This window comes from Pongo pygmaeus, chromosome 4 (assembly GCF_028885625.2).
Source record: "Pongo pygmaeus isolate AG05252 chromosome 4, NHGRI_mPonPyg2-v2.0_pri, whole genome shotgun sequence".
Lineage (NCBI taxonomy): Eukaryota > Metazoa > Chordata > Mammalia > Primates > Hominidae > Pongo > Pongo pygmaeus.
The window spans coordinates 53780843-53925021 of record NC_072377.2 but is presented as its reverse complement, the minus strand read 5'-3'; positions in this window follow the sequence as shown (position 1 = coordinate 53925021).

Below are 144179 nucleotides of genomic sequence, written 5' to 3'. Positions count from 1 at the left end.
AATATCTTCACACAAAAACAAGAAGGAAGCATTCTCTGAAACGGCTTTGTGAAGTTGCATTCAACTCCCAGAGTTGATCCTTTGTTTTGATAGAGCAGTTTTGAAACACTCTTTTCGTAGAATCTGCAAGTGTTCATTCAGAGCGCTTTGAGGCCTATGGGGGAAAAGAATATATCTTCACCTAAAACCTAAACACAAGCATTCCCTGAATCTGCTTTCTGATGCTTGCATTCAATTCACGGATCTGAACCTTTCTGTTGTGAGTTCAGTTTAGAAACACTCTTTTTGTAGAATCTGCAAGTGTTCATTCGGAGCGCTTTGAGGCCAGTGGTGGAAAAGGAAATAGCGTCACATAAAAACTAGACGGAAGCATTCTCGGAGACTACTTTATGATGTGTGCACTCAACCCACAGAGATGAACCTTCCTTTTGATAGAGCAGTTTTGAAACACTGCTTTTGCAGAATCTGCAAGTGGATAGGTGGAGATTTGAGGCCTTCGTTGGAAATGGGAATTTGTTCACATTACTGCTAGACAGAAGCAGTCTCTGAAACTGCTTTGTGATGTTTGCATTCAACTCACACAGTTGCACCTTTCTTTTGAAAGAGCAGTTGTCAAAGTGTCTTTTTGCAGAATCCTCAAGTGTTCATTTAGAGCGCTTCCAGCCCTATAGTGGAATAAGGAATACCTTCACATGAAAACTATGCAGAAGCATTCTGAGAAAATGATTTAATATGTGTGGATTCAACTCACAGGGTTCAATATTCCTTTGGATGGGGCAGTTATGAAACTGTGTTTGTGCAGAATCTGCAAGTGGATATTGGGAGCTCTTGGAGGCCTTCGTTGGAAACGGGAATTTCTTCACATACAAACTAGACAGAAACACTCTCTGAAACTGCTTTGTGATGTGTGCACTCAACTTACAGAGTTGAACCTTTCTCTTGTTAGAGCAGTTTTGAAACACTATTGTGTGTAGTCTGCAAGTGTTCATACGGAGCGCTTTGAGGCCTGTGGTGGAAAAGGAAATATCTTCACCTAAACACTAGACAGAAGCATTCTCAGAAACTTCTTCATGATGTGTGCATTCAGCTCACAGAATTGAACCTTCTTATTGATAGAGCAGTTTTGAAGCACTCTTTTTGTGGAATGCGCAAGTGTTCATTCGGAGTGCTTTGAGGCTTATGGTGGAAGAGGAAATATCATCACATAAAAACAGGGTAGAAGCATTCACAGAAACTTCTTTATGATGTGGGCATTCATCTCAGAGAGTTGAACCTTGATTTGAATGAGCAACATCGAAACATTGTTTTCTTCAGAATCTGTAAGTGGATATTTGGAACTCTTCGAGGCATTCTTTGGAAACGGTCATTTCTTCACCTAGAAACTGGACGGAAGCATTATTTGAAAGTGCTTTTTCATGTGTGCATTCAACTCACAGAGTTGAACCTTTCTGTTGCTTGAGCAGTTTTGAAACACTCTTTTTGTGGAATGTGCAAGTGTTCATTCGGGTTGCTTTGAGTCTTATGGTGGAAGAGGAAATATCATCACCTAAAAACTGGGCAGGAGCATTCTAAGAAACTTCTCTAGGATTTGTGCTTTCAACTCAGCGACTTGAACCTTTCTGTTCATAGAGCAGTTTTGAAACAGTGTTTTTGCAGAATCTGCAAGGGAATATTGGGAGCTCTTCGAGACCTTCGTTGGAAATGGGAATTTCTTCGCCTAAAAACTAGACAGAAGCGTTCTCTGAAACTGCTTTGTGATGTTTGCTTTCCACTCACAGAGTAGAAGATTTCTTTTGATGGAGCACTTTGGAAACCCTCTTCTGACAGAATCCGCAAGTATTCTTTCGGAGCGCCCTGAGACCTAATGTGTAAAAGGAAATATCTTCATATTAAAACCAGACAAAAGCATTCTCAGAAACTACTCTCTGATGCTTGCATTCAACTCACAGAGTTGAACCTTCCTTTTGATAGAGCAGTTTTGAAACAGTGTTTTTGCAGAATCTGCCAGTGGATATTTGGAGCTCATTGAGGCCTTCTTTGGAAACGGGAATATCTTCACAAAAAAACTAGAAGGAAGCATTCTCTGAAACGGCTTTGTGAAGTTGCATTCAACTCACAGAGTTGATCCTTTGTTTTGATAGAGCCGTTTTGAAACACTCTTTTCGTAGAATCTGCAAGTGTTCATTCAGAGCGCTTTGAGGCCTATGGGGGAAAAGAATATATCTTCACCTAAAACCTAAACAGAAGCATTCCCTGAATCTGCTTTGTGATGCGTGCATTCAATTCAAAGATCTGAACCTTTTTGTTGTGAGTTCAGTTTATAAACACTCTTTTCGTAGAATCTGCAAGTGTTCATTCGGAGCGCTTTGAGGCCAGTGGTGGAAAAGGAAATAGCGTCACATAAAAACTAGACAGAAGCATTCTCAGAAACTACTTTATGATGTGTTCACTCAACCCACAGAGATGAACCTTCCTTTCGATAGAGCAGTTTTGAAACACTGCTTTTGCAGAATCTGCAAGTGGATAGGTGGAGATTTGAGGCCTTCGTTGGAAACGGGAATTTGTTCACATTACTGCTAGACAGAAGCAGTCTCTGAAACTGCTTTGTGATGTTTGCATTCAACTCACACAGTTGCACCTTTCTTTTGAAAGAGCAGTTGTCAAAGTGTCTTTTTGCAGAATCCTCAAGTGTTCCTTTAGAGCGCTTCCAGCCCTATAGTGGAATAAGGAATACCTTCACATGAAAACTATGCAGAAGCATTCTGAGAAAATGATTTAATATGTGTGGATTCAACTCACAGGGTTCAATATTCCTTTGGATGGGGCAGTTATGAAACTGTGTTTGTGCAGAATCTGCAAGTGGATATTGGGAGCTCTTGGAGGCCTTCGTTGGAAACGGGAATTTCTTCACATACAAACTAGACAGAAACACTCTCTGAAACTGCTTTGTGATGTGTGCACTCAACTTACAGAGTTGAACCTTTCTCTTGTTAGAGCAGTTTTGAAACACTATTGTGTGTAGTCTGCAAGTGTTCATACGGAGCGCTTTGAGGCCTGTGGTGGAAAAGGAAATATCTTCACCTAAACACTAGACAGAAGCATTCTCAGAAACTTCTTCATGATGTGTGCATTCAGCTCACAGAATTGAACCTTCCTATTGATAGAGCAGTTTTGAAGCACTCTTTTGTGGAATGCGCAAGTGTTCATTCGGAGCGCTTTCAGGCTTATGGTGGAAGAGGAAATATCATCACATAAAAACAGGGTAGAAGCATTCACAGAAACTTCTTTATTATGTGTGCATTCATCTCAGAGAGTTGAACCTTGATTTGAATGAGCAACATCGAAACCTTGTTTTCTTCAGAATCTGTAAGTGGATATTTGGAACTCTTCGAGGCATTCTTTGGAAACGGTCATTTCTTCACCTAGAAACTGGACGGAAGCATTATTTGAAAGTGCTTTTTCATGTGTGCATTCAACTCACAGAGTTGAACCTTTCTGTTGCTTGAGCAGTTTTGAAACAATCTTTTTGTGGAATGTGCAAGTGTTCATTCAGGGTGCTTTGAGTCTTATGGTGGAAGAGGAAATATCATCACCTAAAAACTGGGCAGGAGCATTCTAAGAAACTTCTTTAGGATTTGTGCTTTCAACTCACCGACTTGAACATTTCTGTTCATAGAGCAGTTTTGAAACAGTGTTTTTGCAGAATCTGCAAGGGAATATTGGGAGCTCTTCGAGACCTTCGTTGGAAATGGGAATTTCTTCGCCTAAAAACTAGACAGAAGCGTTCTCTGAAACTGCTTTGTGATGTTTGATTTCCACTCACAGAGTAGAACATTTCTTTCGATGGAGCACTTTGGAAACCCTCTTCTGACAGAATCCGCAAGCATTCTTTCGGAGCGCATTGAGACCTAAGGTGTAAAAGGAAATATCTTCACATTAAAACCAGACAGAGGCATTGTCAGAACCTACTCTCTGATGCCTACATTCAACTCACAGATTGAACCTTCCTTTTCATAGAGCAGTTTTGAAACAGTGTTTTTGCAGAATCTGCCAGTGGATATTTGGAGCTCATTGAGGCCTCCTTTGGAAACGGGAATATCTTCACACAAAAACTAGAAAGAAGCATTCTCTGAAACGGCTTTGTGAAGTTGCATTCAACTCCCAGAGTTGATCCTTTATTTTGATAGAGCCGTTTTGAAACACTCTTTTCGTAGAATCTGCAAGTGTTCATTCAGAGCGCTTTGAGGCCTATGGGGGAGAAGAATATATCTTCACCTAAAACCTAAACAGAAGCATTCCTTGAATCTGCTTTGTGATGCGTGCATTCGATTCAAAGATCTGAACCTTTCTGTTGTGAGTTCAGTTTAGAAACACTCTTTTTGTAGAATCTGCAAGTGTTCATTCGGAGCGCTTTGAGGCCAGTGGTGGAAAAGGAAATAGCATCACATAAAAACTAGACAGGAGCATTCTCAGAAACTACTTTATGATGTGTGCACTCAACCCACAGAGATGAACCTTCCTTTCGATAGAGCAGTTTTGAAACACTGCTTTTGCAGAATCTGCAAGTGGATATGTGGAGATTTGAGGCCTTCGTTGGAAACGGGAATTTGTTCACATTACAGCTAGACAGAAGCAGTCTCTGAAACTGCTTTGTGATGTTTGCATTCAACTCACACAGTTGCACCTTTCTTTTGAAAGAGCAGTTGTCAAAGTGTCTTTTTGCAGAATCCTCAAGTGTTCATTTAGAGCGCTTCCAGCCCTATAGTGGAATAAGGAATATCTTCACATGAAAACTATGCAGAAGCATTCTGAGAATATGATTTAATATGTGTGGATTCAACTCACAGGGTTCAATATTCCTTTGGATGGGGCAGTTATGAAACTGTGTTTGTGCAGAATCTGCAAGTGGATATTGGGAGCTCTTGGAGGCCTTCGTTGGAAACGGGAATTTCTTCACATACAAACTAGACAGAAACACTCTCTGAAACTGCTTTGTGATGTGTGCACTCAACTTACAGAGTTGAACCTTTCTCTTGTTAGAGCAGTTTTGAAACACTATTGTGTGTAGTCTGCAAGTGTTCATACGGAGCGCTTTGAGGCCTGTGGTGGAAAAGGAAATATCTTCACCTAAACACTAGACAGAAGCATTCTCAGAAACTTCTTCATGATGTGTGCATTCAGCTCACAGAATTGAACCTTCCTATTGATAGAGCAGTTTTGAAGCACTCTTTTTGTGGAATGCGCAAGTGTTCATTCGGAGAGCTTTGAGGCTTATGGTGGAAGAGGAAATATCATCACATAAAAACAGGGTAGAAGCATTCCCAGAAACTTCTTTATGATGTGTGCATTCATCTCAGAGAGTTGAACCTTGATTTGAATGAGCAACATCGAAACCTTGTTTTCTTCTGAATCTGTAAGTGGATATTTGGAACTCTTCGAGGCATTCTTTGGAAACGGTCATTTCTTCACCTAGAAAATGGACGGAAGCATTATTTGAAAGTGCTTTTTCATGTGTGCATTCAACTCACAGAGTTGAACCTTTCTGTTGCTTGAGCAGTTTTGAAACAATCTTTTTGTGGAATGTGCAAGTGTTCATTCAGGGTGCTTTGAGTCTTATGGTGGAAGAGGAAATATCATCACCTAAAAACTGGGCAGGAGCATTCTAAGAAACTTCTTTAGGATTTGTGCTTTCAACTCACCGACTTGAACCTTTCTGTTCATAGAGCAGTTTTGAAACAGTGTTTTTGCAGAATCTGCAAGGGAATATTGGGAGCTCTTCGAGACCTTCGTTGGAAATGGGAATTTCTTCGCCTAAAAACTAGACAGAAGCGTTCTCTGAAACTGCTTTGTGATGTTTGATTTCCACTCACAGAGTAGAACATTTCTTTCGATGGAGCACTTTGGAAACCCTCTTCTGACAGAATCCGCAAGCATTCTTTCGGAGCGCATTGAGACCTAAGGTGTAAAAGGAAATATCTTCACATTAAAACCAGACAGAGGCATTGTCAGAAACTACTCTCTGATGCTTACATTCAACTCACAGATTGAACCTTCCTTTTCATAGAGCAGTTTTGAAACAGTGTTTTTGCAGAATCTGCCAGTGGATATTTGGAGCTCATTGAGGCCTCCTTTGGAAACGGGAATATCTTCACACAAAAACTAGAAAGAAGCATTCTCTGAAACGGCTTTGTGAAGTTGCATTCAACTCCCAGAGTTGATCCTTTATTTTGATAGAGCCGTTTTGAAACACTCTTTTCGTAGAATCTGCAAGTGTTCATTCAGAGCGCTTTGAGGCCTATGGGGGAGAAGAATATATCTTCACCTAAAACCTAAACAGAAGCATTCCTTGAATCTGCTTTTTGATGCGTGCATTCGATTCAAAGATCTGAACCTTTCTGTTGTGAGTTCAGTTTAGAAACACTCTTTTTGTAGAATCTGCAAGTGTTCATTCGGAGCGCTTTGAGGCCAGTGGTGGAAAAGGAAATAGCATCACATAAAAACTAGACAGGAGCATTCTCAGAAACTACTTTATGATGTGTGCACTCAACCCACAGAGATGAACCTTCCTTTCGATAGAGCAGTTTTGAAACACTGCTTTTGCAGAATCTGCAAGTGGATATGTGGAGATTTGAGGCCTTCGTTGGAAACGGGAATTTGTTCACATTACAGCTAGACAGAAGCAGTCTCTGAAACTGCTTTGTGATGTTTGCATTCAACTCACACAGTTGCACCTTTCTTTTGAAAGAGCAGTTGTCAAAGTGTCTTTTTGCAGAATCCTCAAGTGTTCATTTAGAGCGCTTCCAGCCCTATAGTGGAATAAGGAATATCTTCACATGAAAACTATGCAGAAGCATTCTGAGAAAATGATTTAATATGTGTGGATTCAACTCACAGGGTTCAATATTCCTTTGGATGGGGCAGTTATGAAACTGTGTTTGTGCAGAATCTGCAAGTGGATATTGGGAGCTCTTGGAGGCCTTCGTTGGAAACGGGAATTTCTTCACATACAAACTAGACAGAAACACTCTCTGAAACTGCTTTGTGATGTGTGCACTCAACTTACAGAGTTGAACCTTTCTCTTGTTAGAGCAGTTTTGAAACACTATTGTGTGTAGTCTGCAAGTGTTCATACGGAGCGCTTTGAGGCCTGTGGTGGAAAAGGAAATATCTTCACCTAAACACTAGACAGAAGCATTCTCAGAAACTTCTTCATGATGTGTGCATTCAGCTCACAGAATTGAACCTTCCTATTGATAGAGCAGTTTTGAAGCACTCTTTTTGTGGAATGCGCAAGTGTTCATTCGGAGCGCTTTGAGGCTTATGGTGGAAGAGGAAATATCATCACATAAAAACAGGGTAGAAGCATTCCCAGAAACTTCTTTATGATGTGTGCATTCATCTCAGAGAGTTGAACCTTGATTTGAATGAGCAACATCGAAACATTGTTTTCTTCAGAATCTGTAAGTGGATATTTGGAACTCTTCGAGGCATTCTTTGGAAACGGTAATTTCTTCACCTAGAAACTGGACGGAAGCATTATTTGAAAGTGCTTTTTCATGTGTGCATACAACTCACAGAGTTGAACCTTTCTGTTGCTTGAGCAGTTTTGAAACACTCTTTTTGTGGAATGTGCAAGTGTTCATTCGGGGTGCTTTGAGTCTTATGGTGGAAGAGGAAATATCATCACCTAAAAACTGGGCAGGAGCATTCTGAGAAACTTCTTTAGGATTTGCGCTTTCAACTCACCGACTTGAACCTTTCTGTTCATAGAGCAGTTTTGAAACAGTGTTTTGCAGAATCTGCAAGGGAATATTGGGAGCTCTTCGAGACCTTCGTTGGAAATGGGAATTTCTTCGCCTAAAAACTAGACAGAAGCGTTCTCTGAAACTGCCTTGTGATGTTTGATTTCCACTCACAGAGTACAACATTTCTTTCGATGGAGCACTTTGGAAACCCTCTTCTGGCATTATCCGCAAGTATTCTTTCGGAGCGCATTGAGACCTAAGGTGTAAAAGGAAATATCTTCACATTAAAACCAGACAGATGCATTCTCAGAAACTATTCTCTGATGCTTGCATTCAACTCACAGATTGAACCTTCCTTTTGATAGAGCAGTTTTGAAACAGTGTTTTTGCAGAATCTGCCAGTGGATATTTGGAGCTCATTGAGGCCTCCTTTGGAAACGGGAATATCTCCACACAAAAACTAGAAAGAAGCATTCTCTGAAAAGGCTTTGTGAAGTTGCATTCAACTCCCAGAGTTGATCCTTTGTTTTGATAGAGCAGTTTTGAAACACTCTTTTCGTAGAATCTGCAAGTGTTCATTCAGAGCGCTTTGAGGCCTATGGGGGAAAAGAATATATCTTCACCTAAAACCTAAACAGAAGCATTCCCTGAATCTGCTTTCTGATGCTTGCATTCAATTCACGGATCTGAACCTTTCTGTTGTGAGTTCAGTTTAGAAACACTCTTTTTGTAGAATCTGCAAGTTTTCATTCGGAGCGCTTTGAGGCCAGTGGTGGAAAAGGAAATAGCGTCACATAAAAACTAGACGGAAGCATTCTCAGAAACTACTTTATGATGTGTGCACTCAACCCACAGAGATGAACCTTCCTTTTGATAGAGCAGTTTTGAAACACAGCTTTTGCAGAATCTGCAAGTGGATAGGTGGAGATTTGAGGCCTTCGTTGGAAACGGGAATTTGTTCACATTACTGCTAGACAGAAGCAGTCTCTGAAACTGCTTTGTGATGTTTGCATTCAACTCACACAGTTGCACCTTTCTTTTGAAAGAGCAGTTGTCAAAGTGTCTTTTTGCAGAATCCTCAAGTGTTCATTTAGAGCGCTTCCAGCCCTATAGTGGAATAAGGAATACCTTCACATGAAAACTATGCAGAAGCATTCTGAGAAAATGATTTAATATGTGTGGATTCAACTCACAGGGTTCAATATTCCTTTGGATGGGGCAGTTATGAAACTGTGTTTGTGCAGAATCTGCAAGTGGATATTGGGAGCTCTTGGAGGCCTTCGTTGGAAACGGGAATTTCTTCACATACAAACTAGACAGAAACACTCTCTGAAACTGCTTTGTGATGTGTGCACTCAACTTACAGAGTTGAACCTTTCTCTTGTTAGAGCAGTTTTGAAACACTATTGTGTGTAGTCTGCAAGTGTTCATACGGAGCGCTTTGAGGCCTGTGGTGGAAAAGGAAATATCTTCACCTAAACACTAGACAGAAGCATTCTCAGAAACTTCTTCATGATGTGTGCATTCAGCTCACAGAATTGAACCTTCCTATTGATAGAGCAGTTTTGAAGCACTCTTTTTGTGGAATGCGCAAGTGTTCATTCGGAGCGCTTTGAGGCTTATGGTGGAAGAGGAAATATCATCACATAAAAACAGGGTAGAAGCATTCACAGAAACTTCTTTATGATGTGTGCATTCATCTCAGAGAGTTGAACCTTGATTTGAATGAGCAACATCGAAACCTTGTTTTCTTCAGAATCTGTAAGTGGATATTTGGAACTCTTCGAGGCATTCTTTGGAAACGGTCATTTCTTCACCTAGAAAGTGGACGGAAGCATTATTTGAAAGTGCTTTTTCATGTGTGCATTCAACTCACAGAGTTGAACCTTTCTGTTGCTTGAGCAGTTTTGAAACACTCTTTTTGTGGAATGTGCAAGTGTTCATTCGGGTTGCTTTGAGTCTTATGGTGGAAGAGGAAATATCATCACCTAAAAACTGGGCAGGAGCATTCTAAGAAACTTCTCTAGGATTTGTGCTTTCAACTCAGCGACTTGAACCTTTCTGTTCATAGAGCAGTTTTGAAACAGTGTTTTTGCAGAATCTGCAAGGGAATATTGGGAGCTCTTCGAGACCTTCGTTGGAAATGGGAATTTCTTCGCCTAAAAACTAGACAGAAGCGTTCTCTGAAACTGCTTTGTGATGTTTGCTTTCCACTCACAGAGTAGAAGATTTCTTTTGATGGAGCACTTTGGAAACCCTCTTCTGACAGAATCCGCAAGTATTCTTTCGGAGCGCCCTGAGACCTAATGTGTAAAAGGAAATATCTTCATATTAAAACCAGACAAAAGCATTCTCAGAAACTACTCTCTGATGCTTGCATTCAACTCACAGAGTTGAACCTTCCTTTTGATAGAGCAGTTTTGAAACAGTGTTTTTGCAGAATCTGCCAGTGGATATTTGGAGCTCATTGAGGCCTTCTTTGGAAACGGGAATATCTTCACAAAAAAACTAGAAGGAAGCATTCTCTGAAACGGCTTTGTGAAGTTGCATTCAACTCACAGAGTTGATCCTTTGTTTTGATAGAGCCGTTTTGAAACACTCTTTTCGTAGAATCTGCAAGTGTTCATTCAGAGAGCTTTGAGGCCTATGGGGGAAAAGAATATATCTTCACCTAAAACCTAAACAGAAGCATTCCCTGAATCTGCTTTGTGATGCGTGCATTCAATTCAAAGATCTGAACCTTTCTGCTGTGAGTTCAGTTTAGAAACACTCTTTTTGTAGAATCTGCAAGTGTTCATTCGGAGCGCTTTGAGGCCAGTGGTGGAAAAGGAAATAGCGTCACATAAAAATTAGACAGAAGCATTCTCGGAGACTACTTTATGATGTGCGCACTCAACCCACAGAGATGAACCTTCCTTTTGATAGAGCAGTTTTGAAACACTGCTTTTGCAGAATCTGCAAGTGGATAGGTGGAGATTTGAGGCCTTCGTTGGAAACGGGAATTTGTTCACATTACTGCTAGACAGAAGCAGTCTCTGAAACTGCTTTGTGATGTTTGCATTCAACTCACACAGTTGCACCTTTCTTTTGAAAGAGCAGTTGTCAAAGTGTCTTTTTGCAGAATCCTCAAGTGTTCATTTAGAGCGCTTCCAGCCCTATAGTGGAATAAGGAATACCTTCACATGAAAACTATGCAGAAGCATTCTGAGAAAATGATTTAATATGTGTGGATTCAACTCACAGGGTTCAATATTCCTTTGGATGGGGCAGTTATGAAACTGTGTTTGTGCAGAATCTGCAAGTGGATATTGGGAGCTCTTGGAGGCCTTCGTTGGAAACGGGAATTTCTTCACATACAAACTAGACAGAAACACTCTCTGAAACTGCTTTGTGATGTGTGCACTCAACTTACAGAGTTGAACCTTTCTCTTGTTAGAGCAGTTTTGAAACACTATTGTGTGTAGTCTGCAAGTGTTCATACGGAGCGCTTTGAGGCCTGTGGTGGAAAAGGAAATATCTTCACCTAAACACTAGACAGAAGCATTCTCAGAAACTTCTTCATGATGTGTGCATTCAGCTCACAGAATTGAACCTTCCTATTGATATAGCAGTTTTGAAGCACTCTTTTTGTGGAATGCGCAAGTGTTCATTCGGAGCGCTTTGAGGCTTATGGTGGAAGAGGAAATATCATCACATAAAAACAGGGTAGAAGCATTCACAGAAACTTCTTTATGATGTGTGCATTCATCTCAGAGAGTTGAACCTTGATTTGAATGAGCAACATCGAAACCTTGTTTTCTTCAGAATCTGTAAGTGGATATTTGGAACTCTTCGAGGCATTCTTTGGAAACGGTCATTTCTTCACCTAAAAACTGGACGGAAGCATTATTTGAAAGTGCTTTTTCATGTGTGCATTCAACTCACAGAGTTGAACCTTTCTGTTGCTTGAGCAGTTTTGAAACACTCTTTTTGTGGAATGTGCAAGTGTTCATTCGGGGTGCTTTGAGTCTTATGGTGGAAGAGGAAATATCATCACCTAAAAACTGGGCAGGAGCATTCTAAGAAACTTCTCTAGGATTTGTGCTTTCAACTCAGCGACTTGAACCTTTCTGTTCATAGAGCAGTTTTGAAACAGTGTTTTTGCAGAATCTGCAAGGGAATATTGGGAGCTCTTCGAGACCTTCGTTGGAAATGGGAATTTCTTCGCCTAAAAACTAGACAGAAGCGTTCTCTGAAACTGCTTTGTGATGTTTGCTTTCCACTCACAGAGTAGAAGATTTCTTTTGATGGAGCACTTTGGAAACCCTCTTCTGACAGAATCCGCAAGTATTCTTTCGGAGCGCCCTGAGACCTAATGTGTAAAAGGAAATATCTTCATATTAAAACCAGACAAAAGCATTCTCAGAAACTACTCTCTGATGCTTGCATTCAACTCACAGAGTTGAACCTTCCTTTTGATAGAGCAGTTTTGAAACAGTGTTTTTGCAGAATCTGCCAGTGGATATTTGGAGCTCATTGAGGCCTTCTTTGGAAACGGGAATATCTTCACAAAAAAACTAGAAGGAAGCATTCTCTGAAACGGCTTTGTGAAGTTGCATTCAACTCACAGAGTTGATCCTTTGTTTTGATAGAGCCGTTTTGAAACACTCTTTTCGTAGAATCTGCAAGTGTTCATTCAGAGCGCTTTGAGGCCTATGGGGGAAAAGAATATATCTTCACCTAAAACCTAAACAGAAGCATTCCCTGAATCTGCTTTGTGATGCGTGCATTCAATTCAAAGATCTGAACCTTTCTGCTGTGAGTTCAGTTTAGAAACACTCTTTTTGTAGAATCTGCAAGTGTTCATTCGGAGCGCTTTGAGGCCAGTGGTGGAAAAGGAAATAGCGTTACATAAAAACTAGACGGAAGCATTCTCGGAGACTACTTTATGATGTGCGCACTCAACCCACAGAGATGAACCTTCCTTTTGATAGAGCAGTTTTGAAACACTGCTTTTGCAGAATCTGCAAGTGGATAGGTGGAGATTTGAGGCCTTCGTTGGAAACGGGAATTTGTTCACATTACTGCTAGACAGAAGCAGTCTCTGAAACTGCTTTGTGATGTTTGCATTCAACTCACACAGTTGCACCTTTCTTTTGAAAGAGCAGTTGTCAAAGTGTCTTTTTGCAGAATCCTCAAGTGTTCATTTAGAGCGCTTCCAGCCCTATAGTGGAATAAGGAATACCTTCACATGAAAACTATGCAGAAGCATTCTGAGAAAATGATTTAATATGTGTGGATTCAACTCACAGGGTTCAATATTCCTTTGGATGGGGCAGTTATGAAACTGTGTTTGTGCAGAATCTGCAAGTGGATATTGGGAGCTCTTGGAGGCCTTCGTTGGAAACGGGAATTTCTTCACATACAAACTAGACAGAAACACTCTCTGAAACTGCTTTGTGATGTGTGCACTCAACTTACAGAGTTGAACCTTTCTCTTGTTAGAGCAGTTTTGAAACACTATTGTGTGTAGTCTGCAAGTGTTCATACGGAGCGCTTTGAGGCCTGTGGTGGAAAAGGAAATATCTTCACCTAAACACTAGACAGAAGCATTCTCAGAAACTTCTTCATGATGTGTGCATTCAGCTCACAGAATTGAACCTTCCTATTGATAGAGCAGTTTTGAAGCACTCTTTTTGTGGAAGGCGCAAGTGTTCATTCGGAGCGCTTTGAGGCATATGGTGGAAGAGGAAATATCATCACATAAAAACAGGGTAGAAGCATTCACAGAAACTTCTTTATGATGTGTGCATTCATCTCAGAGAGTTGAACCTTGATTTGAATGAGCAACATCGAAACATTGTTTTCTTCAGAATCTGTAAGTGGATATTTGGAACTCTTCGAGGCATTCTTTGGAAACGGTCATTTCTTCACCTAGAAACTGGACGGAAGCATTATTTGAAAGTGCTTTGTCATGTGTGCATTCAACTCACAGAGTTGAACCTTTCTGTTGCTTGAGCAGTTTTGAAACACTCTTTTTGTGGAATGTGCAAGTGTTCATTCGGGGTGCTTTGAGTCTTATGGTGGAAGAGGAAATATCATCACCTAAAAATTGGGCAGGAGCATTCTCAGAAACTTCTTTAGGATTTGTGCTTTCAACTCACCGACTTGAACCTTTCTGTTCATAGAGCAGTTTTGAAACAGTGTTTTTGCAGGATCTGCAAGGGAATATTGGGAGCTCTTCGAGACCTTCGTTGGAAATGGAAATTTCTTCGCCTAAAAACTAGACAGAAGCGTTCTCTGAAACTGCTTTGTGATGTTTGATTTCCACTCACAGAGTAGAACATTTCTTTCGATGGAGCACTTTGGAAATCCTCTTCAACAGAATCCGCAAGTATTCTTTCGGAGCGCATTGAGACCTAAGGTGTAAAAGGAAATATCTTCACATTAAAACCAGACAGAAGCATTCTCAGAAACTACACTCTGATGCTTGCATTCAACTCACAGATTGAACTTTCCTTTTGATAGAGCAGTTTTGAAACAGTGTTTTTGCAGAATCTGCCAGTGGATATTTGGAGCTCATTGAGGCCTCCTTTGGAAACGGGAATATCTTCACACAAAAACTAGAAAGAAGCATTCTCTGAAACGGCTTTGTGAAGTTGCATTCAACTCACAGAGTTGATCCTTTGTTTTGATAGAGCCGTTTTGAAACACTCTTTTCGTAGAATCTGCAAGTGTTCATTCAGAGCGCTTTGAGGCCTATGGGGGAAAAGAATATAACTTCACCTAAAACCTAAACAGAAGCATTCCCTGAATCTGCTTTGTGATGCGTGCATTCAATTCACAGATCTGAACTTTTTGTTGTGAGTTCAGTTTAGAAACACTCTTTTTGTAGAATCTGCAAGTGTTCATTCGGAGCGCTTTGAGGCCAGTGGTGGAAAAGGAAATAGCGTCACATAAAAACTAGACAGAAGCATTCTCAGAGACTACTTTATGATGTGTGCACTCAACCCACAGAGATGAACCTTGCTTTCGATAGAGCAGTTTTGAAACACTGCTTTTGCAGAATCTGCAAGTGGCTATGTGCAGATTTGAGGCCTTCGTTGGAAACGGGAATTTGTTCACATTACAGCTAGACAGAAGCAGTCTCTGAAACTGCTTTGTGATGTTTGCATTCAACTCACACAGTTGCACCTTTCTTTTGAAAGAGCAGTTGTCAAAGTGTCTTTTTGCAGAATCCTGAAGTGTTCATTTAGAGCGCTTCCAGCTCTATAGTGGAATAAGGAATATCTTCACATGAAAACTATGCAGAAGCATTCTGAGAAAATGATTTAATATGTGTGGATTCAACTCACAGGGTTCAATATTCCTTTGGATGGGGCAGTTATGAAACTGTGTTTGTGCAGAATCTGCAAGTGGATATTGGGAGCTCTTGGAGGCCTTCGTTGGAAACGGGAATTTCTTCACATACAAACTAGACAGAAACACTCTCTGAAACTGCTTTGTGATGTGTGCACTCAACTTACAGAGTTGAACCTTTCTCTTGTTAGAGCAGTTTTGAAACACTATTGTGTGTAGTCTGCAAGTGTTCATACGGAGCGCTTTGAGGCCTGTGGTGGAAAAGGAAATATCTTCACCTAAGCACTAGACAGAAGCATTCTCAGAAACTTCTTCATGATGTGTGCATTCAGCTCACAGAATTGAACCTTCCTATTGATAGAGCAGTTTTGAAGCACTCTTTTTGTGGAATGCGCAAGTGTTCATTCGTAGCGCTTTGAGGCTTATGGTGGAAGAGGAAATATCATCACATAAAAACAGGGTAGAAGCATTCACAGAAACTTCTTTATGATGTGTGCATTCATCTCAGAGAGTTGAACCTTGATTTGAATGAGCAACATCGAAACATTGTTTTCTTCAGAATCTGTAAGTGGATATTTGGAACTCTTCGAGGCATTCTTTGGAAACGGTCATTTCTTCACCTAGAAACTGGACGGAAGCATTATTTGAAAGTGCTTTTTCATGTGTGCATTCAACTCACAGAGTTGAACCTTTCTGTTGCTTGAGCAGTTTTGAAACAATCTTTTTGTGGAATGTGCAAGTGTTCATTCGGGGTGCTTTGAGTCTTATGGTGGAAGAGGAAATATCATCACCTAAAAACTGGGCAGGAGCATTCTAAGAAACTTCTTTAGGATTTGTGCTTTCAACTCACCGACTTGAACCTTTCTGTTCATACAGCAGTTTTGAAACAGTGTTTTTGCAGAATCTGCAAGGGAATATTGGGAGCTCTTCGAGACCTTCGTTGGAAATGGGAATTTCTTCACCTAAAAACTAGACAGAAGCGTTCTCTGAAACTGCTTTGTGATGTTTGATTTCCACTCACACAGTAGAACATTTCTTTCGATGGAGCACTTTGGAAACCCTCTTCTGACAGAATCCGCAAGTATTCTTTCGGAGCGCCCTGAGACCTAATGTGTAAAAGGAAATATCTTCATATTAAAACCAGACAAAAGCATTCTCAGAAACTACTCTCTGATGCTTGCATTCAACTCACATAGTTGAACCTTCCTTTTGATAGAGCAGTTTTGAAACAGTGTTTTTGCAGAATCTGCCAGTGGATATTTGGAGCTCATTGAGGCCTTCTTTGGAAACGGGAATATCTTCACAAAAAAACTAGAAGGAAGCATTCTCTGAAACGGCTTTGTGAAGCTGCATTGAACTCACAGAGTTGATCCTTTGTTTTGATAGAGCCGTTTTGAAACACTCTTTTCGTAGAATCTGCAAGTGTTCATTCAGAGCGCTTTGAGACCTATGGGGGAAAAGAATATATCTTCACCTAAAACCTAAACAGAAGCATTCCCTGAATCTGCTTTGTGATGCGTGCATTCAATTCACAGATCTGAACCTTTTTGTTGTGAGTTCAGTTTAGAAACACTCTTTTTGTAGAATCTGCAAGTGTTCATTCGGAGCGCTTTGAGGCCAGTGGTGGAAAAGGAAATAGCGTCACATAAAAACTAGACAGAAGCATTCTCAGAAACTACTTTATGATGTGTGCACTCAACCCACAGAGATGAACCTTCCTTTCGATAGAGCAGTTTTGAAACACTGCTTTTGCAGAATCTGCAAGTGGAAATGTGGAGATTAGAGGCCTTCGTTGGAAACGGGAATTTGTTCACATTACTGCTAGACAGAAGCAGTCTCTGAAACTGCTTTGTGATGTTTGCATTCAACTCACACAGTTGCACCTTTCTTTTGAAAGAGCAGTTGTCAAAGTGTCTTTTTGCAGAATCCTCAAGTGTTCATTTAGAGCGCTTCCAGCCCTATAGTGGAATAAGGAATATCTTCACATGAAAACTATGCAGAAGAATTCTGAGAAAATGATTTAATATGTGTGGATTCAACTCACAGGGTTCAATATTCCTTTGGATGGGGCAGTTATGAAACTGTGTTTGTGCAGAATCTGCAAGTGGATATTGGGAGCTCTTGGAGGCCTTCGTTGGAAACGGGAATTTCTTCACATACAAACTAGACAGAAACACTCTCTGAAACTGCTTTGTGATGTGTGCACTCAACTTACAGAGTTGAACCTTTCTCTTGTTAGAGCAGTTTTGAAACACTATTGTGTGTAGTCTGCAAGTGTTCATACGGAGCGCTTTGAGGCCTGTGGTGGAAAAGGAAATATCTTCACCTAAACACTAGACAGAAGCATTCTCAGAAACTTCTTCATGATGTGTGCATTCAGCTCACAGAATTGAACCTTCCTATTGATAGAGCAGTTTTGAAGCACTCTTTTTGTGGAATGCGCAAGTGTTCATTCGGAGCGCTTTGAGGCTTATGGTGGAAGAGGAAATATCATCACATAAAAACAGGGTAGAAGCATTCACAGAAACTTCTTTATGATGTGTGCATTCATCTCAGAGAGTTGAACCTTGATTTGAATGAGCAACATCGAAACATTGTTTTCTTCAGAATCTGTAAGTGGATATTTGGAACTCTTCGAGGCATTCTTTGCAAACGGTCATTTCTTCACCTAGAAACTGGACGGAAGCATTATTTGAAAGTGCTTTTTCATGTGTGCATTCAACTCACAGAGTTGAACCTTTCTGTTGCTTGAGCAGTTTTGAAACAATCTTTTTGTGGAATGTGCAAGTGTTCATTCGGGGTGCTTTGAGTCTTATGGTGGAAGAGGAAATATCATCACCTAAAAACTGGGCAGGAGCATTCTAAGAAACTTCTTTAGGATTTGTGCTTTCAACTCACCGACTTGAACCTTTCTGTTCATACAGCAGTTTTGAAACAGTGTTTTTGCAGAATCTGCAAGGGAATATTGGGAGCTCTTCGAGACCTTCGTTGGAAATGGGAATTTCTTCGCCTAAAAACTAGACAGAAGCGTTCTCTGAAACTGCTTTGTGATGTTTGCTTTCCACTCACAGAGTAGAAGATTTCTTTTGATGGAGCACTTTGGAAACCCTCTTCTGACAGAATCCGCAAGTATTCTTTCGGAGCGCCCTGAGACCTAAGTTGTAGAAGGAAATATCTTCATATTAAAACCAGACAGAAGCATTCTCAGAAACTACTCTCTGATGCTTGCATTCAACTCACAGAGTTGAACCTTCCTTTTGATAGAGCAGTTTTGAAACAGTGTTTTTGCAGAATCTGCCAGTGGATATTTGGAGCTCATTGAGGCCTTCTTTGGAAACGGGAATATCTTCACAAAAAAACTAGAAGGAAGCATTCTCTGAAACGGCTTTGTGAAGTTGCATTCAACTCACAGAGTTGATCCTTTGTTTTGATAGAGCCGTTTTGAAACACTCTTTTCGTAGAATCTGCAAGTGTTCATTCAGAGCGCTTTGAGGCCTATGGGGGAAAAGAATATATCTTCACCTAAAACCTAAACAGAAGCATTCCCTGAATCTGCTTTGTGATGCGTGCATTCAATTCAAAGATCTGAACCTTTTTGTTGTGAGTTCAGTTTAGAAACACTCTTTTCGTAGAATCTGCAAGTGTTCATTCGGAGCGCTTTGAGGCCAGTGGTGGAAAAGGAAATAGCGTCACATAAAAACTAGACAGAAGCATTCTCAGAAACTACTTTATGATGTGTTCACTCAAACCACAGAGATGAACCTTCCTTTCGATAGAGCAGTTTTGAAACACTGCTTTTGCAGAATCTGCAAGTGGATAGGTGGAGATTTGAGGCCTTCGTTGGAAACGGGAATTTGTTCACATTACTGCTAGACAGAAGCAGTCTCTGAAACTGCTTTGTGATGTTTGCATTCAACTCACACAGTTGCACCTTTCTTTTGAAAGAGCAGTTGTCAAAGTGTCTTTTTGCAGAATCCTCAAGTGTTCATTTAGAGCGCTTCCAGCCCTATAGTGGAATAAGGAATACCTTCACATGAAAACTATGCAGAAGCATTCTGAGAAAATGATTTAATATGTGTGGATTCAACTCACAGGGTTCAATATTCCTTTGGATGGGGCAGTTATGAAACTGTGTTTGTGCAGAATCTGCAAGTGGTTATTGGGAGCTCTTGGAGGCCTTCGTTGGAAACGGGAATTTCTTCACATACAAACTAGACAGAAACACTCTCTGAAACTGCTTTGTGATGTGTGCACTCAACTTACAGAGTTGAACCTTTCTCTTGTTAGAGCAGTTTTGAAACACTATTGTGTGTAGTCTGCAAGTGTTCATACGGAGCGCTTTGAGGCCTGTGGTGGAAAAGGAAATATCTTCACCTAAACACTAGACAGAAGCATTCTCAGAAACTTCTTCATGATGTGTGCATTCAGCTCACAGAATTGAACCTTCCTATTGATAGAGCAGTTTTGAAGCACTCTTTTGTGGAATGCGCAAGTGTTCATTCGGAGCGCTTTGAGGCTTATGGTGGAAGAGGAAATATCATCACATAAAAACAGGGTAGAAGCATTCACAGAAACTTCTTTATGATGTGTGCATTCATCTCAGAGAGTTGAACCTTGATTTGAATGAGCAACATCGAAACCTTCTTTTCTTCAGAATCTGTAAGTGGATATTTGGAACTCTTCGAGGCATTCTTTGGAAACGGTCATTTCTTCACCTAGAAACTGGACGGAAGCATTATTTGAAAGTGCTTTTTCATGTGTGCATTCAACTCACAGAGTTGAACCTTTCTGTTGCTTGAGCAGTTTTGAAACAATCTTTTTGTGGAATGTGCAAGTGTTCATTCAGGGTGCTTTGAGTCTTATGGTGGAAGAGGAAATATCATCACCTAAAAACTGGGCAGGAGCATTCTAAGAAACTTCTTTAGGATTTGTGCTTTCAACTCACCGACTTGAACATTTCTGTTCATAGAGCAGTTTTGAAACAGTGTTTTTGCAGAATCTGCAAGGGAATATTGGGAGCTCTTCGAGACCTTCGTTGGAAATGGGAATTTCTTCGCCTAAAAACTAGACAGAAGCGTTCTCTGAAACTGCTTTGTGATGTTTGATTTCCACTCACAGAGTAGAACATTTCTTTCGATGGAGCACTTTGGAAACCCTCTTCTGACAGAATCCGCAAGCATTCTTTCGGAGCGCATTGAGACCTAAGGTGTAAAAGGAAATATCTTCACATTAAAACCAGACAGAGGCATTGTCAGAAACTACTCTCTGATGCTTACATTCAACTCACAGATTGAACCTTCCTTTTCATAGAGCAGTTTTGAAACAGTGTTTTTGCAGAATCTGCCAGTGGATATTTGGAGCTCATTGAGGCCTCCTTTGGAAACGGGAATATCTTCACACAAAAACTAGAAAGAAGCATTCTCTGAAACGGCTTTGTGAAGTTGCATTCAACTCCCAGAGTTGATCCTTTATTTTGATAGAGCCGTTTTGAAACACTCTTTTCGTAGAATCTGCAAGTGTTCATTCAGAGCGCTTTGAGGCCTATGGGGGAGAAGAATATATCTTCACCTAAAACCTAAACAGAAGCATTCCTTGAATCTGCTTTGTGATGCGTGCATTCGATTCAAAGATCTGAACCTTTCTGTTGTGAGTTCAGTTTAGAAACACTCTTTTTGTAGAATCTGCAAGTGTTCATTCGGAGCGCTTTGAGGCCAGTGGTGGAAAAGGAAATAGCATCACATAAAAACTAGACAGGAGCATTCTCAGAAACTACTTTATGATGTGTGCACTCAACCCACAGAGATGAACCTTCCTTTTGATAGAGCAGTTTTGAAACACTGCTTTTGCAGAATCTGCAAGTGGATAAGTGGAGATTTGAGGCCTTCGTTGGAAACGGGAATTTGTTCACATTACAGCTAGACAGAAGCAGTCTCTGAAACTGCTTTGTGATGTTTGCATTCAACTCACACAGTTGCACCTTTCTTTTGAAAGAGCAGTTGTCAAAGTGTCGTTTTGCAGAATCCTCAAGTGTTCATTTAGAGCGCTTCCAGCCCTATAGTGGAATAAGGAATATCTTCACATGAAAACTATGCAGAAGCATTCTGAGAAAATGATTTAATATGTGTGGATTCAACTCACAGGGTTCAATATTCCTTTGGATGGGGCAGTTATGAAACTGTGTTTGTGCAGAATCTGCAAGTGGATATTGGGAGCTCTTGGAGGCCTTCGTTGGAAACGGGAATTTCTTCACATACAAACTAGACAGAAACACTCTCTGAAACTGCTTTGTGATGTGTGCACTCAACTTACAGAGTTGAACCTTTCTCTTGTTAGAGCAGTTTTGAAACACTATTGTGTGTAGTCTGCAAGTGTTCATACGGAGCGCTTTGAGGCCTGTGGTGGAAAAGGAAATATCTTCACCTAAACACTAGACAGAAGCATTCTCAGAAACTTCTTCATGATGTGTGCATTCAGCTCACAGAATTGAACCTTCCTATTGATAGAGCAGTTTTGAAGCACTCTTTTTGTGGAATGCGCAAGTGTTCATTCGGAGCGCTTTGAGGCTTATGGTGGAAGAGGAAATATCATCACATAAAAACAGGGTAGAAGCATTCCCAGAAACTTCTTTATGATGTGTGCATTCATCTCAGAGAGTTGAACCTTGATTTGAATGAGCAACATCGAAACCTTGTTTTCTTCTGAATCTGTAAGTGGATATTTGGAACTCTTCGAGGCATTCTTTGGAAACGGTAATTTCTTCACCTAGAAACTGGACGGAAGCATTATTTGAAAGTGCTTTTTCATGTGTGCATTCAACTCACAGAGTTGAACCTTTCTGTTGCTTGAGCAGTTTTGAAACAATCTTTTTGTGGAATGTGCAAGTGTTCATTCAGGGTGCTTTGAGTCTTATGGTGGAAGAGGAAATATCATCACCTAAAAACTGGGCAGGAGCATTCTAAGAAACTTCTTTAGGATTTGTGCTTTCAACTCACCGACTTGAACCTTTCTGTTCATAGAGCAGTTTTGAAACAGTGTTTTTGCAGAATCTGCAAGGGAATATTGGGAGCTCTTCGAGACCTTCGTTGGAAATGGGAATTTCTTCGCCTAAAAACTAGACAGAAGCGTTCTCTGAAACTGCTTTGTGATGTTTGATTTCCACTCACAGAGTAGAACATTTCTTTCGATGGAGCACTTTGGAAACCCTCTTCTGACAGAATCCGCAAGCATTCTTTCGGAGCGCATTGAGACCTAAGGTGTAAAAGGAAATATCTTCACATTAAAACCAGACAGAGGCATTGTCAGAAACTACTCTCTGATGCTTACATTCAACTCACAGATTGAACCTTCCTTTTCATAGAGCAGTTTTGAAACAGTGTTTTTGCAGAATCTGCCAGTGGATATTTGGAGCTCATTGAGGCCTCCTTTGGAAACGGGAATATCTTCACACAAAAACTAGAAAGAAGCATTCTCTGAAACGGCTTTGTGAAGTTGCATTCAACTCCCAGAGTTGATCCTTTATTTTGATAGAGCCGTTTTGAAACACTCTTTTCGTAGAATCTGCAAGTGTTCATTCAGAGCGCTTTGAGGCCTATGGGGGAGAAGAATATATCTTCACCTAAAACCTAAACAGAAGCATTCCTTGAATCTGCTTTTTGATGCGTGCATTCGATTCAAAGATCTGAACCTTTCTGTTGTGAGTTCAGTTTAGAAACACTCTTTTTGTAGAATCTGCAAGTGTTCATTCGGAGCGCTTTGAGGCCAGTGGTGGAAAAGGAAATAGCATCACATAAAAACTAGACAGGAGCATTCTCAGAAACTACTTTATGATGTGTGCACTCAACCCACAGAGATGAACCTTCCTTTCGATAGAGCAGTTTTGAAACACTGCTTTTGCAGAATCTGCAAGTGGATATGTGGAGATTTGAGGCCTTCGTTGGAAACGGGAATTTGTTCACATTACAGCTAGACAGAAGCAGTCTCTGAAACTGCTTTGTGATGTTTGCATTCAACTCACACAGTTGCACCTTTAGTTTGAAAGAGCAGTTTTCAAAGTGTCTTTTTGCAGAATCCTCAAGTGTTCATTTAGAGCGCTTCCAGCCCTATAGTGGAATAAGGAATATCTTCACATGAAAACTATGCAGAAGCATTCTGAGAAAATGATTTAATATGTGTGGATTCAACTCACAGGGTTCAATATTCCTTTGGATGGGGCAGTTATGAAACTGTGTTTGTGCAGAATCTGCAAGTGGATATTGGGAGCTCTTGGAGGCCTTCGTTGGAAACGGGAATTTCTTCACATACAAACTAGACAGAAACACTCTCTGAAACTGCTTTGTGATGTGTGCACTCAACTTACAGAGTTGAACCTTTCTCTTGTTAGAGCAGTTTTGAAACACTATTGTGTGTAGTCTGCAAGTGTTCATACGGAGCGCTTTGAGGCCTGTGGTGGAAAAGGAAATATCTTCACCTAAACACTAGACAGAAGCATTCTCAGAAACTTCTTCATGATGTGTGCATTCAGCTCACAGAATTGAACCTTCCTATTGATAGAGCAGTTTTGAAGCACTCTTTTTGTGGAATGCGCAAGTGTTCATTCGGAGCGCTTTGAGGCTTATGGTGGAAGAGGAAATATCATCACATAAAAACAGGGTAGAAGCATTCCCAGAAACTTCTTTATGATGTGTGCATTCATCTCAGAGAGTTGAACCTTGATTTGAATGAGCAACATCGAAACATTGTTTTCTTCAGAATCTGTAAGTGGATATTTGGAACTCTTCGAGGCATTCTTTGGAAACGGTAATTTCTTCACCTAGAAACTGGACGGAAGCATTATTTGAAAGTGCTTTTTCATGTGTGCATACAACTCACAGAGTTGAACCTTTCTGTTGCTTGAGCAGTTTTGAAAAACTCTTTTTGTGGAATGTGCAAGTGTTCATTCGGGGTGCTTTGAGTCTTATGGTGGAAGAGGAAATATCATCACCTAAAAACTGGGCAGGAGCATTCTAAGAAACTTCTTTAGGATTTGCGCTTTCAACTCACCGACTTGAACCTTTCTGTTCATAGAGCAGTTTTGAAACAGTGTTTTGCAGAATCTGCAAGGGAATATTGGGAGCTCTTCGAGACCTTCGTTGGAAATGGGAATTTCTTCGCCTAAAAACTAGACAGAAGCGTTCTCTGAAACTGCCTTGTGATGTTTGATTTCCACTCACAGAGTACAACATTTCTTTCGATGGAGCACTTTGGAAACCCTCTTCTGGCATTATCCGCAAGTATTCTTTCGGAGCGCATTGAGACCTAAGGTGTAAAAGGAAATACCTTCACATTAAAACCAGACAGATGCATTCTCAGAAACTATTCTCTGATGCTTGCATTCAACTCACAGATTGAACCTTCCTTTTGATAGAGCAGTTTTGAAACAGTGTTTTTGCAGAATCTGCCAGTGGATATTTGGAGCTCATTGAGGCCTCCTTTGGAAACGGGAATATCTCCACACAAAAACTAGAAAGAAGCATTCTCTGAAAAGGCTTTGTGAAGTTGCATTCAACTCCCAGAGTTGATCCTTTGTTTTGATAGAGCAGTTTTGAAACACTCTTTTCGTAGAATCTGCAAGTGTTCATTCAGAGCGCTTTGAGGCCTATGGGGGAAAAGAATATATCTTCACCTAAAACCTAAACAGAAGCATTCCCTGAATCTGCTTTCTGATGCTTGCATTCAATTCACGGATCTGAACCTTTCTGTTGTGAGTTCAGTTTAGAAACACTCTTTTTGTAGAATCTGCAAGTTTTCATTCGGAGCGCTTTGAGGCCAGTGGTGGAAAAGGAAATAGCGTCACATAAAAACTAGACGGAAGCATTCTCGGAGACTACTTTATGATGTGTGCACTCAACCCACAGAGATGAACCTTCCTTTTGATAGAGCAGTTTTGAAACACAGCTTTTGCAGAATCTGCAAGTGGATAGGTGGAGATTTGAGGCCTTCGTTGGAAACGGGAATTTGTTCACATTACTGCTAGACAGAAGCAGTCTCTGAAACTGCTTTGTGATGTTTGCATTCAACTCACACAGTTGCACCTTTCTTTTGAAAGAGCAGTTGTCAAAGTGTCTTTTTGCAGAATCCTCAAGTGTTCATTTAGAGCGCTTCCAGCCCTATAGTGGAATAAGGAATACCTTCACATGAAAACTATGCAGAAGCATTCTGAGAAAATGATTTAATATGTGTGGATTCAACTCACAGGGTTCAATATTCCTTTGGATGGGGCAGTTATGAAACTGTGTTTGTGCAGAATCTGCAAGTGGATATTGGGAGCTCTTGGAGGCCTTCGTTGGAAACGGGAATTCCTTCACATACAAACTAGACAGAAACACTCTCTGAAACTGCTTTGTGATGTGTGCACTCAACTTACAGAGTTGAACCTTTCTCTTGTTAGAGCAGTTTTGAAACACTATTGTGTGTAGTCTGCAAGTGTTCATACGGAGCGCTTTGAGGCCTGTGGTGGAAAAGGAAATATCTTCACCTAAACACTAGACAGAAGCATTCTCAGAAACTTCTTCATGATGTGTGCATTCAGCTCACAGAATTGAACCTTCCTATTGATAGAGCAGTTTTGAAGCACTCTTTTTGTGGAATGCGCAAGTGTTCATTCGGAGCGCTTTGAGGCTTATGGTGGAAGAGGAAATATCATCACATAAAAACAGGGTAGAAGCATTCACAGAAACTTCTTTATGATGTGTGCATTCATCTCAGAGAGTTGAACCTTGATTTGAATGAGCAACATCGAAACCTTGTTTTCTTCAGAATCTGTAAGTGGATATTTGGAACTCTTCGAGGCATTCTTTGGAAACGGTCATTTCTTCACCTAGAAACTGGACGGAAGCATTATTTGAAAGTGCTTTTTCATGTGTGCATTCAACTCACAGAGTTGAACCTTTCTGTTGCTTGAGCAGTTTTGAAACACTCTTTTTGTGGAATGTGCAAGTGTTCATTCGGGGTGCTTTGAGTCTTATGGTGGAAGAGGAAATGTCATCACCTAAAAACTGGGCAGGAGCATTCTAAGAAACTTCTCTAGGATTTGTGCTTTCAACTCAGCGACTTGAACCTTTCTGTTCATAGAGCAGTTTTGAAACAGTGTTTTTGCAGAATCTGCAAGGGAATATTGGGAGCTCTTCGAGACCTTCGTTGGAAATGGGAATTTCTTCGCCTAAAAACTAGACAGAAGCGTTCTCTGAAACTGCTTTGTGATGTTTGCTTTCCACTCACAGAGTAGAAGATTTCTTTTGATGGAGCACTTTGGAAACCCTCTTCTGACAGAATCCGCAAGTATTCTTTCGGAGCGCCCTGAGACCTAATGTGTAAAAGGAAATATCTTCATATTAAAACCAGACAAAAGCATTCTCAGAAACTACTCTCTGATGCTTGCATTCAACTCACAGAGTTGAACCTTCCTTTTGATAGAGCAGTTTTGAAACAGTGTTTTTGCAGAATCTGCCAGTGGATATTTGGAGCTCATTGAGGCCTTCTTTGGAAACGGGAATATCTTCACAAAAAAACTAGAAGGAAGCATTCTCTGAAACGGCTTTGTGAAGTTGCATTCAACTCACAGAGTTGATCCTTTGTTTTGATAGAGCCGTTTTGAAACACTCTTTTCGTAGAATCTGCAAGTGTTCATTCAGAGAGCTTTGAGGCCTATGGGGGAAAAGAATATATCTTCACCTAAAACCTAAACAGAAGCATTCCCTGAATCTGCTTTGTGATGCGTGCATTCAATTCAAAGATCTGAACCTTTCTGCTGTGAGTTCAGTTTAGAAACACTCTTTTTGTAGAATCTGCAAGTGTTCATTCGGAGCGCTTTGAGGCCAGTGGTGGAAAAGGAAATAGCGTTACATAAAAACTAGACGGAAGCATTCTCGGAGACTACTTTATGATGTGCGCACTCAACCCACAGAGATGAACCTTCCTTTTGATAGAGCAGTTTTGAAACACTGCTTTTGCAGAATCTGCAAGTGGATAGGTGGAGATTTGAGGCCTTCGTTGGAAACGGGAATTTGTTCACATTACTGCTAGACAGAAGCAGTCTCTGAAACTGCTATGTGATGTTTGCATTCAACTCACACAGTTGCACCTTTCTTTTGAAAGAGCAGTTGTCAAAGTGTCTTTTTGCAGAATCCTCAAGTGTTCATTTAGAGCGCTTCCAGCCCTATAGTGGAATAAGGAATACCTTCACATGAAAACTATGCAGAAGCATTCTGAGAAAATGATTTAATATGTGTGGATTCAACTCACAGGGTTCAATATTCCTTTGGATGGGGCAGTTATGAAACTGTGTTTGTGCAGAATCTGCAAGTGGATATTGGGAGCTCTTGGAGGCCTTCGTTGGAAACGGGAATTTCTTCACATACAAACTAGACAGAAACACTCTCTGAAACTGCTTTGTGATGTGTGCACTCAACTTACAGAGTTGAACCTTTCTCTTGTTAGAGCAGTTTTGAAACACTATTGTGTGTAGTCTGCAAGTGTTCATACGGAGCGCTTTGAGGCCTGTGGTGGAAAAGGAAATATCTTCACCTAAACACTAGACAGAAGCATTCTCAGAAACTTCTTCATGATGTGTGCATTCAGCTCACAGAATTGAACCTTCCTATTGATAGAGCAGTTTTGAAGCACTCTTTTTGTGGAATGCGCAAGTGTTCATTCGGAGCGCTTTGAGGCTTATGGTGGAAGAGGAAATATCATCACATAAAAACAGGGTAGAAGCATTCACAGAAACTTCTTTATGATGTGTGCATTCATCTCAGAGAGTTGAACCTTGATTTGAATGAGCAACATCGAAACATTGTTTTCTTCAGAATCTGTAAGTGGATATTTGGAACTCTTCGAGGCATTCTTTGGAAACGGTCATTTCTTCACCTAAAAACTGGACGGAAGCATTATTTGAAAGTGCTTTTTCATGTGTGCATTCAACTCACAGAGTTGAACCTTTCTGTTGCTTGAGCAGTTTTGAAACACTCTTTTTGTGGAATATGCAAGTGTTCATTCGGGGTGCTTTGAGTCTTATGGTGGAAGAGGAAATATCATCACCTAAAAACTGGGCAGGAGCATTCTAAGAAACTTCTCTAGGATTTGTGCTTTCAACTCAGCGACTTGAACCTTTCTGTTCATAGAGCAGTTTTGAAACAGTGTTTTTGCAGAATCTGCAAGGGAATATTGGGAGCTCTTCGAGACCTTCGTTGGAAATGGGAATTTCTTCGCCTAAAAACTAGACAGAAGCGTTCTCTGAAACTGCTTTGTGATGTTTGCTTTCCACTCACAGAGTAGAAGATTTCTTTTGATGGAGCACTTTGGAAACCCTCTTCTGACAGAATCCGCAAGTATTCTTTCGGAGCGCCCTGAGACCTAATGTGTAAAAGGAAATATCTTCATATTAAAACCAGACAAAAGCATTCTCAGAAACTACTCTCTGATGCTTGCATTCAACTCACAGAGTTGAACCTTCCTTTTGATAGAGCAGTTTTGAAACAGTGTTTATGCAGAATCTGCCAGTGGATATTTGGAGCTCATTGAGGCCTTCTTTGGAAACGGGAATATCTTCACAAAAAAACTAGAAGGAAGCATTCTCTGAAACGGCTTTGTGAAGTTGCATTCAACTCACAGAGTTGATCCTTTGTTTTGATAGAGCCGTTTTGAAACACTCTTTTCGTAGAATCTGCAAGTGTTCATTCAGAGCGCTTTGAGGCCTATGGGGGAAAAGAATATATCTTCACCTAAAACCTAAACAGAAGCATTCCCTGAATCTGCTTTGTGATGCGTGCATTCAATTCAAAGATCTGAACCTTTCTGCTGTGAGTTCAGTTTAGAAACACTCTTTTTGTAGAATCTGCAAGTGTTCATTCGGAGCGCTTTGAGGCCAGTGGTGGAAAAGGAAATAGCGTTACATAAAAACTAGACGGAAGCATTCTCGGAGACTACTTTATGATGTGCGCACTCAACCCACAGAGATGAACCTTCCTTTTGATAGAGCAGTTTTGAAACACTGCTTTTGCAGAATCTGCAAGTGGATAGGTGGAGATTTGAGGCCTTCGTTGGAAACGGGAATTTGTTCACATTACTGCTAGACAGAAGCAGTCTCTGAAACTGCTTTGTGATGTTTGCATTCAACTCACACAGTTGCACCTTTCTTTTGAAAGAGCAGTTGTCAAAGTGTCTTTTTGCAGAATCCTCAAGTGTTCATTTAGAGCGCTTCCAGCCCTATAGTGGAATAAGGAATACCTTCACATGAAAACTATGCAGAAGCATTCTGAGAAAATGATTTAATATGTGTGGATTCAACTCACAGGGTTCAATATTCCTTTGGATGGGGCAGTTATGAAACTGTGTTTGTGCAGAATCTGCAAGTGGATATTGGGAGCTCTTGGAGGCCTTCGTTGGAAACGGGAATTTCTTCACATACAAACTAGACAGAAACACTCTCTGAAACTGCTTTGTGATGTGTGCACTCAACTTACAGAGTTGAACCTTTCTCTTGTTAGAGCAGTTTTGAAACACTATTGTGTGTAGTCTGCAAGTGTTCATACGGAGCGCTTTGAGGCCTGTGGTGGAAAAGGAAATATCTTCACCTAAACACTAGACAGAAGCATTCTCAGAAACTTCTTCATGATGTGTGCATTCAGCTCACAGAATTGAACCTTCCTATTGATAGAGCAGTTTTGAAGCACTCTTTTTGTGGAAGGCGCAAGTGTTCATTCGGAGCGCTTTGAGGCATATGGTGGAAGAGGAAATATCATCACATAAAAACAGGGTAGAAGCATTCACAGAAACTTCTTTATGATGTGTGCATTCATCTCAGAGAGTTGAACCTTGATTTGAATGAGCAACATCGAAACATTGTTTTCTTCAGAATCTGTAAGTAGATATTTGGAACTCTTCGAGGCATTCTTTGGAAACGGTCATTTCTTCACCTAGAAACTGGACGGAAGCATTATTTGAAAGTGCTTTGTCATGTGTGCATTCAACTCACAGAGTTGAACCTTTCTGTTGCTTGAGCAGTTTTGAAACACTCTTTTTGTGGAATGTGCAAGTGTTCATTCGGGGTGCTTTGAGTCTTATGGTGGAAGAGGAAATATCATCACCTAAAAATTGGGCAGGAGCATTCTCAGAAACTTCTTTAGGGTTTGTGCTTTCAACTCACCGACTTGAACCTTTCTGTTCATAGAGCAGTTTTGAAACAGTGTTTTTGCAGGATCTGCAAGGGAATATTGGGAGCTCTTCGAGACATTCGTTGGAAATGGAAATTTCTTCGCCTAAAAACTAGACAGAAGCGTTCTCTGAAACTGCTTTGTGATGTTTGATTTCCACTCACAGAGTAGAACATTTCTTTCGATGGAGCACTTTGGAAATCCTCTTCTGACAGAATCCGCAAGTATTCTTTCGGAGCGCATTGAGACCTAAGGTGTAAAAGGAAATATCTTCACATTAAAACCAGACAGAAGCATTCTCAGAAACTACACTCTGATGCTTGCATTCAACTCACAGATTGAACTTTCCTTTTGATAGAGCAGTTTTGAAACAGTGTTTTTGCAGAATCTGCCAGTGGATATTTGGAGCTCATTGAGGCCTCCTTTGGAAACGGGAATATCTTCACACAAAAACTAGAAAGAAGCATTCTCTGAAACGGCTTTGTGAAGTTGCATTCAACTCACAGAGTTGATCCTTTGTTTTGATAGAGCCGTTTTGAAACACTCTTTTCGTAGAATCTGCAAGTGTTCATTCAGAGCGCTTTGAGGCCTATGGGGGAAAAGAATATATCTTCACCTAAAACCTAAACAGAAGCATTCCCTGAATCTGCTTTGTGATGCGTGCATTCAATTCACAGATCTGAATTTTTGTTGTGAGTTCAGTTTAGAAACACTCTTTTTGTAGAATCTGCAAGTGTTCATTCGGAGCGCTTTGAGGCCAGTGGTGGAAAAGGAAATAGCGTCACATAAAAACTAGACAGAAGCATTCTCAGAGACTACTTTATGATGTGTGCACTCAACCCACAGAGATGAACCTTGCTTTCGATAGAGCAGTTTTGAAACACTGCTTTTGCAGAATCTGCAAGTGGCTATGTGGAGATTTGAGGCCTTCGTTGGAAACGGGAATTTGTTCACATTACAGCTAGACAGAAGCAGTCTCTGAAACTGCTTTGTGATGTTTGCATTCAACTCACACAGTTGCACCTTTCTTTTGAAAGAGCAGTTGTCAAAGTGTCTTTTTGCAGAATCCTCAAGTGTTCATTTAGAGCGCTTCCAGCTCTATAGTGGAATAAGGAATATCTTCACATGAAAACTATGCAGAAGCCTTCTGAGAAAATGATTTAATATGTGTGGATTCAACTCACAGGGTTCAATATTCCTTTGGATGGGGCAGTTATGAAACTGTGTTTGTGCAGAATCTGCAAGTGGATATTGGGAGCTCTTGGAGGCCTTCGTTGGAAACGGGAATTTCTTCACATACAAACTAGACAGAAACACTCTCTGAAACTGCTTTGTGATGTGTGCACTCAACTTACAGAGTTGAACCTTTCTCTTGTTAGAGCAGTTTTGAAACACTATTGTGTGTAGTCTGCAAGTGTTCATACGGAGCGCTTTGAGGCCTGTGGTGGAAAAGGAAATATCTTCACCTAAACACTAGACAGAAGCATTCTCAGAAACTTCTTCATGATGTGTGCATTCAGCTCACAGAATTGAACCTTCCTATTGATAGAGCAGTTTTGAAGCACTCTTTTTGTGGAAGGCGCAAGTGTTCATTCGGAGCGCTTTGAGGCATATGGTGGAAGAGGAAATATCATCACATAAAAACAGGGTAGAAGCATTCACAGAAACTTCTTTATGATGTGTGCATTCATCTCAGAGAGTTGAACCTTGATTTGAATGAGCAACATCGAAACATTGTTTTCTTCAGAATCTGTAAGTGGATATTTGGAACTCTTCGAGGCATTCTTTGGAAACGGTCATTTCTTCACCTAGAAACTGGACGGAAGCATTATTTGAAAGTGCTTTGTCATGTGTGCATTCAACTCACAGAGTTGAACCTTTCTGTTGCTTGAGCAGTTTTGAAACACTCTTTTTGTGGAATGTGCAAGTGTTCATTCGGGGTGCTTTGAGTCTTATGGTGGAAGAGGAAATATCATCACCTAAAAATTGGGCAGGAGCATTCTCAGAAACTTCTTTAGGATTTGTGCTTTCAACTCACCGACTTGAACCTTTCTGTTCATAGAGCAGTTTTGAAACAGTGTTTTTGCAGGATCTGCAAGGGAATATTGGGAGCTCTTCGAGACCTTCGTTGGAAATGGAAATTTCTTCGCCTAAAAACTAGACAGAAGCGTTCTCTGAAACTGCTTTGTGATGTTTGATTTCCACTCACAGAGTAGAACATTTCTTTCGATGGAGCACTTTGGAAATCCTCTTCTGACAGAATCCGCAAGTATTCTTTCGGAGCGCATTGAGACCTAAGGTGTAAAAGGAAATATCTTCACATTAAAACCAGACAGAAGCATTCTCAGAAACTACACTCTGATGCTTGCATTCAACTCACAGATTGAACTTTCCTTTTGATAGAGCAGTTTTGAAACAGTGTTTTTGCAGAATCTGCCAGTGGATATTTGGAGCTCATTGAGGCCTCCTTTGGAAACGGGAATATCTTCACACAAAAACTAGAAAGAAGCATTCTCTGAAACGGCTTTGTGAAGTTGCATTCAACTCACAGAGTTGATCCTTTGTTTTGATAGAGCCGTTTTGAAACACTCTTTTCGTAGAATCTGCAAGTGTTCATTCAGAGCGCTTTGAGGCCTATGGGGGAAAAGAATATAACTTCACCTAAAACCTAAACAGAAGCATTCCCTGAATCTGCTTTGTGATGCGTGCATTCAATTCACAGATCTGAACTTTTTGTTGTGAGTTCAGTTTAGAAACACTCTTTTTGTAGAATCTGCAAGTGTTCATTCGGAGCGCTTTGAGGCCAGTGGTGGAAAAGGAAATAGCGTCACATAAAAACTAGACAGAAGCATTCTCAGAGACTACTTTATGATGTGTGCACTCAACCCACAGAGATGAACCTTGCTTTCGATAGAGCAGTTTTGAAACACTGCTTTTGCAGAATCTGCAAGTGGATAGGTGGAGATTTGAGGCCTTCGTTGGAAACGGGAATTTGTTCACATTACAGCTAGACAGAAGCAGTCTCTGAAACTGCTTTGTGATGTTTGCATTCAACTCACACAGTTGCACCTTTCTTTTGAAAGAGCAGTTGTCAAAGTGTCTTTTTGCAGAATCCTCAAGTGTTCATTTAGAGCGCTTCCAGCTCTATAGTGGAATAAGGAATATCTTCACATGAAAACTATGCAGAAGCATTCTGAGAAAATGATTTAATATGTGTGGATTCAACTCACAGGGTTCAATATTCCTTTGGATGGGGCAGTTATGAAACTGTGTTTGTGCAGAATCTGCAAGTGGATATTGGGAGCTCTTGGAGGCCTTCGTTGGAAACGGGAATTTCTTCACATACAAACTAGACAGAAACACTCTCTGAAACTGCTTTGTGATGTGTGCACTCAACTTACAGAGTTGAACCTTTCTCTTGTTAGAGCAGTTTTGAAACACTATTGTGTGTAGTCTGCAAGTGTTCATACGGAGCGCTTTGAGGCCTGTGGTGGAAAAGGAAATATCTTCACCTAAGCACTAGACAGAAGCATTCTCAGAAACTTCTTCATGATGTGTGCATTCAGCTCACAGAATTGAACCTTCCTATTGATAGAGCAGTTTTGAAGCACTCTTTTTGTGGAATGCGCAAGTGTTCATTCGGAGCGCTTTGAGGCTTATGGTGGAAGAGGAAATATCATCACATAAAAACAGGGTAGAAGCATTCACAGAAACTTCTTTATGATGTGTGCATTCATCTCAGAGAGTTGAACCTTGATTTGAATGAGCAACATCGAAACATTGTTTTCTTCAGAATCTGTAAGTGGATATTTGGAACTCTTCGAGGCATTCTTTGGAAACGGTCATTTCTTCACCTAGAAACTGGACGGAAGCATTATTTGAAAGTGCTTTTTCATGTGTGCATTCAACTCACAGAGTTGAACCTTTCTGTTGCTTGAGCAGTTTTGAAACAATCTTTTTGTGGAATGTGCAAGTGTTCATTCGGGGTGCTTTGAGTCTTATGGTGGAAGAGGAAATATCATCACCTAAAAACTGGGCAGGAGCATTCTAAGAAACTTCTTTAGGATTTGTGCTTTCAACTCACCGACTTGAACCTTTCTGTTCATACAGCAGTTTTGAAACAGTGTTTTTGCAGAATCTGCAAGGGAATATTGGGAGCTCTTCGAGACCTTCGTTGGAAATGGGAATTTCTTCACCTAAAAACTAGACAGAAGCGTTCTCTGAAACTGCTTTGTGATGTTTGATTTCCACTCACACAGTAGAACATTTCTTTCGATGGAGCACTTTGGAAACCCTCTTCTGACAGAATCCGCAAGTATTCTTTCGGAGCGCATTGAGACCTAAGGTGTAAAAGGAAATATCTTCACATTAAAACCAGACAGAAGCATTCTCAGAAACTACTCTCTGATGCTTGCATTCAACTCACAGATTGAACCTTCCTTTTGATAGAGCAGTTTTGAAACAGTGTTTTTGCAGAATCTGCCAGTGGATATTTGGAGCTCATTGAGGCCTCCTTTGGAAACGGGAATATCTTCACACAAAAACTAGAAAGAAGCATTCTCTGAAACGGCTTTGTGAAGTTGCATTCAACTCCCAGAGTTGATCCTTTATTTTGATAGAGCCGTTTTGAAACACTCTTTTCGTAAAATCTGCAAGTGTTCATTCAGAGCGCTTTGAGGCCTAAGGGGGTAAAGAATATATCTTCACCTAAAACGTAAACAGAAGCATTCCCTGAATCTGATTTGTGATGCGTGCATTCAATTCACAGATCTGAACCTTTTTGTTGTGAGTTCAGTTTAGAAACACTCTTTTGTAGAATCTGCAAGTGTTCATTCGGAGCGCTTTGAGGCCAGTGGTGGAAAAGGAAATAGCGTCACATAAAAACTAGACAGAAGCATTCTCAGAAACTACTTTATGATGTGTTCACTCAACCCACAGAGATGAACCTTCCTTTCGATAGAGCAGTTTTGAAACACTGCTTTTGCAGAATCTGCAAGTGGATAGGTGGAGATTTGAGGCCTTCGTTGGAAACGGGAATTTGTTCACATTACAGCTAGACAGAAACAGTCTCTGAAACTGCTTTGTGATGTTTGCATTCAACTCACACAGTTGCACCTTTCTTTTGAAAGAGCAGTTGTCAAAGTGTCTTTTTGCAGAATCCTCAAGTGTTCATTTAGAGCGCTTCCAGCCCTATAGTGGAATAAGAAATATCTTTACATGAAAACTATGCAGAAGCATTCTGAGAAAATGATTTAATATGTGTGGATTCAACTCACAGGGTTCAATATTCCTTTGGATGGGGCAGTTATGAAACTGTGTTTGTGCAGAATCTGCAAGTGGATATTGGGAGCTCTTGGAGGCCTTCGTTGGAAACGGGAATTTCTTCACATACAAACTAGACAGAAACACTCTCTGAAACTGCTTTGTGATGTGTGCACTCAACTTACAGAGTTGAACCTTTCTCTTGTTAGAGCAGTTTTGAAACACTATTGTGTGTAGTCTGCAAGTGTTCATACGGAGCGCTTTGAGGCCTGTGGTGGAAAAGGAAATATCTTCACCTAAACACTAGACAGAAGCATTCTCAGAAACTTCTTCATGATGTGTGCATTCAGCTCACAGAATTGAACCTTCCTATTGATAGAGCAGTTTTGAAGCACTCTTTTTGTGGAATGCGCAAGTGTTCATTCGGAGCGCTTTGAGGCTTATGGTGGAAGAGGAAATATCATCACATAAAAACAGGGTAGAAGCATTCACAGAAACTTCTTTATGATGTGTGCATTCATCTCAGAGAGTTGAACCTTGATTTGAATGAGCAACATCGAAACATTGTTTTCTTCAGAATCTGTAAGTGGATATTTGGAACTCTTCGAGGCATTCTTTGGAAACGGTCATTTCTTCACCTAGAAACTGGACGGAAGCATTATTTGAAACTGCTTTTTCATGTGTGCATTCAACTCACAGAGTTGAACCTTTCTGTTGCTTGAGCAGTTTTGAAACAATCTTTTTGTGGAATGTGCAAGTGTTCATTCGGGGTGCTTTGAGTCTTATGGTGGAAGAGGAAATATCATCACCTAAAAACTGGGCAGGAGCATTCTCAGAAACTTCTTTAGGATTTGTGTTTCAACTCACCGAGTTGAACCTTTCTGTTCATACAGCAGGTTTGAAAGAGTGTTTTTGCAGAATCTGCAAGGGAATATTTGGAGCTCTTCGAGACCTTCGTTAGAAATGGGAATTTCTTCGCCTAAAAACTAGACAGAAGCGTTCTCTGAAACTGCTTTGTGATGTTTGCTTTCCACTCACAGAGTAGAAGATTTCTTTTGATGGAGCACTTTGGAAACCCTCTTCTGACAGAATCCGCGAGTATTCTTTCGGAGCGCCCTGAGACCTAATGTGTAAAAGGAAATATCTTCATATTAAAACCAGACAAAAGCATTCTCAGAAACTACTCTCTGATGCTTGCATTCAACTCACATAGTTGAACCTTCCTTTTGATAGAGCAGTTTTGAAACAGTGTTTTTGCAGAATCTGCCAGTGGATATTTGGAGCTCATTGAGGCCTTCTTTGGAAACGGGAATATCTTCACAAAAAAACTAGAAGGAAGCATTCTCTGAAACGGCTTTGTGAAGTTGCATTGAACTCACAGAGTTGATCCTTTGTTTTGATAGAGCCGTTTTGAAACACTCTTTTCGTAGAATCTGCAAGTGTTCATTCAGAGCGCTTTGAGACCTATGGGGGAAAAGAATATATCTTCACCTAAAACCTAAACAGAAGCATTCCCTGAATCTGCTTTGTGATGCGTGCATTCAATTCACAGATCTGAACCTTTCTGTTGTGAGTTCAGTTTAGAAACACTCTTTTCGTAGAATCTGCAAGTGTTCATTCGGAGCGCTTTGAGGCCAGTGGTGGAAAAGGAAATAGCGTCACATAAAAACTAGACAGAAGCATTCTCAGAAACTACTTTATGATGTGTGCACTCAACCCACAGAGATGAACCTTCCTTTCGATAGAGCAGTTTTGAAACACTGCTTTTGCAGAATCTGCAAGTGGATATGTGGAGATTTGAGGCCTTCGTTGGAAACGGGAATTTGTTCACATTACAGCTAGACAGAAGCAGTCTCTGAAACTGCTTTGTGATGTTTGCATTCAACTCACACAGTTGCACCTTTCTTTTGAAAGAGCAGTTGTCAAAGTGTCTTTTTGCAGAATCCTCAAGTGTTCATTGAGAGCGCTTCCAGCCCTATAGTGGAATAAGGAATATCTTCACATGAAAACTATGCAGAAGCATTCTGAGAAAATGATTTAATATGTGTGGATTCAACTCACAGGGTTCAATATTCCTTTGGATGGGGCAGTTATGAAACTGTGTTTGTGCAGAATCTGCAAGTGGATATTGGGAGCTCTTGGAGGCCTTCGTTGGAAACGGGAATTTCTTCACATACAAACTAGACAGAAACACTCTCTGAAACTGCTTTGTGATGTGTGCACTCAACTTACAGAGTTGAACCTTTCTCTTGTTAGAGCAGTTTTGAAACACTATTGTGTGTAGTCTGCAAGTGTTCATACGGAGCGCTTTGAGGCCTGTGGTGGAAAAGGAAATATCTTCACCTAAACACTAGACAGAAGCATTCTCAGAAACTTCTTCATGATGTGTGCATTCAGCTCACAGAATTGAACCTTCCTATTGATAGAGCAGTTTTGAAGCACTCTTTTTGTGGAATGCGCAAGTGTTCATTCGGAGCGCTTTGAGGCTTATGGTGGAAGAGGAAATATCATCACATAAAAACAGGGTAGAAGCATTCACAGAAACTTCTTTATGATGTGTGCATTCATCTCAGAGAGTTGAACCTTGATTTGAATGAGCAACATCGAAACCTTGTTTTCTTCAGAATCTGTAAGTGGATATTTGGAACTCTTCGAGGCATTCTTTGGAAACGGTCATTTCTTCACCTAGAAACTGGACGGAAGCATTATTTGAAAGTGCTTTTTCATGTGTGCATTCAACTCACAGAGTTGAACCTTTCTGTTGCTTGAGCAGTTTTGAAACAATCTTTTTGTGGAATGTGCAAGTGTTCATTCAGGGTGCTTTGAGTCTTATGGTGGAAGAGGAAATATCATCACCTAAAAACTGGGCAGGAGCATTCTAAGAAACTTCTTTAGGATTTGTGCTTTCAACTCACCGACTTGAACCTTTCTGTTCATACAGCAGTTTTGAAACAGTGTTTTTGCAGAATCTGCAAGGGAATATTGGGAGCTCTTCGAGACCTTCGTTGGAAATGGGAATTTCTTCGCCTAAAAACTAGACAGAAGCGTTCTCTGAAACTGCTTTGTGATGTTTGATTTCCACTCACAGAGTAGAACATTTCTTTCGATGGAGCACTTTGGAAACCCTCTTCTGACAGAATCCGCAAGCATTCTTTCGGAGCGCATTGAGACCTAAGGTGTAAAAGGAAATATCTTCACATTAAAACCAGACAGAGGCATTGTCAGAAACTACTCTCTGATGCTTACATTCAACTCACAGATTGAACCTTCCTTTTCATAGAGCAGTTTTGAAACAGTGTTTTTGCAGAATCTGCCAGTGGATATTTGGAGCTCATTGAGGCCTCCTTTGGAAACGGGAATATCTTCACACCAAAACTAGAAAGAAGCATTCTCTGAAACGGCTTTGTGAAGTTGCATTCAACTCCCAGAGTTGATCCTTTATTTTGATAGAGCCGTTTTGAAACACTCTTTTCGTAGAATCTGCAAGTGTTCATTCAGAGCGCTTTGAGGCCTATGGGGGAGAAGAATATATCTTCACCTAAAACCTAAACAGAAGCATTCCTTGAATCTGCTTTGTGATGCGTGCATTCAATTCAAAGATCTGAACCTTTCTGTTGTGAGTTCAGTTTAGAAACACTCTTTTTGTAGAATCTGCAAGTGTTCATTCGGAGCGCTTTGAGGCCAGTGGTGGAAAAGGAAATAGCGTTACATAAAAACTAGACGGAAGCATTCTCGGAGACTACTTTATGATGTGTGCACTCAACCCACAGAGATGAACCTTCCTTTTGATAGAGCAGTTTTGAAACACTGCTTTTGCAGATTCTGCAAGTGGATAGGTGGAGATTTGAGGCCTTCGTTGGAAACGGGAATTTGTTCACATTACTGCTAGGCAGAAGCAGTCTCTGAAACTGCTTTGTGATGTTTGCATTCAACTCACACAGTTGCACCTTTCTTTTGAAAGAGCAGTTGTCAAAGTGTCTTTTTGCAGAATCCTCAAGTGTTCATTTAGAGCGCTTCCAGCCCTATAGTGGAATAAGAAATATCTTCACATGAAAACTATGCAGAAGCATTCTGAGAAAATGATTTAATATGTGTGGATTCAACTCACAGGGTTCAATATTCCTTTGGATGGGGCAGTTATGAAACTGTGTTTGTGCAGAATCTGCAAGTGGATATTGGGAGCTCTTGGAGGCCTTCGTTGGAAACGGGAATTTCTTCACATACAAACTAGACAGAAACACTCTCTGAAACTGCTTTGTGATGTGTGCACTCAACTTACAGAGTTGAACCTTTCTCTTGTTAGAGCAGTTTTGAAACACTATTGTGTGTAGTCTGCAAGTGTTCATACGGAGCGCTTTGAGGCCTGTGGTGGAAAAGGAAATATCTTCACCTAAACACTAGACAGAAGCATTCTCAGAAACTTCTTCATGATGTGTGCATTCAGCTCACAGAATTGAACCTTCCTATTGATAGAGCAGTTTTGAAGCACTCTTTTTGTGGAATGCGCAAGTGTTCATTCGGAGCGCTTTGAGGCATATGGTGGAAGAGGAAATGTCATCACATAAAAACAGGGTAGAAGCATTCACAGAAACTTCTTTATGATGTGTGCATTCATCTCAGAGAGTTGAACCTTGATTTGAATGAGCAACATCGAAACATTGTTTTCTTCAGAATCTGTAAGTGGATATTTGGAACTCTTCGAGGCATTCTTTGGAAACGGTCATTTCTTCACCTAGAAACTGGACGGAAGCATTATTTGAAAGTGCTTTGTCATGTGTGCATTCAACTCACAGAGTTGAACCTTTCTGTTGCTTGAGCAGTTTTGAAACACTCTTTTTGTGGAATGTGCAAGTGTTCATTCGGGGTGCTTTGAGTCTTATGGTGGAAGAGGAAATATCATCACCTAAAAATTGGGCAGGAGCATTCTCAGAAACTTCTTTAGGATTTGTGCTTTCAACTCACCGACTTGAACCTTTCTGTTCATAGAGCAGTTTTGAAACAGTGTTTTTGCAGGATCTGCAAGGGAATATTGGGAGCTCTTCGAGACCTTCGTTGGAAATGGAAATTTCTTCGCCTAAAAACTAGACAGAAGCGTTCTCTGAAACTGCTTTGTGATGTTTGATTTCCACTCACAGAGTAGAACATTTCTTTCGATGGAGCACTTTGGAAATCCTCTTCTGACAGAATCCGCAAGTATTCTTTCGGAGCGCATTGAGACCTAAGGTGTAAAAGGAAATATCTTCACATTAAAACCAGACAGAAGCATTCTCAGAAACTACACTCTGATGCTTGCATTCAACTCACAGATTGAACTTTCCTTTTGATAGAGCAGTTTTGAAACAGTGTTTTTGCAGAATCTGCCAGTGGATATTTGGAGCTCATTGAGGCCTCCTTTGGAAACGGGAATATCTTCACACAAAAACTAGAAAGAAGCATTCTCTGAAACGGCTTTGTGAAGTTGCATTCAACTCACAGAGTTGATCCTTTGTTTTGATAGAGCCGTTTTGAAACACTCTTTTCGTAGAATCTGCAAGTGTTCATTCAGAGCGCTTTGAGGCCTATGGGGGAAAAGAATATATCTTCACCTAAAACCTAAACAGAAGCATTCCCTGAATCTGCTTTGTGATGCGTGCATTCAATTCACAGATCTGAACTTTTTGTTGTGAGTTCAGTTTAGAAACACTCTTTTTGTAGAATCTGCAAGTGTTCATTCGGAGCGCTTTGAGGCCAGTGGTGGAAAAGGAAATAGCGTCACATAAAAACTAGACAGAAGCATTCTCAGAGACTACTTTATGATGTGTGCACTCAACCCACAGAGATGAACCTTGCTTTCGATAGAGCAGTTTTGAAACACTGCTTTTGCAGAATCTGCAAGTGGATATGTGGAGATTTGAGGCCTTCGTTGGAAACGGGAATTTGTTCACATTACAGCTAGACAGAAGCAGTCTCTGAAACTGCTTTGTGATGTTTGCATTCAACTCACACAGTTGCACCTTTCTTTTGAAAGAGCAGTTGTCAAAGTGTCTTTTTGCAGAATCCTCAAGTGTTCATTTAGAGCGCTTCCAGCCCTATAGTGGAATAAGGAATATCTTCACATGAAAACTATGCAGAAGCATTCTGAGAAAATGATTTAATATGTGTGGATTCAACTCACAGGGTTCAATATTCCTTTGGATGGGGCAGTTATGAAACTGTGTTTGTGCAGAATCTGCAAGTGGATATTGGGAGCTCTTGGAGGCCTTCGTTGGAAACGGGAATTTCTTCACATACAAACTAGACAGAAACACTCTCTGAAACTGCTTTGTGATGTGTGCACTCAACTTACAGAGTTGAACCTTTCTCTTGTTAGAGCAGTTTTGAAACACTATTGTGTGTAGTCTGCAAGTGTTCATACGGAGCGCTTTGAGGCCTGTGGTGGAAAAGGAAATATCTTCACCTAAACACTAGACAGAAGCATTCTCAGAAACTTCTTCATGATGTGTGCATTCAGCTCACAGAATTGAACCTTCCTATTGATAGAGCAGTTTTGAAGCACTCTTTTTGTGGAATGCGCAAGTGTTCATTCGGAGCGCTTTGAGGCTTATGGTGGAAGAGGAAATATCATCACATAAAAACAGGGTAGAAGCATTCACAGAAACTTCTTTATGATGTGTGCATTCATCTCTGAGAGTTGAACCTTGATTTGAATGAGCAATATCGAAACATTGTTTTCTTCAGAATCTGTAAGTGGATATTTGGAACTCTTCGAGGCATTCTTTGGAAACGGTAATTTCTTCACCTAGAAACTGGACGGAAGCATTATTTGAAAGTGCTTTTTCATGTGTGCATTCAACTCACAGAGTTGAACCTTTCTGTTGCTTGAGCAGTTTTGAAACACTCTTTTTGTGGAATGTGCAAGTGTTCATTCGGGGTGCTTTGAGTCTTATGGTGGAAGAGGAAATATCATCACCTAAAAACTGGGCAGGAGCATTCTAAGAAACTTCTCTAGGATTTGTGCTTTCAACTCACCGACTTGAACCTTTCTGTTCATAGAGCAGTTTTGAAACAGTGTTTTTGCAGAATCTGCAAGGGAATATTGGGAGCTCTTCGAGACCTTCGTTGGAAATGGGAATTTCTTAGCCTAAAAACTAGACAGAAGCGTTCTCTGAAACTGCTTTGTGATGTTTGCTTTCCACTCACAGAGTAGAAGATTTCTTTTGATGGAGCACTTTGGAAACCCTCTTCTGACAGAATCCGCAAGTATTCTTTCGGAGCGCCCTGAGACCTAAGTTGTAGAAGGAAATATCTTCATATTAAAACCAGACAGAAGCATTCTCAGAAACTACTCTCTGATGCTTGCATTCAACTCACAGAGTTGAACCTTCCTTTTGATAGAGCAGTTTTGAAACAGTGTTTTTGCAGAATCTGCCAGTGGATATTTGGAGCTCATTGAGGCCTTCTTTGGAAACGGGAATATCTTCACAAAAAAACTAGAAGGAAGCATTCTCTGAAACGGCTTTGTGAAGTTGCATTCAACTCACAGAGTTGATCCTTTGTTTTGATAGAGCCGTTTTGAAACACTCTTTTCGTAGAATCTGCAAGTGTTCATTCAGAGCGCTTTGAGGCCTATGGGGGAAAAGAATATATCTTCACCTAAAACCTAAACAGAAGCATTCCCTGAATCTGCTTTGTGATGCGTGCATTCAATTCAAACATCTGAACCTTTTTGTTGTGAGTTCAGTTTAGAAACACTCTTTTCGTAGAATCTGCAAGTGTTCATTCGGAGCGCTTTGAGGCCAGTGGTGGAAAAGGAAATAGCGTCACATAAAAACTAGACAGAAGCATTCTCAGAAACTACTTTATGATGTGTTCACTCAACCCACAGAGATGAACCTTCCTTTCGATAGAGCAGTTTTGAAACACTGCTTTTGCAGAATCTGCAAGTGGATAGGTGGAGATTTGAGGCCTTCGTTGGAAACGGGAATTTGTTCACATTACTGCTAGACAGAAGCAGTCTCTGAAACTGCTTTGTGATGTTTGCATTCAACTCACACAGTTGCACCTTTCTTTTGAAAGAGCAGTTGTCAAAGTGTCTTTTTGCAGAATCCTCAAGTGTTCATTTAGAGCGCTTCCAGCCCTATAGTGGAATAAGGAATACCTTCACATGAAAACTATGCAGAAGCATTCTGAGAAAATGATTTAATATGTGTGGATTCAACTCACAGGGTTCAATATTCCTTTGGATGGGGCAGTTATGAAACTGTGTTTGTGCAGAATCTGCAAGTGGATATTGGGAGCTCTTGGAGGCCTTCGTTGGAAACGGGAATTTCTTCACATACAAACTAGACAGAAACACTCTCTGAAACTGCTTTGTGATGTGTGCACTCAACTTACAGAGTTGAACCTTTCTCTTGTTAGAGCAGTTTTGAAACACTATTGTGTGTAGTCTGCAAGTGTTCATACGGAGCGCTTTGAGGCCTGTGGTGGAAAAGGAAATATCTTCACCTAAACACTAGACAGAAGCATTCTCAGAAACTTCTTCATGATGTGTGCATTCAGCTCACAGAATTGAACCTTCCTATTGATAGAGCAGTTTTGAAGCACTCTTTTTGTGGAATGCGCAAGTGTTCATTCGGAGCGCTTTGAGGCTTATGGTGGAAGAGGAAATATCATCACATAAAAACAGGGTAGAAGCATTCACAGAAACTTCTTTATGATGTGTGCATTCATCTCAGAGAGTTGAACCTTGATTTGAATGAGCAACATCGAAACATTGTTTTCTTCAGAATCTGTAAGTGGATATTTGGAACTCTTCGAGGCATTCTTTGGAAACGGTCATTTCTTCACCTAGAAACTGGACGGAAGCATTATTTGAAACTGCTTTTTCATGTGTGCATTCAACTCACAGAGTTGAACCTTTCTGTTGCTTGAGCAGTTTTGAAACAATCTTTTTGTGGAATGTGCAAGTGTTCATTCGGGGTGCTTTGAGTCTTATGGTGGAAGAGGAAATATCATCACCTAAAAACTGGGCAGGAGCATTCTCAGAAACTTCTTTAGGATTTGTGTTTCAACTCACCGAGTTGAACCTTTCTGTTCATAGAGCAGTTTTGAAACAGTGTTTTTGCAGAATCTGCAAGGGAATATTTGGAGCTCTTCGAGACCTTCGTTAGAAATGGGAATTTCTTCGCCTAAAAACTAGACAGAAGCGTTCTCTGAAACTGCTTTGTGATGTTTGCTTTCCACTCACAGAGTAGAAGATTTCTTTTGATGGAGCACTTTGGAAACCCTCTTCTGACAGAATCCGCAAGTATTCTTTCGGAGCGCCCTGAGACCTAATGTGTAAAAGGAAATATCTTCATATTAAAACCAGACAAAAGCATTCTCAGAAACTACTCTCTGATGCTTGCATTCAACTCACATAGTTGAACCTTCCTTTTGATAGAGCAGTTTTGAAACAGTGTTTTTGCAGAATCTGCCAGTGGATATTTGGAGCTCATTGAGGCCTTCTTTGGAAACGGGAATATCTTCACAAAAAAACTAGAAGGAAGCATTCTCTGAAACGGCTTTGTGAAGTTGCATTGAACTCACAGAGTTGATCCTTTGTTTTGATAGAGCCGTTTTGAAACACTCTTTTCGTAGAATCTGCAAGTGTTCATTCAGAGCGCTTTGAGACCTATGGGGGAAAAGAATATATCTTCACCTAAAACCTAAACAGAAGCATTCCCTGAATCTGCTTTGTGATGCGTGCATTCAATTCACAGATCTGAACCTTTTTGTTGTGAGTTCAGTTTAGAAACACTCTTTTTGTAGAATCTGCAAGTGTTCATTCGGAGCGCTTTGAGGCCAGTGGTGGAAAAGGAAATAGCGTCACATAAAAACTAGACAGAAGCATTCTCAGAAACTACTTTATGATGTGTGCACTCAACCCACAGAGATGAACCTTCCTTTCGATAGAGCAGTTTTGAAACACTGCTTTTGCAGAATCTGCAAGTGGAAATGTGGAGATTAGAGGCCTTCGTTGGAAACGGGAATTTGTTCACATTACTGCTAGACAGAAGCAGTCTCTGAAACTGCTTTGTGATGTTTGCATTCAACTCACACAGTTGCACCTTTCTTTTGAAGGAGCAGTTGTCAAAGTGTCTTTTTGCAGAATCCTCAAGTGTTCATTTAGAGCGCTTCCAGCCCTATAGTGGAATAAGGAATATCTTCACATGAAAACTATGCAGAAGCATTCTGAGAAAATGATTTAATATGTGTGGATTCAACTCACAGGGTTCAATATTCCTTTGGATGGGGCAGTTATGAAACTGTGTTTGTGCAGAATCTGCAAGTGGATATTGGGAGCTCTTGGAGGCCTTCGTTGGAAACGGGAATTTCTTCACATACAAACTAGACAGAAACACTCTCTGAAACTGCTTTGTGATGTGTGCACTCAACTTACAGAGTTGAACCTTTCTCTTGTTAGAGCAGTTTTGAAACACTATTGTGTGTAGTCTGCAAGTGTTCATACGGAGCGCTTTGAGGCCTGTGGTGGAAAAGGAAATATCTTCACCTAAACACTAGACAGAAGCATTCTCAGAAACTTCTTCATGATGTGTGCATTCAGCTCACAGAATTGAACCTTCCTATTGATAGAGCAGTTTTGAAGCACTCTTTTTGTGGAATGCGCAAGTGTTCATTCGGAGCGCTTTGAGGCTTATGGTGGAAGAGGAAATATCATCACATAAAAACAGGGTAGAAGCATTCACAGAAACTTCTTTATGATGTGTGCATTCATCTCAGAGAGTTGAACCTTGATTTGAATGAGCAACATCGAAACATTGTTTTCTTCAGAATCTGTAAGTGGATATTTGGAACTCTTCGAGGCATTCTTTGGAAACGGTGATTTCTTCACCTAAAAACTGGACGGAAGCATTATTTGAAAGTGCTTTTTCATGTGTGCATTCAACTCACAGAGTTGAACCTTTCTGTTGCTTGAGCAGTTTTCTATCACTCTTTTTGTGGAATGTGCAAGTGTTCATTCGGGGTGCTTTGAGTCTTATGGTGGAAGAGGAAATATCATCACTTAAAAACTGGGCAGGAGCATTCTAAGAAACTTCTTTAGGATTTGTGCTTTCAACTCACCAAGTTGAACCTTTCTGTTCATAGAGCAGTTTTGAAAGAGTGTTTTTGCAGAATCTGCAAGGGAATATTGGGAGCTCTTCGAGACCTTCGTTGGAAATGGGAATTTCTTCGCCTAAAAACTAGACAGAAGCATTCTCTGAAACTGCTTTGTGATGTTTGCTTTCCACTCACAGAGTAGAACATTTCTTTTGATGGAGCACTTTGGAAACCCTCTTCTGACAGAATCCGCAAGTATTCTTTCGGAGCGCCCTGAGACCTAATGTGTAAAAGGAAATATCTTCATATTAAAACCAGACAGAAGCATTCTCAGAAACTACTCTCTGATGCTGGCATTCAACTCACAGAGTTGAGCCTTCCTTTTCATAGAGCAGTTTTGAAACAGTGTTTTTGCAGAATCTGCCAGTGGATATTTGGAGCTCATTGAGGCATCCTTTGGAAACGGGAATATCTTCACACAAAAACTAGAAAGAAGCATTCTCTGAAACGGCTTTGTGAAGTTGCATTCAACACACAGAGTTGATCCTTTGTTTTGATAGAGCCGTTTTGAAACACTCTTTTTGTAGAATCTGCAAGTGTTCATTCAGAGCGCTTTGAGGCCTATGGGGGAAAAGAATATATCTTCACCTAAAACCTAAACAGAAGCATTCCCTGAATCTGCTTTGTGATGCGTGCATTCAATTCACAGATCTGAACCTTTTTGTTGTGAGTTCAGTTTAGAAACACTCTTTTTGTAGAATCTGCAAGTGTTCATTCGGAGCGCTTTGAGGCCAGTGGTGGAAAAGGAAATAGCATCACATAAAAACTAGAAAGAAGCATTCTCAGAAACTACTTTATGATGTGTGCACTCAACACACAGAGATGAACCTTCCTTTCGATAGAGCAGTTTTGAAACACTGCTTTTGCAGAATCTGCAAGTGGATAGGTGGAGATTTGAGGCCTTCGTTGGAAACGGGAATTTGTTCACATTACGGCTAGACAGAAGCAGTCTCTGAAACTGCTTTGTGATGTTTGCATTCAACTCACACAGTTGCACCTTTCTGTTGAAAGAGCAGTTGTCAAAGTGTCTTTTTGCAGAATCCTCAAGTGTTCATTTAGAGCGCTTCCAGCCCTATAGTGGAATAAGAAATATCTTCACATGAAAACTATGCAGAAGCATTCTGAGAAAATGATTTAATATGTGTGGATTCAACTCACAGGGTTCAATATTCCTTTGGATGGGGCAGTTATGAAACTGTGTTTGTGCAGAATCTGCAAGTGGATATTGGGAGCTCTTGGAGGCCTTCGTTGGAAACGGGAATTTCTTCACATACAAACTAGACAGAAACACTCTCTGAAACTGCTTTGTGATGTGTGCACTCAACTTACAGAGTTGAACCTTTCTCTTGTTAGAGCAGTTTTGAAACACTATTGTGTGTAGTCTGCAAGTGTTCATACGGAGCGCTTTGAGGCCTGTGGTGGAAAAGGAAATATCTTCACCTAAACACTAGACAGAAGCATTCTCAGAAACTTCTTCATGATGTGTGCATTCAGCTCACAGAATTGAACCTTCCTATTGATAGAGCAGTTTTGAAGCACTCTTTTTGTGGAATGCGCAAGTGTTCATTCGGAGCGCTTTGAGGCTTATGGTGGAAGAGGAAATATCATCACATAAAAACAGGGTAGAAGCATTCACAGAAACTTCTTTATGATGTGTGCATTCATCTCAGAGAGTTGAACCTTGATTTGAATGAGCAACATCGAAACATTGTTTTCTTCAGAATCTGTAAGTGGATATTTGGAACTCTTCGAGGCATTCTTTGGAAACGGTCATTTCTTCACCTAGAAACTGGACGGAAGCATTATTTGAAAGTGCTTTGTCATGTGTGCATTCAACTCACAGAGTTGAACCTTTCTGTTGCTTGAGCAGTTTTCTATCACTCTTTTTGTGGAATGTGCAAGTGTTCATTCGGGGTGCTTTGAGTCTTATGGTGGAAGAGGAAATATCATCACTTAAAAACTGGGCAGGAGCATTCTAAGAAACTTCTTTAGGATTTGTGCTTTCAACTCACCGACTTGAACCTTTCTGTTCATAGAGCAGTTTTGAAAGAGTGTTTTTGCAGAATCTGCAAGGGAATATTGGGAGCTCTTCGAGACCTTCGTTGGAAATGGGAATTTTTTCGCCTAAAAACTAGACAGAAGCATTCTCTGAAACTGCTTTGTGATGTTTGCTTTCCACTCACAGAGTAGAACATTTCTTTTGATGGAGCACTTTGGAAACCCTCTTCTGACAGAATCCGCAAGTATTCTTTCGGAGCGCCCTGAGACCTAATGTGTAAAAGGAAATATCTTCATATTAAAACCAGACAGAAGCATTCTCAGAAACTACTCTCTGATGCTTGCATTCAACTCACAGAGTTGAGCCTTCCTTTTCATAGAGCAGTTTTGAAACAGTGTTTTTGCAGAATCTGCCAGTGGATATTTGGAGCTCATTGAGGCCTTCTTTGGAAACGTGAATATCTTCACACAAAAACTAGAAAGAAGCATTCTCTGAAACGGCTTTGTGAAGTTGCATTCAACTCCCAGAGTTGATCCTTTGTTTTGATAGAGCCGTTTTGAAACACTCTTTTCGTAGAATCTGCAAGTGTTCATTCAGAGCGCTTTGAGGCCTATGGGGGAAAAGAATATATCTTCACCTAAAACCTAAACAGAAGCATTCCCTGAATCTGCTTTGTGATGCTTGCGTTCAATTCACAGATCTGAACCTTTTTGTTGTGAGTTCAGTTTAGAAACACTCTTTTTGTAGAATCTGCAAGTGTTCATTCGGAGCGCTTTGAGGCCAGTGGTGGAAAAGGAAATAGCATCACATAAAAACTAGAAAGAAGCATTCTCAGAAACTACTTTATGATGTGTGCACTCAACCCACAGAGATGAACCTTCCTTTCGATAGAGCAGTTTTGAAACACTGCTTTTGCAGAATCTGCAAGTGGATAGGTGGAGATTTGAGGCCTTCGTTGGAAACGGGAATTTGTTCACATTACAGCTAGACAGAAGCAGTCTCTGAAACTGCTTTGTGATGTTTGCATTCAACTCACACAGTTGCACCTTTCTTTTGAAAGAGCAGTTGTCAAAGTGTCTTTTTGCAGAATCCTCTAGTGTTCATTTAGAGCGCTTCCAGCCCTATAGTGGAATAAGAAATATCTTCACATGAAAACTATGCAGAAGCATTCTGAGAAAATGATTTAATATGTGTGGATTCAACTCACAGGGTTCAATATTCCTTTGGATGGGGCAGTTATGAAACTGTGTTTGTGCAGAATCTGCAAGTGGATATTGGGAGCTCTTGGAGGCCTTCGTTGGAAACGGGAATTTCTTCACATACAAACTAGACAGAAACACTCTCTGAAACTGCTTTGTGATGTATGCACTCAACTTACAGAGTTGAACCTTTCTCTTGTTAGAGCAATTTTGAAACACTATTGTGTGTAGTCTGCAAGTGTTCATACAGAGCGCTTTGAGGCCTGTGGTGGAAAAGGAAATATCTTCACCTAAACACTAGACAGAAGCATTCTCAGAAACTTCTTCATGATGTGTGCATTCAGCTCACAGAATTGAACCTTCCTATTGATAGAGCAGTTTTGAAGCACTCTTTTTGTGGAATGCGCAAGTGTTCATTTGGAGCGCTTTGAGGCTTATGGTGGAAGAGGAAATATCATCACATAAAAACAGGGTAGAAGCATTCACAGAAACTTCTTTATGATGTGTGCATTCATCTCAGAGAGTTGAACCTTGATTTGAATGAGCAACATCGAAACATTGTTTTCTTCAGAATCTGTAAGTGGATATTTGGAACTCTTCGAGGCATTCTTTGGAAACGGTCATTTCTTCACCTAGAAACTGGATGGAAGCATTATTTGAAAGTGCTTTTTCATGTGTGCATTCAACTCACAGAGTTGAACCTTTCTGTTGCTTGAGCAGTTTTGAAACACTCTTTTTGTGGAATGTGCAAGTGTTCATTCGGGGTGCTTTGAGTCTTATGGTGGAAGAGGAAATATCATCACCTAAATACTGGGCAGGAGCATTCTAAGAAACTTCTTTAGGATTTGTGCTTTCAACTCACCGAGTTGAACCTTTCCGTTCATAGAGCAGTTTTGAAACAGTGTTTTTGCAGAATCTGCAAGGGAATATTGGGAGCTCTTCGAGACCTTCGTTGGAATTGGGAATTTCTGCGCCTAAAAACTAGACAGAAGCGTTCTCTGAAACTGCTTTGTGATGTTTGCTTTCCACTCACAGAGTAGAACATTTCTTTTGATGGAGCACTTTGGAAACCCTCTTCTGACAGAATCCGCAAGTATTCTTTCGGAGCGCCCTGAGACCTAATGTGTAGAAGGAAATATCTTCATATTAAAACCAGACAGAAGCATTCTCAGAAACTACTCTCTGATGCTTGCATTCAACTCACAGAGTTGAACCTTCCTTTTCATAGAGCAGTTTTGAAACAGTGTTTTTGCAGAATCTGCCAGTGGATATTTGGAGCTCATTGAGGCCTTCTTTGGAAACGGGAATATCTTCACACAAAAACTAGAAAGAAGCATTCTCTGAATCGGCTTTGTGAAGTTGCATTCAACTCACAGAGTTGATCCTTTGTTTTGATAGAGCCGTTTTGAAACACTCTTTTCGTAGAATCTGCAAGGGTTCATTCAGAGCGCTTTGAGGCCTATGGGGGAAAAGAATATATCTTCACCTAAAACCTAAACAGAAGCATTCCCTGAATCTGCTTTGTGATGCGTGCATTCAATTCACAGATCTGAACCTTTTTGTTGTGAGTTCAGTTTAGAAACACTCTTTTTGTAGAATCTGCAAGTGTTCATTCGGAGCGCTTTGAGGCCAGTGGTGGAAAAGGAAATAGCGTCACATAAAAACTAGACAGAAGCATTCTCAGAAACTACTTTATCATGTGTGCACTCAACCCACAGAGATGAACCTTCCTTTCGATAGAGCAGTTTTGAAACACTGCTTTTACAGAATCTGCAAGTGGATAGGTGGAGATTTGAGGCCTTCGTTGGAAACGGGAATTTGTTCACATTACAGCTAGACAGAAGCAGTCTCTGAAACTGCTTTGTGATGTTTGCATTCAACTCACACAGTTGCACCTTTCTTTTGAAAGAGCAGTTGTCAAAGTGTCTTTTTGCAGAATCCTCAAGTGTTCATTTAGAGCGCTTCCAGCCCTATAGTGGAATAAGAAATATCTTCACATGAAAACCATGCAGAAGCACTCTGAGAAAATGATTTAATATGTGTGGATTCAACTCACAGGGTTCAATATTCCTTTGGATGGGGCAGTTATGAAACTGTGTTTGTGCAGAGTCTGCAAGTGGATATTGGGAGCTCTTGGAGGCCTTCGTTGGAAACGGGAATTTCTTCACATACAAACTAGACAGAAACACTCTCTGAAACTGCTTTGTGATGTGTGCACTCAACTTACAGAGCTGAACCTTTCTCTTGTTAGAGCAGTTTTGAAACACTATTGTGTGTAGTCTGCAAGTGTTCATACGGAGCGCTTTGAGGCCTGTGGTGGAAAAGGAAATATCTTCACCTAAACACTAGACAGAAGCATTCTCAGAAACTTCTTCATGATGTGTGCATTCAGCTCACAGAATTGAACCTTCCTATTGATAGAGCAGTTTTGAAGCACTCTTTTTGTGGAATGCGCAAGTGTTCATTCGGAGCGCTTTGAGGCTTATGGTGGAAGAGGAAATATCATCACATAAAAACAGGGTAGAAGCATTCACAGAAACTTCTTTATGATGTGTGCATTCATCTCAGAGAGTTGAACCTTGATTTGAATGAGCAACATCGAAACCTTGTTTTCTTCAGAATCTGTAAGTGGATATTTGGAACTCTTCGAGGCATTCTTTGGAAACGGTAATTTCTTCACCTAGAAACTGGACGGAAGCATTATTTGAAAGTGCTTTTTCATGTGTGCATTCAACTCACAGAGTTGAACCTTTCTGTTGCTTGAGCAGTTTTGAAACACTCTTTTTGTGGAATGTGCAAGTGTTCATTCGGGGTGCTTTGAGTCTTATGGTGGAAGAGGAAATATCATCACCTAAAAACTGGGCAGGAGCATTCTAAGAAACTTCTTTAGGATTTGTGCTTTCAACTCACCGAGTTGAGCCTTTCTGTTCATAGAGCAGTTTTGAAACAGTGTTTTTGCAGAATCTGCAAGGGAATATTGGGAGCTCTTCGAGACCTTCGTTGGAAATGGGAATTTCTTCGCCTAAAAACTAGACAGAAGCATTCTCTGAAACTGCTTTGTGATGTTTGATTTCCACTCACAGAGTAGAACATTTCTTTCGATGGAGCACTTTGGAAACCCTCTTCTGACAGAATCCGCAAGTATTCTTTCGGAGCGCATTGAGACCTAAGGTGTAAAAGGAAATATCTTCACATCAAAACCAGACAGATGCATTCTCAGAAACTACTCTCTGATGCTTGCATTCAACTCACAGAGTTGAACATTCCTTTTGATAGAGCAGTTTTGAAACAGGGTTTTTGCAGAATCTGGCAGTGGATATTTGGAGCTCATTGAGGCCTTCTTTGGAAACGTGAATATCTTCACACAAAAACTAAAAGAAGCATTCTCTGAAACGGCTTTGTGAAGTTGCATTCAACTCACAGAGTTCATCCTTTGTTTTGATAGAGCAGTTTTGAAACACTCTTTTCGTAGAATCTGCAAGTGTTCATTCAGAGCGCTTTGAGGTCTATGGGGGAAAAGAATACATCTTCACCTAAAACCTAAACAGAAGCATTCCCTGAATCTGCTTTGTGATGCGTGCATTCAATTCACAGATCTGAACCTTTTTGTTTTGAGTTCAGTTTAGAGACACTCTTTTTGTAGAATCTGCAAGTGTTCATTCGGAGCGCTTTGAGGCCAGTGGTGGAAAAGGAAATAGCATCACATAAAAACTAGAAAGAAGCATTCTCAGAAACTACTTTATGATGTGTGCACTCAACACACAGAGATGAACCTTCCTTTCGATAGAGCAGTTTTGAAACACTGCTTTTGCAGAATCTGCAAGTGGATAGGTGGAGATTTGAGGCCTTCGTTGGAAACGGGAATTTGTTCACATTACAGCTAGACAGAAGCAGTCTCTGAAACTGCTTTGTGATGTTTGCATTCAACTCACACAGTTGCACCTTTCTTTTGAAAGAGCAGTTGTCAAAGTGTCTTTTTGCAGAATCCTCAAGTGTTCATTTAGAGCGCTTCCAGCCCTATAGTGGAATAAGAAATATCTTCACATGAAAACTATGCAGAAGCATTCTGAGAAAATGATTTAATATGTGTGGATTCAACTCACAGGGTTCAATATTCCTTTGGATGGGGCAGTTATGAAACTGTGTTTGTGCAGAATCTGCAAGTGGATATTGGGAGCTCTTGGAGGCCTTCGTTGGAAACGGGAATTTCTTCACATACAAACTAGACAGAAACACTCTCTGAAACTGCTTTGTGATGTGTGCACTCAACTTACAGAGTTGAACCTTTCTCTTGTTAGAGCAGTTTTGAAACACTATTGTGTGTAGTCTGCAAGTGTTCATACGGAGCGCTTTGAGGCCTGTGGTGGAAAAGGAAATATCTTCACCTAAACACTAGACAGAAGCATTCTCAGAAACTTCTTCATGATGTGTGCATTCAGCTCACAGAATTGAACCTTCCTATTGATAGAGCAGTTTTGAAGCACTCTTTTTGTGGAATGCGCAAGTGTTCATTTGGAGCGCTTTGAGGCTTATGGTGGAAGAGGAAATATCATCACATAAAAACAGGGTAGAAGCATTCACAGAAACTTCTTTATGATGTGTGCATTCATCTCAGAGAGTTGAACCTTGATTTGAATGAGCAACATCGAAACATTGTTTTCTTCAGAATCTGTAAGTGGATATTTGGAACTCTTCGAGGCATTCTTTGGAAACGGTCATTTCTTCACCTAGAAACTGGATGGAAGCATTATTTGAAAGTGCTTTTTCATGTGTGCATTCAACTCACAGAGTTGAACCTTTCTGTTGCTTGAGCAGTTTTGAAACACTCTTTTTGTGGAATGTGCAAGTGTTCATTCGGGGTGCTTTGAGTCTTATGGTGGAAGAGGAAATATCATCACCTAAAAACTGGGCAGGAGCATTCTAAGAAACTTCTTTAGGATTTGTGCTTTCAACTCACCGAGTTGAACCTTTCCGTTCATAGAGCAGTTTTGAAAGAGTGTTTTTGCAGAATCTGCAAGGGAATATTGGGAGCTCTTCGAGACCTTCGTTGGAATTGGGAATTTCTGCGCCTAAAACTAGACAGAAGCGTTCTCTGAAACTGCTTTGTGATGTTTGCTTTCCACTCACAGAGTAGAACATTTCTTTTGATGGAGCACTTTGGAAACCCTCTTCTGACAGAATCCGCAAGTATTCTTTCGGAGCGCCCTGAGACCTAATGTGTAGAAGGAAATATCTTCATATTAAAACCAGACAGAAGCATTCTCAGAAACTACTCTCTGATGCTTGCATTCAACTCACAGAGTTGAACCTTCCTTTTGATAGAGCAGTTTTGAAACAGTGTTTTTGCAGAATCTGCCAGTGGATATTTGGAGCTCATTGAGGCCTTCTTTGGAAACGGGAATATCTTCACACAAAAACTAGAAAGAAGCATTCTCTCAAACGGCTTTGTGAAGTTGCATTCAACTCCCAGAGTTGATCCTTTGTTTTGATAGAGCCGTTTTGAAACACTCTTTTCGTAGAATCTGCAAGGGTTCATTCAGAGCGCTTTAAGGCCTATGGGGGAAAAGAATATATCTTCACCTAAAACCTAAACAGAAGCATTCCCTGAATCTGCTTTGTGATGCGTGCATTCAATTCACAGATCTGAACCTTTTTGTTGTGAGTTCAGTTTAGAAACACTCTTTTTGTAGAATCTGCAAGTGTTCATTCGGAGCGCTTTGAGGCCAGTGGTGGAAAAGGAAATAGCGTCACATAAAAACTAGACAGAAGCATTCTCAGAAACTACTTTATCATGTGTGCACTCAACCCACAGAGATGAACCTTCCTTTCGATAGAGCAGTTTTGAAACACTGCTTTTACAGAATCTGCAAGTGGATAGGTGGAGATTTGAGGCCTTCGTTGGAAACGGGAATTTGTTCACATTACAGCTAGACAGAAGCAGTCTCTGAAACTGCTTTGTGATGTTTGCATTCAACTCACACAGTTGCACCTTTCTTTTGAAAGAGCAGTTGTCAAAGTGTCTTTTTGCAGAATCCTCTAGTGTTCATTTAGAGCGCTTCCAGCCCTATAGTGGAATAAGAAATATCTTCACATGAAAACTATGCAGAAGCATTCTGAGAAAATGATTTAATATGTGTGGATTCAACTCACAGGGTTCAATATTCCTTTGGATGGGGCAGTTATGAAACTGTGTTTGTGCAGAATCTGCAAGTGGATATTGGGAGCTCTTGGAGGCCTTCGTTGGAAACGGGAATTTCTTCACATACAAACTAGACAGAAACACTCTCTGAAACTGCTTTGTGATGTATGCACTCAACTTACAGAGTTGAACCTTTCTCTTGTTAGAGCAATTTTGAAACACTATTGTGTGTAGTCTGCAAGTGTTCATACAGAGCGCTTTGAGGCCTGTGGTGGAAAAGGAAATATCTTCACCTAAACACTAGACAGAAGCATTCTCAGAAACTTCTTCATGATGTGTGCATTCAGCTCACAGAATTGAACCTTCCTATTGATAGAGCAGTTTTGAAGCACTCTTTTTGTGGAATGCGCAAGTGTTCATTTGGAGCGCTTTGAGGCTTATGGTGGAAGAGGAAATATCATCACATAAAAACAGGGTAGAAGCATTCACAGAAACTTCTTTATGATGTGTGCATTCATCTCAGAGAGTTGAACCTTGATTTGAATGAGCAACATCGAAACATTGTTTTCTTCAGAATCTGTAAGTGGATATTTGGAACTCTTCGAGGCATTCTTTGGAAACGGTCATTTCTTCACCTAGAAACTGGATGGAAGCATTATTTGAAAGTGCTTTTTCATGTGTGCATTCAACTCACAGAGTTGAACCTTTCTGTTGCTTGAGCAGTTTTGAAACACTCTTTTTGTGGAATGTGCAAGTGTTCATTCGGGGTGCTTTGAGTCTTATGGTGGAAGAGGAAATATCATCACCTAAATACTGGGCAGGAGCATTCTAAGAAACTTCTTTAGGATTTGTGCTTTCAACTCACCGAGTTGAACCTTTCCGTTCATAGAGCAGTTTTGAAACAGTGTTTTTGCAGAATCTGCAAGGGAATATTGGGAGCTCTTCGAGACCTTCGTTGGAATTGGGAATTTCTGCGCCTAAAAACTAGACAGAAGCGTTCTCTGAAACTGCTTTGTGATGTTTGCTTTCCACTCACAGAGTAGAACATTTCTTTTGATGGAGCACTTTGGAAACCCTCTTCTGACAGAATCCGCAAGTATTCTTTCGGAGCGCCCTGAGACCTAATGTGTAGAAGGAAATATCTTCATATTAAAACCAGACAGAAGCATTCTCAGAAACTACTCTCTGATGCTTGCATTCAACTCACAGAGTTGAACCTTCCTTTTGATAGAGCAGTTTTGAAACAGTGTTTTTGCAGAATCTGCCAGTGGATATTTGGAGCTCATTGAGGCCTTCTTTGGAAACGGGAATATCTTCACACAAAAACTAGAAAGAAGCATTCTCTGAATCGGCTTTGTGAAGTTGCATTCAACTCACAGAGTTGATCCTTTGTTTTGATAGAGCCGTTTTGAAACACTCTTTTCGTAGAATCTGCAAGGGTTCATTCAGAGCGCTTTGAGGCCTATGGGGGAAAAGAATATATCTTCACCTAAAACCTAAACAGAAGCATTCCCTGAATCTGCTTTGTGATGCGTGCATTCAATTCACAGATCTGAACCTTTTTGTTGTGAGTTCAGTTTAGAAACACTCTTTTTGTAGAATCTGCAAGTGTTCATTCGGAGCGCTTTGAGGCCAGTGGTGGAAAAGGAAATAGCGTCACATAAAAACTAGACAGAAGCATTCTCAGAAACTACTTTATCATGTGTGCACTCAACCCACAGAGATGAACCTTCCTTTCGATAGAGCAGTTTTGAAACACTGCTTTTACAGAATCTGCAAGTGGATAGGTGGAGATTTGAGGCCTTCGTTGGAAACGGGAATTTGTTCACATTACAGCTAGACAGAAGCAGTCTCTGAAACTGCTTTGTGATGTTTGCATTCAACTCACACAGTTGCACCTTTCTTTTGAAAGAGCAGTTGTCAAAGTGTCTTTTTGCAGAATCCTCAAGTGTTCATTTAGAGCGCTTCCAGCCCTATAGTGGAATAAGAAATATCTTCACATGAAAACCATGCAGAAGCACTCTGAGAAAATGATTTAATATGTGTGGATTCAACTCACAGGGTTCAATATTCCTTTGGATGGGGCAGTTATGAAACTGTGTTTGTGCAGAGTCTGCAAGTGGATATTGGGAGCTCTTGGAGGCCTTCGTTGGAAACGGGAATTTCTTCACATACAAACTAGACAGAAACACTCTCTGAAACTGCTTTGTGATGTGTGCACTCAACTTACAGAGCTGAACCTTTCTCTTGTTAGAGCAGTTTTGAAACACTATTGTGTGTAGTCTGCAAGTGTTCATACGGAGCGCTTTGAGGCCTGTGGTGGAAAAGGAAATATCTTCACCTAAACACTAGACAGAAGCATTCTCAGAAACTTCTTCATGATGTGTGCATTCAGCTCACAGAATTGAACCTTCCTATTGATAGAGCAGTTTTGAAGCACTCTTTTTGTGGAATGCGCAAGTGTTCATTCGGAGCGCTTTGAGGCTTATGGTGGAAGAGGAAATATCATCACATAAAAACAGGGTAGAAGCATTCACAGAAACTTCTTTATGATGTGTGCATTCATCTCAGAGAGTTGAACCTTGATTTGAATGAGCAACATCGAAACCTTGTTTTCTTCAGAATCTGTAAGTGGATATTTGGAACTCTTCGAGGCATTCTTTGGAAACGGTAATTTCTTCACCTAGAAACTGGACGGAAGCATTATTTGAAAGTGCTTTTTCATGTGTGCATTCAACTCACAGAGTTGAACCTTTCTGTTGCTTGAGCAGTTTTGAAACACTCTTTTTGTGGAATGTGCAAGTGTTCATTCGGGGTGCTTTGAGTCTTATGGTGGAAGAGGAAATATCATCACCTAAAAACTGGGCAGGAGCATTCTAAGAAACTTCTTTAGGATTTGTGCTTTCAACTCACCGAGTTGAGCCTTTCTGTTCATAGAGCAGTTTTGAAACAGTGTTTTTGCAGAATCTGCAAGGGAATATTGGGAGCTCTTCGAGACCTTCGTTGGAAATGGGAATTTCTTCGCCTAAAAACTAGACAGAAGCATTCTCTGAAACTGCTTTGTGATGTTTGATTTCCACTCACAGAGTAGAACATTTCTTTCGATGGAGCACTTTGGAAACCCTCTTCTGACAGAATCCGCAAGTATTCTTTCGGAGCGCATTGAGACCTAAGGTGTAAAAGGAAATATCTTCACATCAAAACCAGACAGATGCATTCTCAGAAACTACTCTCTGATGCTTGCATTCAACTCACAGAGTTGAACATTCCTTTTGATAGAGCAGTTTTGAAACAGGGTTTTTGCAGAATCTGGCAGTGGATATTTGGAGCTCATTGAGGCCTTCTTTGGAAACGTGAATATCTTCACACAAAAACTAAAAGAAGCATTCTCTGAAACGGCTTTGTGAAGTTGCATTCAACTCACAGAGTTCATCCTTTGTTTTGATAGAGCAGTTTTGAAACACTCTTTTCGTAGAATCTGCAAGTGTTCATTCAGAGCGCTTTGAGGTCTATGGGGGAAAAGAATACATCTTCACCTAAAACCTAAACAGAAGCATTCCCTGAATCTGCTTTGTGATGCGTGCATTCAATTCACAGATCTGAACCTTTTTGTTGTGAGTTCAGTTTAGAGACACTCTTTTTGTAGAATCTGCAAGTGTTCATTCGGAGCGCTTTGAGGCCAGTGGTGGAAAAGGAAATAGCATCACATAAAAACTAGAAAGAAGCATTCTCAGAAACTACTTTATGATGTGTGCACTCAACACACAGAGATGAACCTTCCTTTCGATAGAGCAGTTTTGAAACACTGCTTTTGCAGAATCTGCAAGTGGATAGGTGGAGATTTGAGGCCTTCGTTGGAAACGGGAATTTGTTCACATTACAGCTAGACAGAAGCAGTCTCTGAAACTGCTTTGTGATGTTTGCATTCAACACACAGTTGCACCTTTCTTTTGAAAGAGCAGTTGTCAAAGTGTCTTTTTGCAGAATCCTCAAGTGTTCATTTAGAGCGCTTCCAGCCCTATAGTGGAATAAGAAATATCTTCACATGAAAACTATGCAGAAGCATTCTGAGAAAATGATTTAATATGTGTGGATTCAACTCACAGGGTTCAATATTCCTTTGGATGGGGCAGTTATGAAACTGTGTTTGTGCAGAATCTGCAAGTGGATATTGGGAGCTCTTGGAGGCCTTCGTTGGAAACGGGAATTTCTTCACATACAAACTAGACAGAAACACTCTCTGAAACTGCTTTGTGATGTGTGCACTCAACTTACAGAGTTGAACCTTTCTCTTGTTAGAGCAGTTTTGAAACACTATTGTGTGTAGTCTGCAAGTGTTCATACGGAGCGCTTTGAGGCCTGTGGTGGAAAAGGAAATATCTTCACCTAAACACTAGACAGAAGCATTCTCAGAAACTTCTTCATGATGTGTGCATTCAGCTCACAGAATTGAACCTTCCTATTGATAGAGCAGTTTTGAAGCACTCTTTTTGTGGAATGCGCAAGTGTTCATTTGGAGCGCTTTGAGGCTTATGGTGGAAGAGGAAATATCATCACATAAAAACAGGGTAGAAGCATTCACAGAAACTTCTTTATGATGTGTGCATTCATCTCAGAGAGTTGAACCTTGATTTGAATGAGCAACATGGAAACATTGTTTTCTTCAGAATCTGTAAGTGGATATTTGGAACTCTTCGAGGCATTCTTTGGAAACGGTCATTTCTTCACCTAGAAACTGGATGGAAGCATTATTTGAAAGTGCTTTTTCATGTGTGCATTCAACTCACAGAGTTGAACCTTTCTGTTGCTTGAGCAGTTTTGAAACACTCTTTTTGTGGAATGTGCAAGTGTTCATTCGGGGTGCTTTGAGTCTTATGGTGGAAGAGGAAATATCATCACCTAAAAACTGGGCAGGAGCATTCTAAGAAACTTCTTTAGGATTTGTGCTTCCAACTCACCGAGTTGAACCTTTCCGTTCATAGAGCAGTTTTGAAAGAGTGTTTTTGCAGAATCTGCAAGGGAATATTGGGAGCTCTTCGAGACCTTCGTTGGAATTGGGAATTTCTGCGCCTAAAAACTAGACAGAAGCGTTCTCTGAAACTGCTTTGTGATGTTTGCTTTCCACTCACAGAGTAGAACATTTCTTTTGATGGAGCACTTTGGAAACCCTCTTCTGACAGAATCCGCAAGTATTCTTTCGGAGCGCCCTGAGACCTAATGTGTAGAAGGAAATATCTTCATATTAAAACCAGACAGAAGCATTCTCAGAAACTACTCTCTGATGCTTGCATTCAACTCACAGAGTTGAACCTTCCTTTTGATAGAGCAGTTTTGAAACAGTGTTTTTGCAGAATCTGCCAGTGGATATTTGGAGCTCATTGAGGCCTTCTTTGGAAACGGGAATATCTTCACACAAAAACTAGAAAGAAGCATTCTCTCAAACGGCTTTGTGAAGTTGCATTCAACTCCCAGAGTTGATCCTTTGTTTTGATAGAGCCGTTTTGAAACACTCTTTTCGTAGAATCTGCAAGGGTTCATTCAGAGCGCTTTAAGGCCTATGGGGGAAAAGAATATATCTTCACCTAAAACCTAAACAGAAGCATTCCCTGAATCTGCTTTGTGATGCGTGCATTCAATTCACAGATCTGAACCTTTTTGTTGTGAGTTCAGTTTAGAAACACTCTTTTTGTAGAATCTGCAAGTGTTCATTCGGAGCGCTTTGAGGCCAGTGGTGGAAAAGGAAATAGCGTCACATAAAAACTAGACAGAAGCATTCTCAGAAACTACTTTATCATGTGTGCACTCAACCCACAGAGATGAACCTTCCTTTCGATAGAGCAGTTTTGAAACACTGCTTTTACAGAATCTGCAAGTGGATAGGTGGAGATTTGAGGCCTTCGTTGGAAACGGGAATTTGTTCACATTACAGCTAGACAGAAGCAGTCTCTGAAACTGCTTTGTGATGTTTGCATTCAACTCACACAGTTGCACCTTTCTTTTGAAAGAGCAGTTGTCAAAGTGTCTTTTTGCAGAATCCTCAAGTGTTCATTTAGAGCGCTTCCAGCCCTATAGTGGAATAAGAAATATCTTCACATGAAAACCATGCAGAAGCACTCTGAGAAAATGATTTAATATGTGTGGATTCAACTCACAGGGTTCAATATTCCTTTGGATGGGGCAGTTATGAAACTGTGTTTGTGCAGAATCTGCAAGTGGATATTGGGAGCTCTTGGAGGCCTTCGTTGGAAACGGGAATTTCTTCACATACAAACTAGACAGAAACACTCTCTGAAACTGCTTTGTGATGTGTGCACTCAACTTACAGAGCTGAACCTTTCTCTTGTTAGAGCAGTTTTGAAACACTATTGTGTGTAGTCTGCAAGTGTTCATATGGAGCGCTTTGAGGCCTGTGGTGGAAAAGGAAATATCTTCACCTAAACACTAGACAGAAGCATTCTCAGAAACTTCTTCATGATGTGTGCATTCAGCTCACAGAATTGAACCTTCCTATTGATAGAGCAGTTTTGAAGCACTCTTTTTGTGGAATGCGCAAGTGTTCATTCGGAGCGCTTTGAGGCTTATGGTGGAGGAGGAAATATCATCACATAAAAACAGGGTAGAAGCATTCACAGAAACTTCTTTATGATGTGTGCATTCATCTCAGAGAGTTGAACCTTGATTTGTATGAGCAACATCGAAACCTTGTTTTCTTCAGAATCTGTAAGTGGATATTTGGAACTCTTCGAGGCATTCTTTGGAAACGGTAATTTCTTCACCTAGAAACTGGACGGAAGCATTATTTGAAAGTGCTTTTTCATGTGTGCATTCAACTCACAGAGTTGAACCTTTCTGTTGCTTGAGCAGTTTTGAAACACTCTTTTTGTGGAATGTGCAAGTGTTCATTCGGGGTGCTTTGAGTCTTATGGTGGAAGAGGAAATATCATCACCTAAAAACTGGGCAGGAGCATTCTAAGAAACTTCTTTAGGATTTGTGCTTTCAACTCACCGAGTTGAGCCTTTCTGTTCATAGAGCAGTTTTGAAACAGTGTTTTTGCAGAATCTGCAAGGGAATATTGGGAGCTCTTCGAGACCTTCGTTGGAAATGGGAATTTCTTCGCCTAAAAACTAGACAGAAGCGTTCTCTGAAACTGCTTTGTGATGTTTGATTTCCACTCACAGAGTAGAACATTTCTTTCGATGGAGCACTTTGGAAATCCTCTTCTGACAGAATCCGCAAGTATTCTTTCGGAGCGCATTGAGACCTAAGGTGTAAAAGGAAATATCTTCACATTAAAACCAGACAGAAGCATTCTCAGAAACTACACTCTGATGCTTGCATTCAACTCACAGATTGAACTTTCCTTTTGATAGAGCAGTTTTGAAACAGTGTTTTTGCAGAATCTGCCAGTGGATATTTGGAGCTCATTGAGGCCTCCTTTGGAAACGGGAATATCTTCACACAAAAACTAGAAAGAAGCATTCTCTGAAACGGCTTTGTGAAGTTGCATTCAACTCACAGAGTTGATCCTTTGTTTTGATAGAGCCGTTTTGAAACACTCTTTTCGTAGAATCTGCAAGTGTTCATTCAGAGCGCTTTGAGGCCTAATGGGGAAAAGAATATATCTTCACCTAAAACCTAAACAGAAGCATTCCCTGAATCTGCTTTGTGATGCGTGCATTCAATTCACAGATCTGAACTTTTTGTTGTGAGTTCAGTTTAGAAACACTCTTTTTGTAGAATCTGCAAGTGTTCATTCGGAGCGCTTTGAGGCCAGTGGTGGAAAAGGAAATAGCGTCACATAAAAACTAGACAGAAGCATTCTCAGAGACTACTTTATGATGTGTGCACTCAACCCACAGAGATGAACCTTGCTTTCGATAGAGCAGTTTTGAAACACTGCTTTTGCAGAATCTGCAAGTGGATATGTGGAGATTTGAGGCCTTCGTTGGAAACGGGAATTTGTTCACATTACAGCTAGACAGAAGCAGTCTCTGAAACTGCTTTGTGATGTTTGCATTCAACTCACACAGTTGCACCTTTCTTTTGAAAGAGCAGTTGTCAAAGTGTCTTTTTGCAGAATCCTCAAGTGTTCATTTAGAGCGCTTCCAGCCCTATAGTGGAATAAGGAATATCTTCACATGAAAACTATGCAGAAGCATTCTGAGAAAATGATTTAATATGTGTGGATTCAACTCACAGGGTTCAATATTCCTTTGGATGGGGCAGTTATGAAACTGTGTTTGTGCAGAATCTGCAAGTGGATATTGGGAGCTCTTGGAGGCCTTCGTTGGAAACGGGAATTTCTTCACATACAAACTAGACAGAAACACTCTCTGAAACTGCTTTGTGATGTGTGCACTCAACTTACAGAGTTGAACCTTTCTCTTGTTAGAGCAGTTTTGAAACACTATTGTGTGTAGTCTGCAAGTGTTCATACGGAGCGCTTTGAGGCCTGTGGTGGAAAAGGAAATATCTTCACCTAAACACTAGACAGAAGCATTCTCAGAAACTTCTTCATGATGTGTGCATTCAGCTCACAGAATTGAACCTTCCTATTGATAGAGCAGTTTTGAAGCACTCTTTTTGTGGAATGCGCAAGTGTTCATTCGGAGCGCTTTGAGGCTTATGGTGGAAGAGGAAATATCATCACATAAAAACAGGGTAGAAGCATTCACAGAAACTTCTTTATGATGTGTGCATTCATCTCAGAGAGTTGAACCTTGATTTGAATGAGCAACATCGAAACATTGTTTTCTTCAGAATCTGTAAGTGGATATTTGGAACTCTTCGAGGCATTCTTTGGAAACGGTAATTTCTTCACCTAGAAACTGGACGGAAGCATTATTTGAAAGTGCTTTTTCATGTGTGCATTCAACTCACAGAGTTGAACCTTTCTGTTGCTTGAGCAGTTTTGAAACACTCTTTTTGTGGAATGTGCAAGTGTTCATTCGGGGTGCTTTGAGTCTTATGGTGGAAGAGGAAATATCATCACCTAAAAACTGGGCAGGAGCATTCTAAGAAACTTCTCTAGGATTTGTGCTTTCAACTCACCGACTTGAAACTTTCTGTTCATAGAGCAGTTTTGAAACAGTGTTTTTGCAGAATATGCAAGGGAATATTGGGAGCTCTTCGAGACCTTCGTTGGAAATGGGAATTTCTTCGCCTAAAAACTAGACAGAAGCATTCTCTGAAACTGCTTTGTGATGTTTGATTTCCACTCACAGAGTAGAACATTTCTTTCGATGGAGCACTTTGGAAACCCTCTTCTGACAGAATCCGCAAGTATTCTTTCGGAGCGCATTGAGACCTAAGGTGTAAAAGGAAATATCTTCACATCAAAACCAGACAGATGCATTCTCAGAAACTACTCTCTGATGCTTGCATTCAACTCACAGAGTTGAACCTTCCTTTTGATAGAGCAGTTTTGAAACAGGGTTTTTGCAGAATCTGGCAGTGGATATTTGGAGCTCATTGAGGCCTTCTTTAGAAACGGGAATATCTTCACACAAAAACTAGAAGGAAGCATTTTCTGAAACTGCTTTGTGAAGTTGCATTCAACTCACAGAGTTCATCCTTTGTTTTGATAGAGCCGTTTTGAAACACTCTTTTCGTAGAATCTGCAAGTGTTCATTCAGAGCGCTTTGAGGTCTATGTGGGAAAAGAATACATCTTCACCTAAAACCTAAACAGAAGCATTCCCTGAATCTGCTTTGTGATGCGTGCATTCAATTCACAGATCTGAACCTTTTTGTTGTGAGTTCAGTTTAGAAACACTCTTTTTGTAGAATCTGCAAGTGTTCATTCGGAGCGCTTTGAGGCCAGTGGTGGAAAAGGAAATAGCGTCACATAAAAACTAGACAGAAGCATTCTCAGAAACTACTTTATCATGTGTGCACTCAACCCACAGAGATGAACCTTCCTTTCGATAGAGCAGTTTTGAAACACTGCTTTTACAGAATCTGCAAGTGGATAGGTGGAGATTTGAGGCCTTCGTTGGAAACGGGAATTTGTTCACATTACAGCTAGACAGAAGCAGTCTCTGAAACTGCTTTGTGATGTTTGCATTCAACTCACACAGTTGCACCTTTCTGTTGAAAGAGCAGTTGTCAAAGTGTCTTTTTGCAGAATCCTCAAGTGTTCATTTAGAGCGCTTCCAGCCCTATAGTGGAATAAGAAATATCTTCACATGAAAACCATGCAGAAGCACTCTGAGAAAATGATTTAATATGTGTGGATTCAACTCACAGGGTTCAATATTCCTTTGGATGGGGCAGTTATGAAACTGTGTTTGTGCAGAGTCTGCAAGTGGATATTGGGAGCTCTTGGAGGCCTTCGTTGGAAACGGGAATTTCTTCACATACAAACTAGACAGAAACACTCTCTGAAACTGCTTTGTGATGTGTGCACTCAACTTACAGAGCTGAACCTTTCTCTTGTTAGAGCAGTTTTGAAACACTATTGTGTGTAGTCTGCAAGTGTTCATATGGAGCGCTTTGAGGCCTGTGGTGGAAAAGGAAATATCTTCACCTAAACACTAGACAGAAGCATTCTCAGAAACTTCTTCATGATGTGTGCATTCAGCTCACAGAATTGAACCTTCCTATTGATAGAGCAGTTTTGAAGCACTCTTTTTGTGGAATGCGCAAGTGTTCATTCGGAGCGCTTTGAGGCTTATGGTGGAAGAGGAAATATCATCACATAAAAACAGGGTAGAAGCATTCACAGAAACTTCTTTATGATGTGTGCATTCATCTCAGAGAGTTGAACCTTGATTTGTATGAGCAACATCGAAACCTTGTTTTCTTCAGAATCTGTAAGTGGATATTTGGAACTCTTCGAGGCATTCTTTGGAAACGGTAATTTCTTCACCTAGAAACTGGACGGAAGCATTATTTGAAAGTGCTTTTTCATGTGTGCATTCAACTCACAGAGTTGAACTTTCTGTTGCTTGAGCAGTTTTGAAACACTCTTTTTGTGGAATGTGCAAGTGTTCATTCGGGGTGCTTTGAGTCTTATGGTGGAAGAGGAAATATCATCACCTAAAAACTGGGCAGGAGCATTCTAAGAAACTTCTTTAGGATTTGTGCTTTCAACTCACCGAGTTGAGCCTTTCTGTTCATAGAGCAGTTTTGAAACAGTGTTTTTGCAGAATCTGCAAGGGAATATTGGGAGCTCTTCGAGACCTTCGTTGGAAATGGGAATTTCTTCGCCTAAAAACTAGACAGAAGCATTCTCTGAAACTGCTTTGTGATGTTTGATTTCCACTCACAGAGTAGAACATTTCTTTCGATGGAGCACTTTGGAAACCCTCTTCTGACAGAATCCGCAAGTATTCTTTCGGAGCGCATTGAGACCTAAGGTGTAAAAGGAAATATCTTCACATTAAAACCAGACAGATGCATTCTCAGAAACTACTCTCTGATGCTTGCATTCAACTCACAGAGTTGAACCTTCCTTTTGATAGAGCAGTTTTGAAACAGGGTTTTTGCAGAATCTGGCAGTGGATATTTGGAGCTCATTGAGGCCTTCTTTGGAAACGGGAATATCTTCACACAAAAACTAGAAGGAAGCATTTTCTGAAACTGCTTTGTGAAGTTGCATTCAACTCACAGAGTTCATCCTTTGTTTTGATAGAGCCGTTTTGAAACACTCTTTTCGTAGAATCTGCAAGTGTTCATTCAGAGCGCTTTGAGGTCTATGGGGGAAAAGAATACATCTTCACCTAAAACCTAAACAGAAGCATTCCCTGAATCTGCTTTGTGATGCGTGCATTCAATTCACAGATCTGAACCTTTTTGTTGTGAGTTCAGTTTAGAAACACTCTTTTTGTAGAATCTGCAAGTGTTCATTCGGAGCGCTTTGAGGCCAGTGGTGGAAAAGGAAATAGCGTCACATAAAAACTAGACAGAAGCATTCTCAGAAACTACTTTATGATGTGTGCACTCAACCCACAGAGATGAACCTTCCTTTCGATAGAGCAGTTTTGAAACACTGCTTTTGCAGAATCTGCAAGTGGATAGGTGGAGATTTGAGGCCTTCGTTGGAAACGGGAATTTGTTCACATTACGGCTAGACAGAAGCAGTCTCTGAAACTGCTTTGTGATGTTTGCATTCAACTCACACAGTTGCACCTTTCTTTTGAAAGAGCAGTTGTCAAAGTGTCTTTTTGCAGAATCCTCAAGTGTTCATTTAGAGCGCTTCCAGCCCTATAGTGGAATAAGAAATATCTTCACATGAAAACTATGCAGAAGCATTCTGAGAAAATGATTTAATATGTGTGGATTCAACTCACAGGGTTCAATATTCCTTTGGATGGGGCAGTTATGAAACTGTGTTTGTGCAGAATCTGCAAGTGGATATTGGGAGCTCTTGGAGGCCTTCGTTGGAAACGGGAATTTCTTCACATACAAACTAGACAGAAACACTCTCTGAAACTGCTTTGTGATGTGTGCACTCAACTTACAGAGTTGAACCTTTCTCTTGTTAGAGCAGTTTTGAAACACTATTGTGTGTAATCTGTAATCTGCAAGTGTTCATACGGAGCGCTTTGAGGCCTGTGGTGGAAAAGGAAATATCTTCACCTAAACACTAGACAGAAGCATTCTCAGAAACTTCTTTATGATGTGTGCATTCAGCTCACAGAATTGAACCTTCCTATTGATAGAGCAGTTTTGAAGCACTCTTTTTGTGGAATGCGCAAGTGTTCATTCGGAGCGCTTTGAGGCTTATGGTGGAAGAGGAAATATCATCACATAAAAACAGGGTAGAAGCATTCACAGAAACTTCTTTATGATGTGTGCATTCATCTCAGAGAGTTGAACCTTGATTTGAATGAGCAACATCGAAACATTCTTTTCTTCAGAATCTGTAAGTGGATATTTGGAACTCTTCGAGGCATTCTTTGGAAACGGTCATTTCTTCACCTAGAAACTGGACGGAAGCATTATTTGAAAGTGCTTTTTCATGTGTGCATTCAACTCACAGAGTTGAACCTTTCTGTTGCTTGAGCAGTTTTGAAACACTCTTTTTGTGGAATGTGCAAGTGTTCATTCGGGGTGCTTTGAGTCTTATGGTGGAAGAGGAAATATCATCACCTAAAAACTGGGCAGGAGCATTCTAAGAAACTTCTCTAGGATTTGTGCTTTCAACTCACCGACTTGAACCTTTCTGTTCATAGAGCAGTTTTGAAACAGTGTTTTTGCAGAATCTGCAAGGGAATATTGGGAGCTCTTCGAGACCTTCGTTGGAAATGGGAATTTCTTCGCCTAAAAACTAGACAGAAGCGTTCTCTGAAACTGCTTTGTGATGTTTGCTTTCCACTCACAGAGTAGAAGATTTCTTTTGATGGAGCACTTTGGAAACCCTCTTCTGACAGAATCCGCAAGTATTCTTTCGGAGCGCCCTGAGACCTAAGTTGTAGAAGGAAATATCTTCATATTAAAACCAGACAGAAGCATTCTCAGAAACTACTCTCTGATGCTTGCATTCAACTCACAGAGTTGAACCTTCCTTTTGATAGAGCAGTTTTGAAACAGTGTTTTTGCAGAATCTGCCAGTGGATATTTGGAGCTCATTGAGGCCTTCTTTGGAAACGGGAATATCTTCACAAAAAAACTAGAAGGAAGCATTCTCTGAAACGGCTTTGTGAAGTTGCATTCAACTCACAGAGTTGATCCTTTGTTTTGATAGAGCCGTTTTGAAACACTCTTTTCGTAGAATCTGCAAGTGTTCATTCAGAGCGCTTTGAGGCCTATGGGGGAAAAGAATATATCTTCACCTAAAACCTAAACAGAAGCATTCCCTGAATCTGCTTTGTGATGCGTGCATTCAATTCAAAGATCTGAACCTTTTTGTTGTGAGTTCAGTTTAGAAACACTCTTTTCGTAGAATCTGCAAGTGTTCATTCGGAGCGCTTTGAGGCCAGTGGTGGAAAAGGAAATAGCGTCACATAAAAACTAGACAGAAGCATTCTCAGAAACTACTTTATGATGTGTTCACTCAACCCACAGAGATGAACCTTCCTTTCGATAGAGCAGTTTTGAAACACTGCTTTTGCAGAATCTGCAAGTGGATAGTTGGAGATTTGAGGCCTTCGTTGGAAACGGGAATTTGTTCACATTACTGCTAGACAGAAGCAGTCTCTGAAACTGCTTTGTGATGTTTGCATTCAACTCACACAGTTGCACCTTTCTTTTGAAAGAGCAGTTGTCAAAGTGTCTTTTTGCAGAATCCTCAAGTGTTCATTTAGAGCGCTTCCAGCCCTATAGTGGAATAAGGAATACCTTCACATGAAAACTATGCAGAAGCATTCTGAGAAAATGATTTAATATGTGTGGATTCAACTCACAGGGTTCAATATTCCTTTGGATGGGGCAGTTATGAAACTGTGTTTGTGCAGAATCTGCAAGTGGATATTGGGAGCTCTTGGAGGCCTTCGTTGGAAACGGGAATTTCTTCACATACAAACTAGACAGAAACACTCTCTGAAACTGCTTTGTGATGTGTGCACTCAACTTACAGAGTTGAACCTTTCTCTTGTTAGAGCAGTTTTGAAACACTATTGTGTGTAGTCTGCAAGTGTTCATACGGAGCGCTTTGAGGCCTGTGGTGGAAAAGGAAATATCTTCACCTAAACACTAGACAGAAGCATTCTCAGAAACTTCTTCATGATGTGTGCATTCAGCTCACAGAATTGAACCTTCCTATTGATAGAGCAGTTTTGAAGCACTCTTTTTGTGGAATGCGCAAGTGTTCATTCGGAGCGCTTTGAGGCTTATGGTGGAAGAGGAAATATCATCACATAAAAACAGGGTAGAAGCATTCACAGAAACTTCTTTATGATGTGTGCATTCATCTCAGAGAGTTGAACCTTGATTTGAATGAGCAACATCGAAACCTTGTTTTCTTCAGAATCTGTAAGTGGATATTTGGAACTCTTCGAGGCATTCTTTGGAAACGGTCATTTCTTCACCTAGAAACTGGACGGAAGCATTATTTGAAAGTGCTTTTTCATATGTGCATTCAACTCACAGAGTTGAACCTTTCTGTTGCTTGAGCAGTTTTGAAACAATCTTTTTGTGGAATGTGCAAGTGTTCATTCAGGGTGCTTTGAGTCTTATGGTGGAAGAGGAAATATCATCACCTAAAAACTGGGCAGGAGCATTCTAAGAAACTTCTTTAGGATTTGTGCTTTCAACTCACCGACTTGAACCTTTCTGTTCATAGAGCAGTTTTGAAACAGTGTTTTTGCAGAATCTGCAAGGGAATATTGGGAGCTCTTCGAGACCTTCGTTGGAAATGGGAATTTCTTCGCCTAAAAACTAGACAGAAGCGTTCTCTGAAACTGCTTTGTGATGTTTGATTTCCACTCACAGAGTAGAACATTTCTTTCGATGGAGCACTTTGGAAACCCTCTTCTGACAGAATCCGCAAGCATTCTTTCGGAGCGCATTGAGACCTAAGGTGTAAAAGGAAATATCTTCACATTAAAACCAGACAGAGGCATTGTCAGAAACTACTCTCTGATGCTTACATTCAACTCACAGATTGAACCTTCCTTTTCATAGAGCAGTTTTGAAACAGTGTTTTTGCAGAAACTGCCAGTGGATATTTGGAGCTCATTGAGGCCTCCTTTGGAAACGGGAATATCTTCACACAAAAACTAGAAAGAAGCATTCTCTGAAACGGCTTTGTGAAGTTGCATTCAACTCCCAGAGTTGATCCTTTATTTTGATAGAGCCGTCTTGAAACACTCTTTCGTAGAATCTGCAAGTGTTCATTCAGAGCGCATTGAGGCCTATGGGGGAGAAGAATATATCTTCACCTAAAACCTAAACAGAAGCATTCCTTGAATCTGCTTTGTGATGCGTGCATTCGATTCAAAGATCTGAACCTTTCTGTTGTGAGTTCAGTTTAGAAACACTCTTTTTGTAGAATCTGCAAGTGTTCATTCGGAGCGCTTTGAGGCCAGTGGTGGAAAAGGAAATAGCATCACATAAAAACTAGACAGGAGCATTCTCAGAAACTACTTTATGATGTGTGCACTCAACCCACAGAGATGAACCTTCCTTTCGATAGAGCAGTTTTGAAACACTGCTTTTGCAGAATCTGCAAGTGGATATGTGGAGATTTGAGGCCTTCGTTGGAAACGGGAATTTGTTCACATTACAGCTAGACAGAAGCAGTCTCTGAAACTGCTTTGTGATGTTTGCATTCAACTCACACAGTTGCACCTTTCTTTTGAAAGAGCAGTTGTCAAAGTGTCTTTTTGCAGAATCCTCAAGTGTTCATTTAGAGCGCTTCCAGCCCTATAGTGGAATAAGGAATATCTTCACATGAAAACTATGCAGAAGCATTCTGAGAAAATGATTTAATATGTGTGGATTCAACTCACAGGGTTCAATATTCCTTTGGATGGGGCAGTTATGAAACTGTGTTTGTGCAGAATCTGCAAGTGGATATTGGGAGCTCTTGGAGGCCTTCGTTGGAAACGGGAATTTCTTCACATACAAACTAGACAGAAACACTCTCTGAAACTGCTTTGTGATGTGTGCACTCAACTTACAGAGTTGAACCTTTCTCTTGTTAGAGCAGTTTTGAAACACTATTGTGTGTAGTCTGCAAGTGTTCATACGGAGCGCTTTGAGGCCTGTGGTGGAAAAGGAAATATCTTCACCTAAACACTAGACAGAAGCATTCTCAGAAACTTCTTCATGATGTGTGCATTCAGCTCACAGAATTGAACCTTCCTATTGATAGAGCAGTTTTGAAGCACTCTTTTTGTGGAATGCGCAAGTGTTCATTCGGAGCGCTTTGAGGCTTATGGTGGAAGAGGAAATATCATCACATAAAAACAGGGTAGAAGCATTCCCAGAAACTTCTTTATGATGTGTGCATTCATCTCAGAGAGTTGAACCTTGATTTGAATGAGCAACATCGAAACATTGTTTTCTTCAGAATCTGTAAGTGGATATTTGGAACTCTTCGAGGCATTCTTTGGAAACGGTAATTTCTTCACCTAGAAACTGGACGGAAGCATTATTTGAAAGTGCTTTTTCATGTGTGCACTCAACTCACAGAGTTGAACCTTTCTGTTGCTTGAGTAGTTTTGAAACACTCTTTTTGTGGAATGTGCAAGTGTTCATTCGGGGTGCTTTGAGTCTTATGGTGGAAGAGGAAATATCATCACCTAAAAACTGGGCAGGAGCATTCTAAGAAACTTCTTTAGGATTTTCGCTTTCAACTCACCGACTTGAACCTTTCTGTTCATAGAGCAGTTTTGAAACAGTGTTTTGCAGAATCTGCAAGGGAATATTGGGAGCTCTTCGAGACCTTCGTTGGAAATGGGAATTTCTTCGCCTAAAAAGTAGACAGAAGCGTTCTCTGAAACTGCCTTGTGATGTTTGATTTCCACTCACAGAGTACAACATTTCTTTCGATGGAGCACTTTGGAAACCCTCTTCTGGCATTATCCGCAAGTATTCTTTCGGAGCGCATTGAGACCTAAGGTGTAAAAGGAAATATCTTCACATTAAAACCAGACAGATGCATTCTCAGAAACTATTCTCTGATGCTTGCATTCAACTCACAGATTGAACCTTCCTTTTGATAGAGCAGTTTTGAAACAGTGTTTTTGCAGAATCTGCCAGTGGATATTTGGAGCTCATTGAGGCCTCCTTTGGAAACGGGAATATCTCCACACAAAAACTAGAAAGAAGCATTCTCTGAAAAGGCTTTGTGAAGTTGCATTCAACTCAAAGAGTTGATCCTTTGTTTTGATAGAGCAGTTTTGAAACACTCTTTTCGTAGAATCTGCAAGTGTTCATTCAGAGCGCTTTGAGGCCTATGGGGGAAAAGAATATATCTTCACCTAAAACCTAAACAGAAGCATTCCCTGAATCTGCTTTCTGATGCTTGCATTCAATTCACGGATCTGAACCTTTCTGTTGTGAGTTCAGTTTAGAAACACTCTTTTTGTAGAATCTGCAAGTGTTCATTCGGAGCGCTTTGAGGCCAGTGGTGGAAAAGGAAATAGCGTCACATAAAAACTAGACGGAAGCATTCTCGGAGACTACTTTATGATGTGTGCACTCAACCCACAGAGATGAACCTTCCTTTTGATAGAGCAGTTTTGAAACACTGCTTTTGCAGAATCTGCAAGTGGATAGGTGGAGATTTGAGGCCTTCGTTGGAAACGGGAATTTGTTCACATTACTACTAGACAGAAGCAGTCTCTGAAACTGCTTTGTGATGTTTGCATTCAACTCACACAGTTGCACCTTTCTTTTGAAAGAGCAGTTGTCAAAGTGTCTTTTTGCAGAATCCTCAAGTGTTCATTTAGAGCGCTTCCAGCCCTATAGTGGAATAAGGAATACCTTCACATGAAAACTATGCAGAAGCATTCTGAGAAAATGATTTAATATGTGTGGATTCAACTCACAGGGTTCAATATTCCTTTGGATGGGGCAGTTATGAAACTGTGTTTGTGCAGAATCTGCAAGTGGATATTGGGAGCTCTTGGAGGCCTTCGTTGGAAACGGGAATTTCTTCACATACAAACTAGACAGAAACACTCTCTGAAACTGCTTTGTGATGTGTGCACTCAACTTACAGAGTTGAACCTTTCTCTTGTTAGAGCAGTTTTGAAACACTATTGTGTGTAGTCTGCAAGTGTTCATACGGAGCGCTTTGAGGCCTGTGGTGGAAAAGGAAATATCTTCACCTAAACACTAGACAGAAGCATTCTCAGAAACTTCTTCATGATGTGTGCATTCAGCTCACAGAATTGAACCTTCCAATTGATAGAGCAGTTTTGAAGCACTCTTTTTGTGGAATGCGCAAGTGTTCATTCGGAGCGCTTTGAGGCTTATGGTGGAAGAGGAAATATCATCACATAAAAACAGGGTAGAAGCATTCACAGAAACTTCTTTATGATGTGTGCATTCATCTCAGAGAGTTGAACCTTGATTTGAATGAGCAACATCGAAACCTTGTTTTCTTCAGAATCTGTAAGTGGATATTTGGAACTCTTCGAGGCATTCTTTGGAAACAATAATTTCTTCACCTAGAAACTGGACGGAAGCATTATTTGAAAGTGCTTTTTCATGTGTGCATTCAACTCACAGAGTTGAACCTTTCTGTTGCTTGAGCAGTTTTGAAACACTCTTTTTGTGGAATGTGCAAGTGTTCATTCGGGGTGCTTTGAGTCTTATGGTGGAAGAGGAAATATCATCACCTAAAAACTGGGCAGGAGCATTCTAAGAAACTTCTCTAGGATTTGTGCTTTCAACTCAGCGACTTGAACCTTTCTGTTCATAGAGCAGTTTTGAAACAGTGTTTTTGCAGAATCTGCAAGGGAATATTGGGAGCTCTTCGAGACCTTCGTTGGAAATGGGAATTTCTTCGCCTAAAAACTAGACAGAAGCGTTCTCTGAAACTGCTTTGTGATGTTTGCTTTCCACTCACAGAGTAGAAGATTTCTTTTGATGGAGCACTTTGGAAACCCTCTTCTGACAGAATCCGCAAGTATTCTTTCGGAGCGCCCTGAGACCTAATGTGTAAAAGGAAATATCTTCATATTAAAACCAGACAAAAGCATTCTCAGAAACTACTCTCTGATGCTTGCATTCAACTCACAGAGCTGAACCTTCCTTTTGATAGAGCAGTTTTGAAACAGTGTTTTTGCAGAATCTGCCAGTGGATATTTGGAGCTCATTGAGGCCTTCTTTGGAAACGGGAATATCTTCACAAAAAAACTAGAAGGAAGCATTCTCTGAAACGGCTTTGTGAAGTTGCATTCAACTCACAGAGTTGATCCTTTGTTTTGATAGAGCCGTTTTGAAACACTCTTTTCGTAGAATCTGCAAGTGTTCATTCAGAGCGCTTTGAGGCCTATGGGGGAAAAGAATATATCTTCACCTAAAACCTAAACAGAAGCATTCCCTGAATCTGCTTTGTGATGCGTGCATTCAATTCAAAGATCTGAACCTTTCTGCTGTGAGTTCAGTTTAGAAACACTCTTTTTGTAGAATCTGCAAGTGTTCATTCGGAGCGCTTTGAGGCCAGTGGTGGAAAAGGAAATAGCGTCACATAAAAACTACACAGAAGCATTCTCAGAGACTACTTTATGATGTGTGCACTCAACCCACAGGGATGAACCTTGCTTTCGATAGAGCAGTTTTGAAACACTGCTTTTGCAGAATCTGCAAGTGGATATGTGGAGATTTGAGGCCTTCGTTGGAAACGGGAATTTGTTCACATTACAGCTAGACAGAAGCAGTCTCTGAAACTGCTTTGTGATGTTTGCATTCAACTCACACAGTTGCACCTTTCTTTTGAAAGAGCAGTTGTCAAAGTGTCTTTTTGCAGAATCCTCAAGTGTTCATTTAGAGCGCTTCCAGCTCTATAGTGGAATAAGGAATATCTTCACATGAAAACTATGCAGAAGCATTCTGAGAAAATGATTTAATATGTGTGGATTCAACTCACAGGGTTCAATATTCCTTTGGATGGGGCAGTTATGAAACTGTGTTTGTGCAGAATCTGCAAGTGGATATTGGGAGCTCTTGGAGGCCTTCGTTGGAAACGGGAATTTCTTCACATACAAACTAGACAGAAACACTCTCTGAAACTGCTTTGTGATGTGTGCACTCAACTTACAGAGTTGAACCTTTCTCTTGTTAGAGCAGTTTTGAAACACTATTGTGTGTAGTCTGCAAGTGTTCATACGGAGCGCTTTGAGGCCTGTGGTGGAAAAGGAAATATCTTCACCTAAGCACTAGACAGAAGCATTCTCAGAAACTTCTTCATGATGTGTGCATTCAGCTCACAGAATTGAACCTTCCTATTGATAGAGCAGTTTTGAAGCACTCTTTTTGTGGAATGCGCAAGTGTTCATTCGGAGCGCTTTGAGGCTTATGGTGGAAGAGGAAATATCATCACATAAAAGCAGGGTAGAAGCATTCACAGAAACTTCTTTATGATGTGTGCATTCATCTCAGAGAGTTGAACCTTGATTTGAATGAGCAACATCGAAACATTGTTTTCTTCAGAATCTGTAAGTGGATATTTGGAACTCTTCGAGGCATTCTTTGGAAACGGTCATTTCTTCACCTAGAAACTGGACGGAAGCATTATTTGAAAGTGCTTTTTCATGTGTGCATTCAACTCACAGAGTTGAACCTTTCTGTTGCTTGAGCAGTTTTGAAACAATCTTTTTGTGGAATGTGCAACTGTTCATTCGGGGTGCTTTGAGTCTTATGGTGGAAGAGGAAATATCATCACCTAAAAACAGGGCAGGAGCATTCTAAGAAACTTCTTTAGGATTTGTGCTTTCAACTCACCGACTTGAACCTTTCTGTTCATACAGCAGTTTTGAAACAGTGTTTTTGCAGAATCTGCAAGGGAATATTGGGAGCTCTTCGAGACCTTCGTTGGAAATGGGAATTTCTTCACCTAAAAACTAGACAGAAGCGTTCTCTGAAACTGCTTTGTGATGTTTGATTTCCACTCACACAGTAGAACATTTCTTTCGATGGAGCACTTTGGAAACCCTCTTCTGACAGAATCCGCAAGTATTCTTTCGGAGCGCATTGAGACCTAAGGTGTAAAAGGAAATATCTTCACATTAAAACCAGACAGAAGCATTCTCAGAAACTACTCTCTGATGCTTGCATTCAACTCACAGATTGAACCTTCCTTTTGATAGAGCAGTTTTGAAACAGGGTTTTTGCAGAATCTGGCAGTGGATATTTGGAGCTCATTGAGGCCTTCTTTGGAAACGGGAATATCTTCACACAAAAACTAGAAGGAAGCATTTTCTGAAACTGCTTTGTGAAGTTGCATTCAACTCACAGAGTTCATCCTTTGTTTTGATAGAGCCGTTTTGAAACACTCTTTTCGTAGAATCTGCAAGTGTTCATTCAGAGCGCTTTGAGGTCTATGGGGGAAAAGAATACATCTTCACCTAAAACCTAAACAGAAGCATTCCCTGAATCTGCTTTGTGATGCGTGCATTCAATTCACAGATCTGAAACTTTTTGTTGTGAGTTCAGTTTAGAAACACTCTTTTTGTAGAATCTGCAAGTGTTCATTCGGAGCGCTTTGAGGCCAGTGGTGGAAAAGGAAATAGCGTCACATAAAAACTAGACAGAAGCATTCTCAGAAACTACTTTATCATGTGTGCACTCAACCCACAGAGATGAACCTTCCTTTCGATAGAGCAGTTTTGAAACACTGCTTTTACAGAATCTGCAAGTGGATAGGTGGAGATTTGAGGCCTTCGTTGGAAACGGGAATTTGTTCACATTACAGCTAGACAGAAGCAGTCTCTGAAACTGCTTTGTGATGTTTGCATTCAACTCACACAGTTGCACCTTTCTTTTGAAAGAGCAGTTGTCAAAGTGTCTTTTTGCAGAATCCTCAAGTGTTCATTTAGAGCGCTTCCAGCCCTATAGTGGAATAAGGAATATCTTCACATGAAAACTATGCAGAAGCATTCTGAGAAAATGATTTAATATGTGTGGATTCAACTCACAGGGTTCAATATTCCTTTGGATGGGGCAGTTATGAAACTGTGTTTGTGCAGAATCTGCAAGTGGATATTGGGAGCTCTTGGAGGCCTTCGTTGGAAACGGGAATTTCTTCACATACAAACTAGACAGAAACACTCTCTGAAACTGCTTTGTGATGTGTGCACTCAACTTACAGAGTTGAACCTTTCTCTTGTTAGAGCAGTTTTGAAACACTATTGTGTGTAGTCTGCAAGTGTTCATACGGAGCGCTTTGAGGCCTGTGGTGGAAAAGGAAATATCTTCACCTAAACACTAGACAGAAGCATTCTCAGAAACTTCTTCATGATGTGTGCATTCAGCTCACAGAATTGAACCTTCCTATTGATAGAGCAGTTTTGAAGCACTCTTTTTGTGGAATGCGCAAGTGTTCATTCGGAGCGCTTTGAGGCTTATGGTGGAAGAGGAAATATCATCACATAAAAACAGGGTAGAAGCATTCCCAGAAACTTCTTTATGATGTGTGCATTCATCTCAGAGAGTTGAACCTTGATTTGAATGAGCAACATCGAAACATTGTTTTCTTCAGAATCTGTAAGTGGATATTTGGAACTCTTCGAGGCATTCTTTGGAAACGGTAATTTCTTCACCTAGAAACTGGACGGAAGCATTATTTGAAAGTGCTTTTTCATGTGTGCACTCAACTCACAGAGTTGAACCTTTCTGTTGCTTGAGTAGTTTTGAAACACTCTTTTTGTGGAATGTGCAAGTGTTCATTCGGGGTGCTTTGAGTCTTATGGTGGAAGAGGAAATATCATCACCTAAAAACTGGGCAGGAGCATTCTAAGAAACTTCTTTAGGATTTTCGCTTTCAACTCACCGACTTGAACCTTTCTGTTCATAGAGCAGTTTTGAAACAGTGTTTTGCAGAATCTGCAAGGGAATATTGGGAGCTCTTCGAGACCTTCGTTGGAAATGGGAATTTCTTCGCCTAAAAAGTAGACAGAAGCGTTCTCTGAAACTGCCTTGTGATGTTTGATTTCCACTCACAGAGTACAACATTTCTTTCGATGGAGCACTTTGGAAACCCTCTTCTGGCATTATCCGCAAGTATTCTTTCGGAGCGCATTGAGACCTAAGGTGTAAAAGGAAATATCTTCACATTAAAACCAGACAGATGCATTCTCAGAAACTATTCTCTGATGCTTGCATTCAACTCACAGATTGAACCTTCCTTTTGATAGAGCAGTTTTGAAACAGTGTTTTTGCAGAATCTGCCAGTGGATATTTGGAGCTCATTGAGGCCTCCTTTGGAAACGGGAATATCTCCACACAAAAACTAGAAAGAAGCATTCTCTGAAAAGGCTTTGTGAAGTTGCATTCAACTCAAAGAGTTGATCCTTTGTTTTGATAGAGCAGTTTTGAAACACTCTTTTCGTAGAATCTGCAAGTGTTCATTCAGAGCGCTTTGAGGCCTATGGGGGAAAAGAATATATCTTCACCTAAAACCTAAACAGAAGCATTCCCTGAATCTGCTTTCTGATGCTTGCATTCAATTCACGGATCTGAACCTTTCTGTTGTGAGTTCAGTTTAGAAACACTCTTTTTGTAGAATCTGCAAGTGTTCATTCGGAGCGCTTTGAGGCCAGTGGTGGAAAAGGAAATAGCGTCACATAAAAACTAGACGGAAGCATTCTCGGAGACTACTTTATGATGTGTGCACTCAACCCACAGAGATGAACCTTCCTTTTGATAGAGCAGTTTTGAAACACTGCTTTTGCAGAATCTGCAAGTGGATAGGTGGAGATTTGAGGCCTTCGTTGGAAACGGGAATTTGTTCACATTACTACTAGACAGAAGCAGTCTCTGAAACTGCTTTGTGATGTTTGCATTCAACTCACACAGTTGCACCTTTCTTTTGAAAGAGCAGTTGTCAAAGTGTCTTTTTGCAGAATCCTCAAGTGTTCATTTAGAGCGCTTCCAGCCCTATAGTGGAATAAGGAATACCTTCACATGAAAACTATGCAGAAGCATTCTGAGAAAATGATTTAATATGTGTGGATTCAACTCACAGGGTTCAATATTCCTTTGGATGGGGCAGTTATGAAACTGTGTTTGTGCAGAATCTGCAAGTGGATATTGGGAGCTCTTGGAGGCCTTCGTTGGAAACGGGAATTTCTTCACATACAAACTAGACAGAAACACTCTCTGAAACTGCTTTGTGATGTGTGCACTCAACTTACAGAGTTGAACCTTTCTCTTGTTAGAGCAGTTTTGAAACACTATTGTGTGTAGTCTGCAAGTGTTCATACGGAGCGCTTTGAGGCCTGTGGTGGAAAAGGAAATATCTTCACCTAAACACTAGACAGAAGCATTCTCAGAAACTTCTTCATGATGTGTGCATTCAGCTCACAGAATTGAACCTTCCAATTGATAGAGCAGTTTTGAAGCACTCTTTTTGTGGAATGCGCAAGTGTTCATTCGGAGCGCTTTGAGGCTTATGGTGGAAGAGGAAATATCATCACATAAAAACAGGGTAGAAGCATTCACAGAAACTTCTTTATGATGTGTGCATTCATCTCAGAGAGTTGAACCTTGATTTGAATGAGCAACATCGAAACCTTGTTTTCTTCAGAATCTGTAAGTGGATATTTGGAACTCTTCGAGGCATTCTTTGGAAACAATAATTTCTTCACCTAGAAACTGGACGGAAGCATTATTTGAAAGTGCTTTTTCATGTGTGCATTCAACTCACAGAGTTGAACCTTTCTGTTGCTTGAGCAGTTTTGAAACACTCTTTTTGTGGAATGTGCAAGTGTTCATTCGGGGTGCTTTGAGTCTTATGGTGGAAGAGGAAATATCATCACCTAAAAACTGGGCAGGAGCATTCTAAGAAACTTCTCTAGGATTTGTGCTTTCAACTCAGCGACTTGAACCTTTCTGTTCATAGAGCAGTTTTGAAACAGTGTTTTTGCAGAATCTGCAAGGGAATATTGGGAGCTCTTCGAGACCTTCGTTGGAAATGGGAATTTCTTCGCCTAAAAACTAGACAGAAGCGTTCTCTGAAACTGCTTTGTGATGTTTGCTTTCCACTCACAGAGTAGAAGATTTCTTTTGATGGAGCACTTTGGAAACCCTCTTCTGACAGAATCCGCAAGTATTCTTTCGGAGCGCCCTGAGACCTAATGTGTAAAAGGAAATATCTTCATATTAAAACCAGACAAAAGCATTCTCAGAAACTACTCTCTGATGCTTGCATTCAACTCACAGAGCTGAACCTTCCTTTTGATAGAGCAGTTTTGAAACAGTGTTTTTGCAGAATCTGCCAGTGGATATTTGGAGCTCATTGAGGCCTTCTTTGGAAACGGGAATATCTTCACAAAAAAACTAGAAGGAAGCATTCTCTGAAACGGCTTTGTGAAGTTGCATTCAACTCACAGAGTTGATCCTTTGTTTTGATAGAGCCGTTTTGAAACACTCTTTTCGTAGAATCTGCAAGTGTTCATTCAGAGCGCTTTGAGGCCTATGGGGGAAAAGAATATATCTTCACCTAAAACCTAAACAGAAGCATTCCCTGAATCTGCTTTGTGATGCGTGCATTCAATTCAAAGATCTGAACCTTTCTGCTGTGAGTTCAGTTTAGAAACACTCTTTTTGTAGAATCTGCAAGTGTTCATTCGGAGCGCTTTGAGGCCAGTGGTGGAAAAGGAAATAGCGTCACATAAAAACTACACAGAAGCATTCTCAGAGACTACTTTATGATGTGTGCACTCAACCCACAGGGATGAACCTTGCTTTCGATAGAGCAGTTTTGAAACACTGCTTTTGCAGAATCTGCAAGTGGATATGTGGAGATTTGAGGCCTTCGTTGGAAACGGGAATTTGTTCACATTACAGCTAGACAGAAGCAGTCTCTGAAACTGCTTTGTGATGTTTGCATTCAACTCACACAGTTGCACCTTTCTTTTGAAAGAGCAGTTGTCAAAGTGTCTTTTTGCAGAATCCTCAAGTGTTCATTTAGAGCGCTTCCAGCTCTATAGTGGAATAAGGAATATCTTCACATGAAAACTATGCAGAAGCATTCTGAGAAAATGATTTAATATGTGTGGATTCAACTCACAGGGTTCAATATTCCTTTGGATGGGGCAGTTATGAAACTGTGTTTGTGCAGAATCTGCAAGTGGATATTGGGAGCTCTTGGAGGCCTTCGTTGGAAACGGGAATTTCTTCACATACAAACTAGACAGAAACACTCTCTGAAACTGCTTTGTGATGTGTGCACTCAACTTACAGAGTTGAACCTTTCTCTTGTTAGAGCAGTTTTGAAACACTATTGTGTGTAGTCTGCAAGTGTTCATACGGAGCGCTTTGAGGCCTGTGGTGGAAAAGGAAATATCTTCACCTAAGCACTAGACAGAAGCATTCTCAGAAACTTCTTCATGATGTGTGCATTCAGCTCACAGAATTGAACCTTCCTATTGATAGAGCAGTTTTGAAGCACTCTTTTTGTGGAATGCGCAAGTGTTCATTCGGAGCGCTTTGAGGCTTATGGTGGAAGAGGAAATATCATCACATAAAAGCAGGGTAGAAGCATTCACAGAAACTTCTTTATGATGTGTGCATTCATCTCAGAGAGTTGAACCTTGATTTGAATGAGCAACATCGAAACATTGTTTTCTTCAGAATCTGTAAGTGGATATTTGGAACTCTTCGAGGCATTCTTTGGAAACGGTCATTTCTTCACCTAGAAACTGGACGGAAGCATTATTTGAAAGTGCTTTTTCATGTGTGCATTCAACTCACAGAGTTGAACCTTTCTGTTGCTTGAGCAGTTTTGAAACAATCTTTTTGTGGAATGTGCAACTGTTCATTCGGGGTGCTTTGAGTCTTATGGTGGAAGAGGAAATATCATCACCTAAAAACAGGGCAGGAGCATTCTAAGAAACTTCTTTAGGATTTGTGCTTTCAACTCACCGACTTGAACCTTTCTGTTCATACAGCAGTTTTGAAACAGTGTTTTTGCAGAATCTGCAAGGGAATATTGGGAGCTCTTCGAGACCTTCGTTGGAAATGGGAATTTCTTCACCTAAAAACTAGACAGAAGCGTTCTCTGAAACTGCTTTGTGATGTTTGATTTCCACTCACACAGTAGAACATTTCTTTCGATGGAGCACTTTGGAAACCCTCTTCTGACAGAATCCGCAAGTATTCTTTCGGAGCGCATTGAGACCTAAGGTGTAAAAGGAAATATCTTCACATTAAAACCAGACAGAAGCATTCTCAGAAACTACTCTCTGATGCTTGCATTCAACTCACAGATTGAACCTTCCTTTTGATAGAGCAGTTTTGAAACAGGGTTTTTGCAGAATCTGGCAGTGGATATTTGGAGCTCATTGAGGCCTTCTTTGGAAACGGGAATATCTTCACACAAAAACTAGAAGGAAGCATTTTCTGAAACTGCTTTGTGAAGTTGCATTCAACTCACAGAGTTCATCCTTTGTTTTGATAGAGCCGTTTTGAAACACTCTTTTCGTAGAATCTGCAAGTGTTCATTCAGAGCGCTTTGAGGTCTATGGGGGAAAAGAATACATCTTCACCTAAAACCTAAACAGAAGCATTCCCTGAATCTGCTTTGTGATGCGTGCATTCAATTCACAGATCTGAAACTTTTTGTTGTGAGTTCAGTTTAGAAACACTCTTTTTGTAGAATCTGCAAGTGTTCATTCGGAGCGCTTTGAGGCCAGTGGTGGAAAAGGAAATAGCGTCACATAAAAACTAGACAGAAGCATTCTCAGAAACTACTTTATCATGTGTGCACTCAACCCACAGAGATGAACCTTCCTTTCGATAGAGCAGTTTTGAAACACTGCTTTTACAGAATCTGCAAGTGGATAGGTGGAGATTTGAGGCCTTCGTTGGAAACGGGAATTTGTTCACATTACAGCTAGACAGAAGCAGTCTCTGAAACTGCTTTGTGATGTTTGCATTCAACTCACACAGTTGCACCTTTCTGTTGAAAGAGCAGTTGTCAAAGTGTCTTTTTGCAGAATCCTCAAGTGTTCATTTAGAGCGCTTCCAGCCCTATAGTGGAATAAGAAATATCTTCACATGAAAACCATGCAGAAGCACTCTGAGAAAATGATTTAATATGTGTGGATTCAACTCACAGGGTTCAATATTCCTTTGGATGGGGCAGTTATGAAACTGTGTTTGTGCAGAGTCTGCAAGTGGATATTGGGAGCTCTTGGAGGCCTTCGTTGGAAACGGGAATTTCTTCACATACAAACTAGACAGAAACACTCTCTGAAACTGCTTTGTGATGTGTGCACTCAACTTACAGAGCTGAACCTTTCTCTTGTTAGAGCAGTTTTGAAACACTATTGTGTGTAGTCTGCAAGTGTTCATATGGAGCGCTTTGAGGCCTGTGGTGGAAAAGGAAATATCTTCACCTAAACACTAGACAGAAGCATTCTCAGAAACTTCTTCATGATGTGTGCATTCAGCTCACAGAATTGAACCTTCCTATTGATAGAGCAGTTTTGAAGCACTCTTTTTGTGGAATGCGCAAGTGTTCATTCGGAGCGCTTTGAGGCTTATGGTGGAAGAGGAAATATCATCACATAAAAACAGGGTAGAAGCATTCACAGAAACTTCTTTATGATGTGTGCATTCATCTCAGAGAGTTGAACCTTGATTTGTATGAGCAACATCGAAACCTTGTTTTCTTCAGAATCTGTAAGTGGATATTTGGAACTCTTCGAGGCATTCTTTGGAAACGGTAATTTCTTCACCTAGAAACTGGACGGAAGCATTATTTGAAAGTGCTTTTTCATGTGTGCATTCAACTCACAGAGTTGAACCTTTCTGTTGCTTGAGCAGTTTTGAAACACTCTTTTTGTGGAATGTGCAAGTGTTCATTCGGGGTGCTTTGAGTCTTATGGTGGAAGAGGAAATATCATCACCTAAAAACTGGGCAGGAGCATTCTAAGAAACTTCTTTAGGATTTGTGCTTTCAACTCACCGAGTTGAGCCTTTCTGTTCATAGAGCAGTTTTGAAACAGTGTTTTTGCAGAATCTGCAAGGGAATATTGGGAGCTCTTCGAGACCTTCGTTGGAAATGGGAATTTCTTCGCCTAAAAACTAGACAGAAGCATTCTCTGAAACTGCTTTGTGATGTTTGATTTCCACTCACAGAGTAGAACATTTCTTTCGATGGAGCACTTTGGAAACCCTCTTCTGACAGAATCCGCAAGTATTCTTTCGGAGCGCATTGAGACCTAAGGTGTAAAAGGAAATATCTTCACATTAAAACCAGACAGATGCATTCTCAGAAACTAGTTTCTGATGCTTGCATTCAACTCACAGAGTTGAACCTTCCTTTTGATAGAGCAGTTTTGAAACAGGGTTTTTGCAGAATCTGGCAGTGGATATTTGGAGCTCATTGAGGCCTTCTTTGGAAACGGGAATATCTTCACACAAAAACTAGAAGGAAGCATTTTCTGAAACTGCTTTGTGAAGTTGCATTCAACTCACAGAGTTCATCCTTTGTTTTGATAGAGCCGTTTTGAAACACTCTTTTCGTAGAATCTGCAAGTGTTCATTCAGAGCGCTTTGAGGTCTATGGGGGAAAAGAATACATCTTCACCTAAAACCTAAACAGAAGCATTCCCTGAATCTGCTTTGTGATGCGTGCATTCAATTCACAGATCTGAACCTTTTTGTTGTGAGTTCAGTTTAGAAACACTCTTTTTGTAGAATCTGCAAGTGTTCATTCGGAGCGCTTTGAGGCCAGTGGTGGAAAAGGAAATAGCGTCACATAAAAACTAGACAGAAGCATTCTCAGAAACTACTTTATGATGTGTGCACTCAACCCACAGAGATGAACCTTCCTTTCGATAGAGCAGTTTTGAAACACTGCTTTTGCAGAATCTGCAAGTGGATAGGTGGAGATTTGAGGCCTTCGTTGGAAACGGGAATTTGTTCACATTACGGCTAGACAGAAGCAGTCTCTGAAACTGCTTTGTGATGTTTGCATTCAACTCACACAGTTGCACCTTTCTTTTGAAAGAGCAGTTGTCAAAGTGTCTTTTTGCAGAATCCTCAAGTGTTCATTTAGAGCGCTTCCAGCCCTATAGTGGAATAAGAAATATCTTCACATGAAAACTATGCAGAAGCATTCTGAGAAAATGATTTAATATGTGTGGATTCAACTCACAGGGTTCAATATTCCTTTGGATGGGGCAGTTATGAAACTGTGTTTGTGCAGAATCTGCAAGTGGATATTGGGAGCTCTTGGAGGCCTTCGTTGGAAACGGGAATTTCTTCACATACAAACTAGACAGAAACACTCTCTGAAACTGCTTTGTGATGTGTGCACTCAACTTACAGAGTTGAACCTTTCTCTTGTTAGAGCAGTTTTGAAACACTATTGTGTGTAATCTGTAATCTGCAAGTGTTCATACGGAGCGCTTTGAGGCCTGTGGTGGAAAAGGAAATATCTTCACCTAAACACTAGACAGAAGCATTCTCAGAAACTTCTTTATGATGTGTGCATTCAGCTCACAGAATTGAACCTTCCTATTGATAGAGCAGTTTTGAAGCACTCTTTTTGTGGAATGCGCAAGTGTTCATTCGGAGCGCTTTGAGGCTTATGGTGGAAGAGGAAATATCATCACATAAAAACAGGGTAGAAGCATTCACAGAAACTTCTTTATGATGTGTGCATTCATCTCAGAGAGTTGAACCTTGATTTGAATGAGCAACATCGAAACCTTGTTTTCTTCAGAATCTGTAAGTGGATATTTGGAACTCTTCGAGGCATTCTTTGGAAACGGTAATTTCTTCACCTAGAAACTGGACGGAAGCATTATTTGAAACTGCTTTTTCATGTGTGCATTCAACTCACAGAGTTGAACCTTTCTGTTGCTTGAGCAGTTTTGAAACACTCTTTTTGTGGAATGTGCAAGTGTTCATTCGGGGTGCTTTGAGTCTTACGGTGGAAGAGGAAATGTCATCACCTAAAATCTGGGCAGGACCATTCTAAGAAACTTCTTTAGGATTTGTGCTTTCAACTCACCGAGTTAAACCTTTCTGTTCATAGAGCAGTTTTGAAACAGTGTTTTTGCAGAATCTGCAAGGGAATATTGGGAGCTCTTCGAGACCTTCGTTGGAAATGGGAATTTCTTCGCCTAAAAACTAGACAGAAGCATTCTCTGAAACTGCTTTGTGATGTTTGCTTTCCACTCACAGAGTAGAAGATTTATTTTGATGGAGCACTTTGGAAACCCTCTTCTGACAGAATCCGCAAGTATTATTTCGGAGCGCCCTGAGACCTAATGTGTAAAAGGAAATATCTTCATATTAAAACCAGACAGAAGCATTCTCAGAAACTACTCTCTGATGCTTGCATTCAACTCACAGAGTTGAACCTTCCTTTTGATAGAGCAGTTTTCAAACAGTGTTTTTGCAGAATATGCCAGTGGATATTTGGAGCTCATTGAGGCCTTCTTTGGAAACGGGAATATCTTCACAGAAAAACTAGAAAGAAGCATTCCCTGAAACGGCTTTGTGACGTTGCATTCAACTCACAGAGTTGATCCTTTCTTTTGATAGAGCCGTTTTGAAACACTCTTTTCGTAGAATCTGCAAGTGTTCATTCAGAGCGCTTTGAGCCCTATGGGGGTAAAGAATATATCTTCACCTAAAACCTAAACAGAAGCATTCCCTGAATCTGCTTTGTGATGCGTGCATTCAATTCACAGATCTGAACCTTTTTGTTGTGAGTTCAGTTTAGAAACACTCTTTTTGTAGAATCTGCAAGTGTTCATTCGGAGCGCTTTGAGGCCAGTGGTGGAAAAGGAAATAGCGTCACATAAAAACTAGACAGAAGCATTCTCAGAAACTACTTTATGATGTGTGCACTCAACCCACAGAGATGTACCTTCCTTTCGATAGAGCAGTTTTGAAACACTGCTTTTGCAGAATCTGCAGGTGGATATGTGGAGATTTGAGGCCTTCGTTGGAAACGGGAATTTGTTCACATTACAGCTAGACAGAAGCAGTCTCTGAAACTGCTTTGTGATGTTTGCATTCAACTCACACAGTTGCACCTTTCTTTTGAAAGAGCAGTTGTCAAAGTGTCTTTTTGCAGAATCCTCAAGTGTTCATTTGGAGCGCTTCCAGCCCTATAGTGGAATAAGAAATATCTTCACATGAAAACTATGCAGAAGCATTCTGAGAAAATGATTTAATATGTGTGGATTCAACTCACAGGGTTCAATATTCCTTTGGATGGGGCAGTTATGAAACTGTGTTTGTGCAGAATCTGCAAGTGGATATTGGGAGCTCTTGGAGGCCTTCGTTGGAAACGGGAATTTCTTCACATACAAACTAGACAGAAACACTCTCTGAAACTGCTTTGTGATGTGTGCACTCAACTTACAGAGTTGAACCTTTCTCTTGTTAGAGCAGTTTTGAAACACTATTGTGTGTAGTCTGCAAGTGTTCATACGGAGCGCTTTGAGGCCTGTGGTGGAAAAGGAAATATCTTCACCTAAGCACTAGACAGAAGCATTCTCAGAAACTTCTTCATGATGTGTGCATTCAGCTCACAGAATTGAACCTTCCTATTGATAGAGCAGTTTTGAAGCACTCTTTTTGTGGAATGCGCAAGTGTTCATTCGGAGCGCTTTGAGGCTTATGGTGGAAGAGGAAATATCATCACATAAAAACAGGGTAGAAGCATTCACAGAAACTTCTTTATGATGTGTGCATTCATCTCAGAGAGTTGAACCTTGATTTGAATGAGCAACATCGAAACATTGTTTTCTTCAGAATCTGTAAGTGGATATTTGGAACTCTTCGAGGCATTCTTTGGAAACGGTCATTTCTTCACCTAGAAACTGGACGGAAGCATTATTTGAAAGTGCTTTTTCATGTGTGCATTCAACTCACAGAGTTGAACCTTTCTGTTGCTTGAGCAGTTTTGAAACAATCTTTTTGTGGAATGTGCAAGTGTTCATTCGGGGTGCTTTGAGTCTTATGGTGGAAGAGGAAATATCATCACCTAAAAACAGGGCAGGAGCATTCTAAGAAACTTCTTTAGGATTTGTGCTTTCAACTCACCGACTTGAACCTTTCTGTTCATACAGCAGTTTTGAAACAGTGTTTTTGCAGAATCTGCAAGGGAATATTGGGAGCTCTTCGAGACCTTCATTGGAAATGGGAATTTCTTCACCTAAAAACTAGACAGAAGCGTTCTCTGAAACTGCTTTGTGATGTTTGATTTCCACTCACACAGTAGAACATTTCTTTCGATGGAGCACTTTGGAAACCCTCTTCTGACAGAATCCGCAAGTATTCTTTCGGAGCGCATTGAGACCTAAGGTGTAAAAGGAAATATCTTCACATTAAAACCAGACAGAAGCATTCTCAGAAACTACTCTCTGATGCTTGCATTCAACTCACCGATTGAACCTTCCTTTTGATAGAGCAGTTTTGAAACAGGGTTTTTGCAGAATCTGGCAGTGGATATTTGGAGCTCATTGAGGCCTTCTTTGGAAACGGGAATATCTTCACACAAAAACTAGAAGGAAGCATTTTCTGAAACTGCTTTGTGAAGTTGCATTCAACTCACAGAGTTCATCCTTTGTTTTGATAGAGCCGTTTTGAAACACTCTTTTCGTAGAATCTGCAAGTGTTCATTCAGAGCGCTTTGAGGTCTATGGGGGAAAAGAATACATCTTCACCTAAAACCTAAACAGAAGCATTCCCTGAATCTGCTTTGTGATGCGTGCATTCAATTCACAGATCTGAACCTTTTTGTTGTGAGTTCAGTTTAGAAACACTCTTTTTGTAGAATCTGCAAGTGTTCATTCGGAGCGCTTTGAGGCCAGTGGTGGAAAAGGAAATAGCGTCACATAAAAACTAGACAGAAGCATTCTCAGAAACTACTTTATCATGTGTGCACTCAACCCACAGAGATGAACCTTCCTTTCGATAGAGCAGTTTTGAAACACTGCTTTTACAGAATCTGCAAGTGGATAGGTGGAGATTTGAGGCCTTCGTTGGAAACGGGAATTTGTTCACATTACAGCTAGACAGAAGCAGTCTCTGAAACTGCTTTGTGATGTTTGCATTCAACTCACACAGTTGCACCTTTCTGTTGAAAGAGCAGTTGTCAAAGTGTCTTTTTGCAGAATCCTCAAGTGTTCATTTAGAGCGCTTCCAGCCCTATAGTGGAATAAGAAATATCTTCACATGAAAACCATGCAGAAGCACTCTGAGAAAATGATTTAATATGTGTGGATTCAACTCACAGGGTTCAATATTCCTTTGGATGGGGCAGTTATGAAACTGTGTTTGTGCAGAGTCTGCAAGTGGATATTGGGAGCTCTTGGAGGCCTTCGTTGGAAACGGGAATTTCTTCACATACAAACTAGACAGAAACACTCTCTGAAACTGCTTTGTGATGTGTGCACTCAACTTACAGAGCTGAACCTTTCTCTTGTTAGAGCAGTTTTGAAACACTATTGTGTGTAGTCTGCAAGTGTTCATATGGAGCGCTTTGAGGCCTGTGGTGGAAAAGGAAATATCTTCACCTAAACACTAGACAGAAGCATTCTCAGAAACTTCTTCATGATGTGTGCATTCAGCTCACAGAATTGAACCTTCCTATTGATAGAGCAGTTTTGAAGCACTCTTTTTGTGGAATGCGCAAGTGTTCATTCGGAGCGCTTTGAGGCTTATGGTGGAAGAGGAAATATCATCACATAAAAACAGGGTAGAAGCATTCACAGAAACTTCTTTATGATGTGTGCATTCATCTCAGAGAGTTGAACCTTGATTTGTATGAGCAACATCGAAACCTTGTTTTCTTCAGAATCTGTAAGTGGATATTTGGAACTCTTCGAGGCATTCTTTGGAAACGGTAATTTCTTCACCTAGAAACTGGACGGAAGCATTATTTGAAAGTGCTTTTCCATGTGTGCATTCAACTCACAGAGTTGAACCTTTCTGTTGCTTGAGCAGTTTTGAAACACTCTTTTTGTGGAATGTGCAAGTGTTCATTCGGGGTGCTTTGAGTCTTATGGTGGAAGAGGAAATATCATCACCTAAAAACTGGGCAGGAGCATTCTAAGAAACTTCTTTAGGATTTGTGCTTTCAACTCACCGAGTTGAGCCTTTCTGTTCATAGAGCAGTTTTGAAACAGTGTTTTTGCAGAATCTGCAAGGGAATATTGGGAGCTCTTCGAGACCTTCGTTGGAAATGGGAATTTCTTCGCCTAAAAACTAGACAGAAGCATTCTCTGAAACTGCTTTGTGATGTTTGATTTCCACTCACAGAGTAGAACATTTCTTTCGATGGAGCACTTTGGAAACCCTCTTCTGACAGAATCCGCAAGTATTCTTTCGGAGCGCATTGAGACCTAAGGTGTAAAAGGAAATATCTTCACATTAAAACCAGACAGATGCATTCTCAGAAACTACTCTCTGATGCTTGCATTCAACTCACAGAGTTGAACCTTCCTTTTGATAGAGCAGTTTTGAAACAGGGTTTTTGCAGAATCTGGCAGTGGATATTTGGAGCTCATTGAGGCCTTCTTTGGAAACGGGAATATCTTCACACAAAAACTAGAAGGAAGCATTTTCTGAAACTGCTTTGTGAAGTTGCATTCAACTCACAGAGTTCATCCTTTGTTTTGATAGAGCCGTTTTGAAACACTCTTTTCGTAGAATCTGCAAGTGTTCATTCAGAGCGCTTTGAGGTCTATGGGGGAAAAGAATACATCTTCACCTAAAACCTAAACAGAAGCATTCCCTGAATCTGCTTTGTGATGCGTGCATTCAATTCACAGATCTGAACCTTTCTGTTGTGAGTTCAGTTTAGAAACACTCTTTTTGTAGAATCTGCAAGTGTTCATTCGGAGCGCTTTGAGGCCAGTGGTGGAAAAGGAAATAGCGTCACATAAAAACTAGACAGAAGCATTCTCAGAAACTACTTTATGATGTGTGCACTCAACCCACAGAGATGAACCTTCCTTTCGATAGAGCAGTTTTGAAACACTGCTTTTGCAGAATCTGCAAGTGGATAGGTGGAGATTTGAGGCCTTCGTTGGAAACGGGAATTTGTTCACATTACGGCTAGACAGAAGCAGTCTCTGAAACTGCTTTGTGATGTTTGCATTCAACTCACACAGTTGCACCTTTCTGTTGAAAGAGCAGTTGTCAAAGTGTCTTTTTGCAGAATCCTCAAGTGTTCATTTAGAGCGCTTCCAGCCCTATAGTGGAATAAGGAATACCTTCACATGAAAACTATGCAGAAGCATTCTGAGAAAATGATTTAATATGTGTGGATTCAACTCACAGGGTTCAATATTCCTTTGGATGGGGCAGTTATGAAACTGTGTTTGTGCAGAATCTGCAAGTGGATATTGGGAGCTCTTGGAGGCCTTCGTTGGAAACGGGAATTTCTTCACATACAAACTAGACAGAAACACTCTCTGAAACTGCTTTGTGATGTGTGCACTCAACTTACAGAGTTGAACCTTTCTCTTGTTAGAGCAGTTTTGAAACACTATTGTGTGTAGTCTGCAAGTGTTCATACGGAGCGCTTTGAGGCCTGTGGTGGAAAAGGAAATATCTTCACCTAAACACTAGACAGAAGCATTCTCAGAAACTTCTTCATGATGTGTGCATTCAGCTCACAGAATTGAACCTTCCTATTGATAGAGCAGTTTTGAAGCACTCTTTTTGTGGAATGCGCAAGTGTTCATTCGGAGCGCTTTGAGGCTTATGGTGGAAGAGGAAATATCATCACATAAAAACAGGGTAGAAGCATTCACAGAAACTTCTTTATGATGTGTGCATTCATCTCAGAGAGTTGAACCTTGATTTGAATGAGCAACATCGAAACCTTGTTTTCTTCAGAATCTGTAAGTGGATATTTGGAACTCTTCGAGGCATTCTTTGGAAACGGTCATTTCTTCACCTAGAAACTGGACGGAAGCATTATTTGAAAGTGCTTTTTCATGTGTGCATTCAACTCACAGAGTTGAACCTTTCTGTTGCTTGAGCAGTTTTGAAACAATCTTTTTGTGGAATGTGCAAGTGTTCATTCAGGGTGCTTTGAGTCTTATGGTGGAAGAGGAAATATCATCACCTAAAAACTGGGCAGGAGCATTCTAAGAAACTTCTTTAGGATTTGTGCTTTCAACTCACTGACTTGAACCTTTCTGTTCATAGAGCAGTTTTGAAACAGTGTTTTTGCAGAATCTGCAAGGGAATATTGGGAGCTCTTCGAGACCTTCGTTGGAAATGGGAATTTCTTCGCCTAAAAACTAGACAGAAGCGTTCTCTGAAACTGCTTTGTGATGTTTGATTTCCACTCACAGAGTAGAACATTTCTTTCGATGGAGCACTTTGGAAACCCTCTTCTGACAGAATCCGCAAGCATTCTTTCGGAGCGCATTGAGACCTAAGGTGTAAAAGGAAATATCTTCACATTAAAACCAGACAGAGGCATTGTCAGAAACTACTCTCTGATGCTTACATTCAACTCACAGATTGAACCTTCCTTTTCATAGAGCAGTTTTGAAACAGTGTTTTTGCAGAATCTGCCAGTGGATATTTGGAGCTCATTGAGGCCTCCTTTGGAAACGGGAATATCTTCACACAAAAACTAGAAAGAAGCATTCTCTGAAACGGCTTTGTGAAGTTGCATTCAACTCCCAGAGTTGATCCTTTATTTTGATAGAGCCGTTTTGAAACACTCTTTCGTAGAATCTGCAAGTGTTCATTCAGAGCGCATTGAGGCCTATGGGGGAGAAGAATATATCTTCACCTAAAACCTAAACAGAAGCATTCCTTGAATCGGCTTTGTGATGCGTGCATTCGATTCAAAGATCTGAACCTTTCTGTTGTGAGTTCAGTTTAGAAACACTCTTTTTGTAGAATCTGCAAGTGTTCATTCGGAGCGCTTTGAGGCCAGTGGTGGAAAAGGAAATAGCATCACATAAAAACTAGACAGGAGCATTCTCAGAAACTACTTTATGATGTGTGCACTCAACCCACAGAGATGAACCTTCCTTTCGATAGAGCAGTTTTGAAACACTGCTTTTGCAGAATCTGCAAGTGGATATGTGGAGATTTGAGGCCTTCGTTGGAAACGGGAATTTGTTCACATTACAGCTAGACAGAAGCAGTCTCTGAAACTGCTTTGTGATGTTTGCATTCAACTCACACAGTTGCACCTTTCTTTTGAAAGAGCAGTTGTCAAAGTGTCTTTTTGCAGAATCCTCAAGTGTTCATTTAGAGCGCTTCCAGCCCTATAGTGGAATAAGGAATATCTTCACATGAAAACTATGCAGAAGCATTCTGAGAAAATGATTTAATATGTGTGGATTCAACTCACAGGGTTCAATATTCCTTTGGATGGGGCAGTTATGAAACTGTGTTTGTGCAGAATCTGCAAGTGGATATTGGGAGCTCTTGGAGGCCTTCGTTGGAAACGGGAATTTCTTCACATACAAACTAGACAGAAACACTCTCTGAAACTGCTTTGTGATGTGTGCACTCAACTTACAGAGTTGAACCTTTCTCTTGTTAGAGCAGTTTTGAAACACTATTGTGTGTAGTCTGCAAGTGTTCATACGGAGCGCTTTGAGGCCTGTGGTGGAAAAGGAAATATCTTCACCTAAACACTAGACAGAAGCATTCTCAGAAACTTCTTCATGATGTGTGCATTCAGCTCACAGAATTGAACCTTCCTATTGATAGAGCAGTTTTGAAGCACTCTTTTTGTGGAATGCGCAAGTGTTCATTCGGAGCGCTTTGAGGCTTATGGTGGAAGAGGAAATATCATCACATAAAAACAGGGTAGAAGCATTCCCAGAAACTTCTTTATGATGTGTGCATTCATCTCAGAGAGTTGAACCTTGATTTGAATGAGCAACATCGAAACCTTGTTTTCTTCAGAATCTGTAAGTGGATATTTGGAACTCTTCGAGGCATTCTTTGGAAACGGTAATTTCTTCACCTAGAAACTGGACGGAAGCATTATTTGAAACTGCTTTTTCATGTGTGCATTCAACTCACAGAGTTGAACCTTTCTGTTGCTTGAGCAGTTTTGAAACACTCTTTTTGTGGAATGTGCAAGTGTTCATTCGGGGTGCTTTGAGTCTTATGGTGGAAGAGGAAATATCATCACCTAAAAACAGGGCAGGAGCATTCTAAGAAACTTCTTTAGGATTTGTGCTTTCAACTCACCGACTTGAACCTTTCTGTTCATACAGCAGTTTTGAAACAGTGTTTTTGCAGAATCTGCAAGGGAATATTGGGAGCTCTTCGAGACCTTCGTTGGAAATGGGAATTTCTTCACCTAAAAACTAGACAGAAGCGTTCTCTGAAACTGCTTTGTGATGTTTGATTTCCACTCACACAGTAGAACATTTCTTTCGATGGAGCACTTTGGAAACCCTCTTCTGACAGAATCCGCAAGTATTCTTTCCGAGCGCATTGAGACCTAAGGTGTAAAAGGAAATATCTTCACATTAAAACCAGACAGAAGCATTCTCAGAAACTACTCTCTGATGCTTGCATTCAACTCACAGATTGAACCTTCCTTTTGATAGAGCAGTTTTGAAACAGTGTTTTTGCAGAATCTGCCAGTGGATATTTGGAGCTCATTGAGGCCTCCTTTGGAAACGGGAATATCTTCACACAAAAACTAGAAAGAAGCATTCTCTGAAACGGCTTTGTGAAGTTGCATTCAACTCCCAGAGTTGATCCTTTATTTTGATAGAGCCGTTTTGAAACACTCTTTTCGTAAAATCTGCAAGTGTTCATTCAGAGCGCTTTGAGGCCTAAGGGGGAGAAGAATATATCTTCACCTAAAACGTAAACAGAAGCATTCCCTGAATCTGATTTGTGATGCGTGCATTCAATTCACAGATCTGAACCTTTTTGTTGTGAGTTCAGTTTAGAAACACTCTTTTGTAGAATCTGCAAGTGTTCATTCGGAGCGCTTTGAGGCCAGTGGTGGAAAAGGAAATAGCGTCACATAAAAACTAGACAGAAGCATTCTCAGAAACTACTTTATGATGTGTTCACTCAACCCACAGAGATGAACCTTCCTTTCGATAGAGCAGTTTTGAAACACTGCTTTTGCAGAATCTGCAAGTGGATAGGTGGAGATTTGAGGCCTTCGTTGGAAACGGGAATTTGTTCACATTACAGCTAGACAGAAGCAGTCTCTGAAACTGCTTTGTGATGTTTGCATTCAACTCACACAGTTGCACCTTTCTTTTGAAAGAGCAGTTGTCAAAGTGTCTTTTTGCAGAATCCTCAAGTGTTCATTTAGAGCGCTTCCAGCCCTATAGTGGAATAAGAAATATCTTCACATGAAAACTATGCAGAAGCATTCTGAGAAAATGATTTAATATGTGTGGATTCAACTCACAGGGTTCAATATTCCTTTGGATGGGGCAGTTATGAAACTGTGTTTGTGCAGAATCTGCAAGTGGATATTGGGAGCTCTTGGAGGCCTTCGTTGGAAACGGGAATTTCTTCACATACAAACTAGACAGAAACACTCTCTGAAACTGCTTTGTGATGTGTGCACTCAACTTACAGAGTTGAACCTTTCTCTTGTTAGAGCAGTTTTGAAACACTATTGTGTGTAGTCTGCAAGTGTTCATACGGAGCGCTTTGAGGCCTGTGGTGGAAAAGGAAATATCTTCACCTAAACACTAGACAGAAGCATTCTCAGAAACTTCTTCATGATGTGTGCATTCAGCTCACAGAATTGAACCTTCCTATTGATAGAGCAGTTTTGAAGCACTCTTTTTGTGGAATGCGCAAGTGTTCATTCGGAGCGCTTTGAGGCTTAAGGTGGAAGAGGAAATATCATCACATAAAAACAGGGTAGAAGCATTCACAGAAACTTCTTTATGATGTGTGCATTCATCTCAGAGAGTTGAACCTTGATTTGAATGAGCAACATCGAAACATTGTTTTCTTCAGAATCTGTAAGTGGATATTTGGAACTCTTCGAGGCATTCTTTGGAAACGGTCATTTCTTCACCTAGAAACTGGACGGAAGCATTATTTGAAACTGCTTTTTCATGTGTGCATTCAACTCACAGAGTTGAACCTTTCTGTTGCTTGAGCAGTTTTGAAACAATCTTTTTGTGGAATGTGCAAGTGTTCATTCGGGGTGCTTTGAGTCTTATGGTGGAAGAGGAAATATCATCACCTAAAAACAGGGCAGGAGCATTCTAAGAAACTTCTTTAGGATTTGTGCTTTCAACTCACCGACTTGAACCTTTCTGTTCATACAGCAGTTTTGAAACAGTGTTTTTGCAGAATCTGCAAGGGAATATTGGGAGCTCTTCGAGACCTTCATTGGAAATGGGAATTTCTTCACCTAAAAACTAGACAGAAGCGTTCTCTGAAACTGCTTTGTGATGTTTGATTTCCACTCACACAGTAGAACATTTCTTTCGATGGAGCACTTTGGAAACCCTCTTCTGACAGAATCCGCAAGTATTCTTTCGGAGCGCATTGAGACCTAAGGTGTAAAAGGAAATATCTTCACATTAAAACCAGACAGAAGCATTCTCAGAAACTACTCTCTGATGCTTGCATTCAACTCACAGAGTTGAACCTTCCTTTTGATAGAGCAGTTTTGAAACAGTGTTTTTGCAGAATCTGCCAGTGGATATTTGGAGCTCATTGAGGCCTTCTTTGGAAACGGGAATATCTTCACACAAAAACTAGAAAGAAGCATTCTCTGAAACGGCTTTGTGAAGTTGCATTCAACTCACAGAGTTGATCCTTTGTTTTGATAGAGCCGTTTTGAAACACTCTTTTCGTAGAATCTGCAAGGGTTCATTCAGAGCGCTTTGAGGCCTATGGGGGAAAAGAATATATCTTCACCTAAAACCTAAACAGAAGCATTCCCTGAATCTGCTTTGTGATGCGTGCATTCAATTCACAGATCTGAACCTTTTTGTTGTGAGTTCAGTTTAGAAACACTCTTTTTGTAGAATCTGCAAGTGTTCATTCGGAGCGCTTTGAGGCCAGTGGTGGAAAAGGAAATAGCGTCACATAAAAACTAGACAGAAGCATTCTCAGAAACTACTTTATCATGTGTGCACTCAACCCACAGAGATGAACCTTCCTTTCGATAGAGCAGTTTTGAAACACTGCTTTTACAGAATCTGCAAGTGGATAGGTGGAGATTTGAGGCCTTCGTTGGAAACGGGAATTTGTTCACATTACAGCTAGACAGAAGCAGTCTCTGAAACTGCTTTGTGATGTTTGCATTCAACTCACACACTTGCACCTTTCTTTTGAAAGAGCAGTTGTCAAAGTGTCTTTTTGCAGAATCCTCAAGTGTTCATTTAGAGCGCTTCCAGCCCTATAGTGGAATAAGAAATATCTTCACATGAAAACCATGCAGAAGCACTCTGAGAAAATGATTTAATATGTGTGGATTCAACTCACAGGGTTCAATATTCCTTTGGATGGGGCAGTTATGAAACTGTGTTTGTGCAGAGTCTGCAAGTGGATATTGGGAGCTCTTGGAGGCCTTCGTTGGAAACGGGAATTTCTTCACATACAAACTAGACAGAAACACTCTCTGAAACTGCTTTGTGATGTGTGCACTCAACTTACAGAGCTGAACCTTTCTCTTGTTAGAGCAGTTTTGAAACACTATTGTGTGTAGTCTGCAAGTGTTCATACGGAGCGCTTTGAGGCCTGTGGTGGAAAAGGAAATATCTTCACCTAAACACTAGACAGAAGCATTCTCAGAAACTTCTTCATGATGTGTGCATTCAGCTCACAGAATTGAACCTTCCTATTGATAGAGCAGTTTTGAAGCACTCTTTTTGTGGAATGCGCAAGTGTTCATTCGGAGCGCTTTGAGGCTTATGGTGGAAGAGGAAATATCATCACATAAAAACAGGGTAGAAGCATTCACAGAAACTTCTTTATGATGTGTGCATTCATCTCAGAGAGTTGAACCTTGATTTGAATGAGCAACATCGAAACCTTGTTTTCTTCAGAATCTGTAAGTGGATATTTGGAACTCTTCGAGGCATTCTTTGGAAACGGTAATTTCTTCACCTAGAAACTGGACGGAAGCATTATTTGAAAGTGCTTTTTCATGTGTGCATTCAACTCACAGAGTTGAACCTTTCTGTTGCTTGAGCAGTTTTGAAACACTCTTTTTGTGGAATGTGCAAGTGTTCATTCGGGGTGCTTTGAGTCTTATGGTGGAAGAGGAAATATCATCACCTAAAAACTGGGCAGGAGCATTCTAAGAAACTTCTTTAGGATTTGTGCTTTCAACTCACCGAGTTGAGCCTTTCTGTTCATAGAGCAGTTTTGAAACAGTGTTTTTGCGGAATCTGCAAGGGAATATTGGGAGCTCTTCGAGACCTTCGTTGGAAATGGGAATTTCTTCGCCTAAAAACTAGACAGAAGCATTCTCTGAAACTGCTTTGTGATGTTTGATTTCCACTCACAGAGTAGAACATTTCTTTCGATGGAGCACTTTGGAAACCCTCTTCTGACAGAATCCGCAAGTATTCTTTCGGAGCGCATTGAGACCTAAGGTGTAAAAGGAAATATCTTCACATCAAAACCAGACAGATGCATTCTCAGAAACTACTCTCTGATGCTTGCATTCAACTCACAGAGTTGAACCTTCCTTTTGATAGAGCAGTTTTGAAACAGGGTTTTTGCAGAATCTGGCAGTGGATATTTGGAGCTCATTGAGGCCTTCTTTGGAAACGGGTATATCTTCACACAAAAACTAGAAGGAAGCATTTTCTGAAACTGCTTTGTGAAGTTGCATTCAACTCACAGAGTTCATCCTTTGTTTTGATAGAGCAGTTTTGAAACACTCTTTTCGTAGAATCTGCAAGTGTTCATTCAGAGCGCTTTGAGGTCTATGTTGGAAAAGAATACATCTTCACCTAAAACCTAAACAGAAGCATTCCCTGAATCTGCTTTGTGATGCGTGCATTCAATTCACAGATCTGAACCTTTTTGTTGTGAGTTCAGTTTAGAAACACTCTTTTTGTAGAATCTGCAAGTGTTCATTCGGAGCGCTTTGAGGCCAGTGGTGGAAAAGGAAATAGCATCACATAAAAACTAGAAAGAAGCATTCTCAGAAACTACTTTATGATGTGTGCACTCAACACACAGAGATGAACCTTCCTTTCGATAGAGCAGTTTTGAAACACTGCTTTTGCAGAATCTGCAAGTGGATAGGTGGAGATTTGAGGCCTTCGTTGGAAACGGGAATTTGTTCACATTACGGCTAGACAGAAGCAGTCTCTGAAACTGCTTTGTGATGTTTGCATTCAACTCACACAGTTGCACCTTTCTGTTGAAAGAGCAGTTGTCAAAGTGTCTTTTTGCAGAATCCTCAAGTGTTCATTTAGAGCGCTTCCAGCCCTATAGTGGAATAAGGAATACCTTCACATGAAAACTATGCAGAAGCATTCTGAGAAAATGATTTAATATGTGTGGATTCAACTCACAGGGTTCAATATTCCTTTGGATGGGGCAGTTATGAAACTGTGTTTGTGCAGAATCTGCAAGTGGATATTGGGAGCTCTTGGAGGCCTTCGTTGGAAACGGGAATTTCTTCACATACAAACTAGACAGAAACACTCTCTGAAACTGCTTTGTGATGTGTGCACTCAACTTACAGAGTTGAACCTTTCTCTTGTTAGAGCAGTTTTGAAACACTATTGTGTGTAGTTTGCAAGTGTTCATACGGAGCGCTTTGAGGCCTGTGGTGGAAAAGGAAATATCTTCACCTAAACACTAGACAGAAGCATTCTCAGAAACTTCTTCATGATGTGTGCATTCAGCTCACAGAATTGAACCTTCCTATTGATAGAGCAGTTTTGAAGCACTCTTTTTGTGGAATGCGCAAGTGTTCATTCGGAGCGCTTTGAGGCTTATGGTGGAAGAGGAAATATCATCACATAAAAACAGGGTAGAAGCATTCACAGAAACTTCTTTATGATGTGTGCATTCATCTCAGAGAGTTGAACCTTGATTTGAATGAGCAACATCGAAACCTTGTTTTCTTCAGAATCTGTAAGTGGATATTTGGAACTCTTCGAGGCATTCTTTGGAAACGGTCATTTCTTCACCTAGAAACTGGACGGAAGCATTATTTGAAAGTGCTTTTTCATGTGTGCATTCAACTCACAGAGTTGAACCTTTCTGTTGCTTGAGCAGTTTTGAAACAATCTTTTTGTGGAATGTGCAAGTGTTCATTCAGGGTGCTTTGAGTCTTATGGTGGAAGAGGAAATATCATCACCTAAAAACTGGGCAGGAGCATTCTAAGAAACTTCTTTAGGATTTGTGCTTTCAACTCACCGACTTGAACCTTTCTGTTCATAGAGCAGTTTTGAAACAGTGTTTTTGCAGAATCTGCAAGGGAATATTGGGAGCTCTTCGAGACCTTCGTTGGAAATGGGAATTTCTTCGCCTAAAAACTAGACAGAAGCGTTCTCTGAAACTGCTTTGTGATGTTTGATTTCCACTCACAGAGTAGAACATTTCTTTCGATGGAGCACTTTGGAAACCCTCTTCTGACAGAATCCGCAAGCATTCTTTCGGAGCGCATTGAGACCTAAGGTGTAAAAGGAAATATCTTCACATTAAAACCAGACAGAGGCATTGTCAGAAACTACTCTCTGATGCTTACATTCAACTCACAGATTGAACCTTCCTTTTCATAGAGCAGTTTTGAAACAGTGTTTTTGCAGAATCTGCCAGTGGATATTTGGAGCTCATTGAGGCCTCCTTTGGAAACGGGAATATCTTCACACAAAAACTAGAAAGAAGCATTCTCTGAAACGGCTTTGTGAAGTTGCATTCAACTCCCAGAGTTGATCCTTTATTTTGATAGAGCCGTTTTGAAACACTCTTTCGTAGAATCTGCAAGTGTTCATTCAGAGCGCATTGAGGCCTATGGGGGAGAAGAATATATCTTCACCTAAAACCTAAACAGAAGCATTCCTTGAATCGGCTTTGTGATGCGTGCATTCGATTCAAAGATCTGAACCTTTCTGTTGTGAGTTCAGTTTAGAAACACTCTTTTTGTAGAATCTGCAAGTGTTCATTCGGAGCGCTTTGAGGCCAGTGGTGGAAAAGGAAATAGCATCACATAAAAACTAGACAGGAGCATTCTCAGAAACTACTTTATGATGTGTGCACTCAACCCACAGAGATGAACCTTCCTTTCGATAGAGCAGTTTTGAAACACTGCTTTTGCAGAATCTGCAAGTGGATATGTGGAGATTTGAGGCCTTCGTTGGAAACGGGAATTTGTTCACATTACAGCTAGACAGAAGCAGTCTCTGAAACTGCTTTGTGATGTTTGCATTCAACTCACACAGTTGCACCTTTCTTTTGAAAGAGCAGTTGTCAAAGTGTCTTTTTGCAGAATCCTCAAGTGTTCATTTAGAGCGCTTCCAGCCCTATAGTGGAATAAGGAATATCTTCACATGAAAACTATGCAGAAGCATTCTGAGAAAATGATTTAATATGTGTGGATTCAACTCACAGGGTTCAATATTCCTTTGGATGGGGCAGTTATGAAACTGTGTTTGTGCAGAATCTGCAAGTGGATATTGGGAGCTCTTGGAGGCCTTCGTTGGAAACGGGAATTTCTTCACATACAAACTAGACAGAAACACTCTCTGAAACTGCTTTGTGATGTGTGCACTCAACTTACAGAGTTGAACCTTTCTCTTGTTAGAGCAGTTTTGAAACACTATTGTGTGTAGTCTGCAAGTGTTCATACGGAGCGCTTTGAGGCCTGTGGTGGAAAAGGAAATATCTTCACCTAAACACTAGACAGAAGCATTCTCAGAAACTTCTTCATGATGTGTGCATTCAGCTCACAGAATTGAACCTTCCTATTGATAGAGCAGTTTTGAAGCACTCTTTTTGTGGAATGCGCAAGTGTTCATTCGGAGCGCTTTGAGGCTTATGGTGGAAGAGGAAATATCATCACATAAAAACAGGGTAGAAGCATTCCCAGAAACTTCTTTATGATGTGTGCATTCATCTCAGAGAGTTGAACCTTGATTTGAATGAGCAACATCGAAACCTTGTTTTCTTCAGAATCTGTAAGTGGATATTTGGAACTCTTCGAGGCATTCTTTGGAAACGGTAATTTCTTCACCTAGAAACTGGACGGAAGCATTATTTGAAACTGCTTTTTCATGTGTGCATTCAACTCACAGAGTTGAACCTTTCTGTTGCTTGAGCAGTTTTGAAACACTCTTTTTGTGGAATGTGCAAGTGTTCATTCGGGGTGCTTTGAGTCTTATGGTGGAAGAGGAAATATCATCACCTAAAAACAGGGCAGGAGCATTCTAAGAAACTTCTTTAGGATTTGTGCTTTCAACTCACCGACTTGAACCTTTCTGTTCATACAGCAGTTTTGAAACAGTGTTTTTGCAGAATCTGCAAGGGAATATTGGGAGCTCTTCGAGACCTTCGTTGGAAATGGGAATTTCTTCACCTAAAAACTAGACAGAAGCGTTCTCTGAAACTGCTTTGTGATGTTTGATTTCCACTCACACAGTAGAACATTTCTTTCGATGGAGCACTTTGGAAACCCTCTTCTGACAGAATCCGCAAGTATTCTTTCCGAGCGCATTGAGACCTAAGGTGTAAAAGGAAATATCTTCACATTAAAACCAGACAGAAGCATTCTCAGAAACTACTCTCTGATGCTTGCATTCAACTCACAGATTGAACCTTCCTTTTGATAGAGCAGTTTTGAAACAGTGTTTTTGCAGAATCTGCCAGTGGATATTTGGAGCTCATTGAGGCCTCCTTTGGAAACGGGAATATCTTCACACAAAAACTAGAAAGAAGCATTCTCTGAAACGGCTTTGTGAAGTTGCATTCAACTCCCAGAGTTGATCCTTTATTTTGATAGAGCCGTTTTGAAACACTCTTTTCGTAAAATCTGCAAGTGTTCATTCAGAGCGCTTTGAGGCCTAAGGGGGAGAAGAATATATCTTCACCTAAAACGTAAACAGAAGCATTCCCTGAATCTGATTTGTGATGCGTGCATTCAATTCACAGATCTGAACCTTTTTGTTGTGAGTTCAGTTTAGAAACACTCTTTTGTAGAATCTGCAAGTGTTCATTCGGAGCGCTTTGAGGCCAGTGGTGGAAAAGGAAATAGCGTCACATAAAAACTAGACAGAAGCATTCTCAGAAACTACTTTATGATGTGTTCACTCAACCCACAGAGATGAACCTTCCTTTCGATAGAGCAGTTTTGAAACACTGCTTTTGCAGAATCTGCAAGTGGATAGGTGGAGATTTGAGGCCTTCGTTGGAAACGGGAATTTGTTCACATTACAGCTAGACAGAAGCAGTCTCTGAAACTGCTTTGTGATGTTTGCATTCAACTCACACAGTTGCACCTTTCTTTTGAAAGAGCAGTTGTCAAAGTGTCTTTTTGCAGAATCCTCAAGTGTTCATTTAGAGCGCTTCCAGCCCTATAGTGGAATAAGAAATATCTTCACATGAAAACTATGCAGAAGCATTCTGAGAAAATGATTTAATATGTGTGGATTCAACTCACAGGGTTCAATATTCCTTTGGATGGGGCAGTTATGAAACTGTGTTTGTGCAGAATCTGCAAGTGGATATTGGGAGCTCTTGGAGGCCTTCGTTGGAAACGGGAATTTCTTCACATACAAACTAGACAGAAACACTCTCTGAAACTGCTTTGTGATGTGTGCACTCAACTTACAGAGTTGAACCTTTCTCTTGTTAGAGCAGTTTTGAAACACTATTGTGTGTAGTCTGCAAGTGTTCATACGGAGCGCTTTGAGGCCTGTGGTGGAAAAGGAAATATCTTCACCTAAACACTAGACAGAAGCATTCTCAGAAACTTCTTCATGATGTGTGCATTCAGCTCACAGAATTGAACCTTCCTATTGATAGAGCAGTTTTGAAGCACTCTTTTTGTGGAATGCGCAAGTGTTCATTCGGAGCGCTTTGAGGCTTAAGGTGGAAGAGGAAATATCATCACATAAAAACAGGGTAGAAGCATTCACAGAAACTTCTTTATGATGTGTGCATTCATCTCAGAGAGTTGAACCTTGATTTGAATGAGCAACATCGAAACATTGTTTTCTTCAGAATCTGTAAGTGGATATTTGGAACTCTTCGAGGCATTCTTTGGAAACGGTCATTTCTTCACCTAGAAACTGGACGGAAGCATTATTTGAAACTGCTTTTTCATGTGTGCATTCAACTCACAGAGTTGAACCTTTCTGTTGCTTGAGCAGTTTTGAAACAATCTTTTTGTGGAATGTGCAAGTGTTCATTCGGGGTGCTTTGAGTCTTATGGTGGAAGAGGAAATATCATCACCTAAAAACAGGGCAGGAGCATTCTAAGAAACTTCTTTAGGATTTGTGCTTTCAACTCACCGACTTGAACCTTTCTGTTCATACAGCAGTTTTGAAACAGTGTTTTTGCAGAATCTGCAAGGGAATATTGGGAGCTCTTCGAGACCTTCATTGGAAATGGGAATTTCTTCACCTAAAAACTAGACAGAAGCGTTCTCTGAAACTGCTTTGTGATGTTTGATTTCCACTCACACAGTAGAACATTTCTTTCGATGGAGCACTTTGGAAACCCTCTTCTGACAGAATCCGCAAGTATTCTTTCGGAGCGCATTGAGACCTAAGGTGTAAAAGGAAATATCTTCACATTAAAACCAGACAGAAGCATTCTCAGAAACTACTCTCTGATGCTTGCATTCAACTCACAGAGTTGAACCTTCCTTTTGATAGAGCAGTTTTGAAACAGTGTTTTTGCAGAATCTGCCAGTGGATATTTGGAGCTCATTGAGGCCTTCTTTGGAAACGGGAATATCTTCACACAAAAACTAGAAAGAAGCATTCTCTGAAACGGCTTTGTGAAGTTGCATTCAACTCACAGAGTTGATCCTTTGTTTTGATAGAGCCGTTTTGAAACACTCTTTTCGTAGAATCTGCAAGGGTTCATTCAGAGCGCTTTGAGGCCTATGGGGGAAAAGAATATATCTTCACCTAAAACCTAAACAGAAGCATTCCCTGAATCTGCTTTGTGATGCGTGCATTCAATTCACAGATCTGAACCTTTTTGTTGTGAGTTCAGTTTAGAAACACTCTTTTTGTAGAATCTGCAAGTGTTCATTCGGAGCGCTTTGAGGCCAGTGGTGGAAAAGGAAATAGCGTCACATAAAAACTAGACAGAAGCATTCTCAGAAACTACTTTATCATGTGTGCACTCAACCCACAGAGATGAACCTTCCTTTCGATAGAGCAGTTTTGAAACACTGCTTTTACAGAATCTGCAAGTGGATAGGTGGAGATTTGAGGCCTTCGTTGGAAACGGGAATTTGTTCACATTACAGCTAGACAGAAGCAGTCTCTGAAACTGCTTTGTGATGTTTGCATTCAACTCACACACTTGCACCTTTCTTTTGAAAGAGCAGTTGTCAAAGTGTCTTTTTGCAGAATCCTCAAGTGTTCATTTAGAGCGCTTCCAGCCCTATAGTGGAATAAGAAATATCTTCACATGAAAACCATGCAGAAGCACTCTGAGAAAATGATTTAATATGTGTGGATTCAACTCACAGGGTTCAATATTCCTTTGGATGGGGCAGTTATGAAACTGTGTTTGTGCAGAGTCTGCAAGTGGATATTGGGAGCTCTTGGAGGCCTTCGTTGGAAACGGGAATTTCTTCACATACAAACTAGACAGAAACACTCTCTGAAACTGCTTTGTGATGTGTGCACTCAACTTACAGAGCTGAACCTTTCTCTTGTTAGAGCAGTTTTGAAACACTATTGTGTGTAGTCTGCAAGTGTTCATACGGAGCGCTTTGAGGCCTGTGGTGGAAAAGGAAATATCTTCACCTAAACACTAGACAGAAGCATTCTCAGAAACTTCTTCATGATGTGTGCATTCAGCTCACAGAATTGAACCTTCCTATTGATAGAGCAGTTTTGAAGCACTCTTTTTGTGGAATGCGCAAGTGTTCATTCGGAGCGCTTTGAGGCTTATGGTGGAAGAGGAAATATCATCACATAAAAACAGGGTAGAAGCATTCACAGAAACTTCTTTATGATGTGTGCATTCATCTCAGAGAGTTGAACCTTGATTTGAATGAGCAACATCGAAACCTTGTTTTCTTCAGAATCTGTAAGTGGATATTTGGAACTCTTCGAGGCATTCTTTGGAAACGGTAATTTCTTCACCTAGAAACTGGACGGAAGCATTATTTGAAAGTGCTTTTTCATGTGTGCATTCAACTCACAGAGTTGAACCTTTCTGTTGCTTGAGCAGTTTTGAAACACTCTTTTTGTGGAATGTGCAAGTGTTCATTCGGGGTGCTTTGAGTCTTATGGTGGAAGAGGAAATATCATCACCTAAAAACTGGGCAGGAGCATTCTAAGAAACTTCTTTAGGATTTGTGCTTTCAACTCACCGAGTTGAGCCTTTCTGTTCATAGAGCAGTTTTGAAACAGTGTTTTTGCGGAATCTGCAAGGGAATATTGGGAGCTCTTCGAGACCTTCGTTGGAAATGGGAATTTCTTCGCCTAAAAACTAGACAGAAGCATTCTCTGAAACTGCTTTGTGATGTTTGATTTCCACTCACAGAGTAGAACATTTCTTTCGATGGAGCACTTTGGAAACCCTCTTCTGACAGAATCCGCAAGTATTCTTTCGGAGCGCATTGAGACCTAAGGTGTAAAAGGAAATATCTTCACATCAAAACCAGACAGATGCATTCTCAGAAACTACTCTCTGATGCTTGCATTCAACTCACAGAGTTGAACCTTCCTTTTGATAGAGCAGTTTTGAAACAGGGTTTTTGCAGAATCTGGCAGTGGATATTTGGAGCTCATTGAGGCCTTCTTTGGAAACGGGTATATCTTCACACAAAAACTAGAAGGAAGCATTTTCTGAAACTGCTTTGTGAAGTTGCATTCAACCCACAGAGTTCATCCTTTGTTTTGATAGAGCAGTTTTGAAACACTCTTTTCGTAGAATCTGCAAGTGTTCATTCAGAGCGCTTTGAGGTCTATGTTGGAAAAGAATACATCTTCACCTAAAACCTAAACAGAAGCATTCCCTGAATCTGCTTTGTGATGCGTGCATTCAATTCACAGATCTGAACCTTTTTGTTGTGAGTTCAGTTTAGAAACACTCTTTTTGTAGAATCTGCAAGTGTTCATTCGGAGCGCTTTGAGGCCAGTGGTGGAAAAGGAAATAGCATCACATAAAAACTAGAAAGAAGCATTCTCAGAAACTACTTTATGATGTGTGCACTCAACACACAGAGATGAACCTTCCTTTCGATAGAGCAGTTTTGAAACACTGCTTTTGCAGAATCTGCAAGTGGATAGGTGGAGATTTGAGGCCTTCGTTGGAAACGGGAATTTGTTCACATTACAGCTAGACAGAAGCAGTCTCTGAAACTGCTTTGTGATGTTTGCATTCAACTCACACAGTTGCACCTTTCTTTTGAAAGAGCAGTTGTCAAAGTGTCTTTTTGCAGAATCCTCAAGTGTTCATTTAGAGCGCTTCCAGCCCTATAGTGGAATAAGAAATATCTTCACATGAAAACTATGCAGAAGCATTCTGAGAAAATGATTTAATATGTGTGGATTCAACTCACAGGGTTCAATATTCCTTTGGATGGGGCAGTTATGAAACTGTGTTTGTGCAGAATCTGCAAGTGGATATTGGGAGCTCTTGGAGGCCTTCGTTGGAAACGGGAATTTCTTCACATACAAACTAGACAGAAACACTCTCTGAAACTGCTTTGTGATGTGTGCACTCAACTTACAGAGTTGAACCTTTCTCTTGTTAGAGCAGTTTTGAAACACTATTGTGTGTAGTCTGCAAGTGTTCATACGGAGCGCTTTTAGGCCTGTGGTGGAAAAGGAAATATCTTCACCTAAACACTAGACAGAAGCATTCTCAGAAACTTCTTCATGATGTGTGCATTCAGCTCACAGAATTGAACCTTCCTATTGATAGAGCAGTTTTGAAGCACTCTTTTTGTGGAATGCGCAAGTGTTCATTCCGAGCGCTTTGAGGCTTATGGTGGAAGAGGAAATATCATCACATAAAAACAGGGTAGAAGCATTCACAGAAACTTCTTTATGATGTGTGCATTCATCTCAGAGAGTTGAACCTTGATTTGAATGAGCAACATCGAAACCTTGTTTTCTTCAGAATCTGTAAGTGGATATTTGGAACTCTTCGAGGCATTCTTTGGAAACGGTCATTTCTTCACCTAGAAACTGGACGGAAGCATTATTTGAAAGTGCTTTTTCATGTGTGCATTCAACTCACAGAGTTGAACCTTTCTGTTGCTTGAGCAGTTTTGAAACAATCTTTTTGTGGAATGTGCAAGTGTTCATTCGGGGTGCTTTGAGTCTTATGGTGGAAGAGGAAATATCATCACTTAAAAACTGGGCAGGAGCATTCTAAGAAACTTCTTTAGGATTTGTGCTTTCAACTCACCAAGTTGAACCTTTCTGTTCATAGAGCAGTTTTGAAAGAGTGTTTTTGCAGAATCTGCAAGGGAATATTGGGAGCTCTTCGAGACCTTCGTTGGAAATGGGAATTTCTTCGCCTAAAAACTAGACAGAAGCATTCTCTGAAACTGCTTTGTGATGTTTGCTTTCCACTCACAGAGTAGAACATTTCTTTTGATGGAGCACTTTGGAAACCCTCTTCTGACAGAATCCGCAAGTATTCTTTCGGAGCGCATTGAGACCTAAGGTGTAAAAGGAAATATTTTCACATCAAAACCAGACAGATGCATTCTCAGAAACTACTCTCTGATGCTTGCATTCAACTCACAGAGTTGAACCTTCCTTTTGATAGAGCAGTTTTGAAACAGGGTTTTTGCAGAATCTGGCAGTGGATATTTGGAGCTCATTGAGGCCTTCTTTGGAAACGGGAATATCTTCACACAAAAACTAGAAGGAAGCATTTTCTGAAACTGCTTTGTGAAGTTGCATTCAACTCACAGAGTTCATCCTTTGTTTTGATAGAGCCGTTTTGAAACACTCTTTTCGTAGAATCTGCAAGTGTTCATTCAGAGCGCTTTGAGGTCTATGGGGGAAAAGAATACATCTTCACCTAAAACCTAAACAGAAGCATTCCCTGAATCTGCTTTGTGATGCGTGCATTCAATTCACAGATCTGAACCTTTTTGTTGTGAGTTCAGTTTAGAAACACTCTTTTTGTAGAATCTGCAAGTGTTCATTCGGAGCGCTTTGAGGCCAGTGGTGGAAAAGGAAATAGCATCACATAAAAACTAGAAAGAAGCATTCTCAGAAACTACTTTATGATGTGTGCACTCAACACACAGAGATGAACCTTCCTTTCGATAGAGCAGTTTTGAAACACTGCTTTTGCAGAATCTGCAAGTGGATAGGTGGAGATTTGAGGCCTTCGTTGGAAACGGGAATTTGTTCACATTACAGCTAGACAGAAGCAGTCTCTGAAACTGCTTTGTGATGTTTGCATTCAACTCACACAGTTGCACCTTTCTTTTGAAAGAGCAGTTGTCAAAGTGTCTTTTTGCAGAATCCTCAAGTGTTCATTTAGAGCGCTTCCAGCCCTATAGTGGAATAAGAAATATCTTCACATGAAAACTATGCAGAAGCATTCTGAGAAAATGATTTAATATGTGTGGATTCAACTCACAGGGTTCAATATTCCTTTGGATGGGGCAGTTATGAAACTGTGTTTGTGCAGAATCTGCAAGTGGATATTGGGAGCTCTTGGAGGCCTTCGTTGGAAACGGGAATTTCTTCACATACAAACTAGACAGAAACACTCTCTGAAACTGCTTTGTGATGTGTGCACTCAACTTACAGAGTTGAACCTTTCTCTTGTTAGAGCAGTTTTGAAACAATATTGTGTGTAGTCTGCAAGTGTTCATACGGAGCGCTTTGAGGCCTGTGGTGGAAAAGGAAATATCTTCACCTAAACACTAGACAGAAGCATTCTCAGAAACTTCTTCATGATGTGTGCATTCAGCTCACAGAATTGAACCTTCCTATTGATAGAGCAGTTTTGAAGCACTCTTTTTGTGGAATGCGCAAGTGTTCATTTGGAGCGCTTTGAGGCTTATGGTGGAAGAGGAAATATCATCACATAAAAACAGGGTAGAAGCATTCACAGAAACTTCTTTATGATGTGTGCATTCATCTCAGAGAGTTGAACCTTGATTTGAATGAGCAACATCGAAACATTGTTTTCTTCAGAATCTGTAAGTGGATATTTGGAACTCTTCGAGGCATTCTTTGGAAACGGTCATTTCTTCACCTAGAAACTGGATGGAAGCATTATTTGAAAGTGCTTTTTCATGTGTGCATTCAACTCACAGAGTTGAACCTTTCTGTTGCTTGAGCAGTTTTGAAACACTCTTTTTGTGGAATGTGCAAGTGTTCATTCGGGGTGCTTTGAGTCTTATGGTGGAAGAGGAAATATCATCACCTAAAAACTGGGCAGGAGCATTCTAAGAAACTTCTTTAGGATTTGTGCTTTCAACTCACCGAGTTGTACCTTTCCGTTCATAGAGCAGTTTTGAAAGAGTGTTTTTGCAGAATCTGCAAGGGAATATTGGGAGCTCTTCGAGACCTTCGTTGGAATTGGGAATTTCTGCGCCTAAAAACTAGACAGAAGCGTTCTCTGAAACTGCTTTGTGATGTTTGCTTTCCACTCACAGAGTAGAACATTTCTTTTGATGGAGCACTTTGGAAACCCTCTTCTGACAGAATCCGCAAGTATTCTTTCGGAGCGCCCTGAGACCTAATGTGTAGAAGGAAATATCTTCATATTAAAACCAGACAGAAGCATTCTCAGAAACTACTCTCTGATGCTTGCATTCAACTCACAGAGTTGAACCTTCCTTTTGATAGAGCAGTTTTGAAACAGTGTTTTTGCAGAATCTGCCAGTGGATATTTGGAGCTCATTGAGGCCTTCTTTGGAAACGGGAATATCTTCACACAAAAACTAGAAAGAAGCATTCTCTGAAACGGCTTTGTGAAGTTGCATTCAACTCACAGAGTTGATCCTTTGTTTTGATAGAGCCGTTTTGAAACACTCTTTTCGTAGAATCTGCAAGGGTTCATTCAGAGCGCTTTGAGGCCTATGGGGGAAAAGAATATATCTTCACCTAAAACCTAAACAGAAGCATTCCCTGAATCTGCTTTGTGATGCGTGCATTCAATTCACAGATCTGAACCTTTTTGTTGTGAGTTCAGTTTAGAAACACTCTTTTTGTAGAATCTGCAAGTGTTCATTCGGAGCGCTTTGAGGCCAGTGGTGGAAAAGGAAATAGCGTCACATAAAAACTAGACAGAAGCATTCTCAGAAACTACTTTATCATGTGTGCACTCAACCCACAGAGATGAACCTTCCTTTCGATAGAGCAGTTTTGAAACACTGCTTTTACAGAATCTGCAAGTGGATAGGTGGAGATTTGAGGCCTTCGTTGGAAACGGGAATTTGTTCACATTACAGCTAGACAGAAGCAGTCTCTGAAACTGCTTTGTGATGTTTGCATTCAACTCACACACTTGCACCTTTCTTTTGAAAGAGCAGTTGACAAAGTGTCTTTTTGCAGAATCCTCAAGTGTTCATTTAGAGCGCTTCCAGCCCTATAGTGGAATAAGAAATATCTTCACATGAAAACCATGCAGAAGCACTCTGAGAAAATGATTTAATATGTGTGGATTCAACTCACAGGGTTCAATATTCCTTTGGATGGGGCAGTTATGAAACTGTGTTTGTGCAGGGTCTGCAAGTGGATATTGGGAGCTCTTGGAGGCCTTCGTTGGAAACGGGAATTTCTTCACATACAAACTAGACAGAAACACTCTCTGAAACTGCTTTGTGATGTGTGCACTCAACTTACAGAGCTGAACCTTTCTCTTGTTAGAGCAGTTTTGAAACACTATTGTGTGTAGTCTGCAAGTGTTCATACGGAGCGCTTTGAGGCCTGTGGTGGAAAAGGAAATATCTTCACCTAAACACTAGACAGAAGCATTCTCAGAAACTTCTTCATGATGTGTGCATTCAGCTCACAGAATTGAACCTTCCTATTGATAGAGCAGTTTTGAAGCACTCTTTTTGTGGAATGCGCAAGTGTTCATTCGGAGCGCTTTGAGGCTTATGGTGGAAGAGGAAATATCATCACATAAAAACAGGGTAGAAGCATTCACAGAAACTTCTTTATGATGTGTGCATTCATCTCAGAGAGTTGAACCTTGATTTGAATGAGCAACATCGAAACCTTGTTTTCTTCAGAATCTGTAAGTGGATATTTGGAACTCTTCGAGGCATTCTTTGGAAACGGTCATTTCTTCACCTAGAAACTGGACGGAAGCATTATTTGAAAGTGCTTTTTCATGTGTGCATTCAACTCACAGAGTTGAACCTTTCTGTTGCTTGAGCAGTTTTGAAACACTCTTTTTGTGGAATGTGCAAGTGTTCATTCGGGGTGCTTTGAGTCTTATGGTGGAAGAGGAAATATCATCACCTAAAAACTGGGCAGGAGCATTCTAAGAAACTTCTTTAGGATTTGTGCTTTCAACTCACCGAGTTGAGCCTTTCTGTTCATAGAGCAGTTTTGAAACAGTGTTTTTGCAGAATCTGCAAGGGAATATTGGGAGCTCTTCGAGACCTTCGTTGGAAATGGGAATTTCTTCGCCTAAAAACTAGACAGAAGCATTCTCTGAAACTGCTTTGTGATGTTTGATTTCCACTCACAGAGTAGAACATTTCTTTCGATGGAGCACTTTGGAAACCCTCTTCTGACAGAATCCGCAAGTATTCTTTCGGAGCGCATTGAGACCTAAGGTGTAAAAGGAAATATCTTCACATCAAAACCAGACAGATGCATTCTCAGAAACTACTCTCTGATGCTTGCATTCAACTCACAGAGTTGAACCTTCCTTTTGATAGAGCAGTTTTGAAACAGGGTTTTTGCAGAATCTGGCAGTGGATATTTGGAGCTCATTGAGGCCTTCTTTGGAAACGGGTATATCTTCACACAAAAACTAGAAGGAAGCATTTTCTGAAACTGCTTTGTGAAGTTGCATTCAACTCACAGAGTTCATCCTTTGTTTTGATAGAGCAGTTTTGAAACACTCTTTTCGTAGAATCTGCAAGTGTTCATTCAGAGCGCTTTGAGGTCTATGTTGGAAAAGAATACATCTTCACCTAAAACCTAAACAGAAGCATTCCCTGAATCTGCTTTGTGATGCGTGCATTCAATTCACAGATCTGAACCTTTTTGTTGTGAGTTCAGTTTAGAAACACTCTTTTTGTAGAATCTGCAAGTGTTCATTCGGAGCGCTTTGAGGCCAGTGGTGGAAAAGGAAATAGCATCACATAAAAACTAGAAAGAAGCATTCTCAGAAACTACTTTATGATGTGTGCACTCAACACACAGAGATGAACCTTCCTTTCGATAGAGCAGTTTTGAAACACTGCTTTTGCAGAATCTGCAAGTGGATAGGTGGAGATTTGAGGCCTTCGTTGGAAACGGGAATTTGTTCACATTACAGCTAGACAGAAGCAGTCTCTGAAACTGCTTTGTGATGTTTGCATTCAACTCACACAGTTGCACCTTTCTTTTGAAAGAGCAGTTGTCAAAGTGTCTTTTTGCAGAATCCTCAAGTGTTCATTTAGAGCGCTTCCAGCCCTATAGTGGAATAAGAAATATCTTCACATGAAAACTATGCAGAAGCATTCTGAGAAAATGATTTAATATGTGTGGATTCAACTCACAGGGTTCAATATTCCTTTGGATGGGGCAGTTATGAAACTGTGTTTGTGCAGAATCTGCAAGTGGATATTGGGAGCTCTTGGAGGCCTTCGTTGGAAACGGGAATTTCTTCACATACAAACTAGACAGAAACACTCTCTGAAACTGCTTTGTGATGTGTGCACTCAACTTACAGAGTTGAACCTTTCTCTTGTTAGAGCAGTTTTGAAACACTATTGTGTGTAGTCTGCAAGTGTTCATACGGAGCGCTTTGAGGCCTGTGGTGGAAAAGGAAATATCTTCACCTAAACACTAGACAGAAGCATTCTCAGAAACTTCTTCATGATGTGTGCATTCAGCTCACAGAATTGAACCTTCCTATTGATAGAGCAGTTTTGAAGCACTCTTTTTGTGGAATGCGCAAGTGTTCATTTGGAGCGCTTTGAGGCTTATGGTGGAAGAGGAAATATCATCACATAAAAACAGGGTAGAAGCATTCACAGAAACTTCTTTATGATGTGTGCATTCATCTCAGAGAGTTGAACCTTGATTTGAATGAGCAACATCGAAACATTGTTTTCTTCAGAATCTGTAAGTGGATATTTGGAACTCTTCGAGGCATTCTTTGGAAACGGTAATTTCTTCACCTAGAAACTGGATGGAAGCATTATTTGAAAGTGCTTTTTCATGTGTGCATTCAACTCACAGAGTTGAACCTTTCTGTTGCTTGAGCAGTTTTGAAACACTCTTTTTGTGGAATGTGCAAGTGTTCATTCGGGGTGCTTTGAGTCTTATGGTGGAAGAGGAAATATCATCACCTAAAAACTGGGCAGGAGCATTCTAAGAAACTTCTTTAGGATTTGTGCTTTCAACTCACCGAGTTGAACCTTTCCGTTCATAGAGCAGTTTTGAAAGAGTGTTTTTGCAGAATCTGCAAGGGAATATTGGGAGCTCTTCGAGACCTTCGTTGGAATTGGGAATTTCTGCGCCTAAAAACTAGACAGAAGCGTTCTCTGAAACTGCTTTGTGATGTTTGCTTTCCACTCACAGAGTAGAACATTTCTTTTGATGGAGCACTTTGGAAACCCTCTTCTGACAGAATCCGCAAGTATTCTTTCGGAGCGCCCTGAGACCTAATGTGTAGAAGGAAATATCTTCATATTAAAACCAGACAGAAGCATTCTCAGAAACTACTCTCTGATGCTTGCATTCAACTCACAGAGTTGAACCTTCCTTTTGATAGAGCAGTTTTGAAACAGTGTTTTTGCAGAATCTGCCAGTGGATATTTGGAGCTCATTGAGGCCTTCTTTGGAAACGGGAATATCTTCACACAAAAACTAGAAAGAAGCATTCTCTCAAACGGCTTTGTGAAGTTGCATTCAACTCCCAGAGTTGATCCTTTGTTTTGATAGAGCCGTTTTGAAACACTCTTTTCGTAGAATCTGCAAGGGTTCATTCAGAGCGCTTTAAGGCCTATGGGGGAAAAGAATATATCTTCACCTAAAACCTAAACAGAAGCATTCCCTGAATCTGCTTTGTGATGCGTGCATTCAATTCACAGATCTGAAACTTTTTGTTGTGAGTTCAGTTTAGAAACACTCTTTTTGTAGAATCTGCAAGTGTTCATTCGGAGCGCTTTGAGGCCAGTGGTGGAAAAGGAAATAGCGTCACATAAAAACTAGACAGAAGCATTCTCAGAAACTACTTTATGATGTGTGCACTCAACCCACAGAGATGAACCTTCCTTTCGATAGAGCAGTTTTGAAACACTGCTTTTACAGAATCTGCAAGTGGATAGGTGGAGATTTGAGGCCATCGTTGGAAACGGGAATTTGTTCACATTACAGCTAGACAGAAGCAGTCTCTGAAACTGCTTTGTGATGTTTGCATTCAACTCACACAGTTGCACCTTTCTTTTGAAAGAGCAGTTGTCAAAGTGTCTTTTTGCAGAACCCTCAAGTGTTCATTTAGAGCGCTTCCAGCCCTATAGTGGAATAAGAAATATCTTCACATGAAAACCATGCAGAAGCACTCTGAGAAAATGATTTAATATGTGTGGATTCAACTCACAGGGTTCAATATTCCTTTGGATGGGGCAGTTATGAAACTGTGTTTGTGCAGAGTCTGCAAGTGGATATTGGGAGCTCTTGGAGGCCTTCGTTGGAAACGGGAATTTCTTCACATACAAACTAGACAGAAACACTCTCTGAAACTGCTTTGTGATGTGTGCACTCAACTTACAGAGCTGAACCTTTCTCTTGTTAGAGCAGTTTTGAAACACTATTGTGTGTAGTCTGCAAGTGTTCATATGGAGCGCTTTGAGGCCTGTGGTGGAAAAGGAAATATCTTCACCTAAACACTAGACAGAAGCATTCTCAGAAACTTCTTCATGATGTGTGCATTCAGCTCACGGAATTGAACCTTCCTATTGATAGAGCAGTTTTGAAGCACTCTTTTTGTGGAATGCGCAAGTGTTCATTCGGAGCGCTTTGAGGCTTATGGTGGAAGAGGAAATATCATCACATAAAAACAGGGTAGAAGCATTCACAGAAACTTCTTTATGATGTGTGCATTCATCTCAGAGAGTTGAACCTTGATTTGTATGAGCAACATCGAAACCTTGTTTTCTTCAGAATCTGTAAGTGGATATTTGGAACTCTTCGAGGCATTCTTTGGAAACGGTAATTTCTTCACCTAGAAACTGGACGGAAGCATTATTTGAAAGTGCTTTTTCATGTGTGCATTCAACTCACAGAGTTGAACCTTTCTGTTGCTTGAGCAGTTTTCTATCACTCTTTTTGTGGAATGTGCAAGTGTTCATTCGGGGTGCTTTGAGTCTTATGGTGGAAGAGGAAATATCATCACCTAAAAACTGGGCAGGAGCATTCTAAGAAACTTCTTTAGGATTTGTGCTTTCAAATCACCGAGTTGAGCCTTTCTGTTCATAGAGCAGTTTTGAAACAGTGTTTTTGCAGAATCTGCAAGGGAATATTGGGAGCTCTTCGAGACCTTCGTTGGAAATGGGAATTTCTTCGCCTAAAAACTAGACAGAAGCATTCTCTGAAACTGCTTTGTGATGTTTGATTTCCACTCACAGAGTAGAACATTTCTTTCGATGGAGCACTTTGGAAACCCTCTTCTGACAGAATCCGCAAGTATTCTTTCGGAGCGCATTGAGACCTAAGGTGTAAAAGGAAATATCTTCACATTAAAACCAGACAGATGCATTCTCAGAAACTACTCTCTGATGCTTGCATTCAACTCACAGAGTTGAACCTTCCTTTTGATAGAGCAGTTTTGAAACAGGGTTTTTGCAGAATCTGGCAGTGGATATTTGGAGCTCATTGAGGCCTTCTTTGGAAACGGGAATATCTTCACACAAAAACTAGAAGGAAGCATTTTCTGAAACTGCTTTGTGAAGTTGCATTCAACTCACAGAGTTCATCCTTTGTTTTGATAGAGCCGTTTTGAAACACTCTTTTCGTAGAATCTGCAAGTGTTCATTCAGAGCGCTTTGAGGTCTATGGGGGAAAAGAATACATCTTCACCTAAAACCTAAACAGAAGCATTCCCTGAATCTGCTTTGTGATGCGTGCATTCAATTCACAGATCTGAACCTTTTTGTTGTGAGTTCAGTTTAGAAACACTCTTTTTGTAGAATCTGCAAGTGTTCATTCGGAGCGCTTTGAGGCCAGTGGTGGAAAAGGAAATAGCGTCACATAAAAACTAGACAGAAGCATTCTCAGAAACTACTTTATGATGTGTGCACTCAACCCACAGAGATGAACCTTCCTTTCGATAGAGCAGTTTTGAAACACTGCTTTTGCAGAATCTGCAAGTGGATAGGTGGAGATTTGAGGCCTTCGTTGGAAACGGGAATTTGTTCACATTACAGCTAGACAGAAGCAGTCTCTGAAACTGCTTTGTGATGTTTGCATTCAGCTCACACAGTTGCACCTTTCTTTTGAAAGTGCAGTTGTCAAAGTGTCTTTTTGCAGAATCCACAAGTTTTCATTTGGAGCGCTTCCAGCCCTATAGTGGAATAAGAAATATCTTCACATGAAAACTATGCAGAAGCATTCTGAGAAAATGATTTAATATGTGTGGATTCAACTCACAGGGTTCAATATTCCTTTGGATGGGGCAGTTATGAAACTGTGTTTGTGCAGAATCTGCAAGTGGATATTGGGAGCTCTTGGAGGCCTTCGTTGGAAACGGGAATTTCTTCACATACAAACTAGACAGAAACACTCTCTGAAACTGCTTTGTGATGTGTGCACTCAACTTACAGAGTTGAACCTTTCTCTTGTTAGAGCAGTTTTGAAACACTATTGTGTGTAGTCGGCAAGTGTTCATACGGAGCGCTTTGAGGCCTGTGGTGGAAAAGGAAATATCTTCACCTAAACACTAGACAGAAGCATTCTCAGAAACTTCTTTATGATGTGTGCATTCAGCTCACAGAATTGAACCTTCCTATTGATAGCGCAGTTTTAAAGCACTCTTTTTGTGGAATGCGCAAGTGTTCATTCGGAGCGCTTTGAGGCTTATGGTGGAAGAGGAAATATCATCACATAAAAACAGGGTAGAAGCATTCACAGAAACTTCTTTATGATGTGTGCATTCATCTCAGAGAGTTGAACCTTGATTTGAATGAGCAACATCGAAACATTGTTTTCTTCAGAATCTGTAAGTGGATATTTGGAACTCTTCGAGGCATTCTTTGGAAACGGTAATTTCTTCACCTAGAAACTGGATGGAAGCATTATTTGAAAGTGCTTTTTCATGTGTGCATTCAACTCACAGAGTTGAACCTTTCTGTTGCTTGAGCAGTTTTGAAACACTCTTTTTGTGGAATGTGCAAGTGTTCATTCGGGGTGCTTTGAGTCTTATGGTGGAAGAGGAAATATCATCACCTAAAAACTAGGCAGGAGCATTCTAAGAAACTTCTTTAGGATTTGTGCTTTCAACTCACCGAGTTGAACCTTTCCGTTCATAGAGCAGTTTTGAAAGAGTGTTTTTGCAGAATCTGCAAGGGAATATTGGGAGCTCTTCGAGACCTTCGTTGGAATTGGGAATTTCTGCGCCTAAAAACTAGACAGAAGCGTTCTCTGAAACTGCTTTGTGATGTTTGCTTTCCACTCACAGAGTAGAACATTTCTTTTGATGGAGCACTTTGGAAACCCTCTTCTGACAGAATCCGCAAGTATTCTTTCGGAGCGCCCTGAGACCTAATGTGTAGAAGGAAATATCTTCATATTAAAACCAGACAGAAGCATTCTCAGAAACTACTCTCTGATGCTTGCATTCAACTCACAGAGTTGAACCTTCCTTTTGATAGAGCAGTTTTGAAACAGTGTTTTTGCAGAATCTGCCAGTGGATATTTGGAGCTCATTGAGGCCTTCTTTGGAAACGGGAATATCTTCACACAAAAACTAGAAAGAAGCATTCTCTCAAACGGCTTTGTGAAGTTGCATTCAACTCCCAGAGTTGATCCTTTGTTTTGATAGAGCCGTTTTGAAACACTCTTTTCGTAGAATCTGCAAGGGTTCATTCAGAGCGCTTTGAGGCCTATGGGGGAAAAGAATATATCTTCACCTAAAACCTAAACAGAAGCATTCCCTGAATCTGCTTTGTGATGCGTGCATTCAATTCACAGATCTGAACCTTTTTGTTGTGAGTTCAGTTTAGAAACACTCTTTTTGTAGAATCTGCAAGTGTTCATTCGGAGCGCTTTGAGGCCAGTGGTGGAAAAGGAAATAGCGTCACATAAAAACTAGACAGAAGCATTCTCAGAAACTACTTTATGATGTGTGCACTCAACCCACAGAGATGAACCTTCCTTTCGATAGAGCAGTTTTGAAGCACTGCTTTTGCAGAATCTGCAAGTGGATAGGTGGAGATTTGAGGCCTTCGTTGGAAACGGGAATTTGTTCACATTACGGCTAGACAGAAGCAGTCTCTGAAACTGCTTTGTGATGTTTGCATTCAACTCACACAGTTGCACCTTTCTTTTGAAAGAGCAGTTGTCAAAGTGTCTTTTTGCAGAATCCTCAAGTGTTCATTTAGAGCGCTTCCAGCCCTATAGTGGAATAAGAAATATCTTCACATGAAAACTATGCAGAAGCATTCTGAGAAAATGATTTAATATGTGTGGATTCAACTCACAGGGTTCAATATTCCTTTGGATGGGGCAGTTATGAAACTGTGTTTGTGCAGAATCTGCAAGTGGATATTGGGAGCTCTTGGAGGCCTTCTTTGGAAACGGGAATTTCTTCACATACAAACTAGACAGAAACACTCTCTGAAACTGCTTTGTGATGTGTGCACTCAACTTACAGAGTTGAACCTTTCTCTTGTTAGAGCAGTTTTGAAACACTATTGTGTGTAATCTGTAATCTGCAAGTGTTCATACGGAGCGCTTTGAGGCCTGTGGTGGAAAAGGAAATATCTTCACCTAAACACTAGACAGAAGCATTCTCAGAAACTTCTTTATGATGTGTGCATTCAGCTCACAGAATTGAACCTTCCTATTGATAGAGCAGTTTTGAAGCACTCTTTTTGTGGAATGCGCAAGTGTTCATTCGGAGCGCTTTGAGGCTTATGGTGGAAGAGGAAATATCATCACATAAAAACAGGGTAGAAGCATTCACAGAAACTTCTTTATGATGTGAGCATTCATCTCAGAGAGTTGAACCTTGATTTGAATGAGCAACATCGAAACCTTGTTTTCTTCAGAATCTGTAAGTGGATATTTGGAACTCTTCGAGGCATTCTTTGGAAACGGTAATTTCTTCACCTAGAAACTGGACGGAAGCATTATTTGAAACTGCTTTTTCATGTGTGCATTCAACTCACAGAGTTGAACCTTTCTGTTGCTTGAGCAGTTTTGAAACACTCTTTTTGTGGAATGTGCAAGTGTTCATTCGGGGTGCTTTGAGTCTTACGGTGGAAGAGGAAATATCATCACCTAAAATCTGGGCAGGACCATTCTAAGAAACTTCTTTAGGATTTGTGCTTTCAACTCACCGAGTTAAACCTTTCTGTTCATAGAGCAGTTTTGAAACAGTGTTTTTGCAGAATCTGCAAGGGAATATTGGGAGCTCTTCGAGACCTTCGTTGTAAATGGGAATTTCTTCGCCTAAAAACTAGACAGAAGCATTCTCTGAAACTGCTTTGTGATGTTTGCTTTCCACTCACAGAGTAGAACATTTCTTTTGATGGAGCACTTTGGAAACCCTCTTCTGACAGAATCCGCAAGTATTATTTCGGAGCGCCCTGAGACCTAATGTGTAAAAGGAAATATCTTCATATTAAAACCAGACAGAAGCATTCTCAGAAACTACTCTCTGATGCTTGCATTCAACTCACAGAGTTGAACCTTCCTTTTGATAGAGCAGTTTTCAAACAGTGTTTTTGCAGAATATGCCAGTGGATATTTGGAGCTCATTGAGGCCTTCTTTGGAAACGGGAATATCTTCACAGAAAAACTAGAAAGAAGCATTCCCTGAAACGGCTTTGTGACGTTGCATTCAACTCACAGAGTTGATCCTTTCTTTTGATAGAGCCGTTTTGAAACACTCTATTCGTAGAATCTGCAAGTGTTCATTCAGAGCGCTTTGAGCCCTATGGGGGTAAAGAATATATCTTCACCTAAAACCTAAACAGAAGCATTCCCTGAATCTGCTTTGTGATGCGTGCATTCAATTCACAGATCTGAACCTTTTTGTTGTGAGTTCAGTTTAGAAACACTCTTTTTGTAGAATCTGCAAGTGTTCATTCGGAGCGCTTTGAGGCCAGTGGTGGAAAAGGAAATAGCGTCACATAAAAACTAGACAGAAACATTCTCAGAAACTACTTTATGATGTGTGCACTCAACCCACAGAGATGTACCTTCCTTTCGATAGAGCAGTTTTGAAACACTGCTTTTGCAGAATCTGCAGGTGGATATGTGGAGATTTGAGGCCTTCGTTGGAAACGGGAATTTGTTCACATTACAGCTAGACAGAAGCAGTCTCTGAAACTGCTTTGTGATGTTTGCATTCAGCTCACACAGTTGCACCTTTCTTTTGAAAGTGCAGTTGTCAAAGTGTCTTTTTGCAGAATCCACAAGTTTTCATTTGGAGAGCTTCCAGCCCTATAGTGGAATAAGAAATATCTTCACATGAAAACTATGCAGAAGCATTCTGAGAAAATGATTTAATATGTGTGGATTCAACTCACAGGTTTCAATATTCCTTTGGATGGGGCAGTTATGAAACTGTGTTTGTGCAGAATCTGCAAGTGGATATTGGGAGCTCTTGGAGGCCTTCGTTGGAAACGGGAATTTCTTCACATACAAACTAGACAGAAACACTCTCTGAAACTGCTTTGTGATGTGTGCACTCAACTTACAGAGTTGAACCTTTCTCTTGTTAGAGCAGTTTTGAAACACTATTGTGTGTAGTCTGCAAGTGTTCATACGGAGCGCTTTGAGGCCTGTGGTGGAAAAGGAAATATCTTCACCTAAACACTAGACAGAAGCATTCTCAGAAACTTCTTTATGATGTGTGCATTCAGCTCACAGAATTGAACCTTCGTATTGATAGCGCAGTTTTAAAGCACTCTTTTTGTGGAATGCGCAAGTGTTCATTCGGAGCGCTTTGAGGCTTATGGTGGAAGAGGAAATATCATCACATAAAAACAGGGTAGAAGCATTCACAGAAACTTCTTTATGATGTGTCCATTCATCTCAGAGAGTTGAACCTTGATTTGAATGAGCAACATCGAAACATTCTTTTCTTCAGAATCTGTAAGTGGATATTTGGAACTCTTCGAGGCATTCTTTGGAAACGGTAATTTCTTCACCTAGAAACTGGACGGAAGCATTATTTGAAACTGCTTTTTCATGTGTGCATTCAACTCACCGAGTTGAACCTTTCTGTTGCTTGAGCAGTTTTGAAACAGTCTTTTTGTGGAATGTGCAAGTGTTCATTCGGGGTGCTTTGAGTCTTATGGTGGAAGAGGAAATATCATCACCTAAAAACTGGGCAGGACCATTCTAAGAAACTTCTTTAGGATTTGTGCTTTCAACTCACCGAGTTGAATCTTTCTGTTAATAGAGCAGTTTTGAAACAGTGTTTTTGCAGAATCTGCAAGGGAATATTGGGAGCTCTTCGAGACCTTCGTTGGAAATGGGAATTTCTTCACCTAAAAACTAGACAGAAGCATTCTCTGAAACTGCTTTGTGATGTTTGCTTTCCACTCACAGAGTAGAACATTTCTTTTGATGGAGCACTTTGGAAACCCTCTTCTGACAGAATCCGCAAGTATTCTTTCAGAGCGCCCTGAGACCTAATGTGTAAAAGGAAATATCTTCATATTAAAACCAGACAGAAGCATTCTCAGAAACTACTCTCTGATGCTTGCATTCAACTCACAGAGTTGAACATTCCTTTTGATAGAGCAGTTTTGAAACAGTGTATTTGCAGAATCTGCCAGTGGATAATTGGATCTCATTGAGGCCTTCTTTGGAAACGGGAATATCTTCACACAAAAACTAGAAAGAAGCATTCTCTGAAACGGCTTTGTGAAGTTGCATTCAACTCCCAGAGTTGATCCTTTGATTTGATAGAGCCGTTTTGAAACACTCTTTTCGTAGAATCTGCAAGTGTTCATTCAGAGCGCTTTGAGGCCTATGGGGGAAAAGAGTATATCTTCACCTAAAACCTAAACAGAAGCATTCCCTGAATCTGCTTTGTGATGCGTGCATTCAATTCACAGATCTGAACCTTTTTGTTGTGAGTTCAGTTTAGAAACACTCTTTTTGTAGAATCTGCAAGTGTTCATTCGGAGCGCTTTGAGGCCAGTGGTGGAAAAGGAAATAGCGTCACATAAAAACTAGACAGAAGCATTCTCAGAAACTACTTTATGATGTGTGCACTCAACCCACAGAGATGAACCTTCCTTTTGATAGAGCAGTTTTGAAACACTGCTTTTGCAGAATCTGCAGATGGATAGGTGGAGATTTGAGGCCTTCGTTGGAAACGGGAATTTGTTCACATTACAGCTAGACAGAAGCAGTCTCTGAAACTGCTTTGTGATGTTTGCATTCAACTCACACAGTTGCACCTTTCTTTTGAAAGAGCAGTTGTCAAAGTGTCTTTTTGCAGAATCCTCAAGTGTTCATTTAGAGCGCTTCCAGCCCTATAGTGGAATAAGAAATATCTTCACATGAAAACTATGCAGAAGCCTTCTGAGAAAATGATTTAATATGTGTGGATTCAACTCACAGGTTTCAATATTCCTTTGGATGGGGCAGTTATGAAACGGTGTTTGTGCAGAATCTGCAAGTGGATATTGGGAGCTCTTGGAGGCCTTCTTTGGAAACGGGAATTTCTTCACATACAAACTAGACAGAAACACTCTCTGAAACTGCTTTGTGATGTGTGCACTCAACTTACAGAGTTGAACCTTTCTCTTGTTAGAGCAGTTTTGAAACACTATTGTGTGTAGTCTGCAAGTGTTCATACGGAGCGCTTTGAGGCCTGTGGTGGAAAAGGAAATATCTTCACCTAAACACTAGACAGAAGCATTCTCAGAAAGTTCTTTATGATGTGTGCATTCAGCTCACAGAATTGAACCTTCCTATTGATAGCGCAGTTTTGAAGCACTCTTTTTGTGGAATGCGCAAGTGTTCATTCGGAGCGCTTTGAGGCTTATGGTGGAAGAGGAAATATCATCACATAAAAACAGGGTAGAAGCATTCACAGAAACTTCTTTATGATGTGTGCATTCATCTCAGAGAGTTGAACCTTGATTTGAATGAGCAACATCGAAACCTTGTTTTCTTCAGAATCTGTAAGTGGATATTTGGAACTCTTCGAGGCATTCTTTGGAAACGGTAATTTCTTCACCTAGAAACTGGATGGAAGCATTATTTGAAAGTGCTTTTTCATGTGTGCATTCAACTCACAGAGTTGAACCTTTCTGTTGCTTGAGCAGTTTTGAAACACTCTTTTTGTGGAATGTGCAAGTGTTCATTCGGGGTGCTTTGAGTCTTATGGTGGAAGAGGAAATATCATCACCTAAATACTGGGCAGGAGCATTCTAAGAAACTTCTTTAGGATTTGTGCTTTCAACTCACCGAGTTGAACCTTTCCGTTCATAGAGCAGTTTTGAAACAGTGTTTTTGCAGAATCTGCAAGGGAATATTGGGAGCTCTTCGAGACCTTCGTTGGAATTGGGAATTTCTGCGCCTAAAACTAGACAGAAGCGTTCTCTGAAACTGCTTTGTGATGTTTGCTTTCCACTCACAGAGTAGAACATTTCTTTTGATGGAGCACTTTGGAAACCCTCTTCTGACAGAATCCGCAAGTATTCTTTCGGAGCGCCCTGAGACCTAATGTGTAGAAGGAAATATCTTCATATTAAAACCAGACAGAAGCATTCTCAGAAACTACTCTCTGATGCTTGCATTCAACTCACAGAGTTGAACCTTTCTTTTCATAGAGCAGTTTTGAAACAGTGTTTTTGCAGAATCTGCCAGTGGATATTTGGAGCTCATTGAGGCCTTCTTTGGAAACGGGAATATCTTCACACAAAAACTAGAAAGAAGCATTCTCTGAATCGGCTTTGTGAAGTTGCATTCAACTCACAGAGTTGATCCTTTGTTTTGATAGAGCCGTTTTGAAACACTCTTTTCGTAGAATCTGCAAGGGTTCATTCAGAGCGCTTTGAGGCCTATGGGGGAAAAGAATATATCTTCACCTAAAACCTAAACAGAAGCATTCCCTGAATCTGCTTTGTGATGCGTGCATTCAATTCACAGATCTGAACCTTTTTGTTGTGAGTTCAGTTTAGAAACACTCTTTTTGTAGAATCTGCAAGTGTTCATTCGGAGCGCTTTGAGGCCAGTGGTGGAAAAGGAAATAGCGTCACATAAAAACTAGACAGAAGCATTCTCAGAAACTACTTTATCATGTGTGCACTCAACCCACAGAGATGAACCTTCCTTTCGATAGAGCAGTTTTGAAACACTGCTTTTACAGAATCTGCAAGTGGATAGGTGGAGATTTGAGGCCTTCGTTGGAAACGGGAATTTGTTCACATTACAGCTAGACAGAAGCAGTCTCTGAAACTGCTTTGTGATGTTTGCATTCAACTCACACAGTTGCACCTTTCTTTTGAAAGAGCAGTTGTCAAAGTGTCTTTTTGCAGAATCCTCAAGTGTTCATTTAGAGCGCTTCCAGCCCTATAGTGGAATAAGAAATATCTTCACATGAAAACCATGCAGAAGCACTCTGAGAAAATGATTTAATATGTGTGGATTCAACTCACAGGGTTCAATATTCCTTTGGATGGGGCAGTTATGAAACTGTGTTTGTGCAGAGCCTGCAAGTGGATATTGGGAGCTCTTGGAGGCCTTCGTTGGAAACGGGAATTTCTTCACATACAAACTAGACAGAAACACTCTCTGAAACTGCTTTGTGATGTGTGCACTCAACTTACAGAGCTGAACCTTTCTCTTGTTAGAGCAGTTTTGAAACACTATTGTGTGTAGTCTGCAAGTGTTCATACGGAGCGCTTTGAGGCCTGTGGTGGAAAAGGAAATATCTTCACCTAAACACTAGACAGAAGCATTCTCAGAAACTTCTTCATGATGTGTGCTTTCAGCTCACAGAATTGAACCTTCCTATTGATAGAGCAGTTTTGAAGCACTCTTTTTGTGGAATGCGCAAGTGTTCATTCGGAGCGCTTTGAGGCTTATGGTGGAAGAGGAAATATCATCACATAAAAACAGGGTAGAAGCATTCCCAGAAACTTCTTTATGATGTGTGCATTCATCTCAGAGAGTTGAACCTTGATTTGAATGAGCAACATCGAAACATTGTTTTCTTCAGAATCTGTAAGTGGATATTTGGAACTCTTCGAGGCATTCTTTGGAAACGGTAATTTCTTCACCTAGAAACTGGACGGAAGCATTATTTGAAAGTGCTTTTTCATGTGTGCATTCAACTCACAGAGTTGAACCTTTCTGTTGCTTGAGCAGTTTTCTATCACTCTTTTTGTGGAATGTGCAAGTGTTCATTCGGGGTGCTTTGAGTCTTATGGTGGAAGAGGAAATATCATCACCTAAAAACTGGGCAGGAGCATTCTAAGAAACTTCTTTAGGATTTGTGCTTTCAACTCACCGAGTTGAGCCTTTCTGTTCATAGAGCAGTTTTGAAACAGTGTTTTTGCAGAATCTGCAAGGGAATATTGGGAGCTCTTCGAGACCTTCGTTGGAAATGGGAATTTCTTCGCCTAAAAACTAGACAGAAGCATTCTCTGAAACTGCTTTGTGATGTTTGATTTCCACTCACAGAGTAGAACATTTCTTTTGATGGAGCACTTTGGAAACCCTCTTCTGACAGAATCCGCAAGTATTCTTTCGGAGCGCCCTGAGACCTAATGTGTAGAAGGAAATATCTTCATATTAAAACCAGACAGAAGCATTCTCAGAAACTAGTCTCTGATGCTTGCATTCAACTCACAGAGTTGAACCTTCCTTTTGATAGAGCAGTTTTGAAACAGTGTTTTTGCAGAATCTGCCAGTGGATATTTGGAGCTCATTGAGGCCTTCTTTGGAAACGGGAATATCTTCACACAAAAACTAGAAAGAAGCATTCTCTCAAACGGCTTTGTGAAGTTGCATTCAACTCCCAGAGTTGATCCTTTGTTTTGATAGAGCCGTTTTGAAACACTCTTTTCGTAGAATCTGCAAGGGTTCATTCAGAGCGCTTTAAGGCCTATGGGGGAAAAGAATATATCTTCACCTAAAACCTAAACAGAAGCATTCCCTGAATCTGCTTTGTGATGCGTGCATTCAATTCACAGATCTGAACCTTTTTGTTGTGAGTTCAGTTTAGAAACACTCTTTTTGTAGAATCTGCAAGTGTTCATTCGGAGCGCTTTGAGGCCAGTGGTGGAAAAGGAAATAGCGTCACATAAAAACTAGACAGAAGCATTCTCAGAAACTACTTAATCATGTGTGCACTCAACCCACAGAGATGAACCTTCCTTTCGATAGAGCAGTTTTGAAACACTGCTTTTGCAGAATCTGCAAGTGGATATGAGGAGATTTGAGGCCTTCGTTGGAAACGGGAATTTGTTCACATTACAGCTAGACAGAAGCAGTCTCTGAAACTGCTTTGTGATGTTTGCATTCAACTCACACAGTTGCACCTTTCTTTTGAAAGAGCAGTTGTCAAAGTGTCTTTTTGCAGAATCCTCAAGGGTTCATTTAGAGCGCTTCCAGCCCTATAGTGGAATAAGGAATATCTTCACATGAAAACTATGCAGAAGCATTCTGAGAAAATGATTTAATATGTGTGGATTCAACTCACAGGGTTCAATATTCCTTTGGATGGGGCAGTTATGAAACTGTGTTTGTGCAGAATCTGCAAGTGGATATTGGGAGCTCTTGGAGGCCTTCGTTGGAAACGGGAATTTCTTCACATACAAACTAGACAGAAACACTCTCTGAAACTGCTTTGTGATGTGTGCACTCAACTTACAGAGTTGAACCTTTCTCTTGTTAGAGCAGTTTTGAAACACTATTGTGTGTAATCTGTAATCTGCAAGTGTTCATACGGAGCGCTTTGAGGCCTGTGGTGGAAAAGGAAATATCTTCACCTAAACACTAGACAGAAGCATTCGCAGAAACTTCTTTATGATGTGTGCATTCAGCTCACAGAATTGAACCTTCCTATTGATAGCGCAGTTTTAAAGCACTCTTTTTGTGGAATGCGCAAGTGTTCATTCGGAGCGCTTTGAGGCTTATGGTGGAAGAGGAAATATCATCACATAAAAACAGGGTAGAAGCATTCACAGAAACTTCTTTATGATGTGTGCATTCATCTCAGAGAGTTGAACCTTGATTTGAATGAGCAACATCGAAACATTCTTTTCTTCAGAATCTGTAAGTGGATATTTGGAACTCTTCGAGGCATTCTTTGGAAACGGTAATTTCTTCACCTAGAAACTGGACGGAAGCATTATTTGAAAGTGCTTTTTCATGTGTGCATTCAACTCACAGAGTTGAACCTTTCTGTTGCTTGAGCAGTTTTGAAACACTCTTTTTGTGGAATGTGCAAGTGTTCATTCGGGGTGCTTTGAGTCTTATGGTGGAAGAGGAAATATCATCACCTAAAAACTGGGCAGGAGCATTCTAAGAAACTTCTCTAGGATTTGTGCTTTCAACTCACCGACTTGAACCTTTCTGTTCATAGAGCAGTTTTGAAACAGTGTTTTTGCAGAATCTGCAAGGGAATATTGGGAGCTCTTCGAGACCTTCGTTGGAAATGGGAATTTCTTCGCCTAAAAACTAGACAGAAGCGTTCTCTGAAACTGCTTTGTGATGTTTGCTTTCCACTCACAGAGTAGAAGATTTCTTTTGATGGAGCACTTTGGAAACCCTCTTCTGACAGAATCCGCAAGTATTCTTTCGGAGCGCCCTGAGACCTAAGTTGTAGAAGGAAATATCTTCATATTAAAACCAGACAGAAGCATTCTCAGAAACTAGTCTCTGATGCTTGCATTCAACTCACAGAGTTGAACCTTCCTTTTGATAGAGCAGTTTTGAAACAGTGTTTTTGCAGAATCTGCCAGTGGATATTTGGAGCTCATTGAGGCTTTCTTTGGAAACGGGAATATCTTCACAAAAAAACTAGAAGGAAGCATTCTCTGAAACGGCTTTGTGAAGTTGCATTCAACTCACAGAGTTGATCCTTTGTTTTGATAGAGCCGTTTTGAAACACTCTTTTCGTAGAATCTGCAAGTGTTCATTCAGAGCGCTTTGAGGCCTATGGGGGAAAAGAATATATCTTCACCTAAAACCTAAACAGAAGCATTCCCTGAATCTGCTTTGTGATGCGTGCATTCAATTCAAAGATCTGAACCTTTTTGTTGTGAGTTCAGTTTAGAAACACTCTTTTCGTAGAATCTGCAAGTGTTCATTCGGAGCGCTTTGAGGCCAGTGGTGGAAAAGGAAATAGCGTCACATAAAAACTAGACAGAAGCATTCTCAGAAACTACTTTATGATGTGTTCACTCAACCCACAGAGATGAACCTTCCTTTCGATAGAGCAGTTTTGAAACACTGCTTTTGCAGAATCTGCAAGTGGATAGGTGGAGATTTGAGGCCTTCGTTGGAAACGGGAATTTGTTCACATTACAGCTAGACAGAAACAGTCTCTGAAACTGCTTTGTGATGTTTGCATTCAACTCACACAGTTGCACCTTTCTTTTGAAAGAGCAGTTGTCAAAGTGTCTTTTTGCAGAATCCTCAAGTGTTCATTTAGAGCGCTTCCAGCCCTATAGTGGAATAAGAAATATCTTCACATGAAAACTATGCAGAAGCATTCTGAGAAAATGATTTAATATGTGTGGATTCAACTCACAGGGTTCAATATTCCTTTGGATGGGGCAGTTATGAAACTGTGTTTGTGCAGAATCTGCAAGTGGATATTGGGAGCTATTGGAGGCCTTCGTTGGAAACGGGAATTTCTTCACATACAAACTAGACAGAAACACTCTCTGAAACTGCTTTGTGATGTGTGCACTCAACTTACAGAGTTGAACCTTTCTCTTGTTAGAGCAGTTTTGAAACACTATTGTGTGTAGTCTGCAAGTGTTCATACGGAGCGCTTTTAGGCCTGTGGTGGAAAAGGAAATATCTTCACCTAAACACTAGACAGAAGCATTCTCAGAAACTTCTTCATGATGTGTGCATTCAGCTCACAGAATTGAACCTTCCTATTGATAGAGCAGTTTTGAAGCACTCTTTTTGTGGAATGCGCAAGTGTTCATTCCGAGCGCTTTGAGGCTTATGGTGGAAGAGGAAATATCATCACATAAAAACAGGGTAGAAGCATTCACAGAAACTTCTTTATGATGTGTGCATTCATCTCAGAGAGTTGAACCTTGATTTGAATGAGCAACATCGAAACATTGTTTTCTTCAGAATCTGTAAGTGGATATTTGGAACTCTTCGAGGCATTCTTTGGAAACGGTCATTTCTTCACCTAGAAACTGGACGGAAGCATTATTTGAAACTGCTTTTTCATGTGTGCATTCAACTCACAGAGTTGAACCTTTCTGTTGCTTGAGCAGTTTTGAAACAATCTTTTTGTGGAATGTGCAAGTGTTCATTCGGGGTGCTTTGAGTCTTATGGTGGAAGAGGAAATATCATCACTTAAAAACTGGGCAGGAGCATTCTAAGAAACTTCTTTAGGATTTGTGCTTTCAACTCACCAAGTTGAACCTTTCTGTTCATAGAGCAGTTTTGAAAGAGTGTTTTTGCAGAATCTGCAAGGGAATATTGGGAGCTCTTCGAGACCTTCGTTGGAAATGGGAATTTCTTCGCCTAAAAACTAGACAGAAGCATTCTCTGAAACTGCTTTGTGATGTTTGCTTTCCACTCACAGAGTAGAACATTTCTTTTGATGGAGCACTTTGGAAACCCTCTTCTGACAGAATCCGCAAGTATTCTTTCGGAGCGCATTGAGACCTAAGGTGTAAAAGGAAATATTTTCACATCAAAACCAGACAGATGCATTCTCAGAAACTACTCTCTGATGCTTGCATTCAACTCACAGAGTTGAACCTTCCTTTTGATAGAGCAGTTTTGAAACAGGGTTTTTGCAGAATCTGGCAGTGGATATTTGGAGCTCATTGAGGCCTTCTTTGGAAACGGGATTATCTTCACACAAAAACTAGAAGGAAGCATTTTCTGAAACTGCTTTGTGAAGTTGCATTCAACTCACAGAGTTCATCCTTTGTTTTGATAGAGCCGTTTTGAAACACTCTTTTCGTAGAATCTGCAAGTGTTCATTCAGAGCGCTTTGAGGTCTATGGGGGAAAAGAATACATCTTCACCTAAAACCTAAACAGAAGCATTCCCTGAATCTGCTTTGTGATGCGTGCATTCAATTCACAGATCTGAACCTTTCTGTTGTGAGTTCAGTTTAGAAACACTCTTTTTGTAGAATCTGCAAGTGTTCATTCGGAGCGCTTTGAGGCCAGTGGTGGAAAAGGAAATAGCATCACATAAAAACTAGAAAGAAGCATTCTCAGAAACTACTTTATGATGTGTGCACTCAACACACAGAGATGAACCTTCCTTTCGATAGAGCAGTTTTGAAACACTGCTTTTGCAGAATCTGCAAGTGGATAGGTGGAGATTTGAGGCCTTCGTTGGAAACGGGAATTTGTTCACATTACAGCTAGACAGAAGCAGTCTCTGAAACTGCTTTGTGATGTTTGCATTCAACTCACACAGTTGCACCTTTCTTTTGAAAGAGCAGTTGTCAAAGTGTCTTTTTGCAGAATCCTCAAGTGTTCATTTAGAGCGCTTCCAGCCCTATAGTGGAATAAGAAATATCTTCACATGAAAACTATGCAGAAGCATTCTGAGAAAATGATTTAATATGTGTGGATTCAACTCACAGGGTTCAATATTCCTTTGGATGGGGCAGTTATGAAACTGTGTTTGTGCAGAATCTGCAAGTGGATATTGGGAGCTCTTGGAGGCCTTCGTTGGAAACGGGAATTTCTTCACATACAAACTAGACAGAAACACTCTCTGAAACTGCTTTGTGATGTGTGCACTCAACTTACAGAGTTGAACCTTTCTCTTGTTAGAGCAGTTTTGAAACACTATTGTGTGTAGTCTGCAAGTGTTCATACGGAGCGCTTTGAGGCCTGTGGTGGAAAAGGAAATATCTTCACCTAAACACTAGACAGAAGCATTCTCAGAAACTTCTTCATGATGTGTGCATTCAGCTCACAGAATTGAACCTTCCTATTGATAGAGCAGTTTTGAAGCACTCTTTTTGTGGAATGCGCAAGTGTTCATTTGGAGCGCTTTGAGGCTTATGGTGGAAGAGGAAATATCATCACATAAAAACAGGGTAGAAGCATTCACAGAAACTTCTTTATGATGTGTGCATTCATCTCAGAAGGTTGAACCTTGATTTGAATGAGCAACATCGAAACATTGTTTTCTTCAGAATCTGTAAGTGGATATTTGGAACTCTTCGAGGCATTCTTTGGAAACGGTCATTTCTTCACCTAGAAACTGGATGGAAGCATTATTTGAAAGTGCTTTTTCATGTGTGCATTCAACTCACAGAGTTGAACCTTTCTGTTGCTTGAGCAGTTTTGAAACACTCTTTTTGTGGAATGTGCAAGTGTTCATTCGGGGTGCTTTGAGTCTTATGGTGGAAGAGGAAATATCATCACCTAAAAACTGGGCAGGAGCATTCTAAGAAACTTCTTTAGGATTTGTGCTTTCAACTCACCGAGTTGAACCTTTCCGTTCATAGAGCAGTTTTGAAAGAGTGTTTTTGCAGAATCTGCAAGGGAATATTGGGAGCTCTTCGAGACCTTCGTTGGAATTGGGAATTTCTGCGCCTAAAAACTAGACAGAAGCGTTCTCTGAAACTGCTTTGTGATGTTTGCTTTCCACTCACAGAGTAGAACATTTCTTTTGATGGAGCACTTTGGAAACCCTCTTCTGACAGAATCCGCAAGTATTCTTTCGGAGCGCCCTGAGACCTAATGTGTAGAAGGAAATATCTTCATATTAAAACCAGACAGAAGCATTCTCAGAAACTACTCTCTGATGCTTGCATTCAACTCACAGAGTTGAACCTTCCTTTTGATAGAGCAGTTTTGAAACAGTGTTTTTGCAGAATCTGCCAGTGGATATTTGGAGCTCATTGAGGCCTTCTTTGGAAACGGGAATATCTTCACACAAAAACTAGAAAGAAGCATTCTCTCAAACGGCTTTGTGAAGTTGCATTCAACTCCCAGAGTTGATCCTTTGTTTTGATAGAGCCGTTTTGAAACACTCTTTTCGTAGAATCTGCAAGGGTTCATTCAGAGCGCTTTAAGGCCTATGGGGGAAAAGAATATATCTTCACCTAAAACCTAAACAGAAGCATTCCCTGAATCTGCTTTGTGATGCGTGCATTCAATTCACAGATCTGAAACTTTTTGTTGTGAGTTCAGTTTAGAAACACTCTTTTTGTAGAATCTGCAAGTGTTCATTCGGAGCGCTTTGAGGCCAGTGGTGGAAAAGGAAATAGCGTCACATAAAAACTAGACAGAAGCATTCTCAGAAACTACTTTATCATGTGTGCACTCAACCCACAGAGATGAACCTTCCTTTCGATAGAGCAGTTTTGAAACACTGCTTTTACAGAATCTGCAAGTGGATAGGTGGAGATTTGAGGCCATCGTTGGAAACGGGAATTTGTTCACATTACAGCTAGACAGAAGCAGTCTCTGAAACTGCTTTGTGATGTTTGCATTCAACTCACACACTTGCACCTTTCTTTTGAAAGAGCAGTTGTCAAAGTGTCTTTTTGCAGAACCCTCAAGTGTTCATTTAGAGCGCTTCCAGCCCTATAGTGGAATAAGAAATATCTTCACATGAAAACCATGCAGAAGCACTCTGAGAAAATGATTTAATATGTGTGGATTCAACTCACAGGGTTCAATATTCCTTTGGATGGGGCAGTTATGAAACTGTGTTTGTGCAGAGTCTGCAAGTGGATATTGGGAGCTCTTGGAGGCCTTCGTTGGAAACGGGAATTTCTTCACATACAAACTAGACAGAAACACTCTCTGAAACTGCTTTGTGATGTGTGCACTCAACTTACAGAGCTGAACCTTTCTCTTGTTAGAGCAGTTTTGAAACACTATTGTGTGTAGTCTGCAAGTGTTCATATGGAGCGCTTTGAGGCCTGTGGTGGAAAAGGAAATATCTTCACCTAAACACTAGACAGAAGCATTCTCAGAAACTTCTTCATGATGTGTGCATTCAGCTCACGGAATTGAACCTTCCTATTGATAGAGCAGTTTTGAAGCACTCTTTTTGTGGAATGCGCAAGTGTTCATTCGGAGCGCTTGGAGGCTTATGGTGGAAGAGGAAATATCATCACATAAAAACAGGGTAGAAGCATTCACAGAAACTTCTTTATGATGTGTGCATTCATCTCAGAGAGTTGAACCTTGATTTGTATGAGCAACATCGAAACCTTGTTTTCTTCAGAATCTGTAAGTGGATATTTGGAACTCTTCGAGGCATTCTTTGGAAACGGTAATTTCTTCACCTAGAAACTGGACGGAAGCATTATTTGAAAGTGCTTTTTCATGTGTGCATTCAACTCACAGAGTTGAACCTTTCTGTTGCTTGAGCAGTTTTCTATCACTCTTTTTGTGGAATGTGCAAGTGTTCATTCGGGGTGCTTTGAGTCTTATGGTGGAAGAGGAAATATCATCACCTAAAAACTGGGCAGGAGCATTCTAAGAAACTTCTTTAGGATTTGTGCTTTCAAATCACCGAGTTGAGCCTTTCTGTTCATAGAGCAGTTTTGAAACAGTGTTTTTGCAGAATCTGCAAGGGAATATTGGGAGCTCTTCGAGACCTTCGTTGGAAATGGGAATTTCTTCGCCTAAAAACTAGACAGAAGCATTCTCTGAAACTGCTTTGTGATGTTTGATTTCCACTCACAGAGTAGAACATTTCTTTCGATGGAGCACTTTGGAAACCCTCTTCTGACAGAATCCGCAAGTATTCTTTCGGAGCGCATTGAGACCTAAGGTGTAAAAGGAAATATCTTCACATTAAAACCAGACAGATGCATTCTCAGAAACTACTCTCTGATGCTTGCATTCAACTCACAGAGTTGAACCTTCCTTTTGATAGAGCAGTTTTGAAACAGGGTTTTTGCAGAATCTGGCAGTGGATATTTGGAGCTCATTGAGGCCTTCTTTGGAAACGGGAATATCTTCACACAAAAACTAGAAGGAAGCATTTTCTGAAACTGCTTTGTGAAGTTGCATTCAACTCACAGAGTTCATCCTTTGTTTTGATAGAGCCGTTTTGAAACACTCTTTTCGTAGAATCTGCAAGTGTTCATTCAGAGAGCTTTGAGGTCTATGGGGGAAAAGAATACATCTTCACCTAAAACCTAAACAGAAGCATTCCCTGAATCTGCTTTGTGATGCGTGCATTCAATTCACAGATCTGAACCTTTTTGTTGTGAGTTCAGTTTAGAAACACTCTTTTTGTAGAATCTGCAAGTGTTCATTCGGAGCGCTTTGAGGCCAGTGGTGGAAAAGGAAATAGCGTCACATAAAAACTAGACAGAAGCATTCTCAGAAACTACTTTATGATGTGTGCACTCAACCCACAGAGATGAACCTTCCTTTCGATAGAGCAGTTTTGAAACACTGCTTTTGCAGAATCTGCAAGTGGATAGGTGGAGATTTGAGGCCTTCGTTGGAAACGGGAATTTGTTCACATTACAGCTAGACAGAAGCAGTCTCTGAAACTGCTTTGTGATGTTTGCATTCAGCTCACACAGTTGCACCTTTCTTTTGAAAGTGCAGTTGTCAAAGTGTCTTTTTGCAGAATCCACAAGTTTTCATTTGGAGCGCTTCCAGCCCTATAGTGGAATAAGAAATATCTTCACATGAAAACTATGCAGAAGCATTCTGAGAAAATGATTTAATATGTGTGGATTCAACTCACAGGGTTCAATATTCCTTTGGATGGGGCAGTTATGAAACTGTGTTTGTGCAGAATCTGCAAGTGGATATTGGGAGCTCTTGGAGGCCTTCGTTGGAAACGGGAATTTCTTCACATACAAACTAGACAGAAACACTCTCTGAAACTGCTTTGTGATGTGTGCACTCAACTTACAGAGTTGAACCTTTCTCTTGTTAGAGCAGTTTTGAAACACTATTGTGTGTAGTCGGCAAGTGTTCATACGGAGCGCTTTGAGGCCTGTGGTGGAAAAGGAAATATCTTCACCTAAACACTAGACAGAAGCATTCTCAGAAACTTCTTTATGATGTGTGCATTCAGCTCACAGAATTGAACCTTCCTATTGATAGCGCAGTTTTAAAGCACTCTTTTTGTGGAATGCGCAAGTGTTCATTCGGAGCGCTTTGAGGCTTATGGTGGAAGAGGAAATATCATCACATAAAAACAGGGTAGAAGCATTCACAGAAACTTCTTTATGATGTGTGCATTCATCTCAGAGAGTTGAACCTTGATTTGAATGAGCAACATCGAAACATTGTTTTCTTCAGAATCTGTAAGTGGATATTTGGAACTCTTCGAGGCATTCTTTGGAAACGGTAATTTCTTCACCTAGAAACTGGATGGAAGCATTATTTGAAAGTGCTTTTTCATGTGTGCATTCAACTCACAGAGTTGAACCTTTCTGTTGCTTGAGCAGTTTTGAAACACTCTTTTTGTGGAATGTGCAAGTGTTCATTCGGGGTGCTTTGAGTCTTATGGTGGAAGAGGAAATATCATCACCTAAAAACTAGGCAGGAGCATTCTAAGAAACTTCTTTAGGATTTGTGCTTTCAACTCACCGAGTTGAACCTTTCCGTTCATAGAGCAGTTTTGAAAGAGTGTTTTTGCAGAATCTGCAAGGGAATATTGGGAGCTCTTCGAGACCTTCGTTGGAATTGGGAATTTCTGCGCCTAAAAACTAGACAGAAGCGTTCTCTGAAACTGCTTTGTGATGTTTGCTTTCCACTCACAGAGTAGAACATTTCTTTTGATGGAGCACTTTGGAAACCCTCTTCTGACAGAATCCGCAAGTATTCTTTCGGAGCGCCCTGAGACCTAATGTGTAGAAGGAAATATCTTCATATTAAAAGCAGACAGAAGCATTCTCAGAAACTACTCTCTGATGCTTGCATTCAACTCACAGAGTTGAACCTTCCTTTTGATAGAGCAGTTTTGAAACAGTGTTTTTGCAGAATCTGCCAGTGGATATTTGGAGCTCATTGAGGCCTTCTTTGGAAACGGGAATATCTTCACACAAAAACTAGAAAGAAGCATTCTCTCAAACGGCTTTGTGAAGTTGCATTCAACTCCCAGAGTTGATCCTTTGTTTTGATAGAGCCGTTTTGAAACACTCTTTTCGTAGAATCTGCAAGGGTTCATTCAGAGCGCTTTAAGGCCTATGGGGGAAAAGAATATATCTTCACCTAAAACCTAAACAGAAGCATTCCCTGAATCTGCTTTGTGATGCGTGCATTCAATTCACAGATCTGAACCTTTTTGTTGTGAGTTCAGTTTAGAAACACTCTTTTTGTAGAATCTGCAAGTGTTCATTCGGAGCGCTTTGAGGCCAGTGGTGGAAAAGGAAATAGCGTCACATAAAAACTAGACAGAAGCATTCTCAGAAACTACTTTATGATGTGTGCACTCAACCCACAGAGATGAACCTTCCTTTCGATAGAGCAGTTTTGAAACACTGCTTTTGCAGAATCTGCAAGTGGATAGGTGGAGATTTGAGGCCTTCGTTGGAAACGGGAATTTGTTCACATTACGGCTAGACAGAAGCAGTCTCTGAAACTGCTTTGTGATGTTTGCATTCAACTCACACAGTTGCACCTTTCTTTTGAAAGAGCAGTTGTCAAAGTGTCTTTTTGCAGAATCCTCAAGTGTTCATTTAGAGCGCTTCCAGCCCTATAGTGGAATAAGAAATATCTTCACATGAAAACTATGCAGAAGCATTCTGAGAAAATGATTTAATATGTGTGGATTCAACTCACAGGGTTCAATATTCCTTTGGATGGGGCAGTTATGAAACTGTGTTTGTGCAGAATCTGCAAGTGGATATTGGGAGCTCTTGGAGGCCTTCTTTGGAAACGGGAATTTCTTCACATACAAACTAGACAGAAACACTCTCTGAAACTGCTTTGTGATGTGTGCACTCAACTTACAGAGTTGAACCTTTCTCTTGTTAGAGCAGTTTTGAAACACTATTGTGTGTAGTCTGCAAGTGTTCATACGGAGCGCTTTGAGGCCTGTGGTGGAAAAGGAAATATCTTCACCTAAACACTAGACAGAAGCATTCTCAGAAACTTCTTTATGATGTGTGCATTCAGCTCACAGAATTGAACCTTCGTATTGATAGCGCAGTTTTAAAGCACTCTTTTTGTGGAATGCGCAAGTGTTCATTCGGAGCGCTTTGAGGCTTATGGTGGAAGAGGAAATATCATCACATAAAAACAGGGTAGAAGCATTCACAGAAACTTCTTTATGATGTGTGCATTCATCTCAGAGAGTTGAACCTTGATTTGAATGAGCAACATCGAAACATTCTTTTCTTCAGAATCTGTAAGTGGATATTTGGAACTCTTCGAGGCATTCTTTGGAAACGGTAATTTCTTCACCTAGAAACTGGACGGAAGCATTATTTGAAACTGCTTTTTCATGTGTGCATTCAACTCACCGAGTTGAACCTTTCTGTTGCTTGAGCAGTTTTGAAACACTCTTTTTGTGGAATGTGCAAGTGTTCATTCGGGGTGCTTTGAGTCTTATGGTGGAAGAGGAAATATCATCACCTAAAAACTGGGCAGGACCATTCTAAGAAACTTCTTTAGGATTTGTGCTTTCAACTCACCGAGTTGAATCTTTCTGTTAATAGAGCAGTTTTGAAACAGTGTTTTTGCAGAATCTGCAAGGGAATATTGGGAGCTCTTCGAGACCTTCGTTGGAAATGGGAATTTCTTCACCTAAAAACTAGACAGAAGCATTCTCTGAAACTGCTTTGTGATGTTTGCTTTCCACTCACAGAGTAGAACATTTCTTTTGATGGAGCACTTTGGAAACCCTCTTCTGACAGAATCCGCAAGTATTCTTTCAGAGCGCCCTGAGACCTAATGTGTAAAAGGAAATATCTTCATATTAAAACCAGACAGAAGCATTCTCAGAAACTACTCTCTGATGCTTGCATTCAACTCACAGAGTTGAACATTCCTTTTGATAGAGCAGTTTTGAAACAGTGTATTTGCAGAATCTGCCAGTGGATATTTGGATCTCATTGAGGCCTTCTTTGGAAACGGGAATATCTTCACACAAAAACTAGAAAGAAGCATTCTCTGAAACGGCTTTGTGAAGTTGCATTCAACTCCCAGAGTTGATCCTTTGATTTGATAGAGCCGTTTTGAAACACTCTTTTCGTAGAATCTGCAAGTGTTCATTCAGAGCGCTTTGAGGCCTATGGGGGAAAAGAGTATATCTTCACCTAAAACCTAAACAGAAGCATTCCCTGAATCTGCTTTGTGATGCGTGCATTCAATTCACAGATCTGAACCTTTTTGTTGTGAGTTCAGTTTAGAAACACTCTTTTTGTAGAATCTGCAAGTGTTCATTCGGAGCGCTTTGAGGCCAGTGGTGGAAAAGGAAATAGCGTCACATAAAAACTAGACAGAAGCATTCTCAGAAACTACTTTATGATGTGTGCACTCAACCCACAGAGATGAACCTTCCTTTTGATAGAGCAGTTTTGAAACACTGCTTTTGCAGAATCTGCAGATGGATAGGTGGAGATTTGAGGCCTTCGTTGGAAACGGGAATTTGTTCACATTACAGCTAGACAGAAGCAGTCTCTGAAACTGCTTTGTGATGTTTGCATTCAACTCACACAGTTGCACCTTTCTTTTGAAAGAGCAGTTGTCAAAGTGTCTTTTTGCAGAATCCTCAAGTGTTCATTTAGAGCGCTTCCAGCCCTATAGTGGAATAAGAAATATCTTCACATGAAAACTATGCAGAAGCCTTCTGAGAAAATGATTTAATATGTGTGGATTCAACTCACAGGTTTCAATATTCCTTTGGATGGGGCAGTTATGAAACGGTGTTTGTGCAGAATCTGCAAGTGGATATTGGGAGCTCTTGGAGGCCTTCTTTGGAAACGGGAATTTCTTCACATACAAACTAGACAGAAACACTCTCTGAAACTGCTTTGTGATGTGTGCACTCAACTTACAGAGTTGAACCTTTCTCTTGTTAGAGCAGTTTTGAAACACTATTGTGTGTAGTCTGCAAGTGTTCATACGGAGCGCTTTGAGGCCTGTGGTGGAAAAGGAAATATCTTCACCTAAACACTAGACAGAAGCATTCTCAGAAAGTTCTTTATGATGTGTGCATTCAGCTCACAGAATTGAACCTTCCTATTGATAGCGCAGTTTTGAAGCACTCTTTTTGTGGAATGCGCAAGTGTTCATTCGGAGCGCTTTGAGGCTTATGGTGGAAGAGGAAATATCATCACATAAAAACAGGGTAGAAGCATTCACAGAAACTTCTTTATGATGTGTGCATTCATCTCAGAGAGTTGAACCTTGATTTGAATGAGCAACATCGAAACCTTGTTTTCTTCAGAATCTGTAAGTGGATATTTGGAACTCTTCGAGGCATTCTTTGGAAACGGTCATTTCTTCACCTAGAAACTGGATGGAAGCATTATTTGAAAGTGCTTTTTCATGTGTGCATTCAACTCACAGAGTTGAACCTTTCTGTTGCTTGAGCAGTTTTGAAACACTCTTTTTGTGGAATGTGCAAGTGTTCATTCGGGGTGCTTTGAGTCTTATGGTGGAAGAGGAAATATCATCACCTAAATACTGGGCAGGAGCATTCTAAGAAACTTCTTTAGGATTTGTGCTTTCAACTCACCGAGTTGAACCTTTCCGTTCATAGAGCAGTTTTGAAACAGTGTTTTTGCAGAATCTGCAAGGGAATATTGGGAGCTCTTCGAGACCTTCGTTGGAATTGGGAATTTCTGCGCCTAAAACTAGACAGAAGCGTTCTCTGAAACTGCTTTGTGATGTTTGCTTTCCACTCACAGAGTAGAACATTTCTTTTGATGGAGCACTTTGGAAACCCTCTTCTGACAGAATCCGCAAGTATTCTTTCGGAGCGCCCTGAGACCTAATGTGTAGAAGGAAATATCTTCATATTAAAACCAGACAGAAGCATTCTCAGAAACTACTCTCTGATGCTTGCATTCAACTCACAGAGTTGAACCTTCCTTTTCATAGAGCAGTTTTGAAACAGTGTTTTTGCAGAATCTGCCAGTGGATATTTGGAGCTCATTGAGGCCTTCTTTGGAAACGGGAATATCTTCACACAAAAACTAGAAAGAAGCATTCTCTGAATCGGCTTTGTGAAGTTGCATTCAACTCACAGAGTTGATCCTTTGTTTTGATAGAGCCGTTTTGAAACACTCTTTTCGTAGAATCTGCAAGGGTTCATTCAGAGCGCTTGGAGGCCTATGGGGGAAAAGAATATATCTTCACCTAAAACCTAAACAGAAGCATTCCCTGAATCTGCTTTGTGATGCGTGCATTCAATTCACAGATCTGAACCTTTTTGTTGTGAGTTCAGTTTAGAAACACTCTTTTTGTAGAATCTGCAAGTGTTCATTCGGAGCGCTTTGAGGCCAGTGGTGGAAAAGGAAATAGCGTCACATAAAAACTAGACAGAAGCATTCTCAGAAACTACTTTATCATGTGTGCACTCAACCCACAGAGATGAACCTTCCTTTCGATAGAGCAGTTTTGAAACACTGCTTTTACAGAATCTGCAAGTGGATAGGTGGAGATTTGAGGCCTTCGTTGGAAACGGGAATTTGTTCACATTACAGCTAGACAGAAGCAGTCTCTGAAACTGCTTTGTGATGTTTGCATTCAACTCACACAGTTGCACCTTTCTTTTGAAAGAGCAGTTGTCAAAGTGTCTTTTTGCAGAATCCTCAAGTGTTCATTTAGAGCGCTTCCAGCCCTATAGTGGAATAAGAAATATCTTCACATGAAAACCATGCAGAAGCACTCTGAGAAAATGATTTAATATGTGTGGATTCAACTCACAGGGTTCAATATTCCTTTGGATGGGGCAGTTATGAAACTGTGTTTGTGCAGAGTCTGCAAGTGGATATTGGGAGCTCTTGGAGGCCTTCGTT